This window comes from Ziziphus jujuba, chromosome 4 (genome assembly GCF_031755915.1).
Source record: "Ziziphus jujuba cultivar Dongzao chromosome 4, ASM3175591v1".
NCBI lineage: Eukaryota > Viridiplantae > Streptophyta > Magnoliopsida > Rosales > Rhamnaceae > Ziziphus > Ziziphus jujuba.
In genome coordinates, this window is record NC_083382.1 from 2417009 (window position 1) to 2539615 (window position 122607).

The 122607-nt window shown below is 35.2% G+C and overlaps 11 protein-coding genes across 44 annotated transcripts; 3 read left to right on the forward strand and 8 right to left on the reverse strand.

Annotated features, from left to right (window-relative positions):
• Window positions 1–23073: 23073 nt before the first annotated feature.
• LOC112491455 (protein LEAD-SENSITIVE 1-like) lies at window positions 23074–27872 on the reverse strand. The gene is made up of 2 exons (XM_048472335.2): window positions 27433–27872; window positions 23074–23912 (listed from the first exon to the last, which is right to left on the reverse strand). The coding sequence occupies exons 1-2, from the start codon at window positions 27524–27526 to the stop codon at window positions 23308–23310; spliced, it is 699 nt and encodes a 232-aa protein (XP_048328292.1). The 5' UTR covers window positions 27527–27872; the 3' UTR covers window positions 23074–23307.
• A 2065-nt stretch (window positions 27873–29937) lies between these two features.
• LOC125421989 (protein LEAD-SENSITIVE 1-like) lies at window positions 29938–33073 on the reverse strand. The gene is made up of 3 exons (XM_048472377.2): window positions 32458–33073; window positions 31523–32280; window positions 29938–31389 (listed from the first exon to the last, which is right to left on the reverse strand). Exons 1-3 carry the CDS (start codon window positions 32573–32575, stop codon window positions 31255–31257), a joined length of 1011 nt encoding a protein of 336 aa, XP_048328334.1. The 5' UTR covers window positions 32576–33073; the 3' UTR covers window positions 29938–31254.
• A 13724-nt stretch (window positions 33074–46797) lies between these two features.
• On the reverse strand, window positions 46798–56987 carry LOC112491338 (uncharacterized). Of its 32 annotated transcripts, none has more exons than XM_060816282.1 (11): window positions 55834–56987; window positions 55509–55643; window positions 53301–55418; window positions 52318–52952; window positions 52105–52184; window positions 50342–52005; window positions 49947–50267; window positions 48162–48228; window positions 47826–47890; window positions 47573–47685; window positions 46798–47088 (listed from the first exon to the last, which is right to left on the reverse strand). In XM_060816282.1, the coding sequence occupies exons 1-3, from the start codon at window positions 56405–56407 to the stop codon at window positions 54856–54858; spliced, it is 1272 nt and encodes a 423-aa protein (XP_060672265.1). In that variant the 5' UTR covers window positions 56408–56987; the 3' UTR covers window positions 46798–47088; window positions 47573–47685; window positions 47826–47890; window positions 48162–48228; window positions 49947–50267; window positions 50342–52005; window positions 52105–52184; window positions 52318–52952; window positions 53301–54855. The 32 variants fall into 32 exon arrangements, with proteins under 32 accessions (XP_060672265.1, XP_060672271.1, XP_060672261.1 ...); XM_060816288.1 differs by having other exon boundaries at window positions 47806–47890; XM_060816278.1 differs by having other exon boundaries at window positions 47826–47930.
• A 130-nt stretch (window positions 56988–57117) lies between these two features.
• LOC107415733 (protein LEAD-SENSITIVE 1-like) lies at window positions 57118–60125 on the reverse strand. The gene is made up of 2 exons (XM_016024121.4): window positions 59741–60125; window positions 57118–58000 (listed from the first exon to the last, which is right to left on the reverse strand). Exons 1-2 carry the CDS (start codon window positions 59832–59834, stop codon window positions 57333–57335), a joined length of 762 nt encoding a protein of 253 aa, XP_015879607.1. The 5' UTR covers window positions 59835–60125; the 3' UTR covers window positions 57118–57332.
• Window positions 60126–67759: 7634 nt separating this feature from the next.
• On the forward strand, window positions 67760–70210 carry LOC125421889 (uncharacterized). The gene is made up of 5 exons (XM_060816437.1): window positions 67760–67857; window positions 68056–68168; window positions 68348–68421; window positions 68621–68701; window positions 68806–70210. Exons 1-5 carry the CDS (start codon window positions 67760–67762, stop codon window positions 69547–69549), a joined length of 1110 nt encoding a protein of 369 aa, XP_060672420.1. The 3' UTR covers window positions 69550–70210.
• Window positions 70211–71478: 1268 nt separating this feature from the next.
• Window positions 71479–74540, reverse strand: LOC107415734 (protein LEAD-SENSITIVE 1-like). Its single transcript, XM_016024122.4, has 2 exons — window positions 74040–74540; window positions 71479–72485 (listed from the first exon to the last, which is right to left on the reverse strand). The coding sequence occupies exons 1-2, from the start codon at window positions 74131–74133 to the stop codon at window positions 71857–71859; spliced, it is 723 nt and encodes a 240-aa protein (XP_015879608.3). The 5' UTR covers window positions 74134–74540; the 3' UTR covers window positions 71479–71856.
• A 684-nt stretch (window positions 74541–75224) lies between these two features.
• On the forward strand, window positions 75225–77980 carry LOC107415735 (uncharacterized). 3 transcript variants are annotated; one of them, XM_048472860.2, is made up of 4 exons: window positions 75225–75482; window positions 75708–75802; window positions 76333–76400; window positions 76518–77980. In XM_048472860.2, exons 2-4 carry the CDS (start codon window positions 75742–75744, stop codon window positions 77427–77429), a joined length of 1041 nt encoding a protein of 346 aa, XP_048328817.2. In that variant the 5' UTR covers window positions 75225–75482; window positions 75708–75741; the 3' UTR covers window positions 77430–77980. The 3 variants fall into 3 exon arrangements, with proteins under 3 accessions (XP_048328817.2, XP_015879611.2, XP_015879609.3); XM_016024125.4 differs by having other exon boundaries at window positions 75226–75482; window positions 75708–76131; XM_016024123.4 differs by lacking the exon at window positions 75708–75802 and having other exon boundaries at window positions 75226–75482.
• Window positions 77981–79987: 2007 nt separating this feature from the next.
• On the reverse strand, window positions 79988–82583 carry LOC107415736 (uncharacterized). The gene is made up of 6 exons (XM_016024126.4): window positions 82367–82583; window positions 82228–82259; window positions 81613–81801; window positions 80977–81027; window positions 80451–80515; window positions 79988–80376 (listed from the first exon to the last, which is right to left on the reverse strand). The coding sequence occupies exons 1-6, from the start codon at window positions 82462–82464 to the stop codon at window positions 80272–80274; spliced, it is 540 nt and encodes a 179-aa protein (XP_015879612.3). The 5' UTR covers window positions 82465–82583; the 3' UTR covers window positions 79988–80271.
• A 499-nt stretch (window positions 82584–83082) lies between these two features.
• On the reverse strand, window positions 83083–85773 carry LOC107415728 (putative SNAP25 homologous protein SNAP30). Its single transcript, XM_048472218.2, has 6 exons — window positions 85566–85773; window positions 84516–85018; window positions 84223–84316; window positions 83874–83998; window positions 83680–83777; window positions 83083–83435 (listed from the first exon to the last, which is right to left on the reverse strand). The coding sequence occupies exons 2-6, from the start codon at window positions 84921–84923 to the stop codon at window positions 83336–83338; spliced, it is 825 nt and encodes a 274-aa protein (XP_048328175.1). The 5' UTR covers window positions 84924–85018; window positions 85566–85773; the 3' UTR covers window positions 83083–83335.
• Window positions 85774–94096: 8323 nt separating this feature from the next.
• Window positions 94097–94879, forward strand: LOC125422143 (disease resistance protein RFL1-like). The gene has a single exon (XM_048472612.1). The coding sequence runs from the start codon at window positions 94097–94099 to the stop codon at window positions 94877–94879; it is 783 nt and encodes a 260-aa protein (XP_048328569.1).
• A 12386-nt stretch (window positions 94880–107265) lies between these two features.
• Window positions 107266–109611, reverse strand: LOC125422142 (zinc finger BED domain-containing protein RICESLEEPER 2-like). The gene is made up of 2 exons (XM_048472611.1): window positions 109368–109611; window positions 107266–108290 (listed from the first exon to the last, which is right to left on the reverse strand). The coding sequence occupies exons 1-2, from the start codon at window positions 109609–109611 to the stop codon at window positions 107266–107268; spliced, it is 1269 nt and encodes a 422-aa protein (XP_048328568.1).
• Between the last annotated feature and the right edge of the window lie 12996 nt (window positions 109612–122607).

The window sequence follows — 122607 nt, forward strand, 5'->3', positions numbered from 1 at the left end:
GTGACAGTAACATATTTTGTTTAATTGTTTCTACCGTTTGAAATATGTTGTTTAGTTGTTAGAGAAATCATATATCCATGTTGTAGAATTGAGCTTTAACAATATTGCCTATACCTAATGAGACAGTAACATATTTTGTTGCATTGTTTCTACTGGTTGAAATATTTTGTTTAGCTGTTAAAGAAATCAATATCACCAACCTCGCATGCACATGGATAATAACCACTGGACTAAAGGGGGTAAAACAAGAAAACATAGAAACTCCAAATGAAGAATATGATAAATAAATGATGAGGCTAAAATGGACACGATTGTAAGAGTAAGAAAGAACATGATCATCCATGTAGTACCAAGATGAAAATGGCTGCAGATTAAGCTAGCTAGAATTGGACAATTACATCATGAGCTCACTTTGTATGTGACAGTAACGGTGTTTTTTTATCTACATATTAGACTTCTATCAATGCAATGAAAGAATGATCCCTTCCTATTTGTTTGTCCTGTCAGATAGCAAGAAAATTAGGGGCCCTTCTTTACCACTTTAGTGGGTGAGGGTGAAAGGGGGGTTTACATACAACCGAGGCAAAGTGGTTTATGATTGGATCTCAGAGGCATTTTTATCATTTGGTAGATCCAAGTCCATGGCCTATTTCGGGTTCACTCCTCACTTTGTATGTGACAGTAACGGTGTTTTTTTATCTACATATTGACACCATTTGAATGTGTTTCTTAGAAGTGTTTGTTTATCTACATATTGACACCAATTGAATGTGTTTCAGTTAAGTCAGGGCCTACTAGCAGTCATATTTGAGGTCATAACTGTTCATTTCATACTGGCAAATAACATGAAACTCAGTTAGATATATCAATGGAGGCCAATAAAGGGTCCCGATAAGGTCTTGTACAACTAGGGAGGTTGAAGAGTGCACTCTGGAGCCTATTTCTGGATGATCGAGGACTAGATTGTGCATTTCATGATGACTGTATCTTCAGGAAAGATTAGCTGCATCTATCATAATCAATACCAAAGTGGCAATGGAGATTATATTTTGTTATACAATATATAATATAAGAAAGATGTGGTGGTTTTACATCTATAGAAACTCAAAGATTTGGGCAAATACACAACAGATACCCAATATAGAAGTATAATATGCTAGCATTGAGAAACTAAACCTAACGGCATGAATATAAGTGAGAATTGTTGCAACTTTTGTAAAACTTAAGAAAAGATGATAGTTAAGTTGAAGACGCTGAAAAATTGTAAGAAAACTGAGTCAGAGAAGTATAGAAGGATATCACAAACTACTAGAAAGATGTCTTATTAGATAACACTGCCACATCCTTTGTGGATGATTGATCTTGTTCAATCCCTCCAGGCATTCTAAACGCTACTGTAAAGGAGAACTTGCCAGCTCCAGCAGAAAACTAGACTAAAACGTCATTTGTTACAATCTATATGTAAAATGCTTTTCCCTAATTTAAAATAGATTGTTAGACTGCTTATGTAATTTGATACAAAACAATCACACAAGATTTATTAGAAACCAAAAAAAAAAAAATCAGCAGGGGATCTTTTAGAAGGCACACACTCCCTTCTCACCAATTCTCTCACCCAATAGGCCAATATAAATAGTGTGTGTGTTTCACAGTTTTGTTTGTAACAGCTCTGATGCCTTTTTGATTTCAGAACACATTTTGGAAGCAGAAAATCACAGCTTTGACACTGTAACATATAATCACCACAAAGCCACCCAAAAAAAAAAAAATAAAAGAAAGTAACAACTCATCCAGATGGGAGATTATGATCTTCTTCTTTGTAATGCAGCCGACAATTTCTTAATTGGAACTTTATTATATTTCCCAGATTCCACCTCATCAGTCATAAATCTAAATATAGAGTACATGGAATAAACCATATCTGCCACATCAATATAATCACTAGTCATGAAGAATGCAGATTTAAAAACAAAGATAACAACAAAGATAGCTAGGAGGAATGCTATCTGCCCATTCTTGCCATGATTAAGGAATTCTATCCTTGACAGCAAGCCAGTTTTGCAATATACTGCAAAGTCTTCACGGTTGTTGAAATTGTTGTATGCACCAAAGTCTATATAGTACTTGAGGAGCAAACTTGCATAGCATCTTGCAAGTTTAAGTGAAGCGCTTAAGATGCATGTTGTACATGTCCCCCCTTAAGTTTTGGCCATAAAGAAAGCAACATTAGCACCATACTTATACAGATACAGTTCTCCACCATCAAGAAAACAATTTATGCAGCAAGAGTCCACATGACATTGTATTGGCTGACCACCACCACTAATAGGGTCTTCTCCTCTATGAAGGTGGATCACCTTTTGGTTTCCTACATATATCCATGAGTTACATACATAGCACTGAGAATATAAATATAATGATGACCATTCTAGGTAGCTTAAGTTTTTGGTTTAAAGTTAACAATCTAGGAATGATCAATTTTATGAACCAAAACCTCAACATAAATGAAATAAATTCTCAAGTGTTTAAACAGATAAAAAATGAACACTTTGTTTTATGAAAAATAAAATAAAATAAAATAAAAGTAATTTATTCTTTGGTTCTGCATATCAATGCATACAAGTGAATTACATGTTTACTACGCTTTTAAAGAAATAGAGAAGTAGATGGACAAGACCACCATGCTGTGTGTCACGGTCCTACATTTTATGCCGCGGAAATAGACCGTGTGGCGCCAAAACTCTCTAGTCATGGCTAGCCTTCTCACTATCCGAGTTCATATATCGACCCATCTGATACCAATTGTATGCCCCTGAGGTTCACCGACGAGAACTACTCTCACGAGTCTCGTGCATTAGCGACTATGATTTCTTCCTGGTATCACGGTTAATAGCATATATGCTCACCCCATCTATTGATTCTCATAATCATCATGGCTCCTGCCGCCCAGCAAGCTAGCTCGATGGCCTCATGCTCATTCGGTAGCTCATTACTCAACCTTGTGCCAAGATCTAGCCAGCAACCTAGTTCTCCATTCGGGCCTTGACCCATGCACATCCTGAATAGCACCCAACCCAAGAGCATGCACGCCAGCATCGTGCCAACATGCCACCCAAGGTGGCAACACAAGAATGGAAGCCCACATACGAATAACACCCGATGGCACGGTGTCGCCCTGTCCGTACCTATTTAGCTTCCGACCCTCTTAAGCGAGGCAGAACCCGAGCCCCCGCTCACCGGCACATTTGCCACAACCTTGTAACAAAGGCCTACGTGCATTCTTGGTATAGCCGATAGAAAATGGCATAGCGAATGCTACACTTAGCCTCTGGCACCGGAGTGATGCACAATACCAGCTCGAAGCGCCTACCGGTACTGTCCTCGGGACTCCCTATCCCTCGGAGACATAAGCCCACCTACGTGACACTTTATGTCCACCCCATGGCTTGCCGTCGACCATGGGAGGCTCGCTTAGCCCAAGCTTGAAGCCGGAGCCGGGGGCCTTGGAGAGCCAGACACGGACCACCCCCCTAAAGAGCTTATTGAGCCATTTCCTTTCTGGCAGCAATAGATATCACTTTGTACGAGGAATCATAATGAGGTTTTCTCTAACAAACCTTCGAATCTTGGCCTGCCATTCGACATGCACCATCCTAGTGACATTCTTAAGAAATTCCCATGGCCCGGGATCGAAGATCCCAACCTTCAAATATTTATGAAAATGCCACTAGACCATTCCAAAGGTGCGGACCATCATATCCTCCCCCACTTCATTATGTCAATGCCCTCATCGACGTGCCTGCTGGTTATCCTCAAGACTCCTGCACTCCGCGCAACACCTTTCATCCACATAAGTTCATTAGGCTCAAACTCAAGATCCTACATACTTCGTCCGTCTACCTCTGTAGAATCACCTCTGTGATGACCTTCGCGTTCCCACTCTTGGACTTGGCCAAGGACCTCTTGCATGCGTTCACCCAAACTCAAACTTTCCTCAAAATGTGCACCTCCTTGTGCATAAATTAGTGCTTCACCCCGCACTTCCAGCTTCGTAAGCAGATAGTGTCCCCCTCGGACGAATTCTGCCTCTTGTATATCTTGATGGCACCCTAGCCAGACTCATGTCCCCCTTGGACAAATGCTCTCTTCACTTGTTGGCACCACTCTAGCCAACTTCATGTCCCTTCTTGGACGATGTTCACTTCCTTTATTGGCACCCAAGCCAACGCTTATTGTCCCTCTTGGATGATTGCTTTCTTCACTTGTTGGCATCACTCTAGCCAACTTCGTGTCCCTTCTTAGACGATGTTCTCTTCTTTCGTCGGCACCCAAGCCAATGCTTATTGTCCCTCTTGGACAAATGCTTTCTTCACTTATTGGCATCACTCTAGCCAACTTCGTGTCCCTTCTTGGACGAATAGCTTCTTGAGCTCCAAGGTAAGGCACTCTCTTTCCTTCAAGGTCCTCACGTGGACTGAACTCTATCAAATAATCCGATGATGACCTTGACCCCCTCATCGAGCACACTGTCTCCTCTCAGGTGTTGCTCCTATGTCAACTGTCCCAATGATACCCAAACTCGAGAGTTCTTCATGTGGTAGTTCTTCTCTCTCTTGAACTCCACTTCATGCTTCCTCGGCACTCCGTTGCCATGACGAGCTAAGTTTCCCTTCTCAGCTCTTGTTCTCGCGCTCAAATTTCCATCCCCACGATGGTGATGTGCTAGCAGTTCTCAAGCTAGTTTGCCTTCTCAAAAGGCAAATTGATGCACAACATCCCTCAAGTGTGCATTAACTCTTGTGGCTTCCAACGCCAATCCCCTATGCAAGTGGCATCCTCTACTCAACGAGTTACCACATCTTGAATGGAGGTCCTCTTTTCTACGACCCCCTTATTTTAGCTGTTGAAACCTAGTGTCACCTTGAACTAAGTCCCTTCCTTAGTCTTTTGCCTCAATCTTGTCCATTTTTGTACCTCGGCTCCTCCTCTGAGCTAGTTTTGCCCTCTGGCAAATTTACAATGCTCCACGCATCCAAGGTTCCTTCTTGAACCTAAATCTTGCCCTCCGGCAATATACCGCACTCAAATTTCACCCTCTTGGTCATATAAAGATATTTTATTGGTCTCCGCTGAGACTTTCCTTCATAGTCTTTTCCTTTTCCATGCTTACATACATCTTTTGGCACTTCGGTTTTTATGAGGTTCTGGGTTTCCCTGGACTCCTCATTGTCTGGCCCTTATCCCTCCAAAAATTGCGTTCAAACTCCACATGGCTATTTGATCATGGGCCTACTTTGGCTCCATCCAACTATAGCCAAAAAATTTAAGGATTAGGTATCGTCCCTCATGAAATTTTTCAACTAGACTTCTGATCAATCCACGCTGCCTAACTCAGATTTAGGCTTCCAAAACCGCCACTTCTTTATGCGGAAGGTGTAAGGTGTCAATGCAATGAACACTCCCCCACTTATGCCTTCGACGCCTAACTCCAGTGCTCGTCCGAATTCCACCCAAGCAAACGTTTACTCTCTCACCGAATCGGCTCACTTATGGCTTCCTTATGGACACGCACCAGAGTCTCGTACCCACATTGCACTGATCACCATGCTCTCAAGGTTGTTGCTTCTATTGAAGTCTTTTGCCTCCACAACCGACATTTTGTGCTCATATGCACCAATATTTCTGAGGCTACCTAAGCTCTATGGTCTAGTTGTGCTTCCTCTGAAGCTCGTGCCTCCACAGCATTTCAACATTCGGCCTTCATGCCTTGTTGTCATCGTCGCTTGCTCTCTGCCTTTTGTTTTTGGCAGTCCCTTGGACCTCTCGGCCTTATCTGCTATGTTGCTCGCATTGGTGCCTCTGTGGCAACCATAATTTTGGCCCCGCCGGCCTGATCTATTGAGTTCACACCCACAATCATGCCTTCATGGCATGCACGATTCTTGACCCATTTGGCCTAATCTCCAATTCTCGCCTGTTGCAGGATAAACTGAGCTCTGATACCAACTGTCACAGTCCTACATTTTATGCCGCGGAAATAGAACGTGAGGCGCCAAGACTCTCTAGTCATGGCTAGCCTTCTCACTATCCGAGTTCATATATCGACCCATCTGATGCCAATTGTATGCCTCTGAGGTTCACCGACGAGAACTACTTTCACAAGTCTTGCGCATTAGCGACTATGATTTCTTCCCGATATCAAGGTTAATAGCCTATATGCTCACCCCATCTATTGATTCCCATATCATCATGGCTCCTGCCGCCCAGCAAGCTAGCCCGATGGCCTTATGCTCATTCGGTAGCTCGTTACTCAACCTTGTGCCAAGATCTAGCCAGCAACCCAGTTCTCCATTCGGGCCTTGGCCCATGCACATCCCGAATAGCACCCGATGCTGGAGCATGCACGCCAGCATCGTGCCAATATGCCACCCAAGGTGGAAACACAAGAACGGAAGCCCACATATGAATGTCACCCAATGGCACGGTGTCGCCCTGTCCATGCCTATTTAGCTTCCGACCCTCTTGAGCGAGGCAGAACCCGAGCCCCCGCTCACCGGCACATTTGCCACAATCTTGTAACAAAGGTCTACGTGCATTCTTGGCATATCCAATAGAAAACGACATAGCGAATGCGACACTTAGCCTCTAGCACAAGAGTGATGCGCAATACCAACTCGAAGCGCCTACCGGTACTGTCCTCGGGACTCCCTGTCCCTCGGAGACATAAGCCCACCTTCGTGACACTTTATGTCCGCCCCATGGCTTGCCGTCACCCATGGGAGGCTCGCTTAGCCCAAGCTCGAAGTTGGAGCCAGCGGCTGTGGAGAGCCAGACACGGACCACCCCCCTAAAAGCTTATTGAGCCATTTCCTTTCTGGCAGCAATAGATATCACTTTGTGTGAGGAATCATAATGGGGTTTTCTCTAGAAAACCTTCGAATCTTGGCCTACCATTCGACATGCACCATCCTAGTGACGTTCTTAAGAAATTCCGATGCCCCGAGATCGAAGATCTCGACCTTCAAATATTTACAAAAATGCCACTAGACCAATCCAAAGGTGCGGACTGTCACATCCTCCCCCACTTCATTATGTCGATGCCCTCATCGATGTGCCTGCTGGTTATCCTTAAGACTCCTGCACTCCGCGCAACACCTTTCATCCACATAAGCTCTTTAGGCTCAAACTCATGATCCTACATACTTCGTCCCTCTACCTCTGTAGAATCACCTTTGTGACGACCTTCGCGCGCCCACTCTTGGACTTGGCCAAGGACCTCTTGCATGCGTTCACCCAAACTTAAACTTTCCTCAAAATGTGCACCTCCTTGTGCGTAAATTAGTGCTTCACCCCGAACTTCCAGCTCCATAAGCAGATAGTGTCCCCCTTGGACAAATTCAGCCTCTTGTATATCTTGATGGCACCCTAGCCAGACCCATGTCCCCCTTAGACAAATGCTCTCTTCACTTGTTGGCACCACTCTAGCCAACTTCATCTCCCTTCTTGGACGATGTTCTCTTCCTTCGTTGGCACCCAAGCCAACGCTTATTGTCCCTATTGGACGAATGCTTTCTTCACTTGTTGGCATCACTCTAGCCAACTTCGTGTCCCTTCTTGGATGATGTACTCTTCCTTCGTCGGCACCCAAGCCAATGCTTATTGTCCCTCTTGGACGAATGCTTTCTTCACTTGTTGGCATCACTCTAGCCAACTTCGTGTCCCTTCTTGGACGAATAGCTTCTTGAGCTCCAAAGTAAGGCACTCTTTTGCCTTCAAGGTCCTCACATGGACTGAACTCTATCAAATAATCCGATGGTGACCTTGACCCTCTCATCGAGCACACCGTCTCCTCTCAGGTGTTGCTCCTACATCAACTGTCCCAACGATACCCAAACTTGAGAGTTCTTCATGTGGTAGTTCTTCTCTCTCTTGAACTCCACATCATGCTTCCTCGGCAGTCTGTTGCCGTGACGAGTTAAATTTCCCTTCTCAGCTTTTGTTCTCGCGCCTAAATTTCCATCCCCACGATGGTGATGTGCTAGCAATTCTCAAGCTAGCTTGCCTTCTCCAAAGGCAAATTGATGCACAACATCCCTCAAGTGTGCATTTATTCTTATGGCTTCCAACGCAATCCCCTATGCATGTGGCATCCTCTACTTGACGAGTTACCACATCTTGAATGGAGGTCCTCTTTTTTACGACCCCCTCATTTCGGCTGTTGACAGCTAGTGTCACCTTGAACTAAGTCCCTTCTTTAGTTCTATGCCTCAATCTTGTCCATTTTTGTATCTCTGCTCCGCCTTTGAGCCAGTTTTGCCCTCTGACAAATTTACAATGCTCCATGCATCCAAGGTTCCTTCTTGAACCCAAATCTTGCCCTCCGGCAATATACCACACTCAAATTTCACGCTCTTGGTCATATAAAGACATTTTATTGGTCTTCGCTGAGACTTTCCTTCATAGTCCTTTCCCTTTTCATGCTTACATACGTCTTTTGGCACTTCTCTTTTTGTGAGGTTCTAGGTTTCCCTGGACTCCTCTTTGTCTGGCCCTTATCCCTCCACAAATGGCTTTCAAACTCCACAAGGCTATATGATCATGGGCCTACTTTGGCTCCATCCAACTCTAGCCAAAAAATTTAAGGATTAGGTATCGTCCCTCATGAACTTTTTCAACCAAACTTCTGCTTCAATGCATGCTGCCTAACTCAGATTTAGGCTTCCAAAATCGTCACTTCTTTATGCCCAAGGTGTAGGGTGTTAACGCAATAAACACTCCCCCACTTATGCCTTCGACGCCTAAGTCCAGTGCTCGTCTGAATTCCACCCAAGCAAACGTTTACTCTCTCACCGAACCGGCTCACTTATGGCTTCCTTATGGACACACACCAGAGTCTCGTGCCCACATGGCACTAACCACCATGCTCTCAAGGTTGTTGCTTCTATTGAAGTCTTTTGCCTCCACAACCGACATTTTGTGCTCATATGCACCAATATTTCTGAGGCTACCTAAGCTCTGTGGTCTAGTTGTGCTTCCTCTGAAGCTCGTGCCTCCATGGCATTTCAACATTCGGCCTTCATGCCTTGTTGTCATCGTCGCTTGCTCTCTGCCTTTTCTTTTTGGCAGTCCCTTGGAACTCTCGGCCTTATCTGCTATGTTGCTCGCATTGGTGCCTCTGTGGCAACCATAATTTTGGCAACCATGGCATGCACGATTCTTGGCCCTTTTGGCCTAATCTCCAATTCTCGCCTGTTGCAGGACAAACTGAGCTCTGATACCAACTGTCACGGTCCTACATTTTACACCGCGGAAATAGATCGTGTGGCGCCAAGACTCTCTAGTTATGGCTAGCCTTCTCACTATCTGAGTTCATATATCGACCCATCTGATACCAATTGTATGCCCTTGAGGTTCACCAACGAGAACTACTCTCGCGAGTCTCACGCATTAGTGACTATGATTTCTTCCTGGCATCATGGTTAATAGCCTATATGCTCACCCCATCTATTGATTCTCATAATCATCATGGCTCCTGCCACCCAGCAAGCTAGCCTGATGGCCTCATGCTCATTTGGTAGATCGTTACTCAACCTTGTACCAAGATCTAGCCAGCAACCTAGTTCTCCATTCGGGCCTTGGCCAATGCACATCCCGAATAGCATCCGACCCTTAAGCATCCACGCTAGCATCGTGCCAACATGCCACCCAATGTGGCAACACAAGAACGGAAGCCCACATACGAATGTCACCCGATGGCACGGTGTCGCCCTGTCTGTACCTATTTAGCTTCCGACCCTCTTAAGCGAGGCAGAACCCGAGCCCCCGCTCACCGGCACATTTGCCACAACCTCGTAACAAAGGCCTACGTGCATTCTTGGCATAGCCAATAGAAAACGGCATAGCGAATGCTACACTTAGCCTCTAGCATAAGAGTGACACGCAATACCAACTCGAAGCGCCTACCGGTACTGTCCTTGGGACTCCCTGTCCCTCGGAGACATAAGCCCACCTTCGTGACACTTTATGTCGGCCCCATGGCTTGCCGTTGCCCATGGGAGGCTCGCTTAGCCCAAGCTCGAAGTTAGAGCCAGGGGCCGTGGAGAGCTAGACACGGACCACCCCCCTAAAGAGCTTATTGAGCCATTTCCTTTCTGGCAGCAATAGATATCACTTTGTGCGAGAATCATAATGGGATTTTCTCTTGCAAACCTTCGAATCTTGGCCTGCCATTCGACATGCACCATCCTAGTGACATTCTTAAGAAATTCCCATGGCCCGGGATCGAAGATCCCAACCTTCAAATATTTACGAAATGCCACTAGGCCATTCCAAAGGTGCGGACCGTCACACTGTGCGTAGATAAAGGCACGTCTGTACGTGTAGATGGATCCCCAGGCTTCGGTTGCTCCTTCTGTATCTTGTTTGAAACCAGCCTCTGGATATTATATTGAACCTCTAAAATTTTAGTAACTAAAATAAAAATAATGTTAGATCAATATTTATTAGTTTTATTGAATATGTTTGATGTGTAAAATCAACTCGCAAGTGCACGAATCGTTTTCAAATAATAAAGTGGAAAAATAGGGTTGTCGTACCTAAGGGATTAAGAATAAAGTACCAAAGATAATTAGGTTTTGGCAATATTTAAACTAAAATTTAAGATGGCAATTGAAAATAAATAAACTAAATTAAACAAAAGCAATCAATTAAAATTATATCAATTTCAAGTAAAGAGAGAATTGAATAATTATGAATACTAGGGCATTTGATTTCACCACTAACTATTCCCATTTAATTACTTAAATATGTGAATTTAATTAACTAGTAATTTTGTTAACCACACTTAATCACAAAATTAATCAAAAGTAGTTTCCACTCACAATTAATAATATTCACATAACCTAATTTATTAATTCCGGCCTATAAATTAAATCATGCAAATTCATTAAGCATAGATTAAGCAAATAATATGGCATGAAACATAACTATTTTCCAATCAATTATGCATTCATGTAAATTATTGGAGATCCATAATATTATCCTTTTCCAAGCTCAAATATTATTAAAATCATTCATTCCTTCCGGCCTATGAAAGCATTAAGCATACCAATGATTTATTAACAAAACATATTACTAATTAAATAAAACTTAACATATATTAAAATAATTAAACCTTCATAGTTAGGGCTACATCATAGCCTTAGCTATGAAATTAGTTCATGGCAAAAATAATTTTAACATCCATAATTATAAAGAAAAAAACAATAATGTTCACAATTAAAGAGAAAGAGAAGAGAATAAAAAAACTATTGAAGAAATCCTCCTCCAAAAGCTCTTCAAGTCGTAGCCTTCTTCTCCAAGCAAGTCCACGTCTCTATGCCCTCTCTAAACTCTCCAATTGATCTTCTAAAACTCTAAAACTTTAAAACTCTAAAATCCTTAAGAGAACCTTAGAAACTCCCAAAATTTAGTTTGTTTCTATTTAAGCCTCCTAAAAGTTCTTAAATAACTCTCTAAACTTATATATCTTCCTTAAATGTGGTGGAGGCTATATATATAGGACCTTGGAAATCTTTTTCTCTCTTTATTTTCAATGTGGGAGTCTTGGAAGATATCTTTTTTAGGCCATGAAAAGGGTTGGACGAATTTCATGTGTAAAAAGAAAACTTGATATTACTTGCTCTCTACTACTTTCCTTTTATCTAATTCCTCCTAAAAAAATAGTTAATTAGTCTAATTTACCCTTAATGAAACATGTGACATGACATGTGTCTCATTAATGATAAATTAACCAATTATTGCCACTTGTCCTTATCTTGGCCCCCAAAGTGCCATTATTCCCTCTTTTGATCAATGGTGGAGATTTAACTAGAATATTCTTTTTTATAAATTCCAAACTTTCAATGGTGATAACTCTTTCCTCGCACCTCGAAATTCAAAAATAATGAGACATTTGAGATCGTCAGATTGTGAGGATTCATATGACATCCACTTCCACCATGAAATTCCCGATAGAATCTTTATGGAATCTTTAAAGAATCTTTTCAATGCTTGATCCGTTTGAGCTCAATCTTGCTTCCTACCATAATTCGACCCAAAGAATCCATTTTGATGGTTGTTTTCTTAAAATTCTTCCTCTTTTACCTAGATTAAGAAAAATACATAATTAAGTATCTTTCCATAACAAATTAGCACAAACTAATAAATATTAAGCTATAAATATGGCATAAAATCATCAATATTTTAGACCTAACAATGTTTAATGTAAATACATAACAATATAAAAAATTAAATACTATTAGTTTAAATTAGAAAAAATAAGATAAATTCAATCCATATCTGATGACCAAACTTAGAAAGTTACTCTCTGTAATACTGGCCAGTAGAAAAATAAGATGCATGGTATAATCCAGACAACCACTTTAAGAATTCCAAGCCACACACTTAATAGCCAAAAGAATGGAAGCATTATTATAAATAGGTCTATATGGCATTGAATGACTTGGAAGCGCCAATCAAAAGATGCCAAAATCTAATCAACTTGAGGCAATCTCTGTACTGGATCAACTTGGATATAATTTGGACGAGCTCCAATATCTTGAGCAAGTCTGCAAAAATACAGTATACACCAACATATCTAGCTACCAAACCCGTAAAATTAGCATCTGTAATTTGATTTATAGAAAGAAAGACAGGAGTAGTAACAGTCAAGAAAAATGATGTTTGCCAACATCTGCTGAAATCAATGCTATCTACCATGAGCAACCCTATTTTGCAATATATTGCAAAGTCTTCACTGTTGTTTATATAACGGTTGTAGCCACCAGAACGAGAGCTGCTTCTGAGGAGGAAAGAAGCACGGTTCTTGACAAAGTTAGGTGGATCAGAAGAGGCAAGTGTACAGGTACCTTCCCAAAGTTTGGTGAGGAAAAGAGCTGGATTAACACCATATTCAAAGAGATAGAGTTTTCCATCAGAAACAAAATCCTCTAGAGGGACTGAGACAACACCACCTGCATCAAGTGCTGGCCTTGATTGATCATCACCACATATTGTATGTGTTGGTTATGTGATTCAAAGAAGTCAAAGCTGGAGTTATTTTTCTGCATAGTTACTGTCATCAAAACTACGTCGTTTCAACCTTATATCATTAAACAAAACTGTGAGTTTTGGCTTGGTGGTTTAAAGAGAAGCTGGCAGTCACGTAAAGGCTTTCCAAGAGTCCTAACAGCAATAGAGATATGCAGCAATAGTTTTACAGCAGCAACAGTTCTGCAGCAGCAACAATTCTGCAGCAACCGTTTTCTTTGATGTTAATATAATTTAAGTTCTTTTTCTCTTTCCCTTTATGTTTTTCTCTTTAGTATTCTCTTGGGTGAGAGTTGTGAGGGGAGAAAGGTTGTAAAAGGGGATTTTGGGTCTGGTATATGGGTTTTAGGTGGAGCTTCTAAAACAAAGAAAGAGAACTAGATAAGCTGTAAAACACATTCAGTTATAGTGCATTTGAACTCCTTGTGGAGCTCTGAGGACGTAGATTCAATCTTGAATCGAACCTCGTAAATTCTGTGGTGTTTTGATCTAGTTTATTATTTAATTTCTTGAATGTTTGTGTTGCTGAAATTGTAACGGTGGTATCAGAGCGTTTTCAATACATTCAAGGATTAGAGAAATTAATTCCTGCCTGCAACGTGTTTGATAAAATTCCTAAGAAGCAACTTATGGGTTCAAAAGTTGAACTTGAAGTATTCAATGGCAAAGGGGATTTTCTTCTCTGGAGGCAAAAGATGAAGGCTATTCTAGTCCAGCAGAGAGTGGCAAAAGCACTAGACAATTCCTTCCCTCTAGAACTGACCGAATCACAGAAGAAGGATATGGATGAGATAGCTTATAGCACCATAATCCTCCATCTTGCAGATAGTGTTCTGAGAAAGGTAAATGATTCAGTTACTACCTTTGCTCTTTGGAAAAAATTAGAAGAATTATATTCTGTAAAATCTCTTCCCAACAAAATATATCTTCTAGAAAAATTCTTTGGATTCAAGATGAATCCTTCTAAGGATTTAGATGAAAATCTAGATGAGTTTAATAGGTTGTGCTTGGATTTAGCAAACTGTAATGAGAAGTTTTCAGATGAGCACCAAGCTGTGATTTTACTAAATTCAATTTCTGAAAGCTACAAGGAAGTAAAGAATGTAATTAAATATGGGAGAGAGGTTCTAACTACTGAAATTGTAATAAGTTATTTAAGATCCAAGGAATTGGAGATGAAAATTGAAAAACAAGAAAATATACATGGAGAAGGACTTATTACTAGAGGCAGAAAAGGTAGTAGAGATTCTGGAAAGTATAATAATAATTGGAGAAGCAAATCTAGAGGGAAGAGTAGATCTAAGTCCAGAACAGGAGGAAAAAGGTGCTTCTATTGTCAAAAAGAAGGGCATTTTATCAAAGATTGTTACAAAAGGAAGAACAAAGAAAGCAGAGAAAATAAAGAAAGATCTGAGGAAGATGGAGATGCTGCTCTAGCCAGCAATGAGAGTGAAATTGGTGATGTTCTTGCTGTATCAACTGATCAAGCAAGTCAAGAATGGATCCTAGACTCAGGCTGCACCTTTCACATGTGTCCAAGAGAGGATTGGTTTAGAAACTACAAAAGGATCAGTGGTGGACAGGTTCTATTGGGAAACAATATGGCTTGCAATGTGGTTGGGATAGGCAATATCTCAATCAAAATGGCAGATGGAGTGGTTAGAATATTGAGCAATGTGAGGCATGTACCAGATTTGCAAAGAAATTTGATTTCTGTTGGGGTATTGGATGAAGCTGGATACTCTTGCAAATCTGAAAATGGACAAATGAAGATTTCAAAGGGAGCTTTAACAGTTATGAAAGGTATCAAGAGGAATGGACTATATGTTCTTCAAGGCCAAACAGTAATAGGCTCTACGGCAGCTGCAAGTTCAGAAAGTCATGATGAAACACAACTATGGCATAGAAGATTGGGGCACATTAGTGAAAAGGGGCTTCAAGTACTGAACAAACAAGGTTTCTTTGGAACAAATAAGATCAGTAAAATAGAATTCTGTGAGTATTGCATTTTGGGGAAGCAACACAAGTTGAGTTTCAAGCTAGGATCACACAAATCAACCTCAATCTTGGATTATGCACATGCAGATTTGTGGGGACCTTCAACAACACTAACTCATGGAGGTAATAGGTATTTTTTATCTATTGTTGATGATTTCTCTAGAAAGGTTTGGGTTTTTCTTTTAAAGCATAAAAATGAAGCTTTTACAAAATTTAGATTCTGGCATGCTTTAGTGCAAAACCAAACCAGCAAGAAACTCAAAGTTTTAAGAACTGATAATGGTCTTGAGTTTTGCAATTATGAATTTGATAATTTTTGTAAAGAAAATGGCATCTTGAGACACAAAACAGTTCCATATTCCCCGCAACAAAATGGTGTTGCTGAGAGGATGAATAGAACCTTATTAGAAAAGGTTAGATGTATGCTCACTAGTTCTGGTTTACCAAAGCTTTTCTGGGGTGAGGCTATTATGACAGCAGCATATTTAGTTAATAGATGTCCTTCAACAGCTATTGAGTTGAAAACTCCAGAAGAAAGTTGGAGTGGTCACCCAGGGGATTATACAAAACTAAAAGTTTTTGGATGTGCAGCTTATGTACATCATAATGATGGAAAACTTGAGCCTAGGTCTATTAAATGTGTTTTTCTAGGCTATCCCGAGGGAGTTAAAGGATATAGACTATGGGTTAGAGACTCAAAAAGCTATAAAACAATTATTAGTAGAGATGTTTTGTTTAAGGAAGATATAATGCCTTGTTTGAGTGACCAAGTTGCAGATTCTAGTAAAACACCTACTAAAAATCCGGTACAGTTTGAGGTGGAGCCTTATAACCAGCCAAGTAGTAAAGAAACTCAACAGCCAGTAGGTGAAACAGGTGAATTTCAGCAAGTACAACCGCTGGAAGTAGTAGATGTACCTCAAGGAGAGACAACACCTCAACAAAATCAAAGATCTGTCATCTCACAGCAGTATAATCCACTACAACATTACCAACTTGCCAGAGATAGAGAACGAAGGGTGGTAAGAACCCCAACCAAATTTAATCCTTCTGATTATAATATGTTTGCTTTGGTTTCATATCAGGATCTTTTAGAAAATGAACCACAGTCATATACCGAGGCAGTAAGAGGTAAACAAGCTAAGCAGTGGCAAAATGCCATGTTAGAGGAGTTAGAATCTCTACATAAGAATCAGACATGGATTTTAGTTCCCAAACCAAAAGATCAGAAGTTGGTAGATTGCAAATGGATATTCAAGGTGAAAGAAGGTATGACAGATTCAGAATCAATAAGATTTAAAGCTAGACTTGTGGCCAAAGGATTCACACAAGTAGAAGGTATAGATTACAAGGAAATCTTTTCTCCTGTGATCAAGTATACAACTATTAGAGTAATACTATCTTTGGTAGCTCATTTCAATTGGGAATTGGAGCAGCTAGATGTTAAGACAGCTTTTTTACATGGAGAATTAGATGAGACAATTTATATGAAACAACCTGAAGGTTTTGAGGTGAAGAATTCAAAACAGGAGCTGGTTTGCCTATTAAAAAGGTCATTATATGGGCTTAAACAATCCCCTAGGCAATGGTACAAGAGGTTTGACACCTATGTAATTAGAATTGGTTTTAAGAGGAGTAGTTATGAAAGCTGTTTGTATTACAAAGGTGAAAATATTAATTTTTCAGTTTATCTACTTCTATATGTGGATGACATGTTGCTTGCTGGTCAAAGTTTAGAGACTATCAATCAAGTTAAGGAAGCTTTGAAAGCTGAATTTGATATGAAGGAGCTTGGACCTGCAAAGAAGATTTTGGGAATGAGTATTAAAAGAAATAGAGGAAAGAATTGGTTATTCTTGAATCAGGAAGATTACATTCCAAAAATTCTTTCTAGATTTTCAATTTCAGAATCAAGATCAACAAGTGTTCCTTTGGCAAATCACTACAAGTTATCTGCAAAGCTTTGTCTTAGCACTGAAGAAGAACAAGAGGAAATGGCTGGTGTTCCATACTCCAATGCAGTTGGTTCTGTCATGTACACCATGATTTGTTGTAGACCGGATTTGGCTTATGCGATTAGTGTTTTGAGTAGGTATATGGCTAATCCAGGAAGAGAACATTGGGAAGCTATGAAGTGGTTGTTAAGGTATTTGAAAGGAACTTCAAATTTTGGTTTAGTATTTAATCATTGCAAAGATGGTGTGGTACTTAGAGGCTATGTAGATGCTGATTATGGAGGAGATAGAGATAGAAGAAGATCTACTTCAGCTTATATATTTACTGTGTGTGACAATTGTGTTAGTTGGAAATCACAATTACAGTCTCAGGTAGCTCTTTCCACAGCTGAGGCTGAATATGTTGCAACAACAGCAGCTATGAAGGAAGCACTTTGGTTGAAAGGCATGTTAGAAGAGTTGAAGTTGTTGGAGCAAAAGGTAGTGGTTTATTCAGATAGTCAGAGTTCTATTCAACTTTGTAATAATCCAGTTTTTCATGAGAAGACTAAGCATATTGATATTAAATATCATTTTAATAGAGATGTGGTTGAGGAAGGTTTGGTAAAGTTGGAAAAGATATCCACAGAAAGGAATCCTGCAGATATGGGAACTAAGGTGTTATCTGTGAGCAAGCTTGAGTTTTGCAAAAGTTTGCTCAAGATTGATACAGGTTGATAATGAAGAAAGTGAGCTGAGAAGCAAAGGAAGTTCAATGCACTTTATATTGCTTGACTTATTTGAATCAAGGTGGAGATTGTTGGTTATGTGATTCAAAGAAGTCAAAGCTGGAGTTATTTTTCTGCATAGTTGCTGTCATCAAAACTACGTCGTTTCAACCTTATATCATTAAACAAAACTGTGAGTTTTGGCTTGGTGGTTTAAAGAGAAGCTGGCAGTCACGTAAAGGCTTTCCAAGAGTCCTAACAGCAATAGAGATATGCAGCAATAGTTTTACAGCAGCAACAGTTCTGCAGCAGCAACAATTCTGCAGCAACCGTTTTCTTTGATGTTAATATAATTTAAGTTCTTTTTCTCTTTCCCTTTATGTTTTTCTCTTTAGTATTCTCTTGGGTGAGAGTTGTGAGGGGAGAAAGGTTGTAAAAGGGGATTTTGGGTCTGGTATATGGGTTTTAGGTGGAGCTTCTAAAACAAAGAAAGAGAACTAGATAAGCTGTAAAACACATTCAGTTATAGTGCATTTGAACTCCTTGTGGAGCTCCGAGGACGTAGATTCAATCTTGAATCGAACCTCGTAAATTCTGTGGTGTTTTGATCTAGTTTATTATTTAATTTCTTGAATGTTTGTGTTGCTGAAATTGTAACAGTATGCATACTATGATTTGAGCCTGCTGCGTGAGTGAGATGGATCACCGTTCCATCACCAACATATATCCCTGATGAGGTCGATCACATTATATATAGCAGCCAAACAAGCAATAAACAAGTCCTCATATTGGTCATGAATTCAATAACATCGTTTATATACTATATAATAAACATACAGATTCTCATGAGATGGGAAAAAACATTAAAAAAAAAAAAAAAGGGGGTTTGTTGGAGCACAAATGTATTGTCTTCGGCATCCAAAAGAAAAGGAGAAGGAGATGAAGATCATTATTTATTTATTTTTTTATTGGCCTGCCTCCATGTGTAAATACGATCCCCAAGCTTCAAATATTTTTCACTCTGGATTTTGTTTGGAAGCAGTACTCTCTTGATCTTGTTCCATAACTCTGCTGATCGTCATCTTGCACTTGGGATATTTCTCTCTTCTGCTAAGCAAATAATCCCGGGTTGGCCACTAAGCACATATATATGTGGTCACATAGGGACATAAGAGTGTATTAAAATAAGCAGTTCATAGCAGAAGGATTAAGTCCATTCCTAAATTGTTTAACAAATAATTACGACAGCAAACAACCTAACCAAATATGTAACTATTGTGTGTCACCTATCCCCATCAAACAGTTAGTCAACAAGTACACGTTATATCAGTGCTATGACTTTTCTATTGATCCCACCCTCCAGAAAACTAATATGCATATGTTTATCAATTTATTATGTATAAACAGGAGAAAGAGGAATACCTAATATTCATCCACAATGTGAGCCATAAAATTAAACATAATGCTTACAGCTAATGTGAAAGTAACATATATCTTTCCGAATCATTTTTTTGGTTGAAATATTTTGTTTAATTAATGTTAAAGAAATTAATCATACCTTTGGCAACCTTGCATAAACATGAATAATGAGCACTAGATTAATTGAGGTAAAAGAGAAAATAAAGAAAATAAAGAAAAAAAAATGAAGAATATGATAAGTATATGATGAGGCTAAAAATGACATGGTTGAAGTAGTAAGGAAGGAAGATCATGGTCATCTATGATGGTATCAAGAAGTAGATGGACATAGATTAAGCTAGTTAGAATATTTGCTTCATGAGCTCACTAACTTTGTATTTGACAGTAACAATGTTTCTTTACGTATTTATTGATACCATGTGATGGTTTCTTACAAATTATGTCACTGCCCTACTGGCAGTCATTTCTGAGGTCACTAACTGTTCATTTCATACTAGCAAATAGCATGAAACTCAGTTAGTATATTACGGGACGTAGGATTACCAAGTCTGTGTAGGTTCCCGGGCTAAGGTCTTTTATAGCTGGAGGTTGAAAAGTGCCCTCTCTTGCCTATATCGGGGTAATTGAGTACCAGGTTTTGGCAGTGGAGATTATATGTTGTTATACATTATATACTGTAATTAATTACATATGTTTTAGAAGTTTATTATATAAGAAAGAAGTTGTGGTCTCACATCTACAGAAACCAAAACATATAGGCAAATACACAACAGATACCCGATACAAAAGTATAATATGCTAGCACTGTGGAACTAGGCATAACAGCAAGCATGGCTGAAGTAAAAGCCACAACCATCCCAAGGCTAAAATATAAGTGAGAGTTGCAGCAACTCTTGTAAAATATAAAAGCAGATGATAGTTATGTTCCAAGGCACCGCAAAATTGTAAGAAAACTGAGGCAGAGGAGCACTAGAAGGCTAATGAATCTGCTATCGCAAACAGTTGAAAAGATGTCTTGTCAGATAGCAATTCCAAGAACTTTCTTGATGATTTGTCTTATTTATACGCTCCAGGCACTGTAAAACCCGCTGTAAAAGTCACTATTGCAATCAAACTTGCCACCAGTAGATGAATGTTGGATATGTTCTTCAGTCTATGAGATTTCATGTCTCTGTCCTGATCATAACCAACTTTTTTACTTGTGTGATCATCATCATTTTTTCTTTTAGATCCCACTATATTATTATATCCTTTCTTATTTGCTTCCCATATTCTCCTATATACAAAGTGGACTTGGTTGCCCACCCTGACTCTCCAACTTCATTGCAATCATAGACTGAAAAAAGTTTACACGAGAGACAAATTAAATTGGTTTAACAATGAAAGGTGAAACTGGCAACATAAAGAATTAGTTTTAGTAAAAACAGATTTTCCTAGTGCTACTTGTGGAACGAAAATAATGCAGCCCCAAAATTAATCTTGGAAATAAAGTGGCTAAATGGGTATCAGCCATCATGAAATATCTTTCGTAGCAAAATAGAGAAATATCTTTCGCAGCAAAATAGATTGAACTTTACTTTAGATATTTTTTTGACACAAATGCATCGATAAGAAATTACCATTTCATAACTAAACTCTAAAAGAATCAGTCCAGCTGCATGGTTCAGACCACTTGCCTTGTAAAGCTCCCAATATTTGGATTAGTCTGAATCAAGTCAATTGGCTTTTGGAAGTTGTGATTTTGAGTCTTCTTGTGAACTCTGATATCATTCACAAGGATGGTTATGATGCTGTACTTGTTCCTTCCAGCAGCCAGATGCAGAGGAGTATTGGCTTCATTATCCACTGCATTGATAAGACTCTCAAGCCTTGGCTTCTTCAGAATAAACGTGACAGCATTAAGGTTTGCATTTACAGTGGCAACATGAAGAGGATTGCATCCTCTGTTGTCAACCAGGTCACGAGCATCTGGTTTGTAACTAATAATTAGTTCCATTACATTGACATGGCCCTGTTCAGCAGTAATTTGCAGAGCAGACATGCCTTCATTGTCTTGAAGATATGCAATACAAAGTAGAAGAATTCTGAAGGAAAAGTTGAGTTGCTTCAAGGTGACCCGAATGTGCTGCACAGTGAAGAGGAGTCCATCCTAATACGTCCTTTTTTTATGCAAGCCCATGACTTCCTTTTTCAAGCAGTAAGTGTATAATATCAAGAAATTGATAGAAATTAATTATTAGTTTCTATATGGAGATATGGTTTAGGACCTATAGGAAGAAAGAAAATGTAAAAGACAGAGTGCCCATTTGTGTTGGCTGGTAAGCCTTTCCATATCCTACATTGATACATTGATCTGCAGCATGCAAAAAGAAAGCTGCATAGCAGGCGCAGGAATTCTCCAGACATAAGTCAGGCGCCTGATATTCAAAGATGCGAGCGGCAACAAACATTAATTGTTTACAAAGGAATGTGAGTGTGATTAGAAACTAGTATACATAGCACTACCAATTACCCCAAAAAAAAAAAAAAAAAAAAATGTCATAACAGATTGTAATTAGAAGTGTCAAATTTTGTAGCTAAAAATATTAGCCAAAAAGAAAAGGGTATAGATAACAAATCACCATTATGGGCTCGAATCATGGCTGCGTGCAAAGCATTTATGTCATTGGAGCCAAAGCATGAAGCTGAAGGAAAAATGTTGTAAAATGTGTTGTGCAATATTGAGAAAACCTCTGTCCACAGCAAGGAAAACTAGAGATTCATTATCATCATTCACCAAATCTAGCAATCCTGCATCTTTTCCATCAACAGCTTTGCTACACCAGATTGAACATTTTTAACTGCAACATGTAAGGCTATGTCTTTCTCCTTCAAGTTTTTCATCCTTACAATATCAGCTGCTTGCTGGCTTTCAACATCCAGCAAACCACCAATGAGAATCTCAACCATTTCTTTGTTCTCTATTTTTGCTGCTATATGTTAGGGACTGTCTCCATCAGAGTTTTCTTGATGAAGTAGCGATGGACATAAGCGAAGGACACCTTTTGAAATACACGATCGAACCTCACAGCAATGTGAAGAACAGTGTTCTTCAGGGGTGCTACCTTGAGAGATTCAATCCTCTGTTCCTCCAGTGCTTGAATAAGGCTTCAGTCTCCTGAAGCTGCAGCTTCGAACACTGCTCTATCCATTGCCAGCAATGGTCTCAATCACTTTCCCCAATCTCTATCTTCTCGGTTAAGGTGAAAAGAAGGGATAGACCAACAAAGATTATGACCCCAAGTCATCTAATTTGTGTTAATTATCCTTTTAATTACAAGGTGAAATTAAATATATCAATATTCAAAGAAGCCATCAGATTTATTTTATTTTATAATATGTCTAATCCTCCGAGTGGAAGAATATTTAATAGGAAAGCAGGGAGGAAAACCATCTTGATGTCCTTTGAGAAATTATATGTTCTATAATTTGCAAGTTATATGCTTGAAATCAGACAAAGGCGTGGTAGCTGTGTGACTAATTTATTCCAAAAATTTGTCATCAGGTTTATGGAACTCAAATGTAGCTACCAAAGAATGAAGAGACTTCGTAGGATTCATAACTAGTCATGAGTAGACTTCTTGAGTCTTTCAATTAACCCAAAAAAAAAAAAAAAAAAAAATGAAGAAGAAGAAGAAGAAAGAAGAAGAAAGAAGAAGCAAGCTTCTAGAGTCTTGGTCAATGGTGATATTGATACCAAAGCAAAATTATATACATGAAGTCAAAATACCTTAATAAACAAAATAATTCGCAGCCAACAAAAGAGTGCTGAGTGCAACAAGTACATGGATGGATTTTTTATATCCCAATAGAACTCCCATCGAAGTTATGCATGATCATCTTAAATCTATCTTGTCTCACCCATTTCGATCATAAGAGATTTTAAAAACTTGAATTCATGTCAAAGTTGCATACACTTTGTATCTCCAATTTGTGAAGATGGTAGAGATTTCACAACTCCATAAATGGTTCAAGAGAACCAACGAAGTAAATAACCTCAACATTCAACAAAGGCAATACATAAAACAACAATCTAAAGGTACAACTTTGTTTATGATAAACTATTCTTCCTTCGCTGTTTCAGTTGCAGCCACAGAAGCTTAAGGGAAACGACGAACAAGCTCCTCAACTTCTATTTTAGTAGCATCATCACGGAATCCAATATCATGAGCCAATCTAATAACGCGGTACGTGCCATAAACCGAAACTGCAAAACCAAAATTTCCAAGAGGTATTGTAGACAAGGCAGCAACAGCGAGAGCAAGGAGAGAGAGCACACTCCTTTGGGCACCAGGCAACACTATCAAGCCTGTTTTGCAATAAAGCGCAAAGTCTATACAATTTTTTTCGAAAAGGTCGTAGGCACCAAAACCATTCTCAAGAAGATAAAACGCGCGATGCAAGACAACTTCAGATGGATCGGAAGAGGCAAGGGTACACACAGTAGCACTTCGAGGGTTGGCAAGTAATTCGGCCATACTAACACCATATTTAAAGAGATAAAGATCTCCACCATAAAGAAAACAATCTATGCAGGTAGAGACCACACCACCAAGCCTTGAATGATAACCACATATTGGACAGGGAAATGCTGCATAACGGGATGATGACGTTGAGCCAAAATTACTTGACACAGTTCCTGAGCCAATTTCCCTGTTTGCAGCTACAGTGAAGTGGATCAACTTTCCATCACCGACATATATGGCTGGGGTAACATAGCAGACAAATAAGCAAATCCCATGGTGGTGAATTTGTAATGGAATATACATACAATACGAAACAGAGACATTCTCATCATATGTAAAACAGGGCTATTAGGCATTCAAGGACGAGGGGAGAAAGAGAGAGAGTTTGAAGTGTACAAGATGAAAACTTTTCAAACGTGTTCTTGTGCTTAATCCCATTACCAAATAGAGCCATCATTTTTTTGTAAGTAAAAGATATATTATCATTAAAAACCCTCAATCATCATCTTACCACCAGGTTTTTAGCCCAAGTCTAATGAAAATGATGCCAAGCTGGTAAGTTCAATTTACATTGTCACACATTACCTGAAATTGAAGCATATACATTTCTAGGGGGAGGGTCAGGGAGAAGAGAAGATGCTCTTTTTATATCCTTATCCATAAGTTTCCTAATCCTACTTCTGTATAATTTTTACTCTGCTCCAACCCCACTTTTGAATGATAGACAGTTTACTCTTTAAGAAATTGCTCTTGAAAATTATCCTAAAAGTAAAAGGAATACAAGAAACAAAAAGTAGTCATGAATTAATAAATTCCTGGCTTAAATCTTTTGTACTCCATGAACTAATTCATTTCATCTAATCTCTATCTAACCAAAACAATCCAAACTTGTAATGCTGAAAGGATTGATTAACAGAAGAATAACTCGAGCTCAAGTCTCAGACAAATATTTGGACCAGCAAGCAACCCAAGCAAAAACAGTTCGCCACTTATCCAGGGGCGGATTGAGCGGATTTGGCGTGCCCCCAAGCTAAATTCACAATCCCCATTGATAGTATACTGATTTAATGAATTTTTTTTTTTTTTACATTTATATATATATATATATATATATATTTATAAAGAAGGTCAATAATGTCAACATATTTTAAAATTTTGAATTGTTTTGTAAAAGAGTCTTAAATTCCTCTTTTTTATCCATGCTCATATTCACCATAAATGGAATACAATAAATGCGAAAGATAATTAATAGTATTTAGTTTTTTCTTTTTTTATTAACTTTGTACTAACGTTAAAAAATAAAAAATAAAAAATAAAAAAAAACTCCTTTATTATTATTATTGTTCTTTTTTAAGCAAACTCTTTATGAAATTTAGTGGATAAAATCTTCATGAAACAAACAATTAATTTGTATAAGTTAATATATATATATATATATTTAACCAATATTGATGAAATCGGATTACTAACTCTCTTTCTCATTTCAACTATAAATAATTTATTTTTGACGAAAAAAAATTAAGATGAAAAATGAATAATCTTTTATGTCTCCTCGCGAAGTAGGAGTTGACATAATCAACAAGAATAATGAAGCCTGCAATCAACATCATTACATCCCATTCTATACCCTTCATAAATACACCCCGTCCAAGTCACCAATTTAAGTCAAAATTAAAACTACCATCGAAAAAGAAAAAACTTATTAAACATGTTCCATCTTCAAAATCATTACTGCAAAAAATGCAATATTTCATATAGTATTTTTTATATATATAATTTAAAATAAGTTACATAGATACTATGTAATTGTTGGTACATGATCAAAATTGCCTAACGATAGTATATATATTGAATTTTATAACACATTTTTTAAAATTTATACTAATTTTTGCCCCTAACTAACCTGAATTCCCAACTACGCGGCTGCAATTATCCCTTTCGTATTGGTAAATAAAGGCAGGATATAAGTCCTAGGAGTTTTCTACTAGTCTGTTTACCACACAATTGATAAAGAAATTCTAATTGTATTTTCAAAAACTCTAGACATTTCCATTATAAATTTTTTATTTTATTTTTTATCTTCATATAAAATTTACTAAGAACACCCATTAATTTGGTTTATAGAGTGCAACCAAACATCTTCAAAGATGTTAAGATGTATACAATCAAACAATTTTGAAGATATTAAAATGTATGCTATGATCAAATAGTCGTACAAGATATATTATCCAAAAATAGTTAGAAATACAAGATTAAAAAATTTTAAAAATATTTAAAAATATACGATTAAATATCTTTAAATTTGTTTAAAGTATACAACTAAACACCCTAAAATATATATTATTCAAGATGTCAGCAGTAAGAAAATCAGTACTTAGTGCTGGAATTTTTTTTTTTTTTTCCAAAATGTGCAAGCATATTATTGGCTTAATGGAGTGAAATAGTTGCAAGTGCTCAAAGGCTGTGACTGCATAATGGTTAATGATGATACCACTGATGGATTTGGGTTTGATATTGCGGATCAGATGATCAGAATCATGGTTTTCTGATCCCACTATTTTGTTTCATTGACTTTTCTTTTTCTCCTTGTATAACTTGGCAGGTAGTGCAATTTTGGCTTTGGCTTGGCTACAGAAAGAGTGAGGAACGTTTTGGATCAAAGCGTGAGTGTGTGTGGGCAGTTTAGGCATTTAAAAAATTATATAAAGTGCTTTTCAAAAATTTTTGAATATTTGGTTAGTGGTATATAAAGAATGGGAGAATATAGAATTTTTTTGGAATTATTAAAAAAAAAAATATATATATATATATATATATATCCAATTGACATCTATTAGGTTGGGACACCTCCAGAAAGCAGAAATAGTATGCATATATTTATATGCATGTATAGCGTATAGCAAAACAAGCAAACAGAGTAGAGAGAGATTCAGATGTTAACATTCCCTTTTTAATTTGTTTCGGCCTTTCTGATGTCAAAAGAGACAGACTCTACAAGAGAAGCTACTCTTTTCTCTATTATCTCCATTCATTCCAGTTATTAAAATAACAGGACAAGAATTCTAAACCTAGCCGGAGCACTCTAATCTCATTAAATATGAATTTATAGTGGGTCAACCCATGAGGGAAATACCATTTTTTTGACACCACATACATAATAGTCACAAAATATAATCTTTAAAATAGAGAAGTTCTAATGAATCGAGAACCAGAGTCATTTTAACCCAATACAGACAGGTTTTAGTATCTTCTCAATAGAATAATGGCAAATTTCGTCCATAAACAATCTTGATATATATAGACATGTTCCTCCAAAAAATGGACCATAACATGCTACTGCCAGTAACTTCTTTTGTCTAAATGTTAGACATGAAAGATAAGCATCAAACTAATGGTGCTAAAATCCCGTTCCAAAAAAAAAAATAATAATAATAATAATGAGAGTAAAAAAAGAGACCCAAAAAAAAAAAAATCCAAACAAAGAATTAATATAGTAAATCTTTGCCAAAGCTAATCCCACTTGACCCTAAATTTAATAATATCAACAATCTAGGATGATTAAACTTATGAAGCCTAAACCTTGTCGTCTAACACAAATAAACTGAATCCTCAAGCATTTAGACAGATCAAAATAGAAAACAATACCCATCGAAGAATCTGTGTTGAATCCCATTAAACAATGCAATTTAATATCTTATTCTGCTCATGTAAATAAATAAATAAATAAAACAGAATAAAATGGAGAAGAAGAAAAAAAACCATGATGGGCATAGACATAGAGCTCCCTCCAGGAAAATACGTGATCTCCAGGCTTCAATTGGTCCCTCTTGATTTTCGTCGAAACTATTGCCATCTCATACTTTGGGCGTTCCTCTGCTTATGTCTCTCTCTGCTCTGCAAATTTCTGATCTTTGGGGAAGAAATGGATTATTTAAATTCAACCCAGAGATTCGATCCCAACAATGAACAACTCAAAGAGACGTGAGACGGAGATAGAGAAAGACGAGAGGAAGGCAAATGGGTAATCTTTTCCTTCGTCTCTAAGGCACTTTCTCTCTACTCTGGCTCTTCCTCTTCCTCCTCTTCTGTTGGATTGAAATTATTAATTTATTCTTACTTGTAGTTTGTAATTCTTTTATTCTTTCCCTTTATAGTTTGGATTTCGCATGCCTTCAAAAAAATTTAGAACTGTTATAACTTATCGACGTTGCGTCATTTTTCCGAAGGAAATCAGATAACTAGGGAAAAAAGAACATGGTACCTTCTGTTTCAATTCCTTGTGTGAGAGAGAAAATGAATACTGTTTTTTTTTTTTTTTTTTTAAAAATAAATATCCATAATTTTATACCGAGAAAGTAAATTAACATTATATATATATATATATATTAAATTAGTTGACAATTTAATCGTGGCTTTTAAAAGCCTGTGGCTGATGCTTTTTTATAATTAATTTTTTTTTTTTTTTTTTTTTTTTGGCTCGGTATAGGGAATACCAAGTATAGGAAGAAGAACATCAAAATGAGGATGATCAGAGCTACTAAAACCAGTTTAAACAAGAACCATACAGTACGTGGGAAGACCAAACAATGAGAAGCCAATCCCTCAACTTGACCACATAATCTCTCTACTTCAATTTTAATAGCATTAGGACGAGCTCCAAGTATCAAAAGAGAATCTACTGGTACAGTATAGGCCAAGACTTGTAGCTGCCGGAGCAGTAAAACTAGCAGGCATGAGTTGGATTTGACCGGGAAAAAAAAAAAAAACACACACACACACACACACAAAAGCAGTAAGCCAAGATGGATGCTACTGTTTCATTTTTGCCAACATTAATGTCAGTGAGCACCCTATGAATATCCCTGCAAGGGTCATACATACAGATAACAGGAAATTAAGCAAATAATTCTATGGTGGCCAATTCATATTTCATTAACATAAATTTATAAACATATACATTAATATCATATGGTTGTGAAAACACAAAAGGACTAGTGCTGTCAGCTGGCATTCAAAGATAACGGAGAAGAAGACAAAGATCACCACGATAAGCATTAGTATTGACTCCGGATCCCTTCCATGTGTAGATGTGATCCCATGCAGGCTCCAATTCCTCCCTCCGGGTTTTGTTAGAAAGTTTGTTCCAGTACTACACTTCTCTCATCTTCCACTAGAGATTCACCCTCTAATCTTCAAATTCGTGTCTTGGGAAATGGGAATTCGATGATTCATCCCCAGATATCCGATGCCACCAATATTGAACAACTGAAAGAGTCCAGAGATGAGAGGAGATGATAAAAATTAACAGCCAAGGCGCATGGGTTGGACTGTAATGCAGAAATTATTAAGTCTATTTCTCAGTTTTTTAAACAACTAAACGATTTAGGCAACGATGCTACCAGTGTATGTTGCTTATCAATCAGTCAGACAACAAGCACAGGTCAGAGCTAGGAGTTTTCCTCTAATCCACTTGCCATACAATAATCTTTGATGAGGCACCTCCATAAACTAAAATATGCATAGGTTTATGAATTTACTATGTTGACACAAAAACAGAACAAGACATGGAGAAAGAGACTAATAATGTTCATCCAGAAAGTGGGCTATAAAAATAATTATTACAGCTAATTTGACACTAACATATATATATATATATATATATTTGGTTAATTGATAAAGAAATTTAACCTGCAACCTTACATAAACATGAATAATAAGCACTGGACTAATGGGGTAAAACATGAAAACAAAAGAACTCCAAATGAAGAATATAATAAATTCATGGTGAGGATAAAATCGATCGACATGGTTGAAGTAGTAAGAAGGAACATTATCATCTATGATGGTAGCAAGAAGAAGATGGCAGTAGATTAAGCTAGCTAGATTAACTGTATAATTTCTTCATGAGCTCACTAACTTTGCATTTGAAAGTGTTTCTTTATGTGCTTATTGATACCACGGGGCGTGTTTCTTACAAGTTGAGTCACAGCCTTACTGGCAGTCACTTTTAAGGTCACTACTGCTCATTTCGTACTGGCAAATAGCATGAAACTCAATTAAGTACATCATCGGACAGAGGGATTGGCCTAATTCTGTAAAGGGTCGCAACTAGGTCTTGTACAACTAGACAACTAGAGGTTTAAGAAAGAATAGTCTGGCCTATTTCTGGATAATTGAGGACTAGATTGTGCATTTCATTAAAACGGCAGCTTTGGGAAGGATTTGTTGTATCTGTCATACACAAAACTAATACCAAAGCGGCAAGGGAGATTATATGTTGTTATACAATATGTATTACAATTGATTACATATATTTGTAGACATTTATTGTATAAAATAGATGTGGTGGTAACAAATCTATAAAAACCCAAAGATATAAGCAAATACACAACAGATACCCCGATACAAAAGTATAATATGCTAGCATTGAGGAACTAGGCGTTACAGCATGCATGGCTGAAGTAAAAGCCACAACCATCCCAATGCTAGAAATATAAGTGAGTGTTGCAGCAACTCTAGTGAAACGTAAGAGCAGATGATGATTGTGTTCCAAGGCACCACTAAATTGTAAGAAAACTGAGGCTGAGGAGAAGTAGAAGGCTAACAAATCTGCTATCACAAACAATTGAAAAGATGTCTTGTTAGATAACAATGCGAAGCCTTTTTCTGGATGATTCGTTTTATTCATACACTCCAGGCACCGTAAAACTGGCTGTAAAAGTCACTGTTGCAATAAGACTTGCCACCAGTAGATGAATGTTGGATATGTTCTTCAGTCTATTGTCCTGATCATAACCAACATCTTTAATAGTAGAAAAACTAAATATATGCAAAAGCTTATCATGAAGAGATAATTTCTTATTCTAGTTTGTATTGCAGCCCTCAATTCCTGAGGTGGAACTCTTGTGCCGTGATCTGCTCCATATCTAAAAATTGAGTAAATGAAATAAACCGTCGCAACCACATCTTTAAAATAACTAGTCGGGTTTATAATCAGTATTAAATAATAAATAGCTAAAAGGATAGCTGCAATGGCTGCTATTTGCCCATTGGAGCTATGAAATCCTTCTTCTGGAAGCGAGCCAGTTTTGCAATATACTGCAAAGTCTTCACAGTTGCTGTTTAAAAGGTTGTAGGCACCAAATTCTCCATCCTCTGCACGTTGCAGGACAGCTTCTGTTGGATCGGCAGAGGCACGTTTACAGGTACCCCCTCGAATTTTGGCGAGAAAGAAAGCAAGATTAACACCATATTTATAGAGATAGAGTTCCCCACCAGCAAGAAAACAATTTATACAGCAAGATTCCACATGATACTGCGTTGGTTGGCCACCACCACTAATAGAAGCTTCTCCTCGATTAAGGTGGATCACCTTTCCATTGGCCACGTATATCCCTGAGTCACAAAATATATATATATATATATACATTCATATTTTTGTGAGATATACATATAGCAGGGGCAAATAAGCGAACTCCACGGTATCCGAATTTCATAACATAATACTGTATAATTAAGAAATAAACGGTTTACAGTTAATTTAATTCAGCCCAAAACCAAAGTGTTTAATTAATACACCTTCTAAAAGAAGAATAATAATAAATGGAGAAGAAGAAAAGGACCACCATGATGGGCATAGGTATAGGCACGCTTCCACGTGTAGATGTGATCCCCAGGCTTCAGTTGTTCCTTCTGTATCTTGTTGGAAAGCAGCCTCTGGATGATATTATATATATTGAACCAAATAACAATAATAAATAAGAGCATAACACATTATAATTACAATAATTAATTAACCAAAAAAAAAAAGAATTTCAATCATGTATGGAAACCAAACCCAGATGATTACCTTCTGTAATACCGCCCAGTAGAAAGACGTGATGTACGGCAGACTCCAGACCACTTCAAGAGTGTCAGACCACACTTGAACAGGATCAGACCACAAACGTAAAGCAAATGCAAGTATCAACAGTACTAAAAACTTGTCAACTATGGATTGAACTTTACGCTGGAAGGCCCAATCAGGACCAGAAGCCAATATGTCGTCAATTTGAGGCAAATTCAGTGCTTGATCAACTTTAATAACATTAGGACGAACTCTGATATCAGAAGCAAATCTACTAATACAGTGTAAGCCAAAAAATCTACCCAAAATACCACAAAAAACAGTATCAGGAATGAGTTGCTGTTGATAAACTGCAGCAGTAATAGCCAAGAAAAATGCTGTCTGCAAAAACCTACGGCTGAAATCAATGTTATCTATCACTAGCAACCCTGTTTTGCAATATATTGCAAAGTCTTCACTGTTGTTTATGTAACTGTAGTAGTCAGCCGAGCCATTACTGAGGAGGAAAGACGCACGGTTTTGGACAACTTCAGGCGTATCGGAAGAGGCAAGGGTACAGGTACCGTTCAATAATTTGGCGAGGAAAAGAGCCGCATTAAGACTATATTCAAAGAGATGGAGATATCCACCAGTAAGAAAACAATCAATGCAGGAATAGACCACAGCATGAAAACTTGATTGATTACCGCATTTTGGACATGTACTATCTGACCATGCCCCTTCAGTGAAGTGGATCACCTTTTCATCACTGATATATATCCCTGGGGTCACAGCATGCAAATAAGTAAGTATCATGTTTGGTGAATTTATAACATGATTTATATACCATAACAACATATAGATTCTCATTGTATGGAAAAGAAATAACAAGAATGTTATGTGAAGCACAAAAGGACTGTCAGGCATTCGAAAGAAATGGCGAAGAATATGACAATCACCGTGGTGTTTTGTATTGGCATCCCTCCATGTGTAGATGTGATCCCCTGGCTTTAACTGCTCCCTCTGGATTTCGTTCGGAAGAACCCTCTGGATATTGTTCCACAGCTCTGCTCTCATCTTAAACTTGGAATTCTCTTCTGCTCTGCAAATATTGTGTTTTAAGAAATGGGAGTTTCAATTCAAACCCAAGAGATATTCGAAACCAACAATGAACTAGTGGAAGAGATGGAGAGGAGAGGCAAATGAATTGGGGAATCGCTTCCTACAGGGTCTGGTTTAAGGGGTAGTTGACTAAATCATACTGGCTTTGGACTGTAATGGAGAAGGGATAGGCTGACAGAAGGATTAGTTCATTCCCCTATTCTTAAACGATTTTGTTTAAGCTCCGTTTTACAGCCTTAGTAGACCCTGCAAACAAGACAATTTGTCCACCCGGGAGGATATTGGGTACTCGCCCTTCCGAAGCTTAAGTCAGTAATAGACGAGAAAAAAGATCATTGGAGTTACGCGAAGATGGCCTACCTAACTAATGGGGATTGAATCTCCTTTTATTCTGCAATGGTGATAGTGACAATTCATGCAAATTCTTTTGAGGACGGCATGGAGAGAGGCATGGCCGGCTTAACCTCGTTTAAGGCCTCAGGCGTAAAGAAAAAGATGCCTTTTAACTAGCTCTTTAATTTTTCTTTGTTTGCTTCTTTTAGACAATGTAATGATTGAGACTTTTTTTTTCTTTTTTTGAAAGAAAAGATTATCAATTCCATTACTTCAAAACAGAGTTGCATACATCAGACAACAAAGCCGGAGACAGCCATTGTGGCCCAATCTCAAGCCAAGTTTCATAAGAATCAAAACCCACAGCATATTGTGCTAACTGATGAGCCACTTTGCTGGCTCCGCTAACCACAAAATTACAATGTAATGATTAAGACTAAAATACTTAAAAATGAATAACAATCATATGCAAAACACTAACTAGTAATATATATATATATATATATATATATAAACGTAATAAAATACTTAAAAACATTAGCAAAATGAATTTTTTTTATTATTATTTTTTTTTTAATAATCAAATCTTTATAGAAATATAATATTTGATTAAACACTTATCCAAATTGTGCCAAGTTTGTTTCAGGAAAATTATTTCTTCAAAAAATCAAGAATATAATGTTTGTACCAGAATAATTTTTTAAAGCAGTGCTTTCACTTCAAAAGAGAAGGAGAAGAAGAAATTAATGAATACTGAAGAGTTTTAAAACTAAAAAATTAATATCTCCAAAAGTAAGGAAAAGATATTAGCTAAAATTACGATTATCAACTATGGAATTACAATTTACATTTTCAAGGACGGTTAAAATCATTACAGGCCTTTATTAATAAGAGATACGCTTTAACTTCAATTATTGTTTAGTACACTGCTACAGTTTTTTTTTTTTTAATTATTCTTATTACTGATTAGCATATTTGTATTACTTTTATTTCCATATTTTAAGATGAAAACAAAATTAACCTATTACTTATTATATACTTTATTTTTATATTTTTATTATATATAAATTTTAATTGGAAGCCTTGGTTGTCGAGGGGCGTTAGGCCACCGCCTAGGTAGCCTTACCCTGGAGCCGACACTAGAGAGAGGGTGCGGTTTGGCTTTGTCTTCTTTTGGGTGTTAGGAGTTGTTCGACTGGTGGCTTTGTCCATTATTCAAACAAATTATCATTAATTACTATAGTTTTTCAATATTCCATTTTATCTAGCCAACCAATTTTGACATATAGAGCTTAAATTTTAAACTAGTAAAAGCAAACAAGACGGTTAATTAAAAAGCACAAAGAAAAATTGGCAACAAGAAAAGAATCCGAAACTTTGTAAGGAAAATTCAATTATTAAGGCTCTAGGGATTTGATTTCACTTTACCCACTTCTATGTCAATCGAATGCAGCCTCTGTTAACCTAATTTTACCCAATTTATTAATATAGGATCCAATTTTAAACCTAATTACCTCTCCCAAGTTCAACTAGACTATGTAACTAAAATGATAATTAAATATCCCTATCTAGCTATCAAATTTAACCACTCATTTAGCACTCTATTGATTATCTAGGCTCTTATTGTTTTTCCAAACTCACAAAGGACCTAATTGCATTACCCAATCCTAAGCATCAAAATTAAGTCTTTCCAACCAATTAATTTCAACACCCAAACAACTCCTCAACTATTTCCCAATAAAATAGAAACATAAACATGAAATCCACGGTAATACAAAAAAAAAATTGTGGAAAAATAAATTAATAGAGAGCAAAATATTCAATTTATAATATGGGCAAAGCTACATAAAATCCCTAGATAATAAATCTAACCAAACATAATAAAATCCATCAACAAATCCATTTTCATCATATTGTTCTTATAAAAAATAAAAAAAATAAACTTTAAAATAAAAAATAAATCTAGAGTGATCAAATTTTTTTACCAAAATTTTGGTATACATGATTTGTCATATTTTAAATAGTTTATCTTCCCATAAATATAAGACAATATCAATTTAATACCATTAAGCCTACTATGAATATAGGAAAAAAAACTAGAGAAAAAAGGTCTTCTTGTCTTCAAATCTTGAGAATCCTTTCCAAAATTTGTAAAACTAAGCTTTCTCTCTCTAAAATCTAGAGTTTCTCTCTCTATATTCTATCTTGATTCTTGAGCCACCTTTCTTAATGAATTTTCAAACTAACCTCCTCCCCTTTTTAGACTCTCCTCCTCCTTGGTAAACCCTACTAGAAAGGGTAAAATCAACCCTTTATTTTTCATCAAAAGCCTCCTAAGATGACACCTCACTCTTTTCTTTAATAGTTCGTGTGAGAAATAGCATGTGAACATGTGAGACTTGATGCTAGCGTGGGAGAGAAAGGGCACAGTGCAAAGGCATGGAAGGATGTGATTCCTCATGGAAGTGGCGTGGAGGGATGCCCATGCAGCGTCGCAAGACATCCACTCAGCTGCCGTTCTTCTGCTTTATTTTTGTGGAAGCATGGAGCTTGGCACGAAGATTACCTATGAAGAGATAGCTTGGCGTGGAGGCTTGCTCGGGAGACGTGGAGACACTCTGTCTAGAGTGGAGGTTTGGCCTGGAGCATGCTTGTGGAGCTGAACTTGGCGTGGAGGCACTCCAAATGGGGTGGAAGGATGCCATTCTTGCTACCTTGAACTCTTGATTTCTCGTGGAGAAGAAGCTCCATGGCCTGGATGGACGCCTTCACTATTGCCCTTTGATGGCAATCATGTCATGACTTTCATAAAGCTTATTCTTTTGCAAAATAAAATAAAATAAACTTCAAAATCCTGACCACCTATGAAAACTCAACAAAAAGCATCAAAAAATTTCAATAAACTTGAATCTTAAACAATTAATCAGGAATTAAGAGTCAAAAACTCACTTATCAGTAGTGGATGCATTTATTGACATATGGGTGATTGTATGTGGTGGTATTTGTTATATGATTTATATGGTCATGCGTAAAGGTGTTTACATGAGTTGTATGAATATGTCCATAAGTGGGGAAAGCCACTTATGTATGGAATGCATGAGCGATCATGCATAGAGATGTCCATTTATGTATGAGTTGCATGAATGATCATGGTGGAGACACCCATTTATGTATTGGCAGAGATGCTTGTCCGATGTGTCGTCCAAATTCCATGGAAAATGCCCTAAATTGGGAGTCGATTAGAAAGATATACCCACATTAGATATAAGACATTGAGCTTCCAAATGTATTATCAGAGTTAATCTGTTGGCTAGTGTTGCTTGTTTTCATGGAAGCTATGCATGTATATAAATTCACATACTCAATGTGGGGTCCTTGAGTGGCCTGTTGATGGGCAGGTACCATAAACTTATGGCTCGTTTGTCTAATTAGGGATTGATGAGGTTACTTATTTGCATACTGATTGCAAAAGTAGTATTATGTCTAGAGGTGCATTCTTTGCATCTCTGATTATTTGAACTAGGAGAAATATGCATGTTTATATATTGCATGATTGTTTATAACAAAGAAAGTTCACATATGTTTTTATGAATGTTCACATAGGGAGATAGCCAATTTTTATATGGGTAGTATGACTAAGCACACGTAGAGAAATTCATGGTTGCATAAATTGTTGCACGAAGGTGTCATTTTCATATGGGTTGCATGAATAATTGTACTTGGAGAGTTCCCCACCAACAACAAAGCAATTGTTGACTGGCATGACTCTGAAGCTGCTAACAGAATGCAGGAATCAGTTTAATTTGTGCTATTCTTCAGGCAATAAAATAGTCAAACTGACTATGACCTTTTCTTCATGCTATTTTTTAGTATTTAACAGATATGCCTTATATGTAGCAGATTTTTCTACAATTTAGTTTCCACTATGCTATATAAATAGATGCTCTGTTATTCAATAAATATATACATGACCAAAAGCCTCAAAATTATCTAGTTCTTATTATCTTTGCATTTTTAATATCCAACAGATTGGTATCAAAGCTATTTCTTGAGGGACCTGTAAGATTGAATGAACCCAAACATAATTCCTAAACACTTATCACTTATCCTGAACAAACATAAAAACCTACAACCTATTCATAATGGATTCAAAAGTCTCATTCACTGCAATTGCACCTCCAATCTTTAATGGTACAAATTATCAAATGTGGGTTGTTAGAATGGAAGCTTATCTTGATGTAAATGATCTGTGGGAAGCTGTTGAACAAGTATATGAAGTTCCACCCCTGCCAAACAATCCAACTGTTGCACAAATCAAAACTCAAAAGGAGAGGAAGCAAACAACCTCAAGAGCAAAAGCAAGTTTGTTTACAACTGTCTCACCAACCATTTTTCCCAGAATAATGACACTGAAAATAGCAAATGAAATTTGGGTCTTCTTGAAGCAAGAATATGAAGGAAATGAAAGGCTCAAAAGGGATGCAACTGCTAAATCTGATCAAAGAATTCGAGTTACAAAAGATGAGAGAATTAGAAACGATTAAGGAATATTCTGATAGACTTCTAGGCATTGTCAATAAAGTAAGACTTCTAGGTACTAATTTTTCTGATTCTAGAATAATTCAAAAAATCCTAGTCACAATTCCTAAAAAATTTAAGGCTGCAATTTCATCTTTGGAAAACTCAAAAGATCTGTCAAGCATCACCTTGGCAGAATTGTTGAACGCACTGTAAGCACAAGAACAAAGGATGCTTATGAGGTAAGAAAGATCTGTGGAGGGTGCTTTTCAAGCCAAATCACAGTACAACAGTGGTGATAAGAACAAGAAAAAAAAATAGAATAACAACAACAAACTTAGAGATTCTGGAAACAACAACAGCCAAAGCAATAATACTCAATCCTGTCCTTACTGAAAAAAAAAAAAAAAAAAACAACCAATCATCCCCAAAAAAGTGTTGGTGGAGGCCAGATGCAAGATATCACAAATGTGGTCAATTAGGGCATGTGGAAAAGATATGCAAGTCTTAATAGCAACAAGGAGAAGCCAAGGCTGCTAAGAATCAACCTCATGAGGAGGAGTTGTTTGTGGTATCATGCTTTGCTACTAATAACTCCATAGAAAGCTGGCTTATAGATGGTAGTTGTAGAAACCACATGACTTATGATCGAGCGCTTTTCAGAAATCTTAACAAAACTGCTATCTCTAAAGTCAGAATTGGAAATGGAGCATATATTGCAGTAAAAGGCAAAGGAACTATAGCAATTGAAGGTCACACAGGTTTGAAATTAATTTATGATGTTTTATATGTTCCTGAAATTAACAACACCTTTTGAGTGTTACTCGGTTGTTGGAAAAAAGCTATAAGGTGCTATTTGAAGACAAAAACTGCATGATTAAAGATGCTGAAGGTGGTGAGGTGTTCAAAGTTCAAATGAAAGGCAAAAACTTTTCTTTAGATTTGATGAAAGTGGAGCAGGGTGCTACACACAAAGAAGATAGCAATGAAATGCTTTGGCATAAAAGATTGGGACATTTTCATCATGCTACTCTATGTTTCATGAAGAAGAACAATCTTGTGGAAGGTTTGCCTGAATTAGAGGAGGAGCCTCCTACATGTGCTGCATGTCAGTATAGGAAGCACACAAGGATTCCTTTTCCATAAAACAAGGTATGGAGAGCTATACAAAAGCTACAATTAATACACATAGATGTGGGAGGACCCATAAAAACACCATCATTAAATGGCAGTAAGTATTATATTGCTTTCATTGATGATCACACAAAAATGTGTTGGATTTATTTTATGAAGCTTAAATCTGAGGTTGCTGACATCTTCTGGAAGTTTAAAACTTGGGTGGAAACTCAAAGTGGATACAAAATGCAGGTGATCAGGTCTGATAATGGAACTAAATATACCTCTAAAAAATTTAACAAGTTTTGTCAAGATGCAGGGATTGAACACCAATTGACTGCACCTTATACTATTCAGCAGAATGGTGTTGTGGAGAGGAAAAACAAGACAATTATGGAAATGACTAGGTGTTTGCTTCATGACAAAGGGTTACCAAAGATATTCTGGGTTGAGGCTGCAAACACATCAGTTTTTTTGCTAAATAGGCTACCAACAAAAGCTTTGCAGAAAAGGACTCCATTTGAAGCATGGTATGGCTACAAACCAAAATTGTTTAATCTGAAAACATTTGGTTACTTGTGTTTTTCTTACATTCCTCAGATTAAGAGAGACAAACTGGACAAGAAAGTAGAACCTGGGATCTTTGTTGGCTATAGCTCAGTTTCAAAGGCCTATAGGCCTATAGAATCGACTTACCAAAAAGCAACAAAATAATGGTCAACAAGGATGTCCAATGTTTTGAATTAGACAAATGGAGTTGGGAGAATGACAAGAAGTTTCAGATTCAGGAGGAGAACAATGATGTAGATAAAGAACTTGTTAGAGGAACCAGATCACTCTCTAACGTTTATCAAAGGTGTAATGCTGCTGTAATGGAGCCTACAGGATATGAAGAAACTACAATTGATCAGAAATGGATAGCTGCAATGGAAGAGGAGATCAAGATGATTGAAAAGAACTAGACATGGGAGTTGCTGGACAGACCTAAACACAAGAAAGCTATAGGAGTCAAGTGAGTTTATAGGACCAAGCTTAATCTTGATGGTTCTATGAACAAACATAAAGTAATGCTTGTTGTCAAGGGTTATGCCCAAATGTTCGGGGTAGATTTCTCTGAAACTTTTGCCCTAGTTGCCAGGTTGGACACCATAAGAATGTTACTAGCTCTTGCTACACAAAAGGACTAGGTTATACATCAAACGGGTGTCAAGTCAGCCTTTCTCAATGGATACTTGGAAGAAGAAATTTTCGTGGAGCAACCTGAAGGATTTGCTATTCAAGAACAAGAGGAAAAAATGTATCTATTGAAAATGGGCCTGTATGGTTTAAAACAGGTACCAAGGTCCTGGTACAGCAGAATTGATTTACACTTGATAAACTCAGGCTTTGAAAAGAGTCTAAGTGAATTTACCTTATATATCAAGAAGGTTGATAATGAAATACTTGTGGTATCTTGATATGTTGATGATCTACTTGTTACAGGAAACAGTAAGGAGCTGATTGAAAAGTGTAAAGAAGAAATGAAAGATGTCTTTGAAATGACAGATCTTGGAAAGATAGCATTCTTTCTTGTTATGCAGGTACAGTAAAAGCAAAATACAATATTTGTATATCAACAAAAATATGCAAAGGAAATTCTCAAGAAGTTTAACATAGAAGAATGCAAGCCAATGCCAACGCCAATGAACGAAAAGGAAAAATTTTGTAGAGAAGATGGAGCTGAAAAAGTTGATGAAAGACTGTACAGGAGACTAGTAGGTTGCCTAACATACTTGAATGCAACCAGGCCAGATATCTGCATCCAGTAAGTCTGCTATTAAGGCACATGCACTGTGCTAGTAAAATTCATTTTCAAGTAGCAAAAAGAATTCTTAGATATGTTAAGGGCACAATGGATTATGGAATAAGATTCAGTCAAGTTAAAAATTTCAGTTTCCATGGTTATTCTGATAGTAATTGGGCTGGATGTGTTGATGATATAAGAAGCACCTCAGGTTATTGTTTTAGTTATGGTTCTGGAATTTTTTCATGGTGTGCTAAGAAACAGGAAATTATAGCTCAATCCACTACAAGAAATTTGCCTTTTACCGACAAAATAAAATTGTCGGCAAAAATATAAAATTCGTTTCTAAAACATTTACCAACGAAAATAAATTCGTCGACAGCTTCGTCGCCTATGCCTCCTTTGCAATTGTATTTACTGACAAATTTTCAATATTCCTCGGAAAAACCTTTTGCCGACAAAAAATTAATTTTCTCACTAAAGATTATTTCCAACAAATTCAAAATTGTCGAGAAAAGATTTTGGCGACAAAATGTGGCATCAGATAAACTACTTTTCATATTGGTGAAAATTTAATTAGCGACAAAATTATTTTGTCGGCAATAAGTAATTTGCCGTCAAATGTAGAATTTATCGGCAATATATCTTTTAGCGACGAAAATAATTTGATCGGCTAAGAATTTTCCAAATTTTTTTTTAAATTTTGCAAATATTTTTTTTTATTTTATTTGCCTGTAATATTTTTTAGTCTTTTTTACTAACACAAATATTATAAAAATATTCATATTGTATAAAAATAATTAGACAGAAAAGATAGTTCATACTATTAATAGTAAAAAAGAACATGCATATTACTAAAATTTTTAAATCTACTACAATAAAACAAAAATGAAAAATGTCAACAAGCAACTAATTTCATATGGATTTACTTTACGCCATACACAATCCATTCACTACGCGAAAATTGATATCTAGCGACACTCACTTAGCGACGCTACGAAACAAACACATTTAAAAAAACAAAACCGCGACTTTTAGGTTAATGCGTCAGTAAAAATTCAATAAATATACGACGTACTATATAGATTGTGTGTCGCCTGTTCTCTTCTCCCCTTTTTTTTTTAGTTCTTTTAATTAATCTAATTTTAATTCAACAACAAATAACCCATAAAAATATTAGAGTAACATAACTGAGGTTGTTTTTTTTTTTTTTTTTTGGTATATGTGTAACAGGCGAAGCACCAGTAAGATTGTGCGTCGCCTGTTCTCTCTTCATTTTTTTTTTAGATTTTTTAATTAATCTAATTTTATTTTAATAATAACAATCAATAAAAATATTAGTGCACCAAAACTGAGGGTTGTTTATATATATATATATATATATATATAGTTAACAAGCGACGCACCAATAAGATTGTGCGTCGCTTGTTCTCTCTTCACTTTTTTTTTTTTATATATATATATAAAATCAAAATAGGATCATAACAATAATTGAACCCAGAACCTCCTACACTCTTAAAAAATCACCACACCACCAAGTCAAATGACTTGTATGTACTAATGCAACAAAAACTGCTTAATATAGTGTTAGGCGACGAATTATTTAAAGAATACATCGCCAAATAGATGAGCAGGTGATGCATTCTTCAACAAATGCGTCGCCTCTTTTTTTTTTTTTTTCAATTTTTTCGTTTAAACATTTAAAAATAAATAAAATCAAAATAGAACCATAACAAGAATTGAACCCAAGACCTCCTACACTCTCAAAAAATCACCACACCACCAGGCCAAATGAGCCTAATCTTTTTTTTTTTCAATTTTTTTGTTCAAACATTTAAAAATAAAATAAAATCCAAATAAGGCCATAACAAGAATTGAACCCAAGACCTCCTACACTTTTAAAAAATCACCACACCACTGGACCAAATGACTTATATATACCAATACAACAAAAAATAGTTAATATAGTGTTAGGTGACGCATTACTTAAAAAATGCATCGCTAAATAGATGATGCATTCTTCAATAAATGGGTCGCCTGTTCTTTTTTTTTCTTCATTTTTTTTGTTTAAACATTTAAAATAAATAAAATCAAAATAGAGCCATAACAAGATTTGAACCCAATACCTCCTACACTCTCAAGAAATCACCACACCACCAGACCAAATGACATATATGTACTGATACAGCAAAAACTAGTTAATATAGTGTTAGGCGACGCATTATGTTAAGAATGCGTCGCCAAATAGATGAACAGGCGACGCATTCTTCAACAAATGCGTTGCCTATTCTTTTTTTGTTTTTTCAATTTTTTTGTTTAAACATTTAAAAATAAATAAAATCAAAATAGGGCCATAATAAGAATTGGACCGAGGACCTCTTACACTCTCAAAAAATCACCACACCACCATCAAATGCGTCGCCTATTTTTATTTTTTTTCAATTTTTTTGTTTAAACATTTAAAAAATAAATAAAATCAAAATAGGGCCATAACAAGAATTGAACCCAGGACCTCCTACATTCTCAAGAAATCACCACACTACTGGACCAAATGACTTATATGTACCAATACAACAAAAACTGGTTAATATAGTGTTAGGTGACGCATTATTTAAAAAATGCATCGCTAAATAGATGATGCATTCTTCAATAAATGGGTCGCCTGTTCTTTTTTTTTTCTTCATTTTTTTTGTTTAAACATTTAAAAATAAATAAAATCAAAATAGAGCCATAACAAAATTTGAACCCAAGACCTCCTACACTCTCAAGAAATCACCACACCACCAGGCCAAATGATGTATATGTATTGATACAGCAAAAACTAGTTAATATAGTGTTAGGCGACGCATTATGTTAAGAATGCGTCGCCAAGTAGATGAACAGGCGACGCATTCTTCAACAAATGCGTTGCCTATTCTTTTTTTGTTTTTTCAATTTTTTTGTTTAAACATTTAAGAAAAAAAATCAAAATAGGGCCATAACAAGAATTGAACCCAGGACCTCCTACACTGTCAAAAAATCACCACACCACCAACAAATGCGTCACCTATTTTTTTTTTTTTCAATTTTTTTGTTTAAACATTTAAAAAATAAATAAAATCAAAATAGGGCCATAACAAGAATTGAACCCAGGACCTCCTACATTCTCAAGAAATCACCACACCACCAGGCCAAATGACATATATGTATTGATACAGCAAAAACTAGTTAATATAGTGTTAGGCAACGCATCATGTTAAGTCAACAAATGCGTCGCCTATTCTTTTTTTTTTTTTTTCAATTTTTTTGTTTAAACATTTAAAAAAAATAAAATCAAAATAGGGCCATAACAAGAATTGAACCCAAGACCTCCTACACTCTCAAAAAATCACCGCACCACCAGGCCAAATGACTTATGACTTATATGTACTGATACAGCAAAAACTGGTTAATATAGTGTTAGGCGACGCATTATTTAAACAATGCGTCGCCTGTTCTTTTTTTTTTTCAATTTTTTTTAAACATTTAAAAATAAATAAATAAAATCAAAATAGGGTCATAACAAGAATTAAACTCAGGACCTCCTACACTCTCAAGAAATCACCACACCACCAGGCCAAATGACTTATATGTACTGATACAACAAAACTGGTTAATATAGTGTTAGGCGACGCATTATTTAGATGAACAGGCGACGCATTCTTCAACAAATGCATCGCCTGTTCTTTTTTTTTTTCAATTTTTTTGTTTAAATATTTTTTAAAAAATAAAATCAAAATAGAACCATAACAAAAATTGAACCCAGGACCTCCTACACTATCAAGAAATCACCACACCACCAAGCCAAATGACTTATATGTACTAATACAACAAAACTAGCTAATATAGTGTTAGGCGATGCATTATTTTAACGATGCGTCGCCAAATAGATGAATAGGCAACGCATTCTGCGACAAATGCATCGCCCTTTTTTTTTTTCAATTTTTTTGTTTAAACATTTTTAAGAAAAAATCAAAATAGGGTCATAACATGAACCGAACCTAGGACCTCCTATACTCTCAAGAAATCACCACACCACCAGGCCAAATCACTTGGATGTAACAATACAATAAGAACTAACTAGTATAGTTTTAGACGACGCAATCTTTTAAGAAAGAGTCGCTAAATAAACTAAAAGGCGACGCATTTGTAAACAACTGCATCGCCGTTTTACCCAACCAATTTTTAACTTTTTTTTCAATTTGAAAGTTATTTTTAGTAATTTTTTAGTTTTGCAAATATGCTTCTTTTTTTTTTAATTTGTAGATGACCAATCAACAAAACTAATTAAAGATTAAAAAAAGAAAATGAAATAGGTGACGTTTTTTAATGAAATTGCGTCGCCTGTTCCTTCAATTATTTTTTATTTTTTTAAAAAAAAAAGCAATTTAATAGACTTTCAATTTTTAAAAACAAGTAAACTATCAATGACAACAAACACATGAAAGTTAAGCTCATTTAACATACTTATCTCGATAAATTGGTCAATAAATGCTTGTTGAATTAGAATTCTATATTCGGTACCCTATCTCAAATTAGGTCTTGAGATATTTTATGTCTCGTCTACACACATATATGTATAGCTGAGAAGAGCATTGACAAAACTATTTTCTATTTTTAGATTAATGGAATTTATGTTCATTGGATTGCTACATGAATATATTTGTAGATGTTCAATTAAAAAATTATTTAAAGATTATAAAAAAAAATATAAAAAAATGAAACAGGCGACGCTTTTCGACCATAATTCGTCGCTTGATCCCAAAATTCAAGAACAGGAGACCCTTCTTGAAGAGAATACGTCGCCTGTTCTCTCAATTAAAAAAAAAAAATTGAAATACATGCAAATTTTATAAAGAATAAAGGTGTACTTGAAAAACAGAAAAATAAACAACAATCTTTGATATTTTGCTTCGCATTTTTAAGAAATATTTTCAGTTTTTATTTGTAGTTGAAAAATAAAAAATTAATCAAAGAAAAACAATGCAATTGGGAGAAAAGGCGCGTTCTTGCCATTCTTTGAAAATTTTTGGCGAGTTTTAAAATTTTTACGCGCTCCTTTGAATCCATTTTTTCTTTTTTAAAACTACATCAAGTACACTACCTAATCGATATTAGATTTGGAAGCAATCTAAGAGAGACTTGAATAGTGAGATATTTCAGGTTTCATTTTTCATTTGCCTACATTGTCGTCGGCCGAGAAGCTGGATTTCTCTATGTCGCCCTCGTGATTTTTTGGTTTTTTTCTTTCATTGTCTCCATCGTTTAGGTGAGTTTCTTTTTTCTTGACATGAAGTGGGTTGTTTTTTTTTTTTTTTTATTTTAACTGCAGCTTAGGTTCATTGGATTTTATTAATCTTGCTCTTGTAGAAATTATGTTTATGATATTGCTTAACATTATTTTGCTAAGTTTAACAAGTATTTCATGTTGAAGATCAATTTGATTCAAGATGGTCTATTGTTTTAACTTCACCATAACATCGTACTTTTGTTGAAGAAGATATTCTTGAAGATACAAAGATGGCTCACAATCCATTTGTCATATAGTTGCCACGTATCGATGAAAATGATAATGAGGATGAATGTGAGAGTGACTATGTTTGTAATGACTGTGAGGGGAGAAATGTGCCTCGTCAAATCTTAAGAACAATGGTAATATTCTTTAAATTTTCATTTACTAATTTACAAATTTAATAATGATTAATATTTTATTTATTTTGCATAAGTTCTAATAACTTTTTCAATGTTTTCATATGCAGTATGAGGATGTAATATCGTCAACAAGAGGATGTCAACTTCCATATCAATGAATATGCATTCATGGAAGTTCAATTAATATTAAATTTGTTATGAAAATACAATAGCTTACAAATTATGTAAAAATATGTCAATGAGATGATATTTAATTTATTTGATAATTAATTTGTTATGACAAAATATTTATTTAAAATTTTTGTATTCTATTTATTTTGGATGAAATTAGTTTTTGTTTTTTTGTATTTTAATTATTTTTATATTTTTACTATTTTAATCACTTTTCACAAAATTTTAAAAAAAAAATTTTAAAAAAAAAGAAAGGGCAACACATTAACAAATAATGCATCGCTAAAAGTGTTGATGCATCGTTAAATAAGCGACTATTAATGCGTCGTTAAATAGACGATTCTACTAATGCGTCGCTAAATAGTCAACTTTATTAATGCTTCGCTAAATAGGCGACTTTATTAATGCATCCTTAAATAGTCACTTTATTAATGCATCGCTAAATAGGCGACTCTACTAATGCGTCGCTAAATAGTCAACTCTATTAATGAGTTGCTAAATAGGTGACTCTATTAATGCATCACTAAAACTCAAAGATAGACGAATCTCATACTGCGTCGCTTGTTGTCTTATAGATTTAGCGATAGGATGTTAAGCGACACCGTGCGATACGTCGTTATTTATTTTGTGTGACGCATTTATTGCATCATTTATCAACGCGATTCTAGTAGTGATTTCTCCTAGAATAACTACATTACACTGTTCTGTGAGAAATTAAATTACATATTTATTCAAAATTTACTAATTATGAAAATAGTAGTCTCAGAATTTTGAGTCAAGTAAGTAAAGGAATTTACATCGTTTGTGTTTGGAATGTCACAAGACATTTAAGACCAACCTCTTTGGCCGCACCAGCAACAAGGTTCCGATCTTTAGCCTGCAATGTAAAATATAATATAATCAATAACTCTCATTGTCAATACCACCAAATCCAGGTATTATATAATTCCTACGCAAAGTTTTTCTGAGCATAACACCTATTAGATTTTTTTCACTCCATCTACTTGGTGACCCACTAGATAGGTGCTACTTCCTAATAATGGAAGGTCAAGCCAGGAGTTTAAAGCAGTCACTTTTTAGTTTTTTTGTCTTTGATTTTTTTTTTTTTTTTTTTTTTTTTACTACATGTCATGTGGATATTTTTCTATATCAATTATGGAAATTAGTAATAGAATAGTCAATAAAATATTATGATCAGTTTGAGGTGGATAATGCTCAAAAAAAGAGGTTGAAGAACTAAATTGAAATTCATTACAAAGTTGAAAAAAACATACTTGACAAGTGCCAAAAGAACTGCATTGAAAGTCAATGCAAACAGTTCAAAACTTGAATAAAATATTTTAAAGTTTGCTAAAAGTTACCTTTCCATGGTTGAGAACCGAACCATTTCCTGCTCCACCACAATATACTGTGCTCTTGCCCATAGAAAGTAATAGTGGTTTGCAGCCAAATAAGCTTCCTCAGAGCCACCAACCTGCATACATATTGCAGTTTTTTTATTTTATTTTATTTTTTTTACCATAAGTTGAGTACTACCAAGATGGCATAAATTGAATAAAATCCTTTAATTTTGAAAGGATCAGGAGCATCAAACCATGAAAGTGAGTGTCCTACCTTCTGCAGCAAGCACACCTCCAAACAACGGAGCATCCAGCATTTTCAGGGTCTCCCAAATATATCTTTATCACACATTTTTTTATCAAGTTTTAAACAAATGATCTGACATAACAAGCCCAAATATGCAGTAAAGCATAACAAATAGCATTTCTAATCAAATTAACATTCTTTTACTTTTCTACATTAGCTAGATCCTTCTAATCAAACAAAAACAGATATAGATTGCTAACACAGCAACCATAACTTTGTTGCTTGAATCCTTTTTCTTCTTCATAACAGAAACCGCTTAACAAAAACATAGTTCAAATATGCAATGTTAACAAAACTACTTACACTAGCAAACTTTAATTAAACAAGACTTATAAAGAGCGATCCACTTTTCACTCCCCTTCTTACCTACCTGCATAAAATGTATAAATCAATAAGTCACTTCCTGGCAACTAAAAATTTGGTGATCACAGCCTTAAAACACTAGTATAAAACAATATTATCAAATTAATAATCTAGTATAGAGAGAATTCAGTACTCTGCTCATCAATTAGGTGATATGTTTTAGTTATTCATATAATATGTACAAAAATGTGGCAGTGATCCAAATTTTTGTAGCATGAGGGCATTAATCCAACAGTAAAAGCATCAACTGTCAGATCTCTATTGATATTTGTATCTCAATGCATCATGTTACCCATTAGAGGCTTCTTAATGTCTCTTTATTTCAATATTTGTTAGAGAATTTCACTGTGCTCATCTATTGGAATCTAACAAGTAAAAGACCATTAATGAGCCTTAATTTCTTTCTAATGACAATTAGAGCCCGTATTCCTATAAATGTGCCATTTTCATGTGACTTAAATGTGTGCTTCAACAAAAAAATTCATCCTTCTGTTACTCTACAACTAGCTTCCAAAGTCTTTCAAGCATAAATCTAGATGGGTGAATCAACTCTCTCAAAAAACTTGCTACTGTGGTTAAACTATTAGTGGTTAATCAACGGTGTATAAATGACAGCCATACAACCCTGTCGAACCAGGCTAAGCTAACCTCTCAAATTGGTTTTTATTGGTATCCTGCAACTTGTTTTTCAACACCTACTTCCAACTGAAACTATTTTTGATGCAACTAGTTATCATCACTAACAAAGAGAAACTAGAGTTATTAGAAACAAAAATTAAACAACATATTTCCAAAGTAAACAAAAAACCACAAAAACAAAAAGTTCATATACATCAAAAAGCTAAACGAACATATCAAAGAACCAGTTTCAAGGAGTTAGGATCAAAAGTTTAATTCTTTGTCTTTTTGATCAGCTTGAGAACTGAAATATTTTCCAATAAAAAACAAAAAAAGCTGATATACTGTTTATTGCTTTTGGGCGATAAATTCAATACAAATAAAGAACGTGAATAGAAATAAATACTTAATACAACTAATAAAGCAAGCTCTTAATGAACGTGAATCAAGGCATTCAATTCATACTCAGATACAAAACAAAAAAACAAATTGATTCCAGTACTCATTAGCCTTCACATAATTGAAAATTCTGTTTTATAAATTGGGAAGAATAATAAATACAGATTTTTTTTAATTATTTTTTTAACAAAATCAATATAAAGTCCATGGAAACAACACAAATATAGAATAGAAAGAAGAATATGCCCTCAAAATTGCAGCATATCCTGTCTTATTCCCAATATATAAAATTCAAGAATAGATTCAAAGTAATAAATCATCGATTTCAGTTTCAATATTTACAATCTATTTTCCTGGAAGTACAGAACCAGGGAAAAAAAAAAAAAAAAAAAAAAGGGGAAAATTTCGTGAAAACATATGCTCTGCTTGTCCAAATTAATATCCAAAGAAAGAGACAGAAAAATAACCAAACCAATCGAATACTTTGTTAGAGAAAAAGGAACCGACACGGTTCCAAAATTTTCTAGTGAACCATACACCGAAAAGGGCCAAAAAAAAAAAAAAAAAAAATTCTAAGGAAGAAAACTAAATGAAAATAATCGATTGTATTCATAGCTTTACACTGGAAGAAGAATTGCAAAGTAAAAAGACCAAAACCAAATTATTATTTTATTTGTTATATCACAAAAATACCTCTTTTTCACTTACCTTCTCTTTATTGGCTTCGGAGAACTCCCATGGAAAGTCAGGTTTGTTGTCCTACGAATCAAGATGCTGCCCAAAATTTCCAAAAAGAATCTAATCCGATAAAACAAAATCAATCTCATACAGAAATCAATAATATGGTGAGTAAGAAACAAATGAAAAAAAAAAAAAAAAGGAAAAAAACAGAACAACACCAAACAGAACAACACCAATCTGCAGAACGACAACAACCAGATCGGTGACCAGAACGGCAACAACCAGATCGGCGACCAGCTTGGCAACAACCAGAACGGCACAAATGTCCAGCAGATTGGCGACCAGCACCTGCAGGAAAAAAAAAAAAAAAATCAATGAGAAACTCGAAGAGAAATTCAAAGAGAAAATGGGTTTGCTTCAACCTTTGGAGATGCAGAGAGCAGCTGATTTGCTTCAACCCAGATTTTGAAGGGAAAAAAATGGGTTTGCGGTGGAAAAGGATTTTGACAGAAGTGAAAAAACTAAAAAAAAAAAAAAAAAAAAAAAAAAAAAAAAAAAAAAAGGATATGGAGAGAAAAATAATCGATTAGATAGACTCAAAAATTGTATTTTTTTTTTTTCATTTTAGGACTGGCGGGACCGTGTGGCGGGCTGGGGAGGCACGAAAATTTTTTTTCTATTGCCGATGAATTTGTTAAAATTCTCTGCAAAATTCCAAGTATTTACCGTCAAATTTTATCAGTAGGTCGGCTTTTTCCGAGGGGATATATTTCGTCGGCAAAAGTCCCATACAATTAAAAATATATATCAGGTTTTTATAAATACATCCAAAAGGAATAAAAAAGCAATATCTTTTACCATGTAAATAAAATACAAATTTCTTTTTTTTTTTTAAAGAAAATAAAATACAAATTTCATCAATAAATATTTACTAGTGTTACAAAAATATGAAATACATATAATATAACACAGATATATGCACTCTTTACCGAGAATATTTATACTTGTAGCTAAAAGATATTACTTTTGCCAAGGAATTTCAATTTGGTCGGTGAATGTTATCTTTTTACCGAGATATTATAACTTTTACCGACGAATTTTGATTTCGCTGGTAAATAGTAATTTTGTTCCGACAATATTAAGTAATCGTCGGTAAAAGTTAATACAATAGCGACATAAGTCTTTTTTCGTCGCTAAAAGTATAACATTTGCCGGCGATTTTTATTTTTCGTCGCCAAAAGTTTCATTTTTATCGAGGAATATTATTTTTGTCGGAAAATGTCTCTTTTGCGACAATATTGTTTTTTGTCGGTAAAAAATTCGTCGGTAAAAGACCATTTTCTTGTAGTGATCTACGGCAGAAGCAGAATATGTAGCTGCTACTTCTGCTGCAAATCAAGCCCTTTGGATCAGAAAACTCATGATAGATTTTTATATGGAACAAGAAGAAAGCACACAGATATTCGTGGGCAACCAAGTTGCAATTTCAATTGCTACTAATCCAGTATTTCATGGCAAAACAAAATACTGCAAGCTACAATTTTATCTTCTAGGGGAGGTACAAAAGGAAGAAGTGCAACTAGTCTACTGTAAAACAGAAAATCAAAGTGCTGATATCTTAACAAAGGCACTTCCCAAGATTAGATATGACTAGTTGAGGCAAAAGCTTGGAGTATGCAGCTCCAGAGCCAAGGAGGAGTGTTGACTGGCATGACTCTGAAACTGCCAACAGAATGCAGGAATCAGTTTAATTTGTGCTATTCTTTAGGCAATAAAATAGTCAAACTGACTGTGACCTTGTCTTCATGCTATTTTTTAGTGCTTAACAGATATGCCTTAAATGTAGCAAATTTTTCTGCAATTTAGTTTCCACTATGTTGTATAAATAGATGCTTTGTTAATCAATAAATATATACATGACCAAAAGCCTCAAAATTATCTTCTTCTTGTTATCTTTGCATTTTTAATATCTAACAACAATCTATGCAGCAAGATTCCAGATGATAGTGCGTTGGTTAGCCACCACCACTAATAAAAGCTGCTCTTCAAATAAGGAGGATCACCTTTCTCTAGCCCACGTATATCTCTGAGTCACATAATATGTAGATATACATATTCAGATTTTTGTTATATATACATATAAGAAAAAAGAATAATAATAAAGGGAGAAGAAGAAAAGGACCACCATGATGGGCATACGTATAGATATGATCCTCAGGCTTCAGTTGTTCATTCCGTATCTTGGTCGAAAGCAGCAGCTGGATGCTATTTTGTTGAACCAAATAACAATAATAAATAAGAATATAACAACTTATAATTATAATTATTAATTAACGAAAAACAAAAAGAAAAGAATAATAATTTCAATCGTGTATGGAGAACAAACCAAGAAAATTACCATCAGTAATAGTGCCCAGTAGAAAAACGTGATGCATGGCAGACTCCAGACCACTTTAAGAGTGTCAGACCACACTTGAAGAGGGTCAAACCACTAAGTTGACAGAAAACATAAAGCGAATACAACAATTGCCCCTAGTAAAAACGTGTCAACTAAGGATTAAAGAGTCTGTGGGAGTCCCAATGAGTATCTGAAGACAATATCTCATCAACTTGAGGCAATATTTGTGCTCAGTCAACTTTAATAACATTAGGACGAACTCCAACTTCAGGAGCAAATCTACACATACAGTATACGCCAATATATCTACCCAGAAAGACCAAAAAAAGTAGCAGCAAGCATGAGTTGCTGTTGGTGATCAAAGACAGCTGCAGCAGTGATAGCCAAGAAAAATGATGGTCTGCCAACTTCATCTGAAATCAATTCTATCTATCACTAGCAACCCTGTTTTGCAATATATTGCAAAGTTTTTATCGTTGTTCATATGACGGTAATAGTCAGTAGAACCATCCTTGAGAAGGAAAGACACACGCTCTTCAACAACTTGAGGTGGATCGGAAGATGCGAGAGTACAGCTATCCTCCCAAAGTAAGTGAGCTAGATTAACACCATAATAAAGGGATAGATATTTCCACCTGATAGAAATCATCTAGTGAGGTTAAGATGACCAAACCTGCATCAACTGCCAACCTTAATGGATCAAAATCACCACATGTTGGACATATTCCATTATTAATAGAGCCTGCTGCTCGAGTAATATTCAGTTGAATCACCTTTCCATTACCATCATTTATCCCTAAGGTCATGCACATTATAAGCTCATGGCATGGGAAATAACACAGAAAACACAACCAAAAAAAAAAAAAAAAAAAAAATTCTTTTCAACAACCACTCTTTTGGTCATCAATTGTTAGCATTTTGGTTGTTAAAAGAAAATTAGCAACCAAACAACAATTGTCGCTAAAAGGCAAGGGTATCGGTACCTTCCCAATGTTTGGTGAGGAAAAGAGCTGGATTAACACCATAGTCAGAGAGATAGAGTTTCCACCAGAAACAAAATCCTCGAGAGGGGTTGAGACAACACCACCCGCATCAAGTGCTGGCCTTGATTGATGATCACCACATATTGTACACATACTATGATTTGAGCCTGCTGCTTGATCACCTTTTCATCACCAACATATATTCCTGAGGAGCTCACATTTTATGCAGCAGCCAAACAAGAAATAAGCAAATCCTCACATTGGTCATGAATTCAATAACATCATTTATACACTATATAAGAAACATACAGACTCTCATGAGATGGGAAAACACATTAAAAAAAAGAAAAGGACACAGGGATCAGCTTATGTCTGTAAAGGTTCGCAACAAGGTCTTCTACAACAAGACAACTAGAGGATTAAGAAAGCATACTCGGGCCTATTTCAGGATGATTGAGGACTAGATTGTGCATTTCGTTATGACGGCAGCTTTGGGAAGGATTAGTTACATCTGTCATACACAAAACTAATACCAAAGTGGCAATGGAGATTATTTATTGTTACACAATATGTATTACAATTCATTACATATATTTGTAGACATTTATTGTATAAAATAGATGTGGTGGTAACAAATCTATAAAAACCCAAAGATATAAGCAAATACACAACAGATACCCGATACAAAAGTATAATATGCTAGCATTGAGGAACTAGGCATTACAGCATGCATGGCTGAAGTAAAAGCCACAACCATCCCAAGACTAGAAATATAAGTGAGAGTTGCAGCGACTCTTGTAAAACGTAAGAGCAGATGATAATTATGTTCCAAGGCACCACAAAATTGTAAGAAAACTGAGGCAGAGGAGAAGTAGAAGGCTATTGAATCTGCTATCACAAACAATTGAAAAGATGTCTTGTTAGATAGCAATGCCAAGCCTTTTCTGGGTGATTCGTTTTGTTCATACCCTCCAGGCACTGTAAAGCCGACTGTAAAAGTCACTGTTGCAATAAGACTTGCCACCAGTAGATGAATGTTGGATATGTTCTTCAGTCTATGAGCTTTCATGTCTTTGTCCTGATCATAACCAACTTCCTTACTTGTATGATCATGATCTTTATATCTATTAGATCCTACTCTGTTTATGATTATATCCTTTTTTATGTGCTTCTCGTATTCTCCTTTATGGACAATTGAATGCAGACTTGCTCGCCCATCCTGTTTCTCCAACTTCATTGCAATCACAGACTGAAAAAAGTTTAAAGGAGAGGCAAATTAAATCGGTTCAAAGATAAAAGAACTGGCAACATAAAGGATTGGTTTTAGTCAAAAACAGATTTTCCTAGCGTTACTAGTGTAGCAAAAATTATGTAGACCCAAAATTATTCATGGCCAAAAAGTGGCTAAATGGGCATCAGCCATCACAAAAAATCTTCCATAGCAAAATAGAGTGACATTCATAGCAAAACAGAGCGAACTTTACCTAGGATATATTTTAAGACAAATGCATCAAGTAGAAACCACCATTTCATAACTAAATTCTAAAAGATTCAGTCAAGCGTCATGGTTCAGACCACTTGCCTTGAAAAGTTCTCCAATATTAGGATTAGTCCGAATCAAGTCAATCGGCTTTTGGAAGTTGTGATTTTGAGTCTTCTTATGAACTCTAATATCATTCACAAGGATGGTTATGATGCTGTACTTGTTCCTTCCAGCAGCTAGATGCAGAGGAGTATTACCTTCATTATCCACTGCATTGATGAGGCTCTCAAGCCTTGGCTTCTTTAGAATAAACCTTACAGCATTAAGCTTTGTATTTTCAATTGCAACATGAAGAGGATTCCATCCTCTGTTGTCAACCAAGTCACAAGCATCAGGTTTGTGATTAATAATTTTTTCCATTACATTGACACGGCCTTGTTTAGCAGCAATATGCAAAGCAGACATGCCTTCATTGTCTTGAAGGTATGCGATACGAGTAGAAGAATTCTGAAGCAAAAGTTGAGTTGCTTCAAGGTGACCTAAATGTGCTGCACAGTGAAGAGGAGTCCATCCTAATACATCCTTTTTTCCTGCAAGCCCATGACCTCCTTTTTCAAGCAGTAAGTGCATAATATCTAGAAATTGATAGAAATTAATAATTACTATCTATATGCATATATAGTTTAGGATCTATAGGAAGAAAGAAAATGTGAAAGATAGACTACCCATTTGTGTTGGCTGGTAACCCTTTCTATATCCTATATTGATGCATTGATCTCCAGCATGCAAAAGATAGCTGCTTAGCAGGCGCCGGAATTTCTCCAGAGATAAGTCAGGTGCCCGATATTCAAACATGCGAGCTGCAACAAACATTAAGTGTTTTCAATGGAGAGCAAGTATGATTAGAAACTAGCATAGATGCCAGTCAAAAGAATGAAAATAAAAATAAAATAAAATAAAAATCTACTAGCATTAAGAGATGCTGTAATAGAAAGTGTCAAATTCCATAACAAAAAATATGAGCAACAAAAAAGTATATAATATGATTACCTTTATGGGCTCGAATCACAGCAGCATGCAAAGCATTCATGTCATTGGAACCACAACATGGAGATGAAGGAAAATGTTGTAAAATGTGTTGTGCAATGTTGAGAAAACCTCTCTCCACAGCAAGAAAAACTGGAGATTCATTAGCGTCATTCACCAAATCTAACAATCCTGCATCTTTCTCCATTAGCAGCTTTGCTACATCAAAGTGACCATTTTTAACTGCAACATGTAAGGCTGTGTCTTTCTCCTTCAAGTTTCTTGTCCTTAAAAGATCAGCTGCTTGCTGGTTTTCAATATCCATCAAACCGCCAATGAGCACCTCAACCATATCTTTGTTACCAATTTTTGCTGCTATATGTAAAGGACTGTCTCCATCAGCATTTACTTGGTGAAGAAGTGATGGATTTAAGCGGAGGACACCTTTTGAAACACCCTTTTGATTGAATCTAACAGCAATGTGAAGAATAGTGTTCGTCTGGGGTGTTACCTGGTGAATATCAATCCCCTCTTCCTCTAGTGCTTGAATAAGGCTTTCATCTCCTGAAGCTGCAGCTTCGAACACCATCCTATCCATTGGGAGCAATGATCTCAATCACTTTCTCCGATCTCTATCTTCCTGGTTAAGAAGGGACAGACTAAGAAGATTATAATCCCAAGTCGTCTAATTTGTGTAAATTATTCTTTAAAATACAAGTTGAAATTAATCATTACCAATATTTAAAGTAGTCATCAGGTTTTATATATTTTATAACTCTATTATCGTTTATATTCCAAGCGGTAGAATATTTAATAGGACCTTTGGCAGAAAGCAAGGACAAAAACCATCCTTTAATAAATAATTTCCAACTTATTTGCGTGAAACCAGACAAAGGTGAGGTAGCTGTGTGACTAATTTATTCCAAAAGTTTCTTTTCGAGTTTAAAAAACTTAAAGTAGCTATCAAAGGAAGAAGAGACTTTGTAGGATTCATAACAAGCCATGAGTAAACTTCTTGAGTCTTTTTTTATTCTTATTATCACTATCATTTTTATATTATTAAAAAATAATAATAATAATAATAATAATAATAATAAAAAAAAAAGGGAAGAAGAGAAGAAGAAGAAGAAGCTTCTCGAGTCTTGGTCAATGATGATATTGATATCAAAGTATATACTCCAAGTGAGAATTTGCTAATAAACGAGATAATTAGCGCAAAACGTATACACATGGATTTTCAATCTCTCAACAGAACTCCAATCAAAGTTCTACATAAAAATCTTAAAACTATCTTGTCTCACCTGCTCATCATAAAAGATTTTTGAACTTTGAATTCATGTAAACTTGCATACGGTTTGCACCTCCAATTTATGAAGATGGCAAAGATTTTACAACTCCATGAATGGTTAAAGAGAACAAACAAAGCAAATAACCTCAACATTCAACAAAGGCAAATAAATATACAATGCAACGAAAACATTCCAAAACAACAATCTAAAAGTACCAACTTTGTTTATGATAAATTATTCTTCCTTCACTGTTTCAGTTGCAGCCAAAGACATTAAGCCAGAACTATCAACAAGCTTCTCAACTGCAACTTTACTAACATCACGACGAACTCCAATGTCAGAAACTAATCTACTAACGCAGTATATACCATAACCCACAGCTGCCAGACCAGAAAAACTAGTAGTCAGGAATCGAAGAGGTGAAGAAATTACAGCACTAGCGGCAGCCAAAATGGAGCATGCCTGCCCACTCCTGCCAATACTAATACTAGTGAATACTAGCAGGCCAGTTTTGCAATAAATTGCAAAGTCTTCACAATTGTTTTTGAAAATGTGGTAAACACCAAAGCCATTCTCAAGGAGGAAAAATGCACGATGCAGGACATCTTCAGGTGGATCGGAAGAGGCAAGTGTACAGGTACCACCTCGAGGTTTGGCAAGGAATACAGCTGGATTAACACCATATTCAAAGAGATAAAGATCTCCACCAGAAAGAAAACAATCTATGCAGGAAGAAAGCACACCATCAAGCCTTGATTGATCACCACATATTGGACAGGGATTGTCTGAAGAATGGGATGGAGACGAGCTGAATATAATACGATCTAACACAGTCCCTGTGCCAATTTCCTGGCCTGCTCCTCGAGTGAAGTGGATCACCTTTCCATCACCGACATATATGCCTGGGGTCACATAGCAGACAAATAGGGGTTAGTACAAAAAAGACTATTATGCATTCAAGGACAGGGGCACAGAGAGAGAGAGAGAGAGAGAGAGAGAGAGAGAGAGAAAGAAAGAGAAAGAGAAAGAGAGAGAGAGAGAGAGGGGTGCAAAAGAGGAAACCTTCTCAAATGCATGTTCAAAAATTTACTTCTTGTTGTGCTTAATCGAATTATCAAACATAATCATCAACTTACTACTATGTTTTTAGCCTAAGTATAATAATCCCAAAATGGTAAGTTCAATTTAACTTGTCACACATTATCTGAAATGGAAGCATTTATTTCTAATATAGATGTTCCAAAGTCTTAGACTCTCTGGGCAGGGGCAGGGGCAGGTAGAATAATGGATACTCCTCATAATCTTATCCATAAGTTTCCTATTCCTACTTCTGTAGAATCTTTACTCTGCTCCAAGCCCACTTCAAATGATAGGCAGTTTGCTCTTTAAGAAATTGCTCTTGAAAATTATCTTAACAGGAAAGTAATAAAAGAAACAAAAAGCAGTCATGCATATTCCTGGCTTAAATCTTTTTGTACTCCATGAATCCATGTCATTTAATCTCCATATCAAAGAAAACAACTTGTAATGCTCAAAGGATTGACTAGCAGAAGAATAACTTGTGCTCAAGTCTGAAACAAAAATTTGGACCAGCAAACAACCTAAGCAAAAACGGTATGCCACTCACCCACATCATATTAGTAAATGAAGGCAGGATATAACTCCTAGGAGTTTCTACTAATCCATTTGACAAAATTAATATCTGTTTTGTTGGGGCACCTCCTAAAAGCAGAAAGTAATATGCATGTATAATGTATAGGAAAACAAGAAAAAAGAGGGGTGAGGGATTCAGATGTTAACATTCCCTTTTTAACTTGTTTCTGTCTTTCTGATGTCAAAAGATACAGACTCTACATGAAATGCGTAGAGAAGCTACTCTTGTCTCTATTATCTCAAAACAATGCAGTCATTAAAAGAATAGGAAAAGAATTCCAACCCCAGCTCGAGAATTCTAATCTCCTTTAATATAGATAAGTTCTTTTGACACCTCTATTCATATTTGTAGAGAGTGACGGTCAACTCAAGAGAGAAATACCATTTTTGACACCTCATGCAACATAGCCACAAAATATAATCTTTATATAGAGAAGCTCTAACGAATAGACAACCAAAGTCATTTTAAACAAATACAGAAAGGTTTTAGCAGTTTCTGATTTAAATAATGGCAAACTTTGTCCCTAAACAATAGTCACATATATAGGCATGTTCTTCCAAAAAGGACCGTAATATGCTACTGCCAGTAGCTACTTTTGACTAAATGTTATAGAAGTCACAACATGCAACTTTGCAAAGACCTAAAAGATAAACATCAAAATAATGGCGCTAAAAGAAAGGGGGGGAGAAATTCAAATGAAAAACTAATATAGCAATCTTTGCCAAAGCTAATCCCATTTGTCCCTAAATTTAACAATACCAACAACTTAGGATGATCAAACTTACGAAGCCAAAACCTTATAGTCTACCACAAATAAACTGAATCCTCAAGAATTGAGACAGATCAAAATGGAAAAACAATACCCATAAAAGAATCTGTGTTAGACCCAATGATCGATACAGTTAACATCTAATTCTGCTCATTTAAAAAAACAACAAAATCAATAAAAAAAAAATTAAAAAATAAAAAGGAGAAAAAGAAAAACAACCATGATGGGCATAGATATAGGCCTGCCTCCATGAATATATATGATCCCCAGGCTTCAATTGCTCCCTCTGGATCTTATTCGAAAGCATTCCCATCTCCCACTTGGGCTTTCCTCTGCTTGTGTCTCTGTCTCTGCTCTGCAAATTTCTTATTTTGGGGGAAAAAAAAATTGGATAATTTGAATACAACCCAGAGATTCGATCCCAGCAATGAATAAACTAAAAGAGACGTGAGACAGAGACAGAGACAGAGAGAAGAGGAGAGGAGGGCAAATGGGAAATGGGAAATGAGAAATCTTTTCCTTCGTCTCTAAGTCTCTCTCTCTCTCTCCCTCTCCACTCTTTCCTCTCCCTCTTGCTCTTCCTTTTCCGTTGCATTTGAGATTATTAATAAATGCTTTCAAACAATTTACCAACTGTTATGGAGGTTGCGTCATTTTTCCGAAAGAAATCAGATAATTTGAAAAAAAAAAAAAAGGAATTAAATCTTTTTTTTTTTTTAAATAATAATTCTGTTTCATTTCCCTGTGAGAGTGAAAATGACTACCGTGTTTTCTTTGTACGTATCTATAATTTTGTACAGAGGTAGTAAATTAACATTCGCGTGTTTCTTTTTACAGTTTGTTTTTTTTTATATATATATATATTACTGTTTAAATTTATAAAAAATATAAAATTATTTAATATAATATTATTTATTTATTTATACCATTTCAAAATTATATATCTTTCATAAATAATTTTTTTTTTACAATTTTAAAATAATTATATACAGTTTTATAAAAATTAATTTCATTAAAATATTTTTATTTTTTTCTTTTTTATTTCTAGTTTTGAGTTAGAGTTGATTTTTATAATTTGTTTCTCAATTTTTTCAATAACATAAACTGTTATTTATTTAAAAGTAAAAAACTAACAAATAATGGAGGGTACTAGAATTTGGTATTGACATGACCATCTCATTTTTTAAAATAATTGCTTTTTTCAAGACCAAAAAATTTTATTATTATTTTTCCATCTTATTTTTCAAGACAATTTCATTATCTATATATTTTTCATCTTGCATATTTTTTATATTCAATTATATATAAATTTTTAATGATTAAAAAAAAATTTGGCATATTTCATAATGTACGATATTTAATATCTGTATATATATACAATGTTTAATAGATAAAAGCTAAACATCTTAATAATGTTCGGATGAATGCTTCTGAACAATTAAAAATTATTCAGTTTTAAATTTTGGACAAAAGATGAATTCTAAACATCTTAATAATGTTCGGATGGATACTTCTGAACAATTAAAAAATGTTCAGTTTTAAACTTCCAAATAAAAGATGAATTTTAATATATCATAACCAAATATAAGAGTATTGTTTCGACCTGGTCGTTGGTAAGCGATAAAAAAGAAAAATCCAAACTAAAGCAATCATCACAATATAAAAAAAATAAAGAAAAAACTAAATTCATTAAATTGTTTCATATGTTTAAGCTTCCGTAATTTGTGAATAATTGTTGTATATTCATTCTTAATTTTTAATGAAATATAAATTAGATTGATATATTTAATGTATTATTTGAGAGGAAGAATAAGACTATTTAAAAAAATTATTTAAATAGATTTAGTTAATAAATATCCTTAATAGTAATTTTAAATGGGGATAAAATTATAAATCAATAATGAAACTGTATAGAGTTCAAATGGTGGTGCAACTAGAACTATTCTTAACATTTTTATTTTTTTTTTGATAAACTGGTATATTTATGTATATGCTAAACTTTATTTTATTTTTATTTTTTTATGTATGGTATATTTTATTTAAATGTATTAAGAACATGTTAATGTACGAAGATAATTTTAAGGCATATGTTCAAACATCATAACTATTAAAAAAAAAAAAAAAAGTTTATAACATTATCAAAGGTTTAAGTTGGCAATTAGGGGTTTTTTTTTTTTTTTTTTTTTTTTCCTTTTTATGCATTTTTTTCCCAATGGATCTATGTTTCACATAAGAAAAAAAAAAGTTTTATAATCTAAAGACATTTATCACATAATTTTAATTTTAAATATAAAAAATATTCGAAGGTCTGGGTCTCCAGTATTCCTTTCCACATCTTTGTGACAGTTTAGTTTAGCTAAGTCTTTGCTTCCTCCCAATGGAGGGCACTAATCAAGAAGGAACCTTTGGGTTTCCTGAACTTCTTCTGGAAGCGGATGAAGAAAGTGCCCTAAAAGCAGCTCAATGCTTCCTCGCCTGGAAAATTATATCAGATAAAGTAATCACTGAGACTAGGGTTCATTTAATCATCTGAAGAGTCTGGTTTACTCAAGATCCAGTAAAGGTCGAGAAGCTAGATCAAAATCTATTCCTGTTTTCTTTCAAATCTGCTGCTGACAGAAATCAGGTTTGGCAAGGAAGGCCATGGTATATTAATGGGCATCATCTGCTATTGAGGGAATGGAATCCGGATCTAGCCATCCGAGACATCGATTTCAATTTTTCTTCATTATGGGTCCAAATTCGTGGCTTACCTCTGCAGTACATGACCAGCGATAGTGCGTTCGAAATTGGGAGTTTGTTCAAGGCAGTCCTTCAGTGTGAGAACTCATCACGCAACCACATAATTGGTTCAAAATATATGAGAATTCAAGTTGGAATTGACATTCGGAAACTGCTTTTGATGGGAGTTTTTCAAAAAACTAAGAAAGGGGGAATGTGGATACAATTTGCCTATGAGCGTTTGGACGAATTCTATTACAACTACTGTCTTATTGGACATGGGAAGGCAGCCTGCAGCAAACCGAAATCTAGCAACCAAAACATCGATGGGGATGAGTACGGACCTTAGATCCGAGCAGAAGCCGATGCCTTTACAGTGGTTTTCAAGGGCAGCTCTCTCCGACAGGTGGAAATTCCCAGGGGCGAATTATTTGACACATTCTCAAATGATTCCAGTTCAGATGAGCAAATCGAAGGCACCGGTGGGGGAATAGGTCCTCTATATGAACATCGGCAGCCACTCATGCTGGAAGGGATGACTGAGTCTCGCAGCAACCGAGTCGACTCAGGCGGAGAGCTGGGAAATCGCCCTAACCGGGCCTGCATATACACCCTATCACCGTGGAACACGTGGCAGGTACAGTGAAGCAATCAAACTGCTCCCAACCACCATCTGACAGAAACCATACATTTTCAAATTCGAGTTTTGCTATTCCAGATTCCCCGTCACACATGCTGGGCCCGCCCAGGATCTTGAAAATCTAGATGGTGGACCAGGATAGACACGTGTTGGCACTTCAGGCCGGAAAAGGAAAGCTCTTGGGATCAGGCCTAGGAAAATACCCAAAAAGGATCAGGGTGTGCAAATTGCAATTTCTGCACGAACTAGAGCTCCGTCCTCCTGATTAATCAAACCTCCAAACAGGTTAGTTGAATCTCCTGCTAAGACCATATCTTCTTCTTAACGAGCTAAAGTTATTTCACCTAAAGTAAGACTGAAGGATATAGCAAGGAGAAGGTGTGAAAGAGCTCTACCAGCAACCGGTAAGGACTCACAATTAGAAAATGCTTCGGCCGGGGCGGGCCCCACCCGATTAATGAAGCTCCTCGCATGGAACTGCCGAGGGATGGGAAGACCTTCAGCAGTTCGTGGCCTTCGTGGCCTGGTGCGGAGATTTTCCCCTATGGGTCTCTTTTTGTCAGAGACCCAGGTATCTGCTTTATGAATGACCAACATAGCATGATCTCTTAATTTTGATTGTAGCCACATAGTGGAAACCAGGAATGGTTCGGGGGGATTAGCTTTATTTTGGAAACTTGAATGTGACTGGGAAATAATTTTTAGTTCAAATTGGATAATTGATGTCAGTGTGACTTCGGTGGAATTTATGGTGTTGTTATTGTCCGGCAGACAGAGCGTAGGAAAGAATTCTGGATTTCTTTGGCTCGGTGTGTGCTTTCTAGTTATGATGATTGGGTTTGCATCGGAGATTTTAATGATATTGTAGATCAAAGCAAGAAAAAGGGAGGGCGAAGAGTATCCTCAAAGACAAAATTCTTTCTTCGGAATTTCTTGAACAAAGCTGGTGGGATCGACCTGGGATTCACTGGGAATCCTTTTACCTGATGTAATAAGAGGGGAGGTAAAGCTAACATTAGGGAGAGGCTAGACAGGGCTGTTGTGAGTTTAGACTGGCGTGTCCATTTCGACCGAGCGGGAGTCCTCCATCTTCCAGCTGTTGGTTCCGACCATGCTACCCTTTTACTGTGCCTTGTTTTGGACCTTGGTAATGCCCCAAGACCTTCAGGTTTTTAGAAGCCTGGACCCGCGACCAACCTGCAAATTGGTCACTCAATTCGCTTGGAATGATGCTGAGAGAGATGCTCATCGACCGTCCCTAACTGCTAAAATTCATAATGCTGCAAAGGCTCTATCTGTTTGGAATAGGGAAAGCTTTAGGTTTTGCTAAACCAAATTAAAGGAACTCAAACACCAGTTAGTCTTTATTCAAAGTCTAACCTCGTCGGAAGACATCTTAGCTCTGGAACGTGTTGTGCAAGGTGAGATTTCTGAATGGCAAGTCAGACTTGAGTTACTCTGGCGGCAAAAATCCAAAGAGCTTTGGCTGCAAGTTGGTGATAGAAACTCCAGATTTTTCCACGCGTCAACTGTAGCCAATCGCAAAAGAATTACCATCTCTGGGTTAAAGAATGATTCGGGTTTATGGTTGGATGACAGAGCATTTATTGGAGAGTTTCTGATCGTAAAATTCTCAAACCTGTTTAGAGACGACGTGATTACTCATTGTCCTTCACTACCAGAACTCTTTCTCCCTGCCGTCTCCACTGAGGAAAATTTTCATTGACAGCTTTGCCTTCTAGTAATGGAAATTTGGAAAGTGATCCAGAGTATGAACCCCACCAAAGCCCCCAGACCCGACGGAATGTCAGCCTGCTTTTTTCAACACTACTGGGATATAGTTGGAGACAATGTGATTCGAACAGTTCAAAATATATTCATTTCCAAAGTTATCCCAGCGGCCATAAAAAGAACGGTGATGGCACTTACTCCCAAAGCAAAAAATATTTCGCGTTTCGACCATATCCGACCAATCAGCCTTTGCAACACAGTCTACAAAGTTATATAAAAAATTATTGTCAACCGATTAAGACCGTTAATGCCTAATCTCATTTCCCCCAATCAAGCCGCTTTTGTCCCTGGTAGATCGATAGGCAAAAACACCATTTTGGTGAACGAAATTATGCATTCGATGAAGAAATGCAGGGGGTCCCCTGGGTTTGTAGGTTTTAAGATCGACATGCACAAAGCCTACGACCGAGTTAACTGGACTATTCTCAATGAAATCTTGATTAATTATGGGTTCTCTGCTGATGTGGTGAGTTTGATTGGCCAATGTTATGGGATAGATAGAACCTCTATTCTCCTTAATGGGAGCATTTGCGGTAGTGTTAAAGTTGGGCAGGGCCTTCATCAAGGCGACCCTCTTTTGCCATACCTGTTCATTCTGTTCGCTGAAATGCTTTCCAGGATGATTCACAAGTTGGAATTAGAAGGTAAAATCCATGGATTTAAATTTCAGCGTACATGGCCTCCAATATCGCACTTGTTTTTTTGCAGACGATATCCTAATCTTCTGCAAAGCTAGCCGGGATGAAGTTAGTGCAGTTTCAAATTGCTTGAATCAATATTGCAATTGGACCGGGCAGCTAGTCAACTTTGCCAAGTCAGGATGCTTCTTCTCAAGGAATGTCTCAGCCAACAACAAAGCAAACATTAAAAGCACTATCAATCTCAAAGAACTCCCCCAAGATGCCAAATACCTTGGTAACCCTTTATTCATAGGGAAAAACAAATTGATGGCTTTTGAGGATTTAAGGAAACGGATTGAAGTCAAATTGGAACGCTGGAAAGCGAAGTTATTATCTCAATCAGGACGGCTTGTGCTAATCAAGACAGTGATTATTGTTGCACCAATTTATACCTTTTCAACATGCAAACTGCCCCTGGTGTGGTGTGGAAAAATTGATAGCATGGCGAGCAGGTTCCTATGGAAAGGACAAGCTTTTGAGAAACCCAGCTTCATTCCTTTGGCCTGGAGCAAAGTTTGTAAACCAAAAAGCTTCGGTGGGCTAGGTATCAGAAGACTTGAAGATGTCAACCGTGCTCTTCTTTGTAAATTGGGATGGTTCTTGGAGAATAACAGCAACACACTTTGGGTCAAGGCCTTGAAGGCCAAATACTTTCCTCATACTACCTTCATGCGTTGCCCTAGAAAAGATCAAATTCTTGGCAATGGAAAGGCATTTTGAGTATAAGATCAATCCTTGAGAAGGGTCTTTGCTATAGAGTGGGTAAAGGGAATAAAGTGAATTTTTGGGAGGACTCATGGATACCCAACAATATCAATTTCCGCCCAAACCTGAATCCTCGTAATGCTAGCTTTAAGCTTTGAATGGTGGACTCCTTGTTACGCGAGTGGAACTTGGATCATTTAAATGCACTTTTTGATCAAGAGACCATCACCAACATAACAAAAATTTTCTGGACTAATAATGACCTGGATGATACTCTCAATTGAATGGGCACTAACTCAGGAAAATTCCAAGTTAAATCTGTTTATAAATTCCTTCTCCCTGGTGTTACTGATCAGAGGGATTGGTGGCGCGCCGTATGGTCTTCCGACATCCACGATCAGCTCAAATTCTTCTTGTGGAAGTTATCCATCCAAGGCCTTCTAGTTAGAGCAACTCTGCTTCATCGCAACTGGCAGTTGGACAACGAATTCTGTCCTCATGGGTGTGCTAGTCCAGAGAATGAGATGCATCTGTTCTTCACTTGTTCCGTTGCGAGGGCCTTTTGGATTGCATCCCTCTGGACAATCAAATGGGAGTCTTATCCCCAAAGCACTTTAGAGTCCTATCTTGACTGGATAGCCAATCCAGTGGGGAGGCTTCCAGTGCACGAGCTTGACGTTAACAGATTCTTCCACTGGAGGCTTCCAGTGCACGAGCTTGACGTTAACAGATTCTTTCTCTTTGCTTCCATCATTCTGCATACTATCTGGCAAGTGCGCAAAAAAATTGTTTTCGAAGTCCAAAGGATTTCCCTTGAAGAAGAAGTTCATCGAATCTTCCAACGATTTCAAGAATTCTCTAACTCAAATCCCCCAGAGGGCGAAGCAACTTCCATTCCAGATACGACGACCTCCTCCTGGACACCCCCTTCGACTGGAACAATTAAACTTAATTCTAATGCTTCTCTAGCCTATGGTTTTTCAAGTCTTGGAGTGGTTGCCAGGAACCAATTTGGTGCCGTTCTGAAAATTCACGTGGCTAGAACGCCTATCAACTTGCCTGAAGCTGTTGAAGTGGCTGCTATTTTACAGGGGATTCTTCTAGCTCTTCAATGAGGTTATTCTCATATTTGCTGTGAAAGCGATCCGAAATCAGTTATCCAGAACATCATCAACCCTCGGATAGATAATACTCATTGGAACACTACTGGGTTTATTAGGAAACTTCGAGACTTATGCCCTCTCTTTCGTTCCATTTCTTTTGCTTGGACTCCAAGGAAAGCAAACCAGCTAGCCCATTTGGTGGCTCGTTGGGGCCTCTTCAATGAAAATTGTAGCGCTGTTTATACTTTGTCCTATTCTAGTTCTTTTGTAGACTCGTGGAGAAAGGATTGTGGTCTTCTTTCCACAGCCTGATCTCCCGGCAGATCTTCTTGTAAGCTTACCGTCCTTTCGGTTAATATAACGCCCCATTTTACCAAAAAAATAATAATAAATTTTTTTATCAGGGTACCAAACATAACATTTTATTATATATTGATTATATTCATTCCCCAAAAAAAAAAAAAAAAAAAAAAAATTATATTTACCAAAGCAAACCACAAATATGATCTGAATTACTTTTTTCACGCTCTCTGAAATTAGACGATGAAAAACAGGTTCGGAGATTCCATGTCCAAAGCCTTCCACAACTAGTCCTTCAATGGCTTCAAAGATGGAAGTCCCAGTTTTCACCATCACCAACTTGAGCACTTGGGTTGCCATGGCGGTCCCTCCAGACATCACAGTAGCTGATTTCAAGTGTAAGGAGCAAATTAACAAAATATAGAATGCCATACAAATTCCGATCTCATCAATCCCTGTTAAACGTATTTGTTTATCCATTTAAGTGTCTGTCTTAAAATAAAGATCATTTTTTTTTTTTTTTTTTGAACGGGACTAGGTATTTCTATTTGGAAGATCATATAATGAATTTTTCTGGGTCATTGCAATTTGCAGCCTTTTGGTTTCCCAAAGGCCCAACTGGGAAAAAATGATGGTTTCAGTTGTCTTATTCAGCTTCTGGGTTGAGCTTCTGGGATGGGTTTTAGCAGAAATGCGTCTCTCTACTGGTATTTTTCTAACCCAGCAAAGGGATTTTTGAAGTGTTTTCTTTAAAAAGAACTTATAACCGTTTGCAATTTTTTATCATTATTATTTTTTTCCGAAGTATTGCTGATTTGAATGCCATGAAGTTCCTATTAGACTAAAATAGTTGATGTAGTATAGCATGCTGCCATGCTGACTGTAGCCCATTATATAACTCAACCAAAGCCAAAACTAATTGCGCATTCCATTAATTTCCAACCAGCTGGTGCCATTGTGGTTAGTTGGATTTGATTGTCATTGCCATACTTAATTTGTTAACCATCTGCAAAGTACTTTTCTACTGGCATATAATTTTCATTGTACTTTTTTACACAACTCCATTACATGATTGTTATGAAGGTTGTATGCTTGTTTCCTAGTTAATAATGTGCTGAGAAGATACTAAATGTCTGTGGTTTATAAAACATTTCTGTAGGAGAACTTGACAGAGTGCACCTCAATTGCTTCCCAAAATCAGGAGAAATTGAAGTTTGTGGACTTATGGCGCGTTTTTTTGGTTGTTTTGTTTCCTTAAAGTTAATTATGCCACAGGATTCTTTTCTTTATGACCTACGTTCATCATTAGTTTGCATTTTTTAAGTAGTCTCCATCGTGTTGTAGGTAAAGCGAAAATCATGCTTCTTCCACCTGCCTGATTCAATGCCCACGAAGTTTGCATTCCAAGGAGTGAGAGGAACATGGTTTCTTCATGTAGAAGCAAGAAGTTTGACCAATTTGAATAGATCATCGTTACCTCAATTTGTGGCTACAGATGTTGATTATGTATCAAGTCCTGGTAAGGGCAAGAGAGAATGCAAAGAAAAGGAAATTGGAGAAAAGGGATTGCAGTTTCATGAACTTTCATTAGAAAGGCTTCAGAGACCTCTCGATGTTTCAGAGGAAAAGAAGAAAAATAAGAAAGAAACAAAAAACTGCTACTTTGGTTACCAGACAAATGGAAATGGGTTTGAATACATTGGTGCAAACAAAATTACTTTAGTTCCAACTGCCAAGAGTGTTTGTGAGCACCCTGCATCTGCAGAAAATATTGAGCCTAGGGAGGAATGGGCTTCTAGATCAATGGTAGAGGCCCAAGTGAGATGTCATCAGAAACAAAATCCGTTACCTTCTTATTTGCTTCCTTCCCCACCATCAACCAAAACTGGTCAAGGAGCAAGGTATAACTTCAATAGACCTGAAGTGGGGAAACACCTTGTCATGGCTTCAGGTAGTCTCGGCATTTCTCCAAGTAAGCAGAAAACTGCAATCTATCTCTGCCGCATGAAAGATGGAAAAGTTTTGGGTCTCAACTCAAGTTCAGTAGTTAAACAACCACAGTTTGAGATAAGTGACAGTGATGAATGAACAGTTCCAGAGTGTATCCTGGTGAACTGAGACAACTGTGCATTATAATGTCATGCTCTTACACCAGAAGTTCTACTCTGTCTAGCTTCACAATATCAATGGATAACCTGAATGCACTGTAATTGATTATTTGGAGTGGCTGATTTGTGGAGAAATGGAGGATTGGAAGAGCTTTCTCTCGAGCAAGATCAGAGGTGTGAACAGTCTAGAATCCCTTAACTTTCACTACAGAGTTACATCCAGATTATTGTTGTCATTTTCGATCTTTTTGTAAATTTGATGCTGTTCTCTTCTCTTGGAAACAGAGGAAAAAATGGTATGGGTTAACATGATAACACTCACATAGCCAAAAAGGAAGGAGGAGAAAACAAAAAGAAAAAGAAAAAGAAAAAGAAAAGAATCCAAGAAATAGAACAGTTGATGCTCTAGGATATGTTCATTTTATTTCTTTTTCCTTTTGTTTTTTGAGATTATGATGGTTTTGATAATGGGATGGAACTAAAGCTCTGCTTTTTGTGAATGCTTCTGATTTCTAGATTCTAGAAAGTGTAAGAGATAATAGCCCAACAAATTATTTCCATTTGCACAATGTTCTGCTGTGCTTTAGCATGTAATTTTTCTAAGGCCTTGGTTTAGTGAACCGATAATAATTGGTATGAAAGCTCAAGGTTTCTCACTAGTCTCCTTTTTAGTCTGCGATAACATTTTTTCCCTTGCTAGAAATGATGGATAGTCTTATATCATCCCTCTATTAGTGCAATGTTTTAGATACACCATGAGCTCTTGTGATCATTTCATGCTTGCTGGTTTGAAGAGCAAACTTTAAGCTCATTGAGCACCTGACAAAACAGCTTTGATAAATTCAAGTTAGATTTTAATTTTTTGTATGGTTGTGAATAAGCATGTTGGTATTGATTAGAAGTATGCTTATTACTTTTTGTATGATTGTAAGCATGGATTAGAAGTATGCTACATTAAAGTGACCATTTTTAACTCCAACATGTAAGGCTGTGTCCTTCTCCTTCAAGTTTCTTGTCCTTCAAAGATGAGCTGCTTGCTGGCTTTCAATATCCTTCAAACCGCTGATGAGCACCTCAACCATATCTTTGTTCCCAATTTTTGCTGCTACATGTAAAGGACTGTCTCCGTCAGCATTTACTTGGTGAAGAAGTGATGGATTTAAGCGAAGGACGCATTTTGAAACACCCTTTTGATGCAATCTAACAGCAATGTGAAGAATAGTGTTCTTCTGTGGTGTTACCTGGTGAGTGTCAATTCCATGTTCCTCGAGTGCTTGAATGAGGCTTTCATCTCCTGAAGCTGCAGCTGCGAACACCATCCTATCCATTGGGAGCAATGATCTCAATCACTTCCTCCGATCTCTATCTTCCCGGTTAAGGTGAAAAGAAGGGACGGACTAAGAAGAATATAATCCCAAATCGTCTAATTTCTGTTAAATTATTCTTTTAAATACAAGTTGAAATTAATTATTACCAATGTTCAAAGACGTCATCAGGTTTTATGTAATTTATAACTTTATTATCGTCAATATTCCAAGTGGAAGAATATTTAATAGGACCTTTTGCACAAAGCAAGGACAAAAACCATCCTTTAATAAATAATTTCCAACTTAATTTGCGTAAAACCAGACGAAGGTGTGGTAGCTGTGTGACTAATTTATTCCAAAAGTTTCTTTTCGACTTTAAAAAACTCAAACTCAAAGGTAGCTAGCAAAGGAAGAAGACTCTGTAGGATTCATAACAAGTCATTAGTCTTTGATTATTATTAGTATTATTATTATTATTATTATTATTATTATTATTTCTATATTTAAAAAACAAAAAAAGGATGAGGAGAAGAAGAAGCTCAAGGGTCTTGGTCAATGGTGATATTGATATCAAAATAAAAGTATAATACTTCAAGTGAGAATTCAATAATAAACAAAATAATTAGTGCAAAACGTATGCACAATGATTTTTAATCTCTCAACAGAACTCCAATCAAAGTTATACATAAAAATCTTAAATCTTGTCTCACCTATTCATCATAAAAGATTTTTGAAATTTGACTTCATGTAAAGTTGCATACAGTTTGCGCCTCCAATTTATGAAGATGGCAAAAATTTTACAGCTCCATGAATTGTTAAAGAGAACAAACAGAGCAAATAACCTCAAACATTCAACAAAGGCAAACAGATATATAATGCAAAGAAAACATTCCAAACACATTAAACAACAATCTAAAAGTACCAACTTTGTTTAGGATAAATTATTCTTCCTTCACTGTTTCAGTTGCAGCCAAATATGCTTAGCCTGAACGATCAACAAGCTTCTCAACTGCAACTTTACTAACATCACGGCGAACTCCAATATCAGAAGCCAATCTACTAATGCAGTAAATGCCATAACCCACAAATGCCAGACCAGAAAAACTAGTAGTCAGGAATCGAAGAGGTGAAGAAATTACAGCACTAGAGGCAGCCAAAATGGAGCCTGCCTGCCCACTCCTGCCAATACTAAAACTAGTGAATACTAGCAAGCCAGTTTTGCAATAAATTGCAAAGTCTTCACAATTGTTTTTGAAAACGTGGTAAACACCAAAGCCATTCGCAAGGAGGAAAAATGCACGGTGCAGGACATCTTCAGGTGGATCGGAAGAGGCAAGTGTACAGGTACCACCTCGAGGTTTGGCAAGGAATACAGCTGGATTAATACCATATTCAAAGAGATAAAGATCTCCACCAGAAAGAAAACAATCTATGCAGGAAGAGAGCACGCCATCAAGCCTTGATTGATCACCACATATTGGACAGGGATTGTCTGAAGAATGGGATGGAGACGAGCTGAATATAATACGATTTAACGCAGTTCCTGTGCCAATTTCCTGGCCTGCTCCTCGAGTGAAGTGGATCAACTTTCCATCACAGACATATATGCCTGGGGTCACATAGCAGATAAATAGGGGTTAGTACAAAAAAGACTATTATGCATTCAAGGACGGGGGCAGAAAGAGAGAGAGAGAGAGAGAGAGAGAGAGAGAGAGAGAGAAGTGCACAAGAGGAAACCTTCTCAAATGCGTGTTCAAAAATTTACTAGAGATAGAAGTGCACAGGAGGAAACCTCCTCAAATGCGTGTTCAAAAATTTACTTCTTCTTGTGCTTAATCGCATTATCAAACATAACCATCAACTTCTACCTACTACTAGGTTTTTAGCCTAAGTATAATAATCCCAAAATGGTAAGTTCAATTTAACTTGTCACACATTACCTGAAATGGAAGCATTTATTTCTAATAAAGATGCTCTAAAGTCCTAGACTCTGTGGGCAGGGGCAGGGGCAGGGGCAAGGAGAATAAAAGATACTCCTCATAATCTTATCCATAAGTTTCCTATTCCTACTTCTGTAGAATCTTTACTCTGCTCCAAACCCACTTCGAATGATAGGCAGTTTACTCTTTAAGAAATTGCCCTTGAAAATTATCTTAACAGGAAAGGAATAAACGAAACAAAAAGCAGTCATGCATATTCCTGGCTTAAATCTTTTTGTACTCCATGAATTCATGTCATTTAATCTCGATCTCAAAGAAAACAACTTGTAATGCTGAAAGGATTGACTAGCAGAAGAATAACTTGCGCTCAAGTCTGAAACAAAAATTTGGACCAGCAAACAACCTAAGCGAAAACGGTATGCCACTTATCCACATCATATTGGTAAATGAAGGCAGGATCTAACTCCTAGGAGTTTCTACTAATCCATTTACGACAAATTAATATCTGTTTTGTTGGGGCACCTCCTAAAAGCAGAAAATAATATGCATGTATAATGTATAGGAAAACAAGAAAAGAGAGGGGGGAGGGATTCAGATGTTATCATTCCCTTTTTAACTTGTTTCTGTCTTTCTGATGTCAAAAGATACAGACTCTACATGAAATGCGTAGAGAAGCTACTCTTGTCTCTATTATCTCAAAACAATGCAATCATTAAAAGAATAGGAAAAGAATTCCAACCCCAGCTGGAGAATTCTAATCTTCTTTAATATAGATAAGTTCTTTTGACACCTCTATTCATATTTGTAGAGTGACGATCAACTCAAGAGAGAAATACCATTTTTGACACCTCATGCAACATAGCCACAAAATATAATCTTTACATAGAGAAGCTCTGATGAATAGACAACCAAAGTCATTTTAACCAAATACAGAAAGGTTTTAGCATTTTCTGATTTAAATAATGGCAAACTTGTCCATAAACAATATTCACATATATAGGCATGTTCCTCCAAAAAGGGACCATAACATGCTACTGCCAGTAACTTCTTTTGTCTAAATGTTATAGAAGTCACAACAGGCAACAGGAAAACAATACTCATGAAAGAATCTGTGTTAAACCCAATAATCGATACAGTAAACATCTAATTCAGCAAATGTAAAAAACAACAAAATCAATAAAAAAATAAAAAAAAATAATAAAAAGGAGAAAAAGAAAAACAACCATGATGGGCATAGATATAGGCCTGCCTCCAGGAATATATATGATCTCCAGGCTTCAATTGCTCCCTCTGGATCTTCTTCGAAAGCATTGCCATCTCCCACTTGGGCTTTCCTCTGCTTGTATCTCTCTCTGCTCAGTAAATTTCTGATCTTTAGGGGAAAAAAAAAAAAAAGGATAATTTGAATACAACCCAGAGATTCGATCCCAACAATGAACAAACTGAAAGAGACGTGAGACAGAGAGAGAAGAGAGGAGAGGAGGGCAAATGGGCAATGGGAAATGAGAAATCTTTTCCTTCGTCTCTAAGTCTCTCACTCTCTCTACTCTTTCCTCTTCCTCTCTTCCTCTTCCTCTTCCTCTTCCGCTGGATTTGAGACTATTAATAAAATTACGTAAAGTTGTAAATCTTTTTTCTTTTTCTTTTTTTCTCCCTTGGATTACGAATGCTTTCAAACAATTAGTAACTGTTATAACTTATGGAGGTTGCGTCATTTTTCCGCAAGAAATCAGATCATTTGAAAAAGGAATATGGTATATTTTGTTTCAATTCCTTTTTTTTTTTTTTAAATCATAATTCTGTTTCAATTCCATGCAAGAGTGAAAATGACTACTTTGTTTAATGACTACTTTGTTCTCTTTATACATATCCATAATTTTGTACCGAGAAAGTAAATTAACATTTTTTTTTAAATTTTTTGATAAACTGGTATATTTATGTATATGCTAAATTTTATTTATTTATTAGTTTTTATGTATGGCATATTTTATTTAAATGTATTAAGAACATGTAAATTTAGAAGATAGTTTAAGACATATGTTCAAACAACATTAAAAAAAAAAGTCTATAGTATTATCAAAGGTTTAAGTTGGCAATTGTGGATTTTTTCTTTTTTTCTTTTTTCGCATTTTTGTTATTGTTTTTTTTTTTCCCGATGTATATATGTTTCACATAATAAAAAAAAAAAAAAAGTTTTATAATCTAAAGACATTCATCCCATAATTTTAATTTTAAATATAAAAATATTTGTTTGGCAAAAAAAAAAAAAAAAAAAACTTTTATTATTTTTTGTTTGTCCTGTCAACGTCAGTACACGCGGAAGTAAATACTCACTTTATCAAAAAATTAAAAAAAAAAATTAATAAAATATTTTTTATTATCGGGGTACTAAACATTTTATTATATGTTCATTCGCCCCCCAAAAAAAAAAAAAAAACATTTATTATATTTACCAAAGCAAGCCACAAATATGATCTGAATTACTATTTTCACGCTTTCTCTGAAATTAAACAATGAAAAACAGGTTAGGAGATTCCATGTCCAAAGCCTCCCACAACTAGTCTCAATGGCTTCAAAGTTGGAAGTGCCAGTTTTCACCAACACCAACTTGGGCACTCGGGTTGCCATGGCGGTCCCTCCAGACATCACAGCAGCTGATTTCAAGAGTAAGGAGCAAATTAACGAAATATAGGATGCCCATACAAATTCAAGTCTCATCAATCCCTGTTAAACTATCCTTCTGTTTGTTTATCCATTTTAGTGTCTGTGTTAGAATAAAGTTCTTTTTTTTCTTTTTTTCTTTTTTTATTATTTTTTTTTAATTTATTGCACTAGGTATTTGTATTTGGAAGATCATATAATGAATTTTTCTGGATCATTGCAATTTGCAGCCTTTTGGTTTCCCAAAGGCCCAACTGGGAAAGAATGCATTTTTATGCGTTTCCTTCTCACTTGATGGTTTCAGTTGTCTTATTCAGCTTCTGGGGTGAGCTTCTGCGATGGGTTTTAGCAGAAATGGGTCTCTCTACTGATATTTTTCTAACCCAGCAAAGGGGTTTTTTTTAGTGTTTTCATTTCTATTTTTTAGAAGGAAAAAAAAAAAAAAAAAAAAAAAAAAAGAACTTCTTACTGTTTGCAATTTTTTCTCATTATTATTTTTTTCTAAAGTATTGCTGATTTGAGTGCCATGAAGTTCCTATTGGACTAAATAGTTGATGTAGTCTAAGCATGCTGATTGTAGCCCAATATATAACTCAACCAAAGCCGAAACTAAGTGAGCAGTCCATTTATTTCCAGCCAGCTGGTGCCAATGTGGTTAGTTGGTTTTTGATTGTCATTGTCATACTTAATTAGTTAACCATCTGCAAAATATTTTTTCAACTGGCATATAATTTTCATTGTACATTTTACACCAACTCCATTACATGATTGTTATGAAAGTTGTATGCCTGTTTCCTAGTTAATAATGTGCTGAGAAGTTACTAAATCTCTGTGGTTTATAAAACATTTCTGTAGGGGAACTTGAGAGAGTGCACCTCAAATGTTTCCCAAAATCAGGAGAAATTGAAGTTTGTGGACTTATGGTGCGTTTCTTTGGTTGCTTTGTTTCCTTAAGAGTTAATTATGCCACAAGATTCTTTTCTTTATGACCTACATTCATCATTAGTTTGCATTTTTAAGTAGTCTCCATCGTGTCGTAGGTAAAGCGAAAATCATGCTTCTATCACCTGCCTGATTCAATGCCCATGAAGTTGGCATTCCAAGGAGTGAGAAGAACATGGTTTCTTCATGTAGAAGCAAGAAGTTTGACCAATTTCAATAGACCATCGTTACCTCAATTTGTGGCTACAGATGTTGGTTATGTATCAAGTCCTGGTAAGGGCAAGAGAGAATGCAAAGAAAAAGAAATTGGAGAAAAGGGATTGCAGTTTCATGAACTTTCATTAGAAAGGCTTCAGAGACCTCTCAATGTTTCAGAGGAAAAGAAGAAGAATAAGAGAGAAACAAAAAACTGCTACTTTGGTTACAAGACAAATGGAAATGGGTTTGAATGCATTGGTGCAAACAAAAATACTTTAGTTCCAACTGCCAAGAGTGTTTGTGAGCACCCTGCATCTGCAGAAAATGTTGAGCCTAGAGAGGAATGGGCTTCTAGATCAATGGTAGAGGCTCCAAGTGAGATGTCATCAGAAACAAAATCTGTTACCAGTATCATTAACAGATACTTTCCAAACTTCAAGGAAGATAGCAATTTTATAAGCCCTACAAGTTCTGAGGTAACATCTAGAGCCAACAAGCCTTGCAGGGAAGAACGTTTGACTAACTGCTCAAGCATTCAAGTTGATTCCTTTCCTCAGTATTCTAGAAAAGGCTCTTCTTATTTGCTTCCTTCCCCACCATCAACCAAAACTGGTCAAGGAGCAAGGTATAACTTCAATAGACCTGAAGTGGGGAAACGCCTTGTCATGGCTTCAGGTAATCTCGGCATTTCTCCAAGTAAGCAGAAAACTGCAATCTATCTCTGCCGCATGAAAGATGGAAAAGTTTTGGGTCTCAACTCAAGTTCAGTAGTTAAACAACCACAGTTTGAGATAAGTGACAGTGATGAATGAACAGTTCCAGAGTGTATCCTGGTGAACTGAGACAACTGTGCATTATAATGTCATGCTCTTACAACAGAAGTTCTACTCTGTCTAGCTTCACAATATCAATGGATAACCTGAATGCACTGTAATTGATTATTTGGAGTGGCCGATTTGTGGAGAAATGGAGGATTGGAAGAGCTTTCTCTCAAGCAAGATCAGAGGTGTGAACAGTCTAGAATCCTTTAACTTTCAATACAAAGTTACATCCAGATCATTGTCGTCATTTTTGGTCTTTTTATAAATTTGATGCTGTTATCTTTTCCTGGAAACAGAGTAAACAAGGGTATGAGTTAACATGATAACATTCAACATAGCCAAAAGAAAAAGAAAAAGAAAAAGAAAACAATCCAAGAAATAGAACGGTTGATCCTCGCGGAGATTTTCAATTTTTTTTTGAGATTGTGATAGTTTTGATAATGGGATGGAACTAAAACCTCCTGTTCGTGAATGCTTCTGATTTTTAGATTCTAAAAAGTGTAAAGATATAATAGCTTAACAAATTATTTCCATTTGCACAATGGTCTGCTGTGCTTTAGCATGTAACTTTTCTAAGGCCTTAGTTTAGCGAACCTAAAATAATTGGTCTGACAGCTCAAGGTTTCTCTCTAGTCTCCTTTTTGGTCTGCGATAACATTTATTCGCCTTGCTAGAAATGATCAACGAATGGATAATCTATCTTGGGGTTCGGCTAACCTTTCTTTTCATGAATTAGTGACTTAAAATATATCAAGTGAGAATTAGTGACTTAAAATATATCAAGTGAGAATTATCATGTTTATAAGGCTTATTCGGCCAAGTATGATGATTTGCTTTTATTGATTTGTTTAGGGATCCATACAAAAGAACAGAGTGGAGGAAAGATTTAAGCTCTATATACAATACATACTTAGCTTAAAGAAATCGAAAGCATAACTTTTGCAAATTTTCTTGGATATTTTATGCCAGAGCTTGGTAGCTCATTTCTTATTTTATTATTTTTATGTAATTAAAACAATTAAAAATATATAACATGGTTTTTTTTTTTTTAATTTAATAAAAATATATAACAAGGTTGTTGAAACTATATTGACTCTCTAAAAGTTACTGTCTGGATGAATATTGCTCGAAGGATCTGGTCCACGGGTACGTGGAAAATCAGTGCAGCCCAATCTTTAATAAATTAGAGCAAAAATTTTTTTTTTTTTAAAAGAAAAAGATTGTAGCAACAAATCTTCTACCTTTTTCTTTTTTGGATTGAGAAAGTCATTCACATATTCTTTTTCCTCTTTTGAAAAAGAAAAAGAAAAGAATCCAAGAAATAGAACAGTTGATCCTCGCAGAGATTTTCATTTTTTTTTGAGATTATGATGGTTTTGATAATGGGATGGAACTAAAACCCCCTGTTCGTGATTGCTTCTGATTTTTAGATTCTAAAAAGTGCAAAGAGATAATAGCTCAACAAATTATTTCCGTTTGCACAATGTTCTGCTGTGCTTTAGCATGTAACTTTTCTAAGGCCTTGGTTTAGCGAACTGAAAATAATTGGTCCGACAGCTCAAGGTTTCTCTCTAGTCTCCTTTTTGGTCTGCGATAACATTTTTTCCCCTTGCTAGAAATGATAGATAGAGTCTTAGATTATCCCTCTATTAGTGCCATATTTTAGATACACCATGAGCTCTTGTGAGGATTTCATGCTTGCTGGTTTGAAGAGCAAACGTTAAGCCCATTGAGCACCTGACAAAATATCTTTGATATATTCAAGCTAAATTTGAATTTTTTGTATGTTGGTATTGATGAGAAGTATGCTTATTACTTTTTGTATGGTTGTAAGTATGGATATGAGCTTGAGTTAAAACCTTACTATAGACTACAAAGGTTCTTGAGGTCCAAAACAAATCTAAACCCTCTAGAAATTGAGATTTGAGTTTTATTTGCAGGTAAAGCTTCTATGCCAGACCTTGCCAACTTCATATAAACCTTAAGACGGCAATAAAACGATCACGTTATGTAAGGTGGATTCTACATTAATGCAGCCCAAATTTTGTTGTTTTCTTTTGGATTTTGACAAAAGAGCAGAAATTGTTCTTGGTCTGCCAGACTCATCAATGTCCTCCTGTACTTTGAAATTGTTGAGCTTCGATTTGTAGCTGTTGAAAGTATTTCCTAATGAAAGTTTGGATGATCACTTTCATTTGATAAATTTGTATAGCAAATGATATTTTTCAGACAGGTGGAAATTGTCCTTTTTAGTTTAAGAAAACATGTTAACTGCTTGTCTTCATAATAGGAAATTATGCACTAAACATACAACAACAATTCACAGCAGCAGTGTTTCATATTCCAATCTTCTTACGAGAATCATAGTTAAATGGGAAAAAATCGAACTTATTATTGGACTTCTTAGACTGCTCAGAAATGTCATGAGAGTCAAAGTTAATATCAGATTTGCTTAGTTACCCAAATTAGACACCTAATTGTGCATGCATTGAAATTTATAACGCTTGGATGAGCAATACCATGAGCAAAACTGAGAAAGGCAAATCCTCTCGAGCAAAACAAACACATAACTAGCTCATTTTTGTATGCAAAAACCAAATTTCTGTCAGATAACTCGTGGATATGTAAAAGCATGACATATTGTGTTTTTTTTTTTCTTTTTTTTTTTTGGGGGTGGCCTCCCAAACCATACCTTTGGCACAATAACAACATATGGGCATAATTACTTGACATAAAAGTTTTAGTGGGATAATATACATAGTATTTCTACCAAGAAGGGGAAATCCTGCTCCCAAAGAGTACTCTATGAATCCACATCCAAATTTAACTCATTCTAGGCATCAAAATTTGCATTAGCATTGGTCATCTTATGGCGAAGTTCAGCCAAGAAGTCCATTTGTGAGCCAGGAGACCCCACACTGTCTGCTGCCACCATAAACTGGAGACAAGCAATCAGTTAGTAGAACTTCAGAAAGAGGGAGAATGAGAGAAAGATGGGAATTTAACATTCACCTGATGGGGGTATCTGAAGTTAGCCCATGCCGATGCACCACTTCCAGAGTACAAAACAGGTCTATCTGAAGTAAAGAAACCACAAAGCGAATAAACCAACCATACAAAGTAGAAATATTTTGAACAAACTGGTAATGTTTATGTTGTATTTTCTTTTGGCACAACCTTTATAAATATACCTTAAGTTAACGATATTGATTATTATAGACTTGTAAACTATTTCTACCTCCCATCGCTAGTTTCTCTATTTTGCCAAGATCTTTTTGGAAGTGCTTCAACAGACACATGAGAGCACAAGCATAAACAGACGTATACACAGCTATCTCATGGCAGAGAAACTGTATATGCTTCATTAACCTCCAAATTTTGCAAGGAAATTGATTATTTAAGTTACACTTGTTTTAGCAATTTGTTTTACCTTAAGTGAAATAAATCATACAATTTGTTTTAGCAACAAGAAACTGTCTCAAGTTTGCTAAGATAAACATTACAAAGCTTTATAAAATCTTAGAAGTCTTTCACCAACCTGATAAATCAATGGAAGGATCATTGAGGGCCTGCATCGCAGCTTCCCAACCTGTGAATATAAAATTTTATAGGTTATCAATCCTGTGGGAACAAATTATCTCTGACCTCATAAATAGTCATAAAAAATAACTTAAACTCTACTTTAGTTAATGACATAAATTGCCTGAAATGCTCATTGTTCAACGCACAAAGAAAAGCTTTATGCGCTCCGATGAGGATACTCCCACCTCATACGTCAAAGACAGACGGAGGAAAGATTAATATGCTTTTTGTTGTAAAATTATAATAACTAGACATACCAACAAATAATCACATTTTTAAAGCTGCTACTATCCCATTTAATTTAAATATACAAACATCCTAGAAAAGGACACTCAAGTGCCAGTGTACCTACTTATACTGAGATTAACAGAATGCGAATTGGATGCACCTCCAGACATAAAAAACCACTCAAAGTTGATTAATATTAAGCAACCATGTTCACCATCTTCAAAGAGAAACCCATACCAGTGTTATGATCACACAATGTTAATTTAGAAACATATCTAATCCAACAAAAAACAGCAACACGCCATGCACTTCCTCATTATAAAAAGTACTACTTTTCCTATTAAGAATCATAATGGATACTTACGTTTGCTCAAGAGCTGAGAAGCTTCGCTGCTAGAACAACCCTCTAAAGCTATTAACCTGGCATAAGGGTTCTCATTTAGAAGACTGTTGCTTTCTGCATCACCATGATCTGCTACAGGTACATTTTTTGAAGCACTAACTTGATTCTTTTCTAAGTCATTCCCATAAAAACTGCTTCGATCAAACCGATCTGCAACAATTTGCCAACCATATTACTTATATTACTTACCAAATCAATATAAACAGAATGCAGCAACAAATATCTCATTTTCACTGGCCATCCAGCCTCTAATTAACACATAAAAATACATTTACTAAAATAAGCTTTGCAGAGATAATTGAATAAGATTTCCACTTGGTTATGATATTCACATCACCAGGATATTTTTCACTTTTCCCAAAGCCCAACAACCAAAAAAACACCATGAATTGAGCCATTACTCTAGGGGCTTGAATGGAAACTACTGTAATCAGGCCGAAAAGGTCGATGAAGTGAATACCCATTTGGGTATTCAGAAACTAAGAAGCTTCACAGAAAATAAAAGCATACAAGAGGAAAAAAAAAAAAAAAAGGGTATTTAAAGCGAAAGAGAATGAAGAAATGGGTAATTTTCACCTGCTGATTTGCGTCGGTTGAGAGAACGATTCCTGGAATATCAATCGGCGATTTTTCAAAGAAGAAAGTGAGGGAAAAAAAAAAAAAAGAAAAAAAAAAGAAGAAAAAAAACAGAGATTAAAGATAGTAAATGAAGGACCTTTGATTAGGAGGAGCGTAGCGTCTGACGACGTTTGCCGAATCTGGTTGAGCTTGTGGTTGTGATTGAGATGATGGAGGTGTAGGGTTTTCCAGCATCTCTCTCTCTCTCTCTCTCTCTCCCTCCCTCTGGATTTTCTGAGTGGGTCTTCGTGTGAATCAGAGCATTTCACTCTACCCACCAAAGACGGCTTCACCCAAAATAAAAAACCTTTCATTTTTGCCCATTTTTATTCCTTCAAGTTCGGATTTTTTTAATTTTAATTTTGACTTTTAAAAAAACAAATATATTTTATTCTTTCACTTTAAACCAGAGTAATGATTTTCCATTTATTTTAATTTATTTGGAAAATCTGAAATTTTTCTAATTTTTTGTTAAAGGGTAGCCATGACTTTTCCACCAATAAAAAGAGTAGGCAAGGGTTGACCACATATGTTATGCTATGACCATCCCATTTCATTTCCTGTTCTGTTCTTCACCCAAAACAAAAGAACTCATAATTTAAGCTCCACTCAAGCATGCACTTTCTTTCCGTGAAGAAAAATAGTGTATCATTTTTGTGAATTATTCATTGATAAATTCTTGTTTAACTTTGATCCTCTTAATAGAAATTTTTTGGAGACTAAAAAATGGGGTAAGGATAATATTAGAATAATAATAATAATAATAAAAATATGCATTTTATTGGTTCAAAGAAAAAGCTAAAAACCTATCAATTGAAAATACTCAATCAATAGGAAAAAATTTTTGCATTAAAAAAAAAAAAAAACAAACAAACAAAAATTTAATAGGGGAAAGAATTACATAAAAATATAAAAACAAAAAACAAAATTAATAGGGGAAGAAAAAATTACAAATCTTATCGTTATGTTTGGTACAAAAAAATAATGGTATAGCAGCAAACCATATCCACTTGGTTGGAAATTCTTTTTTTTTTTTTTTTTGGTCCCTCTGCTTATTCATTGACAATTACTTCCCAACCAATTTGCGAGCGCGTTGATTGGCACCCTTCACTCTAGAGTTCAATTCATCAATATCATCAGATAGATGGTCTAGGGCTTTATTTTGCCTGGCAATTTTACATGTTACATGAAAACAATGTCAGAAAGAAAATTTAAGAAACTTCTAGTGGAATAAAAATCAAAGCACAAAGAAAAATGATCACAGAAAGGAAAGTAGAAAATTTCTATAATATTATTAGTCAAATAATAAGGAGCCGAGATTATAAATCCTAATGCAGTAGCTATATAACTTTTTGTTGTGTGTTTACTAAATCAGAAGTCACTTATAATAATAAGAAGAAAGATACTGACATGTCTATTTCACTTCCCATGTCAATCGCCATGCCCTTCAAGTCTCCAAGAATGTTGCTTAAATCTGAAAGAGCATCATCTTGTTTTGCCTTCTCAACCTGGTATTGATGGCCCACATTGTAAATAAAAATTGGAGAAAATATATATATGGACATGTTGTTCATTTTCCATGACAATCTCAATAACAAACGAACCTCGACTTTCTGCATGGCGTTTGTGGGTTCAGAAGGAGGTGTTCGAGGAGCTGATTTGGGTACAGGAGCTATTCCCAACTTCTCCTTCTGCTTCCTGTGGTTTTCATTGCTTCTGGATGCAGTATCTATTCAGCCAACATTGCAAAAGAAAATTTGAATACAATCTCATTTTGTCAAAAAAAAAAAAAAAAAAAAAAAAAAACATTCACAGAGTTTGGTGATGTTCAATTTTTAGGAAAATGTCCCATGTTATATATATATATATATATAGAGAGAGAGAGAGAGAGAGAGAGAGAGAGTAAAAAATGAGAAGAAAGATTACTAGGAAAGTGAATTTAGAATAATCTACCTCCTGTTATGACAGGACCATTGATTTCTTTGGTCTTCTTTGGCTTCCAAGGCTTGGAGAAAATACCCCCAAGATTGTTTAGAAGTTTCTCACCCTGATTTAACCAAAAAAAAAAATATATATATATATATATATATATATAGGAACCGCTTAAAATAATATTCAAGGAAACAAGAACAACAATAAGACTGACATTCTATACATCTATTACAAGCATGGCATAATTTTATTATCTTCCTAAATTAGCCCCAAAAAATGCAGATAATCCAACTGTAATAGAAAAATGTGCTTACCTTACTCAAATCCTTATCAATATCAACGGCCATATTATGAGTCCTTGTGATTTGGTCACCCTGCTCATGCAACATTTCAAGGGTCTTCGTCGCATCTTGTCTGATATCCTCGGCAATCCTGAGGCAGTTGTTAACACTCTTAGTTGTCTCCTCAGACTTGTACACAGCATAATTCTCTAGCTCTTGCACACTCTGGTTCTCTAGCCCTCCCGAATCACGAAAATCGTTCTTGTATCTGTCTTTCGAGGCAGAAGAACCATAGTGGTTGTCAACATTTGGTATAGGTTCAGACGAAGTTCGTCTTGCAGGGGTAAGAGTGCTGCTCTTAGAATCTTCAGAATCTGAATTGTAAGAGTTTCCAGGGTCCACTGATTTTTGCTTAGCAGGTGATTTCATAAACCCGAACATTGTGACACTTTTATGCAAAGAATTTATTATTGCAATATGGGAAAAAAGTTTCTGTAAAAGAATCTCTACCTGAAAGCAAATGATTGGAATGGTACCTGAAAACACAAGAAAGTGGTAAGAAATGGATGGGGAATATTTTGTTCTATATAGTTCATGTTGTTATTGCTCTACCTTCATATCCATAACAATTGCAGGTAATATATTTTTACAGTTTCCAGATACAAAGATCTTTATTATACTAGACATTTTAGAGTGAAACTCGAAAACCAATTTATACTAGACAATTTACATCTTTATACTAGACAATAACGATAAAAAGAACCATAAAATCACAAACCAAAATAGTGAAACCAAGAAAAAATAAAGAGAACCAATGCCAACAAAAACAGAATGGAATTACCCACATGAAAAAACAACCAAAGAAGAAAGTTTGATAATCAAAAGACAAACCGATCAAGACAGAGAATTAATATTACATCAGACTGAAAATCAACAAATATCAAGAACCCTAATAAAGAAACGAAGTGAGAAATAAAACCAATAGCGAAAACCCAAAAGTTGTTTAATCAGGAAAAAAAAAAAAAAAACAAACAAACAATGAAAACAGATGACCGTAGATGTTAATGAAGATATAGAAAGTACCTGAAATTTCAAAGAAACAAAGAAAGAAAAAGATGATGAATTTTGGAAGCGTTTCATACACAAACCAACCAATTAGAGGTTTGTTTGTGTTTGAAACGGAAAGAATGGCATTCGAGAAAGAAAGAAAAAGAAATTATGAGAAAGTAGTGATGGGTTTTGTTTGGAAAAATGGTGATCGAATTGAATCTCCAATGCTGGAGGCTCTGCGTAAAAGCAGAGCACTGTACGGCTCTAACCGCTCCAACCTCCAATTTGTATGAGTTTGTTTGGGCTTCTATTCTATTTCGACCGTTGGCCGTTGGCGCTTTTTTTTTTTTTGGTCCGTGCATTTTCCTGGGAACACACGTGGGCTTTGTTTACATGCTTTGGATTGGGTAAGCGGGTCATGGAGGCCCAAACATTTTTCATCTTGGAAAAGGATGGTTCTACACCGTTGTCAATAATCCAAACTAGCACACTACTCGGTTGTGCAAAGTCACTTGGCAAATTTGATTGGAAAGAATTTGCCGTTTGTAAAACACTCAGAATTTAGAGCACTGACTTGTTCTTCTGCTCGTAGTCAAAATCAATGACCTCTTTCTGTTCGAACATGATGTTGACTGCCAATTCTGGAAAAATATTATGTACTTACATTAACGGTTATACTTGTAGCACATTATCCAAAGTTCAATACAATTGTCAACAATTGCATGGAATATAAATTCCACCATTTAGGATGATGTGCAATATCAAAATAAAACATAATAATAATACATAGTATTTGTTGCATGGGAATGATTCGTTCCATCTATATTATTCGTACAACAGTTTTTTTGTTCATTTGTGCATGGGTCACTTTCATCAAATGTCATGTTCTATAGTTTTTTTTTTTTTCCCCCTATTATTTGCTTCCATCGTGTAACTTTGGAGCTAAGTCAAGGTATTATACCCAAAAAAAAAGAAAAAAAAAAAGAAAAAAAAAGAAGAAACCTAAAACAATAATTATTTTCTGAGTTGATACATTGTAGTAGGTTATGTCTTCTTCTTTTTTCCCTTTAAGTTTGTGATGCTTCATTAGAGTTGATGATTTAAATTTTATTTGGTCCGTTTCAAAAAGCTCACTATACAATCCGTTTGCTGTTCGCTGCCCATAGTTTTTTTTTCTCCTTAAAGATTTTCTATATAAATCTATGTGTGCTTATTTTTATTCTTCTATTATTATTGTTTTTATCTTATTTTCATAACAAGACTTGTCAACTAAAACTGAAAGAATAAAACAAAATAAAAGAGTAGAATGTCTCTAAATATCACCAATGGAAGTGGCCATTTTACTGTTATCTTTTTTTTTTCAAAAAAAAAAAAAAATACTTACATACGACTATGAATGATATAATGCACAAATCATTCATAATTAGATATTTAATAAGTACAATTTAGTAGAACAAAAAATAAAAATAAATAAATACATTTTTTATTTTGATATCACACTAGATACGTTGTATATGATTATTTACTATTATGCTGATAACATATTATATCTGTTATATGTGAAGTTTTCTCCCTATTATTGAGATTGTTTAGATCATCATCATTATTGTTGTCAGCATATTTTTTTGCTTTTACTTTAGCAAAAGCATATTTTGCTTCTTCTTTTCTTTTCTTTTCTTTTTCTTATTATTATTCTTATTACTCTTTTTCATCATTTTCTTTCCAGTTGTTTTATTTAATTTTTTTTCGTGTATTATTTGAATCCATTATTTCTTTCTTGTTATCTCTTCCCTTAGTTTGCTTTATTCGCACTCCATTATACTTATTTAAGATATATTGTTAACTAAGAAGTCACCTGGCAGCTTATTTCTTTGCTATTCTAAATTTTTTTCTTGTATGGGCATGGTGTTTTTGCTCAGACTTATCATCTCAAAATAAGAAAAAGGAAAAAAAAACCAACTGCATTACATTTTCGTAGCAGGTTTCCTTCTGCTCCTATATTTGATTTTCTTATTGTTTTGTCACCAAACCATCTTCATCAATTTTGATTCTAATGTTCCTATACTTAGCAAGAATCTCGGACCAAAATTGAACAGAAGCATCAAGGGATTGAATACTGGTTTTGATACTGGTATTCATATATAAGATATCAAGGTACGTATGTGATTTAGTCTCAAAAAAATAAAAATAAAATTATACTGGAGTTCCTTATAGTTAGCTTCCTCCCTGCCATTTGGCTAATACAATTTATTTGTTAATTTCTATGTTAAATATATTCGTCACGTTATTTTAACTTCTTATGCACTTTTTTTTTCTTCCCCTCGTTATTGTTTTGGCTAATTGAGTATTACCCGTCATAGATTTGTTAAATGGTGTGTCAAATAACCCATTTATTATTTTATTTTCATATAATTTTTTCAATTATTTTAATACAACAATTACAATTTTATTTATTATATATATGCCTTTTATCGTTATTCATTTCGTACCCCAAAAAAAAAAAAAAAAAAAAGGAAAGAAACATTTTATTCTTTTGAAACAAATATAAGAGTAAAATAATAAAATAGGTTATTTCGTATACATGGAGAAGAGAAAAGCTTAAAGTCTATTGTGAGAAAAATATAAAGTCTACATTTAAAGTTGTTTTTAGGGACCCTGAAAGGTATTATGACAGACTTTTTCATAAAGTAAAATGTTTTTTTTAGAGATATAAAATTTAGATTCTCTAAAAATCAACTCTCTAAAAGTTGAAATATGAGAAGTAACCATAAATTATAACTTCTCAGATTTTACTTTTAACACATAATCAGGGGTGAGGATTAACCTCATCCCAAAAAGGATGTGCCTGTGTGGGGATACCTTGCGGTTTTAACAATATATATATATATATATATATATATAAAAGAAAAATAATAATTTATGTCTATTTTTGTCATTTTACATAATTAGAACATTTTTTTTTAATAAGAAAAACTGGTTCTAAATTAATTAAAAAGTGTCACAAGCGACTCATTGGATAAGATTAGTTAGCCAAGGTGGCCAATCTTCCAACCACACGACCATATCATCAAAACCTTATGTATGTTTTGCTTATTAAAACAGTTAAGCAAGTCGCTTACCAATCGTTTAAATTCTAATTCAGTCATTTTAACAATTTATAAAACACTTATTTGATTTGCAGAAAAGTTTATTATTTCTTCGCTTGCTATTTCACAGTGCACATCAACCTCAAACTAAGCTTAAATCGACTATTAAAATTTTAAGTAGTTAAAGATAACATGTAAAAAGACTGTATCATTATTTTTCTAACTATAGATGTATGCGTGTGTATACATATACATACATAAATATATAAAGAAAAAAAAAATCATGCGAGAGTATATATATACATATATAAATATATAAAGAAAAAAAAATCATGCGAAAGCCACGTTTTTACAACAATATTTAGGAGTAAATATAAGATGGAGCTAGAAGAAAATAAATTAAAGTCTTTTTTTTTATGGTTTTAATTGGTTAAAATATCATGTGAAAGGACTGTATTGTAATTTTTCTAAATATAGAATATGGATGTATGTATGTATGTATATATACATAATAACATGTGAAAGGACTATATTGTAATTTTCCTAAATACAGATGTATGTGTGTGTGTCTGTATATATATATATATATATATATATAGAAAAAACAAAAATCAGAGAGCCACGTTTTTACAACAATATCTAGGAGGAAAAATAAGTTGGAGCTAGAAGAAAAGAAAAAATATATATATTTTTTGAATGCTCACTGCATATAATATTCTCATTTCGTCCTTTCATTTGATTTTATATATATATATATATATATATATATATATTTTCTCCCTACAGTAGTTTGTAACATTTCATTAGGTGACTTCTCACTAAAAAAAAGAAAAAAGAAAAAAAAAAAGAGTAGAATTAATTAATGCACCCACATTTCCAGACTAAGTCCATAATTTAGATTATTATTATTATTGTTATAATTATTATTTTTGTTTATAGTTGAGATTGAGATTGAAACAATTCTAAACTTTAGGAATGGATGCCGTGATTTTATTATTAGATTGTACTTTTTTGTGGAAAAATAATAATAATAATAATAATAATAATAATAATAATAATATTTTATATATAAATATTATATGGATGATGTAGTGTAACAAAATACTTATATAATTATCATACACTCAATAAGTATATTTTTAGAACAATAAATATGTTATTTTAATATTCTACATAATTATAAATTATTAAATTTATATTTCATATTGCATGCACTATATATGAATAACATTCTACATAATTATAAATTATTAAATTTATATTTCATATTGCATGCACTATATATGTGACGCGGTACAATTGTTGTTCCTATTATTGGGACTTGTTTCTATTATGTTATTCTTATTGCCATAATCTTTTTGTGCATTTAATTAGCAAGAAAGGCATCTATTTGTTGTTTCTTTTTTCCACATCATTTGCTTTCTGGTTGTTCGATTAGTACCATTCCTGTGTAGTATCGGCATCCATTATTTCTTTTTTGTTATGTCTTCCTTCAGTTTTTGTTTTTTTGTTTTTTTTCAATTATAAAATAACTCTATACAATTTTATTTTTTTTATACGTTACCATTTAAATAGATATAAAAATATAAAATAACTTTATAAAATTAAAATATTCTAACTAACTAAATTAACACAAAATATGTATACTTGAGTTCCTTATAACTACTTTTCTTCCTACAATTTGCCTAATGCAATTTATTTGTTAATTTTCTACAATAAATACATTGGTCATCTTGTGTAAACATCTAATGAACTTTTTGCCCCCCTTTTTTTTCCTTATTGTTTCGGCCAATGGAGTATTACCCAAAATATATTTGTAAAGTGTGTCCACCAACCCATTTGTCATTTTATTTTCGCATAATTTTTAGAATTATTAGTAAAAATAACAATTAAAATTATATGTCTTATCTATGTGCCTTTTTATCACTATTCGTTGGAAATAAATATAAGAATTAAATAATAAAATAGGTTGTCATCATCTGTTTTTCTTTTTATTATCAAGAAAGGATCCGTTTCCTGCTTCTTTCTTTCCTCCCACATTGCTTTCCTATTGCATACAAAAAATCTAGGTACTAGCTACAAATTTTAGGTCAACGTAAAGAAGATTGTCACTGAACGTCCAACAACATTTACAATAATTGCAATTGTCATAGTGTGAAGATTGATTCGGTGATAAGAATTGCCATTGTTACATTATCATGTTTGATCCAAATTTTCAATGGCAACTTTTTCCGTGTCACTTAATTTTGTAACAGAAGGCCAAAAAATGATGGAACCAGCTATTCCTTATTTTTAATAACAGCTTGTTCCTTTTCACTTAATTTTGTTACAAAAGGCCCAAAAAAATGATGGTGCCAGCTATTCCTTCTTTTCGTTTTATTTTGTGATGACATTTTGAAATTAACATGCAAAATTCATACTTCAGTTACAAACCCAAAATTTTCACTATGCGTTTTAAATCCAAAACGCGGTGTTTTGAACATCCCCCATAACAATATATTGGAATTGCCAAAAAAATTTTCTAATTGTTTGATTAATACCTTTAGTGTGTAGCATTCGACTCTTATTTCTATTTCTTGCTATTTCTTGCCCCTTAGTTTTCCTTATTCGCACTCCATTAATTTTCTCTTTATCAAGGCACATATGTATAATGTCAACTAAGAAGTCTCCTAGCAGCTTATTTTCTTTGCTACCCTACAAATTTTTAATTTCTTGTATATGTATTTTTTTTTTCCCCTAAGATTTCTCATCTAAAAAGAACTGAAAAGTAAAGGACCAACTACATAATATTTCGTAACAGGCTTCCCTTCTACATCTATTTTTGGTTTTATTACTATCACCAAGCCATCTCCGTTATCAATTTTGATTAATCTAATTTTCTTTTACTTGGCAAGACTCCAAAATGAAAATTGAATAGAAGCCGCAAGGGATTGCATATTGGGTTTGCTATTGGCATTCATAAGCGATCAAGGCATGTTAGAAAATTCATTTACTTAGGTTCCTTATAGCTAGCGTCCTTCCTGTCGTTTGCTTAATACTATTTATTGAATTAACTTCTAATGCACTTCTTTTTCCTTTTTTTTTGTTTTTTTTGTTTTTTTTTTCCTTCCTTGTTTTGGCCAATTGAGTAGTGCCCATTATATATTTGTAAAATGGTGTGTCAAACAACCCATTATTATTTTATTTGGTATTTCTCACTGTTAGTCCATCAACCATAGGAGCACTAAACTTTACTTTTATCTAGTGACTTTACTCATAACATGTAACAATTTTTATTTATGAATATTTTATAAAAAATATTTTTTCATATACTTTCAAAATTTTTATTCGCAAAAAACATTCTAAAATTTTTAATTTTATAGTATAATAATTCTATATAATTATTTAGAAAGATAAAAATTATAAGATCTAAATAATAATTAAGAAAATCTGTATAAATACTATTTTTTCCCCCTAGTTCCTCTATGTATTACTTGAAGCAAATTTATTATTATTATTATTTTATCATTTTTCAATTGAGGTGGTAAATATTTCTTTTATTGGTTTAATATTTATATAGATTTGTTCAATTGTTTATTACTTTCAAAAACTAAATATTTCTTTTGCTATGTTGGGTTTCTAATTATTTTATATCATCAATCCCATCTAATTTTATTCTTTTTAAAAATTTTTGTTTGTATGATATTTTGACCCAAAAAGAAGATTGTATGATACTTTAAATTTATAAAACAGCTATTTCGGAAGGAAAAAAAATCTATTAATTGTGGGTCAAGTATTATTTATTTTCGTTGTTACTTTATTTATGGCTTGAAATATATTTTTTTTTTGGTGGATAAATATTTCTTTTATTTTTTAATAAATATATATTTTTTTCAATTTTTTTTTAAAAAAATAAATTTTAAATTTCGTTTCCAGTTCAGTCTCTAAACAATGCAAAATGTTTCATTTTGGTCCCCAACTTATACCAAATCTCACTTTGGTTCATGTCGTTGACCATTCTACACCAAGTTGGTAGTACACGTGACACGCAGATGCCATTTTCGTTAGCAAAATTGATGGATAATAAGATAAGCACTAATTCTGAACTTTTTCATGCGTATAAGGACCAAAATGAGATTTTTTTTTTAAAAAAAAAAAAAAAAGGTTAAAGAACCAAAAGAAAGAATACTTTCATAGTTCAGAGAATGCCAGTGAGAATTAGCATATTTTATTTTCATATAATTGTTAGAATTAGTTTAAAACAAAAATTATAATTTTGTTTCTTATCTATGTGCCTTGTTATCATTATTCATTTGGTAAAAAAAAAATTTTATTCTTTGAAAATAATTGTAAGAATAATATGATAAAATATGCTGTTTTTTATGCATGGAGAAGAGAGAAAAGCTTAAAGTGTCATTATGAGAATACATACATATATATATATATATATATATATATATATATATATATATATATATATATATGTGTGTGTGTGTGTGTGTGTGTAAGTCTAGGCTATATTTGGAGTCGTTTTTAGACACCTAAAAATGGATTATGGATTACGGACGAATTTTTCAAAAAATAAAATGTTTGGTGGAGATATAAAATTTAGAATATTCAATAATCACCTTTTCCAAAGCCTATAATCTAAAAATTAGCTTGTGATATAACTTTTTAGATTTTGTTTATAGCACAATCAGAGTTTTAATATTAGAGTTACTAACATTACTTTCAAGTGCTAACAATTTGTATCCATTTTATCCATGTAACTTTAGAGTTACTTTAATTAAAAAAAAATTAGGATTATTTTATAAATATATTTTCTTCTTTAGGGTTAGTTGTTTAATTATATGTATTTTAATTATAAATATAAATTGTTGAAAAAAAAAATTATAAACATAAATATGTTCTTAATCAATCCAATGTTAATAATAAAGGTTACAGAAGAACTATTACATATATACCCAAAAAAAAAATAAAAAATCAAAGAGCCACTAGATTAAATTTATGACACTTAATTTTTAGGAGGAAAAATACATTAAAGCTAGAAGAAAAGAAATTAAAGTTTGCCCCTTTTTTTTTTTGGGGGATTAAATTTTCATATCATGACCTTTCACTATAGAATTTAATCAATGAATATAGCCAAAACAAAAACAAAATTAATTAATATGGAAATCATTTCCATCTTAGAGAAACAAAAGATAGACTTGGGAGTAGGTGGAGTAGCAATCAAGCGTTGGACTTGGCCATGGAGTTTCTTGTTACAATTGGCAATTCGATTGTTGGAAAAATTGGCGAGTACACTGTTGATCCAATTGGCTGGAGTTTGGTTATCTCTTTTACTACGAATCCAATATCAACAATCTCACAGAACAATTTCAACATCTGAAGGATAACAAACAAGATCTACAACACTCTGTAGATGTGGCAACAAGAAGAGGTGAAGAAATCAAACAAAGTGTCAAGACTTGGTTGAGCCAAGTAGATAGCATCTCTGAAATGGTGGAAAGTTTTCTACGTGACGAAGGCCAAGCGAATACAAGGTGTTCCATTAAGTATTTTCCCAATTTGGTGTTGCGTCATGGACTCAGAAGGAGAGCCAAGAAGATGGCTCAGTCCGTTGTTGAGATCAAAGAAGCTGCCAGCAAATTCGATAAGGTTTCCGAAGTTCCAATTCTACAGAATATTGTGGAAATCAAAGGCTACATGGTCTTTCACACAAGAAATTCGATTTTGAAAGGAATTATGGAAGCATTGCGAAATAGTGATGTCAGAATGATTGGAGTTTACGGCATGGCAGGTGTGATTAAAACTTCACTAGTTAAAGAAGTTGCAAAACGTGCCTTGGAAGCCAAGTTATTCAATGATGCTGTTGAAGTTGCGGTATCTGCATCTCCAAACCTTGAAAAGATTCAACAAGATATTGCAGACAGACTTTGTTTAGACTTCCATGCGAAAGGTGTACAGGGCAGAGCACTTCAATTAAGGGACAGACTGAAAAAGGAAGAAAACTTCCTCATAATTCTAGATGATGTCTGGAAGACACTGGACTTACTTGATACTGGAATATGCTTCGAGGATAATCAGAAGGGATGCAAGATATTGATAACTTCAAGATATAAAGGTGTGTTAGAAGATGATATGGGTGTGGATAAGAATTTCGAAGTTGAACTTGTATCAGATAATGAAGCATGGAATTTCTTTTCGAAGATAGTGGGGGGTAACCTGTTATTTGATGAAAACTCTGATGAGTTCAAACATTTGGGAACACAAAAGCGTTAAAGAATGTGCACGCTTACCACTTGCGATCGTAACAGTTGCCCATGCTTTGAAAAACAAAAGAATACACTTTTGGAAGGATGCGTTGAGACGGCTTCGAAGGTCCTCCGTGGATGACAATGTGTATTCAAGTGTAAAACTAAGTTATGATTTTTTAGAAAATAGAGAGGCAAGGTGGATATTGCCATTCTGTAGTCTATACGAAGAAGATGCGGACATATCAATCGACAATTTGTGTATTGGATGGGAATTTGTTCGAAGATGTCTATACTCTTGAAGAATCCAGAAACAGGTTGCAGACATTGCTGGAAGAACTAAAATCTCATTGCTTGTTGTTGAAAGGTAATGAGCGTGATTCAGTAAAGATGCATGATGTCATTCACGATGTCGTAATATCGGTTGCTGCATCGGAAGTCGAAATGTATAATATCAGAGGTAATGATGTGCTAAAAAAGTATCTGGATGACAGCAACAAACTCAAGGACTCCATTGCAATTTCACTTGGTGGCAATGTTGAGCATCAATTTTTAGCGTCGAGATTGAACTGTGCAGAGCTGCGCTTGCTTTCGATGGGGAGAGAACATTTTTCGCTTCCAGACAGCTTTTTTGAAGAAATGAAAGAGCTCAGACTCTTACATCTGTCATTTCTAAGTTCAAAAACATTGCCTTCGTCCTTTCTTTGCCTTGAGAATCTTCATGCATTGCATTTGTTTGGAGCTGAAATAGGAGACATACACTTGATTGGAGAGCTAAGGAAATTAAAAGTTCTTGACCTTAGACGATCCAAAATGAAGCTACTGCCAGAGCAAATAGGACAATTGACTTGTTTATGTAAGTTGGATTTGAGTCGTTGTAAAAGTGTTAAAGTGATTCCACCGAATGTGATATCAAGATTGACAAATTTAGAAAAGTTGAATATGCTGCGCAGCTTTAGAACTTGGAAGGCTGAAGGAGTAACTGATGATGACGAGAATACAAGTAAAGCCAGCCTTAGTGAGGTAAAGAATTTGACTAAGTTGACCGCTTTATCTTTAGAGATACTAAATGTCGAAATGCTGCCAAAAGATTTGTTTAGTACAACATTGGAAAGATATGAAATACTTTTAGGATATTGTCGTTGGGTCAAAATTTCTGGGCCTGCCGGCTTTATGGAAGGTTCAAGAAGATTGCAACTCTCGGAATTCGACATAAGAAGTCTATTAAAGGAGCGTGGTTTTCAAATGCTGTTGAAAAGGTCAGAAATTCTGTCTCTACAGGAATCTCATGGTTTGAAAAACATTTTTTGTGACTTCGATAAGAAGGGTGGCCTTTCACATTTGAAAGCTCTCAAAATCTATTCGGATCGTGAAATCCAATACATCATTTGTTAAATAATAATAATAATAATAATAATTTGTAATTTGGCAAAGTCGGTTGAGTGGTAAAGATTCAGGAAATTACACTTATGTTGCAATTAATGTTGCAATTGATGATAGCAATTAATGAAAGGGATTCAAAATTGTTTACTAAAGCCATAGCAAGTTGCCACATGTAAGCTAGCTTTATATGTCTTGATTGGATAATTGATAGATTGACATGTGTCCTCATGAGTTGTATTTTTACTTGTATAGAAAAGAAAACAGCAAAGCATGCAAATGACGGTAGTTACTTTTGGAATCACCTCTTTTAGCTTATATATAGGCTTTACTCTTGTTTTGTATTAATTTTGAAAAATAAAGAAATTATAACGTGCATTCTTTCTGTATTTTTTAGCTCTTCTCTTCCATCAATTTTAATTAGTCTCGGCCACCTTCTTTTCTTTTACCAAACAAGTATTTTTTCAATCTCCTCAAATTTAAGCCTTCATTTTAAACACTTTTTCATATAATATTCAACAAATTTGGTATCAGAGCCTTGTTTAACCCCTTTCATAAACAATCCACGGCAGCCAATAACCAACCAACCTTTAGTTACATCCAAAATCTAATTCCCATCTTTACCGGTGAGAGTTATGATTTTTGGTGCATTCAAATGGAAAACCCTTTTTATCTCACAAGATTTGTGGGATGTAATTGAAGAAGGCTATGATGAGCCTGGAAGTCCTGAGCAACTGCAGTCGTGGACAGAAGCAGCAAAGAAGGAGTACAAGCAAAACATCCAAAGAGATGCTCGAGCACTTCTTTTCATTCAGCAAGGGGTAAGTAAAAGCATTTTCCCTAGAATATCAAATGCAACAAAATCGAGAGCTGCATGGGAAATTCTAAAACAACAATATGGAGGCCATGAAAAGGTAATCTTTATTAAACTTCAAACTTTTTGGAGAGAATTCGATAATTTAGCAATAAAAGAAAACGAAAATATCCAAGAATTTTCTTCTAGAGTTTCTGGAATTATTAACCAAATTAGAAGTTATGGAGATACTATTGTTGATCAAAAAATTGTAGAAAAAATATTAAGATGTTTGCCAACAAAATTCGATCATAGTGTTGCAGCTATAGAAGAATCCAAAGATTTGAAAACATACTCTTTGGATCGACTATTTGGCTCTCTCGAAGCACATGAAAAAAGAATGAGCAGGTTTTCTAACCAACTTGTAGAGCAAGCATTCAAATCAAATTGCAACATCACAAAAAGGAATTCGGCAACCTCAACAAGCAACTCAACAAGAAGAGGAGGTTCCTTCAGAAAAGGACATGGTACTCAAGGCAGAGGCAGAGGAGGAAGAAACAATTATGAGCAATCAAATTTCCCGGGTAATTTTAAACCTTATTGCATTATTTGCAAAAAAATCTGGGGCATCAGTCAAAAGATTGTCATTTTAAATGCACAAAGTGCAAAATTTCTAATCATTCACAAAAAGATTGTTGGTATAAAGACATGCAAGAAAGGAGTGAAGTTAATTATTTTGAAAAGGTTGAAGATAGTCAAGTATTTTATTCATGTATGTCTATTAAACAAGAATCAAAACATATATGGTTTCTGGATAGTGGTTGCAGTAGTGTAACATCCCATCTCGAAGTATACTGGAAATTTCTCAAGTTGACCGTCATTGACCGAGAAGGGTCAAATTTTTATTTTTTGACTCGGTAAGAATTCTAGGTTGACCGAGACACCATTGCGAAGTACATATCGATCCGAGTCCATAGACTAGTAGTAGTCAAAAACAGAGCTACAGTTTGAAAGTTATGAGTAAAAAAAAATTGAGGTCCAAACTGTTCGAGGGTGCTAAAGTTGACTTTTTATTCTTGTAAAATTGAGCTTTGACTTATTTATGGTTGTGAAGTACTTGTCGATACGAGCTTGTAGACTAGCGGCACGCCCGATTTGGACATGTGGTTGGAAAGTTATGGACTTGTGAAGTTTTTCCAAGACAGTTATTATTATTCATCGATCTGTGAGTGTGCGTGAACAGCAACACCACGTGTAGCATTACAAAGGATGCCATGTGTCACGACAAGGAAATGCCACATTTTAGACAACTAAATATTACATTATTTTTTTATATATTTATTTATTTATTTTCTTTTTCTTTTCTTCTCCCCCACGTGGAAAAATACCCACGGGACTTGCTCCTTCCTTTCTTCTTCTCTCTTCCTCTCTCCCTCCCGTCGATCCCTCTCTCTCTGTTTGCATCTCTTTTGGCCATCGGACGGCCACATGCACCAGGTGATGGGATGGCCCACGACTAGGCGAGCCTGGCTGTCGAATCTCCGATCAGTTGGCCGATGGACGCACTAGGATTAGCGCCCAACACCGGTGACCTGCGTCCTCCCTGTTGGCTGGTTTTCCGGCGGCTACCTGCCATGTGACCGGTCCTTTGCCATGAATTTAGGTCCCCTGAGTCCATTTCCAAGCTTGGATTGGCTCAAATCTTGCTCATTCGTGAGATATGACAAGAGCCCATTTCGGCTGTAACTTCACGGTAGGATTCCGGCGACCTCCAGTATCGGTTGAACCAATTGAAGGTATATTCTTAATGCACTCATCAGAAGCTTCAAATTGGTAGCTAGAATGTGAATTATAGTTGACTATTTAGAAAGTTGCCATTGATGAAGCTAAGTTATGTTTATGTTGAAATTGGACTGAAATTGAACAAGTTTTTACCAATTGTTGCTACAATTAAGTTATTGATGATTGTTGGGAGTTAAAGAAATGATCAATTTGAATTAATTGTCAAAATACTGAAAAATCCCAAATTTCCAGTTTAGGCTATACGGGTTCATATTGTATTTTATCAAATTAAGGTGGACAATGTTGATAATATTAAGCATAAGGTGTGAAAGGATCGTTATAGATTTTGTGAGTTTGCTTGTATGTTGATTGGAATTATTATACGAAAATTATAGTTAGCATGTGTATAGATTTATACATATATATACACGTATTGTGAACATGTGATGCATATATGCATGTGTATTCATATATGGTTAAAGCTTTGGGTATATATATATATATAAATATATATACATATATATATATATATATATATGGACGTGTGTGATTTTTATATGAAAATATATAATTATATATATGTGGATTATATAAATTTGAAAGGAAGTATTTAATCCAGGAGTGTTTATGAGATTTTGATATTTGAAAATATATGATTTATTGGATAGTATTTAATCTTATGTATTTAACTATATATAACTTTTTAGATGGCTTCACTGATAATATTTTCGGTATAAATTGAATTGACGTTTTGAGGAATTGATTATATTGACTTGTTGTGATCAAAATTATATTTATGGAATTTTGTGAATTTGATAAAAGTGAATAAATTTAAGTGTATCTTATAAAAATTCAAAATTTATAATATTATATTATATTATAAAATATTTTTATCGGTTTTCGATGCACCATATATGTACCGGTGTTCTGTAGTTGTGGATGTGATTAGCTTGCAGATGCATGTGAATGTGATTAGCGTGCAGGTTATAATGTCTCCTGTGAGTTGCCATCGGACCGAGGGCAGGCAATTTGATATTGGCCATAGCCACCCCCCTCCATGGCCGGGATGACGGTTTAAGCAGCGGCGCGGTGGGATGCCACGTGACTGTATGCCGGTTTCTCTCTTTAACCTCCCGTCAGATGGTGCTTTGGGACGCTGGGCACCGTAGGACACCACTGGTATATAGTATGTGCATCAAGTATCTTTTGTATATATATATATATATATTTTATATTTGTATGTATTACATCGTATGGGGACAGCGATTCGATGTAGTCCATGAAAAACTAGCCTCGTAACTATGTTGCCTATGAGTCGAGGGGATTGGATGACCAATCTAGGCCACCATCCCGAATTGTATTAGTAGCAGGGTGCTGGCGACAGTTGGAATCATGGATTGCACAGCATGTTGGAGGGTATCGTTTGTACCCCTGATACGAATGTATATTTCATAATATATTTTGAATTTTAAAATATTATTTGACCTCGTACTATTCTATCTATGCATAACCTAATTTTCTAATATTATACGTAATTACTTTTATTGTCATAACTATTATTAATATTATTCTTGTTATTAATATTACAATTATTATTTATTAGAATTGTATTTACAATTATTTTCATTATTACGAATATTATCATCATCATTATGATTATTATTATTATTATTTTTATTATTGCCATTATTTATTTTTATTCTTATTATTAGTATTATCTCTATTATTATTATTAGCATATGGTATATCCGGACAAGTATCACAGCCTACGGGCAAGAAGGATAGCCATTGGGTAAGTATAATAGTTCTTGGACAAGTGGTAGCCTTTGGGCAGGTGAGATAATCCTTGGGACAGCTGTGATTATATGATAGCCCTTGGACAAGTGATTACCTTCAGATAAATATGATAGAGGATATTAATACTATTTTTATCATGAAAATGACTGTTATTATTATTATTATTGTTGTTGTTGATGTGATGATTGTTTTACTTTTTCCTATATTACGCATCATTATATTTTGTAACATGATATTTGAAATGTACAGTAATAAGTGGGTGGTGTGGGCGGATGTGAATGATTAGAGGTATAATTGGTTGTTTATTTAGTTGATTATTCCTATTGTATGCTGAAGGAGAAAGGCCTTCCAAATGACTACTAGACAGAAGCCGCCAACATTGTCGTCTATATTTTGAATAGATCTCCAACAAGAGCTGTCCTAAAAAAGACTCTATATGAAGCGTGGCACAAACAAAAGCCCCAGGTACAACTTTTAAAAGTATTTGGATGCATAGCTTACGCACATGTCCCCTCACAATACGGAGAAAAATTTGATGAAAAATGAGAGAAATATATATTTCTTGGATACAGTAGTAAGTCAAAAGGTTACCGGCTGTACAATCCAAAAACAACTAAGCTGATTATTTCTAGAGATGTTATCTTTGATGAATCTGCAGCGTAGAATTGGGAAAACACTCCCAAAACAGGAGCAAAAATATTTGAAGATGCTGGTCCAAGTACAAGTCGTCAAGAATCTCCAAGTCCAATCCAAATAATGGATATATCTTCAGATGATGAATCACCACCAAGAAAGGTATGCTCACTTGCAGATATCTATGAATCTACTAATATTGCATTTTTTGCATGTGAGCCTCAAAAGTTTGAAGAAGCAGTAAAAGAAGATATTTGGATTAAAGCAATGGATGAAGAAATTGCAATAATTGAAAAGAATGATACGTGGGAATTGATGGATCTACCTGAAGGCAAAGATGTTATAAGACTCAAATGGGTCTACAAAACCAAGTACAAAGAAGATGGAACAATTCAAAAGTAAAAAGCACGGCTAGTCACCAAAGGCTATTCGCAACAGCTAGGAATCGACTTCAATGAGATATTCGCACTAGTTGCTCGAATGGAAACTGTTAGAACAGTTCTCGCATTAGCTGCTCAAATGAAGGTACCTGTTTATCAACTGGACGTCAAATCAGCATTCCTTAATGGAGAACTTAAAGAGGAAGTATATGTGGAACACCCTTTGGGTTATACCATTAAAGGAAAAGAAAACAAAGTTTTATGATTAAAAAAGGCATTATATGGATTAAAGCAAGCACCACGAGCTTGGAATAGCAAAATTGATCCATACTTCAGACAAAATGGATTTCAATGGAGTCCAAGTGAGCCCTCTTTATATGTCAAAAAAGAAGGTATGCAAGATATTCTCATTGTCTGCTTATATGTTATTGATTTGATTTATACTGGTACTAACCCAAAAATGGTAGAAGAATTCAAAAGAGCAATGATGAAAGAATATGAGATGACAGATCTTAGCCTAATGAAATATTTTCTTGGCATCCAAGTTCAACAAGCAAAAGGAGAAATATTTATTTCTCAAGAAAAATATTTAAATGATCTTCTCAAATGGTTTCACATGGACAACTGTAAATCAGTGACTACACCAATGGCGTTAAATGAGAAGTTGCATAACGATGGTGGTGCAAAAAAAGCTGATGCAACAAATTACAGAAGCTTAGTTGGATGCCTCATTTATCTAACAAATACCAGGCTAGATATTGTCTTTGCTGTTAGTTATGTTTCCAGATTCATGTACGAGCCAAGTAAAAATCACCACACTGCAGCAAAGAGAATCCTTCGCTATCTATAGGGTACCAAAAAGCTTGGAATTAAGTATGCAAAAGAAGTAGATAACAAGCTCATCAGACATATAGACAGTGATTGGGTAGGCTTCATAGATGACAGCAAAAGCACCTCAGGATATTTATTTTGCTTAGGTACAAAACCAATTTCTTGGTCATCAAAAAAGCAAAGGACCGTGGCATTATCTTCGGTAGAAGCAGAATATATATCTGTTATAGATGTAGCAAGTGAAGCAGTATGGCTTAGAAGACTTTTATCAGATATGCAACATAAAGAAACTGCTCCAACAATTATCAGATGTGATAATATGTCAACAATAGCAATGACAAAAAATCCAATATTCCACAGTAGGACAAAGCACATAGAAATTTAATATCACTTCATCAGATATTTGGTCGAAGAAGAAGAAATAAAACTTGAATTTGTCAACACATCTAAGCAACTTGCAGACATTTTTACAAAACCAACAATAACAAAAAAGCTAGAAGACTTTAAGAGCTTTGCCAAAATTACAAATTAAGAGGGGGTGTTAAAAAAAAAAACAATAATAATAATAATAATTTGTAATTTGGCAAAGTCGGTTGAGTGGTGAAGATTCAAGAAATTACACTTTTGTTGCAATTACTATTGCAATTGATGATAGCAATTAATGAAAGGGAGTCAAAATTGTTTACTAAAGCCATAGCAAGTTGCCACATGTAAGCTAGCTTTATATGTATTGATTAGATAATTGATAGATTGACATGTGTCCTCATGAGTTGTATTTTTACTTGTATAGAGAAGAAAACAGCAAAGCATGCATATGGCGGTAGTTACTTTGGAACCGCCTTGTTTAGCTTATATATGGGCTTGTACTCTTGTTTTGTATTAATTTTGAAAAATAAAGAAATTATAACGTGCATTCCTTCTGTATTTTTTAGCTCTTCTCTTCCATCAATTTTAATTAGTCTCGGCCACCTTCTTTTCTTTTACCAAACAAGTATTTTTTCAATCTCCTCAAATTTAAGCCTTCATTTTAAACACTTTTTCATATACTATCCAACATCATTGACTACTCATCAATGGAGCGCAATCATGTTTCTGATCATAGTGTCTTATAAAGTTTAGAGATATTTGATATTTTTATGGTGAAGAACTTAGAAAAGATATGCCATGGGTAACTCAGAGGCGCAAAGTCACTGGCAAAATTAAGACAGGCTGAGGTGGATTCATGTGATAGATTGAAGAATTTGTTACCATTCTTCATTGCCAACAAGCTTAAGAAAATTAAAGTTGCCGACTGCCCCACGATGGAAGAGATAGTTACATTTGAAAGACATGATGCAACAAATTTTGAAGCCGTGGATAGAATTGAGTTTCCTAATCTCAAGTATATGTCACTTTCGAGTCTACCACAACGTACTCGATTCTGTTTGGAGACTGACACAAGCAGTGGTACACCTGATCAAGGCAAAGAGGGTAACAAGCAATTGTATCATTCAGATTCTTTCTCCACACTTTTCAACCAAAAGGTACAATCATTTCACTCTTTAGATTTTGGAGGTGCATGGCTTTTTTTTTTTTTCTAAATGCTCAAGAAAAAAAATTAGTATTTTCTTCTATATATACACAAAATTATTTCATTTGTTTAATTAATTTTGGATATTACAATAATTTTTTCAAATGTGGTATCTAAAATTGTTTAGTTTCTTTGATTTATTAATATATATATATATATATATTTGTATAAAATACATGCTCACCCACAGATATGCATGGTAAGTTAAAACGTAATTGGAGTACATAATTTACTATAACCCATGAATTATATGTCACAAATTAATTGGGCATGCGCTTGATATCAATGGCATGCATTCATTTTTAGCAAAAATGTATATATATATATATATATATAACAATTTTCCTCTTAGGTCATAATATCCTTTTAAAGATAAATTGCTTTTTCAAAATATATGCATATCCTTAAAAGGATATACGCTAAGTTTGTATAACAATCTCATGAGGACGATTTAGACTGTTATACATATTTATTTATGTATATATATGGAAATTCTATGGTGAGGACGGTCCGTATGAGGATCGCAGTATTAGTGACGGTTTTTTATAGTATTAATGACGGTTTTTTAGAAAATCGTCACCAATACTATGAAAAACTATCACCAATACTGTGGTCCACATGAGAACCGTCCGCATCATAGACGGACTGTGTATATATATATATATATATATATATTACTATTCTTCCATATATATGAATTAAATAGCTCTAATTTTTGTAATTAATTAATTTACAGGTTACTCTTCCAAGATTAGAAGTCTTGGAATTGCACTATCTGCATTCCAATAGGATATGGGCAGACCAACTTCCACAAACATGTCAAAATTTAATTGAGTTGACTGTTTTCGGGTGTAATAGTTTAAAGTATCTGTTACCTTTTGCTATTGCCAGAAATCTTGTACAACTTGAGAAGTTAAGCGTGAACGCATGTGATGACATGGGAAAGATAATAAACATAAAGAAACCAATAGTCACCTTTGACAATTCTGATGATCAATTAGATATAATTGAGTTTCCTGAACTAAAGCACATGGATCTTGGATCTCTACCCCAGATTATTCAATTCTGCTCGCAGTCTCGTGAAGGCCAAGGGAGTGACTCTGAGCAGGTGTTGATGGCAGATTCTGCATGCTCACTTTTCAACGAAATGGTATATACACACACACACACACACACACACACACACACACACAAATTTTAAAATGCTACTAATTTTTTTACCTCCTTTTATATTAATCTTGTTGTCATTTCTATGCACTTTTTTTTTTTTTTTTGGTTTCCAAATTACATCTACTTATCATTTAATTATTTGGAAAATAGTATATTGTTTAACCATGAATTCAATAAAAGTACAACATATATTAATGGATCAACTTGCTGTTTACCAAGTTTATGTACCAATTAACTAACATGGCAAATAGTATAACAATTTTTTGTTAGCTGATTGTATTGAGTTTCATTTATATGTATACTTAATTTACAATATGCTATTAATTTTGAAGCCACAACGTAAATGGCACTCTGGATTGGTGAATATTAATTTCAAGGAGGGGTGGACATGGATTGGGTTGGTTCGGTTTTGGACCGAAATATAACCTAATCCATAGTCATCGGTTTTTTTAATGTGGAATCCAAACCAAACCATTAAAACGTTAAATCCAAACCAAATCAAACGATTTATGATCGGATTGGTTTGGATTGATTGATCGGGTTGAAACTTAATAATTTATAAATATATAATATAAATAAAAAAATTTTCAAATATGAAATATAAATAATAAGTTATAATTATCCAAACATAAAATACAATTAGAATAATATAACATAGTCTACAATGGAAAATAAAAAAGAAAATGTAGCAAATGTGTATCTCATGCATTTATCAAATAGCAAATATTAATGTCTTCATCTCACTCCTACAAAATCAAATTAAAATTGTTAAAACGAATAATGTAAAATGATACATTTATTAAAATTCATTCACTCAAGAATCAATCCATAAATTTTTATTTTTAACCTTAAATCTTAGGTAAATCATAAGTTAATCAATGTTGATAGGCTCACTTATTTTAGTTGATTCTGTAAGCTCTACAAAGATCAAAACAATAAAATTAGCAATAAACTATATTTAAACATATATGTATATATATAAGTAACAATTGGGTACAATATATGTAGATATATATATATATATATATATTACCTGCATCCAATTTGTCATAATATTCCACATCTTCCATATAGAATCTATCAATAACCGAAGAAGCTTTAAGCCAATTTTGGGTGCACACTAAAACTTCCACCATCTTAGGGGTTAAAGAACTTCGAAAGGGATCAAGAATCCTCCCACCAATGGTAAACGCACTTTCAGAAGCCACGGTAGAGACTTGGATTGCAAACACATCCTTTGCAAGTTTGGACAAGATCGGATACTTAGTACCATTAACCCTCCACCAATTAAAAACATCAAAATCCTTCTTTGATATATCTTCACAAGGATCCAATAGGTATCTATCCACATCATTTTTAATCTCAATAGATTCCTTTGCTGCCTTTTTCCTTTTAAATTTGGAAATTCTCAAGAGATTAATGTCAACTTCTAAATTTTTTTCATTAGTCACACAACTTTCAAGTTCTTTATCCTTTGAACTTTGATTGCAATCAAGAATCACTTCACTTGCCTTATACCAATCATACAAAGGCATTAGAATTTCTATCAAATTCTTAGTCATCAAACCAGCAACATCTTCAGCATAAATATCACCAAAACAATACTTCACATAGTCCAATTTATATCAAGGATCAAGCACAGCAGTAATCAACAACAATGGATTAATATCATCCATTTTACCTCAATATTTATCAAACTTTCTCTTCATTTTAGTTGCCATATCACTTAAAAGATAAGCACCACTTAAACTCCATGATTGAGATTGAATTGAACAAATTTAATGAAAATAAGCATTGGAACTAACATGTAGTGAAGAACTAAACTTTAAAGTTACATCGTAAAAGCTTTTAAGGAACTTCACAAAAGCAAGGGCATTGTTCCAATCAACAAAATTAGGTGGTCCAAGTCTTTTTCTACCACCATCGTCCTCTCTAAAATAGGATAGATAATGACCATCATCCTCTTCCAACCTTTCAAAAGTTTTTTGGAATTTCAAAGCTGCTTCTAACATTAAGTAGGTGGAATTCCACATAGTTGGAACATCCAAAAACACAAGAGAATTGTTCTCAATTTTCTCTTAAGCAGCATATTCCTTAAACTTCTGTAATATAGCAGGAGAAGATCTAACATATCTCACTGCATTATGAATACTAGCAATAGAGTCATGTGCTTCCCTTAACCCTTCAGATACAATCAAATTAACAATATGTGCACAACATCTCATGTGTAAGTGATCACTGTCCAATACACACCCTTTCCAATTATTCAATTTCCTTTTAATATACTCTATTGCCACATTGTTTGCAAAAGCATTATCAACTGTGATTGTAAACACCCTCTTAATACCCCATTCATACAAACAATTCCCAATTAGCTTCCCTATTGTCTTTCCTTTATGATTAGGAATCACACAAAAATTTAAAATCCGTTTGTGAAGCATCCAATTAGAATCAATATAATGTGCGGTGAGAGACATGTAATTGATATTTTGAATGGAAGTCCAAGTGTCGGTGGTAAGACTAATTCTTTGGAAATTCAAAGAAAATGTATTTTTCAATTGCAATTTCCCATCCAAATACAATGCATAAATATCTCTAACAATCGTTCTTCGAGACGGAGGATCAAATTTAGGACATGCTACACTGCAAAATATTCTAAAACCACGACCTTCAACAAAACTAAATGGGAGCTCATCTAAGATTATCATTTTAGCACATGCAAGCCTACATGCTTCCTTATTAAAACCAACAGCAAAAAGATTGCTCCCATCACTCTCATTTTGGGGCCTAAAAGTTAAGATTTTTTGCTTTTTATCTTGCACTCTATAAGGGTACTTCTTACAATGATGATTTAAATGATTCAACAAAGTACTTGTCCCATATTTACTATTACAAGCATAGTCCACGCCACAATATTTGCATTTACATCTAGGATTATTAGGATCTGAATTCTCTATTTTCTCATAATGATCCCACACCATGGATGGTTTCCTAGATGGTTTTCTTTTCCCGAAACTAGATGGTGGAAGTGGAAGAAGTGATGCAGAAGCTACTGATTCTGATGAAGTATTATGAGTTTCAGTGTCATTACCACTATCCATATCTACCACACAAAACAAAATCCAACCAAAAATTACTAAATCTCAACACAAATATTACAATATCAAATATTTTCAGTATAAATTTCGAATCAAATACAATCTCAAATACTTTCCTGCATATAAAAATTTACAATACTTTGCAGTTTACACATATTACAATTTCACAAGCACATGTATATTCAACTAGATACATGGAGAAGGAAACAAAAAAAAGACTCACGGATAATAAATTTCATTTGTACTCCCACTAGTTTCTTAGGTTTTTTTTTTTCTTTTAAATTTCAATCGTTTAATACCATCAAGACTCACGGGTCATATGAATGGCTCAGATTGCTATGCATATATTGAGCTGTTCCATTCATGACTCAATAGAGTTCATAGTAGATAAATCAACACAAAAGTTAAAAAGTAGCCCAAAAAAAGCTTTTAAAAAAAAATTCAATTATAGAACACACATTAACCTAGCTACATGTGTATACGTTTCGTTTTATTATTTTTACCATAATGTTATTTGCTAAAAATACATAGATCGATCGAATGAGAGAGTAACACATTGTGAAATAATTGATATTTAGAATGAATCAATATGAGCCAACCGTTTCTTATTCATTGTCTCGTAGCCTCATGCACTATTAAATTATTAACCAACCTATGGAGGAAGATAACGATGAACATGTCAACAGATTGAGACAACAAAACAACAACTCTAGACAAAAATAGGAAACAAATAATTTTCTATATAAATGTAAAATACAAATGATTCATGGTCCCAATTACAGGCATCTCAAAATTGCAGCTAAAACAACACGCAATCACAGCTGCATTGCTTTTCTTTTTTGTCCCTTAGAACTAAAGATTACTAATTATTTGGCTTCTGCTGGGTTTCGAGAACAGGTTACAGGGCAATGCTTAACGAACTCTGTTTTTTCAAGCAGTGATTAAGTTTTTAGTTTAAAAGCATTGAAATCTTTCAACCTGATGAATCATTCAAAAACCGATTAAAAAATCCCATGGATCACAAGCAACAGAAACACTCGTCATCATCATTAACATGTTATTAAGAGAAGAACTTAACAAACCTGGATAAAATCCAACAGTAGATGCGGTGAGACCTGTGAGACCCGTGAGTTTTGAAGCAGCAACTGGTGCTGGGTTCTGAAAAAGAGAATGAGCAGATGCCATCATCATCATCATCATCAACATGTTATTAAAAGAAGAAATTGACAAACCTGGATAAAAATCAACAGTAGATGCTGTGAGACCCGTGAGTTTTGAAGCAGGAACTGGTGCTGGGTTCTGAAAAAGAGAATGAGCAGATGCCATCATCATCATCCTACATGTTATTAAGAGAAGAAATTGACAAACCTAGACAAAATTCAACAGCAGATGCCGTGAGACCCCTGAGTTTTGAAGCAGCAACTGGTGTTGTGAGCCTTGAAGCCGTCAGTCTTGAATCGAAGCTTGGCTTTGTTATGGTGATGGACTGGTGGTGGGCGGCAATGGAGGTAAGGTATTTAGTTTAGGGTTACACGATTTGGGGAGATGTAAAAAAAAATCAAAAATTAATATATAAAAATGGAAAAAAAGAAGTTAAAAATTAATATATAAAAATGAACAAAATATTAAAATTAACTTATAAAAATTAAAAAAATTAAAAATATATAATTTTTTAATTACATAATATATTATTTGGATTGGATTGGATTGGATTGGATTTATATTTCCAATCCATAACCAATCCAATCCATACAATTTATAATATTTTGAACCCAATCCAATCCAATTGATGTGAAAATCCAATCCAAACCATTAAAAATGGATTGGATTGGGTGGGTTGAACGGGTTGGATTGAATTTTGCCCACCCCTAATTTCAAGTGCAGTATTACCTTATATTCTTAATTTAATAATTACATACCTTTACTATCTTCCTGATAACATTAGACTTTTGAATCTTTACAGGTTGCGTTCCCTAGCTTAGAAGAGTTGAGTTTATTGGAACTGAAATCGATCAAACGAGTATGGCCAGACCAACTTCCAGAAACATATAAGCCGCATAATTTTAGAGAATTGGATCTTTGGGGCTGCCACTGCTTAATATGTTTTACCATTTGCAATTGCCGAAAGCCTTGTACAGCTTAAGAAGTTAAGTGTCCGTGGATGTCATGAGCTGGAAGAGATAATAATGTTAAAGGCACAAAAAGAAGAAGTTGAAAAGATTGATAAAAAGCTGCTCCCTAAACTAGAAAATGTAAGTCTTTGCAATCTCCAAAATCTTACAAGATTCTGCACTATTGAAACTAATATCTGTGGCCTCAACTTTATACTCGAAGTCGAAATAAGTGATTGCCCAAAGTTGTTTTGTAGTACTGCTAAGAAAGATGAAGACAAGCATATGGACTTGCAAGAGAAGATCAGTATGCATTCTCCTTGTGCTGAAAAGGCAAGTTAAATTAATTAGTTACTGTCCTTGTCGATTATAATGAAAGAGAGATTGTTTTCACTTGATAACCTATAATTTGCTAAACATACATATGCTTATATATATATATATATGTGTGTGTGTGTGTGACATTAAAATACATGTGTCTAACTCTTACGGCAGGTTGACTATTTTTCTGCTGGCTTGGGCATGTCATCCCTTAATTCTGTACGAAGAGGACCATATGATCCCCTTGATAAGCATGTAGCCAAGCTACATACAGACGAGCTGTCCTCCACACCAGATACACCAGATAAGCTATCACTCACACCATCAGCACAAAAGCTGCTACCAGGAATGGAAGGAAATATTCAAGGACCCCAAACCATATCTCAATCATCAGACTAGGAAAGAAGTAATATTGAAGCAGTAAAGTAAGGAAAGGATTTGTTTAAAAGGGAACAATCCTGAAGACCTGCTACTGGTTGACTTCCTGTACAAGGAAACCAATATCCGTTGGTTTGAATGACATGCCGCATAAGGCAATCTTCTTGATTTTTATCTGTATATAGAATTTTCACAAAGGCACCCTTCAAGGGGCTTTCGTAACATTCCTTTTGAATTTCTTATGTGACAGCCCAGACCATCCGCATGCGATATTGTCCTCGTTGGGTCTAAGGAATCCTTTTACAATCCAGTTCTCAAGGTTTTAAAAAGCCTCATAAGGGAAAGGTATCCACACCCTTATAAGCCATGCTTCGTTCCCCTTTCCAATCGATGTGGGACTTCACAATCCTCCCCTCTTGGGGCCTAGCGTCCTCTCTGGCACACCGATCCGGGTCCAGTTCTGATACCATCTGTGACAGCCCAGACCATCCGCATGCGATATTGTCCTCTTTGGGCCTAGGGAATCCTCTTACAATACAGCCCTCAAGGTTTTAAAAGGCTTCACAAGGGAAAGGTATCCACACGCTTATAAACCATGCTTCGTTCTCCTTTCTAATCGATGTGGGACTACACATGTCAGGACCCATCCAAAATCCTTCACCGGGACTCTGGACAAGCCCTGATCCCAAGGAAATACTACCGAACCTTCCAATAGAAAATCCGACAACATCTCTCCTAAGGGAAGGACTTACTACAAAATTTAGCTACACAAAGTTACACTCCTATATGGTACCACCTTATCCCTCCTACCTTACTATAATAATTTCCACAGTGACAGCATTTCAATAACAATTTATATAAAACACATACATATATATATATACATTAGGAATAATCAACTAAATAAACAACCAATTATACCTTTAATCATTCACGTCCGCCCGCACCACCCACTGATTGCCGTACATTTTAAATATTGTGTTACAACATATACTAATGCGTAATATAAGAAGAAAAGTAAAACAATCATCACATCAACAACAATAATAATAATAGCAATCATTTTCATGATAAAAAATAGTACTAATATCATCTGTCATATTTACCCAAAGGTAATCACTAGTCTAAGAACTATCACATAATCACAGCTGTCCCAAGGATTATCTCACCTGCTCTAAGGCTAGCACTTGTTCAAGGACTATTATACTTGCCCAATGGCTATCTTTCTTGCCCGTAGGCTGTGATACTTGTCCGGATATATCATATGTTAATAATAATAATAGAAATAATAAAATAATAAAAATAAAAATAAATAATGGCAATAAAAATAAATAATGGAAATGATGATGATAATATTAGTAATAATGAAAATAATTGTAAATACAATTCTGATAAATAATAATTGTAATATTAATAACGAGAATATTATTAATAAAAATAATGACAATAAAAGCAATTAAGTATAATGCTAGAAAATCAGGTTATGAATAAATAGAATAATACGAGATCAAATAATAATTTAAAATTCAAAAAAATATTATCAAATATACACTCGTATCAGGGGTACAAACGATACCCTCCAACATGTTGCGCAATCCATGATTCCAGCTGTCGCATGTACCCTGCTACCAATACAGTCCGAGGTGCTTGCCTAGATTGGCCATCCAATCCCTTGGACTCATAAGCAACATAGTTACGAGGCTAGCTTTTCATGGACTACATCGGATTACTGTCCTCGTACGGTGTGATACATATAAATATTATATATATATATATATATATACAAAAGATACTTGATGCACATACTATATATCAGTGGTGTTCTACGGTGCCCAGCGTCCAAAGCACCGTCTGATGGGGAGGTTAAAGAGAAAAACCAGCATACGGTCGCGTGACGTCCCACTGCACCACTGCTTAAACTGTTATCCAGGCCATGGAGGGGGACGGCTATGGCCAATATCAAACTTGCCTGCCCTCGGTCCGATGACAACTCACGAGAGACATTACAACCTGCGTGCTAATCACATCCACATCCATCTGCGCGCTAATCATATCCATAACTACAGAACACCGATACGTGTATGGTGTATCGAAAACCGAGAAAAATATTTTATAACATTATATATTTTTAAAATACAATATAATATTATAAAATTTGAATTTTTATATAATACACTTAAATTTATGCACTTTTATCAAATTCACAAAGTTTCATGCATAAATAAATAATTAAACACATAAGTATAGTTTCAATCACAATAATTTAATATAATCAATTCCGCAGACCTTCAAATTAATTCATACTAAATGTCAATAGAACCACACACAATTCCACCAATAATTAAGCATATAAAGATACATTATATTAGCTGTCATAACTACACAGTAACCTCACAGTAAAGTTAACAATAATTTAACAGCAGCTTAAAATCTACAGCTTTCCAAATTTAAGAAACATTAATTCAACCCATATTTATGCAATTCAACATAATTGGACCTCATCAATATAAATAGCAATTATTTAAACATCAAACTTATATTTTTCAGATTACCACATTAAAATAATATTATTTTATCCAAAAATGGCATATTTCAAAATACTCAATCACAATTCACAAATAAGGTGCCAAATGAAAGCTAATGAGATGATGAGTGTAAAACCAACCTTCGTTCGGCTCGAAATCGTCGGAGTTGGCTGGAAAATGGCTAGAAAGTTTCGGCTGGACTCCCCCTCCACTCATCTCACCAATGGCTTGGAATTTGGGCAAATGGATGTCATTTTTGAAATCAGGGGGTCGAAAATTAGGAGGAGGGACCAACCTTGGGACCAATGGTGTAACACCCCGTCCCAAATCGCACCGAAATCCGTGCACGTTGACTGAGGTTGACCGTTGACCGAGCGGGTCAAAAGTTGACTTTTTGCTCCAGTTGGAATTTCGAGTTGACCAGGGTACCATGGCGAAGTGCATGACGCCCTGAGTTCATAGACTAGCAGCACGTCGAAAACGGAGCTACGGTTTAAAAGTTATGGGCGAAACAAGTCGAAGTGCAAACTGTCCAAAAGGTGCCAGGAGTTGACTTTTTCTTGTTGTGTAATTTTGAGTTGACTCTTGTATGGTTGTAAAGTACTCGTCGATACGAGTTCATAGACTAGCGGCACGCTTGAAATTCGCCGGATACCGTATTATTTTAATATATCTGGCTTAAGTGCACAGTGATGCCACGTGTCAGCTTCTGATTGGTCCACGTGGCATGAACAGTGTCACACAGGGGTTTTTATTTGATAAAATTCTCGGGGAAGAGAGAGAAAGAGAGAGAGGAGAGAGGAAAAGAGAGACAGAGTCCGCCGGCCACTGGAATTTTTCAAACTTTCCGGCCGAGTTACTGTGCAAGCGCCGGCCAGCAAGGTTGCCCTCCTCATTTCCGGCAAAACCTCCAAGCTTCATGGCAAACGGCCGCCAGACGGGCCCGAATCGGACGTTCGAAGATCGGCGGTGAGTTTTTCCCTCCACTGCCGGCCACCGCAAATCGACCCACTTCTGACCATTTTCCTGCCACACGCGCTGTACACCCTTCACCCTCTCCTCAAGTCCGGCCGAGCCACCAAAAATCACGGCCATCGGACCACTGACGCGCCGGGATCGGAGCGTTTTCCAGCGAGGGGCCGGAAATCTTCTAACCTTGATTTCTCCGCCGTCCGGCCTCCGTTTTGCTCACCGTCGGTCCTGTTGGGTTGCTCTCCTCACGATCTACAAGTCTGCAAAATTTCACGACCAACGGCCACCGCACGCGCCGCCGCCGGCGACGGTTGCCGGTGACCGTGGCGGCTCGCCTGAAAGTACTGTTCCGGCGAGTACCCAGTTTTCCGGCCGACTCCAGTTCACTGTGTTTGACCTCCTGAACCTGAATCTGGCATCCGTTTCCGCCAATTCGCGACAGTTTGGGAGAATTGCGGAGCCGAAACCCGTCGGGTACGATCATTGGAAATTAAGACCAGATCTGTGATTAGCATCACTCGAGCTTCGATTCAGTATATAATTCATAAATTTTAGTTATCGTTTGGTGTTCGCTCCCCGGGTACCCATTTGGGAATTACCCGAATAAAATATTAATATTTGTGGTTTGGTACTGTGGATATTTTAGGTGCACGTGCGAGTAGCGGAGTCGATCCTACGGAGGATCTTGATTGAGATACGTGCATAAGGTGAGTGACCCACCTTCAAATTAATTTTGGGAATTTAATTGGTGAATATATTATGTGTGATTTAAATATTTGGAATTTAATTTCTATGTGCCAAATATTTATTTGATTTATTGGTGAATTTATTGGATTTAAGAAAATGTGCATTTTACAAATTTATGCCATGTGAAATTATTTTATGGGTTTGAGGATTTTGAAATTCTTGTGGTTTTAATATTAAATAGGGCATGATTTGATTTTCAAATATTTCAAAGAAAATATTTGGTTATGTTGGTGATTTCAATTTTTATAAAATATGCCCATGGAATATTATGAGATTTAATTATTATGTTTCGAGAATTATTTATGCTATTGGGAAAATGTGGATATTTGAATTGATGGATTTGGGAGTTGGTGGATTTGAAAATCATGGAATTTATGGTATTGATTATAAAGAAATTGTGGAGAATTTCCCAGTTCAAGCGGATGGATTATGCCCGCTATGTTTACGCAAATGTGAAATTTGTTATATAATTTAAATTGTGAATTTTATAATTTTAGATGCACCGTGCACGTACTGGTGTTCTGATTATATGTGATATGGATATTGTGCACACGGATATGATTAGCGCGCAGGTGGGTGTGAGTAGCGCGCAGGTGATATTATGAGGGTGTCCTGTGGTTGCCATCGGATGAGGGTGGCCACCCCCCATGGCCGGGACACCAGGTTAGCTGCGGCGCAGTGGGACGCCATGCGACCGTATGCCGGTTTCTTTCTATAACCTCCTGTTTGGCGGTACCTCGGGACGCTGGGTATTGTTGGCACCACTGGTATATAGTGGGTGCATCAACTGATTTTCAGAACTGTGTTTTAAAAATAAAATGTTTTAAAGCTGTATTGGAATTAAGATTAATTATTACTGTTTCTGGTATTTATTTGATGTCTTGGTTTTCGGGGAATACGAACAAAGGGTTTTGTGAAAAGGTTTTAAAAGGGGAACTTTTCCAACTGAGAGAATTGTAAGGGTTTTGAGAGAAATTATTATTTTCCAATTAGTTATTAATTATATACTTATTACCGTGGTATTATATTGTATAGTAGATAGGGTCGCTCACTGAGATGATTAGCATCTCACACTCTTAAATTCCGTTCCTCTAGGTACCAGGTTGTCGGTGTTCATTCGGAGCGGACTTGATCTTCCTCGCTGTTTTAGTTCGTGCAGCACCCTGTTCTTCTTTTATTGCAGTTGTAATATTTCTTTCACTCTTGCTGTATTCTATACTTAGTAGTACTTTATAAAGCTCTGTATACTGTATGGGACACTTATGTATTTAAATTGCACTGGATTACTGTATTTATAGTGAAGTGCTGAAATTTGTGGGACCAATTTGTAGTACTGTGGGATGAATAAGGGGACAATTATAGAAGTGCGTTTTCAGTGCAGGGAATTTTGTGGTAAGTCCATCCCTTAGGGGAGGTTCTGCCGGATTTTCCATAAGAGGGTCCGGTAGGGTTTCCCTGGGATCAGGGCTTGTCTAGGGTTCTGGTGGGGAACTTTGGACGGGTCCTGACAGATGGCCGCTGAAAAACCGACCACCCACCACCTTGCCGACCATCGGCTTTAGGCGTCGATCCCGGCTCATCTGCCGGCCAACCGACCAGCGACTCGACGCCCGGGCTCGTCCAGTTGTGGGCCACCACATCGTCTAGCGCGTGTGGCCATGCGACAGCTGGAAGAGGTGCAGCAAGGAGAAAGAGGGACCAATGAGAGTGAGAAGGGAGGAAGAAAGAAGAAGGGATCAGGGGGTGTTGGTTGTTTTTTCCCACGTGGGGAAGAAGAAAAAAAAAGAACAAAAAGAAAATAAATAAATAAATATATAAAATAATATTAAAATAATATAATATAATATAATAAAACAATAATAATAATAATAATAATAATATAATGTAAAATAAAATAATAAAAAAATAATGATATATTAGAAAACTTTGCAGATCCATAACTTGTAAACCACATATCTGCTTTGGGCGTGCCACTAGTTTATGAACTTGTATCGATGAGTACTTCACAACCGTGCATGAGTCAAAACTCAACTTTACACGAATAAAAAGTCAACTCTGGCACCCTTTGGACAGTTCGAACCTCAATTTTTGCCCATATCTTTCAAACTGTAGCTCCGTTTTCGACATGCTATTAGTCTATGGACTCGAGTCGATGCATACTTTGCAACAGTACCCCGGTCAAAGAGAAATTCCATCCAAATCAAAAGTCAAATTTGGATCCCTCTCGGTTAACGGCGGTCAAACCCGATCAACCTCGGTCAGCGGGAAAAAAATTTTCGATGTACTTTGGAATGGGGTGTTACATCTCATCTTATTTCTTTTGTATAAGTGCTACTGTATTCATCAGTGAGTATACACAATTACAAAAAAATACAAACTCAAAATATTCTCCAAATTCTTCTCCCCTTGTGTCTAATTTAACGACTTTAACTGTGGTCGACTGTTATAATGTAGAGAATCTATTATCAGCATCTATGGCAAAAAGTTGTGCATCTTGAAACCCTATGAGTAATTTGCTGTGAGCTGTTGAAAGAGGTAGTAGTCACAGAAGAATCAGGTGATGGAATAAGGTCCCAAAACATTTGTTTCCCTGCATTGAAAAGTCTTGAGCTTGTCAAGCTACAAAACCTCGAAAAGTTTTAGGCAGGAGATCACATTGAATGTCCGATTTTGGAGACATTGACGATAAATAGTTGTCCTCAACTTAGCACATTCATCTACAATTATACAGATGAAGCAGTACAACCGGTTCTATTTTCGATAACCAGAAGGTGACTGTAACGCCCCGTCCCAAAGTACAACGGAAATTTTTCAACTTTGACCGAGGTTGACCGTTGACTTTGACCGTTGACCAAATGGGTCAAAAGTTAACTTTTGACTCGGATGGAATTCTAGGTTGACTGAGGTACCGTTACGAAGTACACATTGGCACGAGTTCATAGACTAGTAGCACGTTGAAAACGGAGCTACGGTTTGAAAGTTATGAGCAAAACAAGTTGAGGTCCAAACTGTCCAAGGGGTGCCGGAGTTGACTTTTTATTCATGCAAAGTTGAGCTTTGGCTCATGTATGGTTGTGAAGTACTCGTCGATACGAGTCCATAGACTAGCGGCACGTCTGATTTGGACATGTGGTTTGAAAGTTATGAACAGTGACACCACATGTCGACATCTTAGAGCTCCACGTGGGTGAACATTTCCACCCACGGTGGCCTTAAACCGGTGTGAAAAGAAGGGGGAGGAGAGAGAAAGAGAGAGAGGGGAGAGAGAGGAAAGAGAGAGTGAGAGAGAGAACCACCGGCCGCCGGAGTTGCAAACTTTTCCGGCCGAATCTTGCCACATGCGCCGGCCAGGCAGGAGCGCCTCTCCATTTTCAGCCAACCCCCAAAATTTCACGGCCAACTGACCGGTGATGCGCCCGGATCGGGGTTTTCGCCGCCACCTTCAAATCCAGATTTCTCCCAATTTCGGCCACCCTTTGCCTCACCGTCAGTCCCATTGGAACACCCACCTCGAGAGGTACCTCCCTGCCAAAAATTTATGGTCAGTGACCATCGCACGCGCCGCCAGCGGCGACGGTTGCCGGTGACCGAGATGGCTCGCCGAAGAAATCACTATTTTGGCGAGTTCCAAGTTGCACCATCCACCTTTTCCCACTAATTCCGACCCCCTAAACTCATATCCGGGGTCCTTTTCCTCCAATTCATGACGATTTGGGAGAATCGAGGCTCTAAAGACCGAGAGCTTTCAGGCGAGATTCCAGCCACCACCGGTCCGATCTCCGAGAAGTAAGATCAAATTCGTAATCCTCGTCACTCAAGCTTCGATTCAGAGCACGTGTACGTTGTGGAATTGATCCCATGGAGGATCTTGGACTAATTGTGTGCTCCAGGTGAGTGACCCACCTTCAAAATTATTTTGGGCGATTAATTATATATTTTGTGTTAATTGATTATTTGGAAATTACGTTTGATGTGTTGAATATTTAGTAAATTTATATTTGGAATTTTGGTGCCAAAATTGAATGGAATTAAATATTTGTGCATTATAAAATATTTTGGTTTTAAGGAATTTGAGATTTTGGTAATTATTATCAAATTTCATTGTTGGAATATTTCATAATTAAATATTTGGTAAATATGTTTTATGTATTTGATATTAAGAGAATTTCCATATAAATTGTATTGCTAAATTATAATATTTTTAATATATGTTTTGGTGCCAAAATAATATATTTGGGAATTTAAAGAAATTGTGGTTTGATTTATTTTAATTATTGCTATGGTTATTATTCAATTATTGTGCACAATTATATGAATTAATTATATATGAAATTTATGTGGTTTTAAGGACTTGTTGATTTAAATGGATTTTGAGGATTGGAGAAAAATATTGTTTTAAAGAATTATGTTTCAAAAATATTTATGCCATTGGAAAATTGTATATTTGAGTTGATGGAAATGAAAGTTGATGGGTTTGAAAATTAAATAATTGTATTGACGGATTTTGTGATATGAGAAAATTATATATATTATCGAAGTATTCATGCTGGTGATATTAAAGAAAAAAATGTGGGATGTGAATTTGAAAAGTGGTATAATTCCCACGGTGAATTTTGGAAATTTTGGTATTTTAATAATAAATTTAATAATTGGTTTTAGATGCACTCATACAGTACCGGTGTTCTGTACTGTATATGTGGATAAGCGCGCAAGTTATAATGTCTCCCGTGAGTTTCCACTGGACCGAGGGTAGGCAAGTTTTATATAGTGCACATAAGCCGCCCCCCTCCATGGCCGGGATGACGGTTTAAGCAGCGGCGTTGTCGGGACGCCGAAGCGATCGTATGCAAGTTTCTCTCTTTAACCTCCCGCTAGACGGTGCTCGGGACGCTGGGTATCTCGAAAGGCATCACTGGTATATGGTGTGGTGCGTCAAGTATAAATTTTCAGACAGAAATTTCAAATCCTAAAGGTTTTAAAATCATATTTAAATTAAATGTATTTTATTTGTGTTACCATCTAATTATAATTATTTAAATTACATTTTTGACATTGTTTATTTTGATTGATTAAATCAAATTTTATGAATTAGATATATTGAAAGTTTTCCTTTATGTTATATTTCTTTAATGCAAGTGTTCCAAATTTATTTATTATATTTCATTACATTTTATTGGTATTTGGATTGTTTAATTATTTATTAAATTAATTATTACTTGATTTGTGGGGCATAAAATATTGGGTTTTGCGAAAATGTTTTAAAAGGGGAACCTTTCCAACAGAGCAGATGGTGAGGGTTTTGAGAGGAAATATTATTTCCAATTAATTATTAATTATTTACTTATTTATTCTTAATTAATCAAGTGTACTATAATTTTTATTACTATTATAATTGTGCAGTAGATAGGGTCACTCACTGAGATAATTAGCATCTCACGTTTTTAAATTCCATTCCCCTAGGTTTAGGTTAGGAGACGTTGATCATCCGGGACGAGCCCAACGTCTCAGTTCATTGCCGAAAGTCCAAGAAACACTTTCTTCCCTTTTTCCTCTCCATCTTGTATTGCTTCCTTATCTGACATTGTATTAATTCCACATTTATTTGTATAATGCTCTGTATACTGTATTGGACATTTAGTTATTAATTATGCACTGATTTACTGTTATTCATTTGGAGTGCTGCAAATTTGTGAAATCAAATTGTAGTAATGTGGGAGGAATAAGGGGATGTTTATAGAAGTGTGTTTTTAGTGCAGGAAATTTGTGGTAAGTCCAACCCTTAGGGAAGGTTCTGCCGGATTTTCTATCGGAGGGTCCGGTAGGGTTTCCCTGGGATCAGGGCTTGTCTAAGGTTCCGGTAAGGAATTTTGGACGGGTCCTGACAGTGACTTTTTTCTTTTTCTTTTTGTTTTTGTTGTTGTTGTTGTTTTTTTTCCTTTTTTTTTTTGTTTTGTTTTTTTAGGTTGGCATTCTTCATACTAATTATTACCTCTGTTCTTCTGAATAGATAACAATATTGTTTGGTAATTACTTATGAAATTGTTCATAAATATTCATGGTCATTGTTAATAATTCGATAATCGAGATTCATTGTTACTCCAAATCAAAATATGCACGTATATGATTTTCTTTTGGCCTGCGTGCATGGATATTGAAGTTTGCACTTCCTAATTTGAGAATTTTGAAGTTGGATTTTTGCAATTCAGTCATTCAGATATGGCATCATGATGATACTCAAGACAGAGGCCAACAAAATGCAGTAGCTGTCAGATCAAGATTAGCATTCCGGAGTTTGGAATTTTTACGAGTATCCAATTGTGGGAGTTTAAATAAGTTAGAGGCTAATTCCTCTGTGAGTTTCGAAACTTTGACAATTCTAAAGGTGTTGGAATGTGATAGAATGGAATATTTGTTTACTCCCTCAGCAACTAAAACTCTAGTACTACTCAAAAAGATGGGTGTGTCTAACTGCCAAACAATGAAGGAGATAATTGCATCATCATCATCATCAGAAGGTAATCATGATGATAGACTTCTTGTTGCTAGTTTTGATAATTTGGAACTTCTGGTGCTCCGTTCCTTACCCAGCCTTACAAGCTTCCACATGGGAAAATGTGCTTTGAAATTTCCAAAACTGAGCCGTGTAGTTATAGTTGAGAATTGCCCTGAGCTACGGTGTTTTTGTGCTCATGGAACCATAACCAACCCGAACCTCAGAACAGTTGTTGGAAGAAGAATAGATGAGGCATGGTTCGACCATTTTGATGCTGATGCTAAAGAGGACAATAAGAAAGAGGGTGGTGTTATGAAAACATGACAAAAACAATAGCAATAGAAGAATGAAAAATAAAATACACACTTATTTACGTGGCAAACCTTTGAGAGAAAAAAACCATGGACAAAGAGAGGCAAGTTTTTATTGATAAAGATTGGTATAAAATGTGAGCAAATAGAGTGGCTAAAAATCCAATATATATATAACCCCCCAAAAATATATAAATATATATTGTACGGAAAACCTAAAAATTGGAAAGGTCCATACTGAGGGGACAGTGGGCTCAGTGACGGGCTACGATCTTGAATCTATCGGTCCAAGACCTCCGCTACCACCATAGAGCCCTAAATTTTGATTCAAAATTTACTTCATCAAATGAGTTGCACCGCGAGCTTTTTGGATCAGATTAATAAGAATTAGGATCACTAACTCTAATAGGTGGCAATATTGATATTAATGCCACCATACAACAGTTTTGGGAGAATAACCATGC

Bases quoted from the DNA above. Each gene is read 5' to 3' on its own strand.
- LOC112491455 (XM_048472335.2), bottom strand. From the start codon at position 27,526: ATGGCAATAGTTTCGACGAAAATCAAGAGGGACCAATTGAAGCCTGGA. The intron at 23,913-27,432 runs GTTTTTTTTCTT...ATGTTACCCCAG, and splicing joins CTATGTCTATGCCCATCATG to CCATATATGTCGGTGATGGA.
- LOC125421989 (XM_048472377.2), bottom strand. From the start codon at position 32,575: ATGAGAGCAGAGCTGTGGAACAATATCCAGAGGGTTCTTCCGAACGAA. The intron at 32,281-32,457 runs GTGATTGTCATA...CTGTGACCCCAG, and splicing joins TGCCAATACAAAACACCACG to GGATATATATCAGTGATGAA. The intron at 31,390-31,522 runs GTAATCATCTGG...AATATCATCCAG, and splicing joins ACTGGGCGGTATTACAGAAG to AGGCTGCTTTCCAACAAGAT.
- LOC112491338 (XM_060816276.1), bottom strand. From the start codon at position 56,407: ATGGATAGGATGGTGTTCGAAGCTGCAGCTTCAGGAGATGAAAGCCTT. The intron at 55,644-55,833 runs GTAATCATATTA...TGTTTGTTGCAG, and splicing joins TGTGATTCGAGCCCATAAAG to CTCGCATGTTTGAATATCGG. The intron at 55,419-55,508 runs GTAGTCTATCTT...ATCAATTTCTAG, and splicing joins TTACCAGCCAACACAAATGG to ATATTATGCACTTACTGCTT.
- LOC107415733 (XM_016024121.4), bottom strand. From the start codon at position 59,834: ATGGGAATGCTTTCGAATAAGATCCAGAGGGAGCAATTGAAGCCTGGG. The intron at 58,001-59,740 runs GTTGTTTTTCTT...ATGTGACCCCAG, and splicing joins CTATATCTATGCCCATCATG to GCATATATGTCGGTGATGGA.
- LOC125421889 (XM_060816437.1), top strand. From the start codon at position 67,760: ATGGCTTCAAAGATGGAAGTCCCAGTTTTCACCATCACCAACTTGAGC. The intron at 68,169-68,347 runs GTATTTTTCTAA...TGCTGACTGTAG, and splicing joins AGAAATGCGTCTCTCTACTG to CCCATTATATAACTCAACCA. The intron at 68,702-68,805 runs GTTGTTTTGTTT...ATCGTGTTGTAG, and splicing joins ACTTATGGCGCGTTTTTTTG to GTAAAGCGAAAATCATGCTT.
- LOC107415734 (XM_016024122.4), bottom strand. From the start codon at position 74,133: ATGGCAATGCTTTCGAAGAAGATCCAGAGGGAGCAATTGAAGCCTGGA. The intron at 72,486-74,039 runs GTTGTTTTTCTT...ATGTGACCCCAG, and splicing joins CTATATCTATGCCCATCATG to GCATATATGTCTGTGATGGA.
- LOC107415735 (XM_016024123.4), top strand. From the start codon at position 75,383: ATGGCTTCAAAGTTGGAAGTGCCAGTTTTCACCAACACCAACTTGGGC. The intron at 75,483-76,332 runs GTAAGGAGCAAA...ACATTTCTGTAG, and splicing joins CACAGCAGCTGATTTCAAGA to GGGAACTTGAGAGAGTGCAC. The intron at 76,401-76,517 runs GTGCGTTTCTTT...ATCGTGTCGTAG, and splicing joins TTGAAGTTTGTGGACTTATG to GTAAAGCGAAAATCATGCTT.
- LOC107415736 (XM_016024126.4), bottom strand. From the start codon at position 82,464: ATGCTGGAAAACCCTACACCTCCATCATCTCAATCACAACCACAAGCT. The intron at 82,260-82,366 runs GTCCTTCATTTA...TTGATATTCCAG, and splicing joins TACGCTCCTCCTAATCAAAG to GAATCGTTCTCTCAACCGAC. The intron at 81,802-82,227 runs GTGAAAATTACC...AAATTGTTGCAG, and splicing joins CAACCGACGCAAATCAGCAG to ATCGGTTTGATCGAAGCAGT.
- LOC107415728 (XM_048472218.2), bottom strand. From the start codon at position 84,923: ATGTTCGGGTTTATGAAATCACCTGCTAAGCAAAAATCAGTGGACCCT. The intron at 83,999-84,222 runs GTAGATTATTCT...TTGGCTGAATAG, and splicing joins TGGTCCTGTCATAACAGGAG to ATACTGCATCCAGAAGCAAT. The intron at 83,436-83,679 runs GTCAGTATCTTT...TAAAATTGCCAG, and splicing joins ATGGGAAGTGAAATAGACAT to GCAAAATAAAGCCCTAGACC.
- LOC125422143 (XM_048472612.1), top strand. From the start codon at position 94,097: ATGGTGGAAAGTTTTCTACGTGACGAAGGCCAAGCGAATACAAGGTGT.
- LOC125422142 (XM_048472611.1), bottom strand. From the start codon at position 109,611: ATGGCATCTGCTCATTCTCTTTTTCAGAACCCAGCACCAGTTCCTGCT. The intron at 108,291-109,367 runs GTTTGTTAAGTT...TTTGTGTGGTAG, and splicing joins TACTGTTGGATTTTATCCAG to ATATGGATAGTGGTAATGAC.